The following is a 128,794-nucleotide window of genomic DNA, read 5'->3' on the forward strand; positions in this document are numbered from 1 at the left end:
GAACTTGGATGCAAGCATCACAGAGAGAAGCTGACTGCTATCCAGTGATGGTGAAAAAACAAAATAAAATAAAACAACAAAATGAAACAACCCTCAACGGGAGTGGGAATAGGTATTGACACAGATGTACCAACACCACAGTGGGTTGAAGATTGTTCTAGTGCCCTGGGGCTACCATGACAAAGTTCCCCAAACAACCAAAACTTACTGTCTTACGGTTTCTGGGACAGAGTCTAAAATCAAGGTGTTGACAAGGACATGATCCCTCTGAAGGCACTAGGGAGGGATCTGTTCCAGGCCTGTCTCCTAGCTTTTGGTAGCTTTGTTACAGCAGCCTAATGAAAATCTTCATGTAGCATTTTCCCTGTGTGTATCTGTTTCCAAATTCCTCCTCTCTCTTTTTTAAAGATTTATTTATTTATTTGAAAGGGAGAGAGCACATAAACAGGGGGAGCAGCAGAGGGAGAGGGAGAAGCAGACTTCCTGCTGAGAAAGGAGCTTGACATGAGATTCCATCCCAGGACCCCAAGATCATGACCTGAACCGAAGGCAGACACTTAATCAACTGAGCACCCAGGCACCCCAATTTCCTTCTTTTGATGAGGACACCAGTCATATGGGAAAAGGGGTCCATCCTACTTCAGCAAGACCTCAACTTGAGTCATTACATCTGCAAAGACCCCATTTCTTTTTTTTTCCAATTTATTTATTTTCAGAAAAACATTATTCATTATTTTTTCACCACACTCAGTGCTCCATGCAAGCCATGCCCTCTGTAATATCCACCACCTGGTACCCCAACCTCCCACCCCCCCGCCACTTCAAACCCCTCAGATTGTTTTTCAGAGTCCATAGTCTCTCATGGTTCACCTCCCCTTCCAATTTACCCAAATTCCCTTCTCCTCTCTAATGCCCCTTGTCCTCCATGCTATTTGTTGTGCTCCACAAATAAGTGAAACCATATGATAATTGACTCTCTCTGCTTGACTTATTTCACTCAGCATAATCTCTTCCAGTCCCGTCCATGTTGCTACAAAAGTTGGGTATTCATCCTTTCTGATGGAGGCATAATACTCCATAGTGTATATGGACCACATCTTCCTTATCCATTCATCTGTTGAAGGGCATCTTGGTTCTTTCCATAGTTTGGCGACCGTGGCCATTGCTGCTATAAACATTGGGGTACAGATAGCCCTTCTTTTCACGACATCTGTGTCTTTGGGGTAAATACCCAGGAGTGCAATTGCAGGGTCATAGGGAAGCTCTATTTTTAATTTCTTGAGGAATTTCCACACTGTTCTCCAAAGAGGCTGCACCAACTTGCATTCCCACCAACAGTGTAAGAGGGTTCCCCTTTCTCCACATCCTCTCCAACACATGTTGTTTCCTGTTCTGTTAATTTTGGCCATTCTACCTGGTGTAAGGTGATATCTCAATGTGGTTTTAATTTGAATCTCCCTGAGGGCTAATGATGATGAACATTTTTTCATGTGTCTGTTAGCCATTTGTATGTCTTGATTGGAGAAGTGTCTGTTCATATCTTCTGCCCATTTTTTGATGTGTTTGCCTGTTTCGTGTGTGTTGAGTTTGAGGAGTTCATTATAGATTAGATCCTGGATATCAACCTTTTGTCTGTACTGAAAGACCCCATTTCTAAATAAGGCCATATTTTGCAGTCCTGAGGGTTAGCATTTCAACCTATGAATTTGGGAAGGACACAATTCAAACCCAAAACAGGGATGTAGGTCCTGGGAGACTAAAAACAAGGCTTATCAAGGAGATGGTGGGATAATCAGAACCACCCTTTTTATTCTCATAGAGACTGTCCCAAGTTGGTGTTTTTCTCCCTTGCTCTGAGACGAGGAATCCAAGACTGAGGAGGACAAGGCAGTTGCTCTGGGTTCACGCAGCCAGGGGCAGAGCTGGGCGCCTGCCCAGGTTTCTCTGGCTCCAAAGCCTAAGCTTTCAATCACTTTACTGTGCCACCTCCAGGAACAGTCACAAGAGCGAAAGACCTGGTTTGTAGGCCCAGTTCTGCCACAAAATAGCATGAGACATTTAATAAATCATTGAACTGCTCTAGGGCTTAATTTTCTCTCCAGTAAAATGAGCCTAATAATAATATATGGGGAAGCACAAGTACTTCATAGATTGTAAAGCATCCTGCCATTGTGATAAGTGTTATTAAGAGCAGCATCAGCATAAGGCAAAGACAATTAACATGTTCTCAGCGGAGAATGAAAATATGTTTCTGTTCCCTTGGTTTTTAGGCTTTGTATTGTTTTTATGACCCTCCACCCTCCCTATGTGGGCCTCTCCATCAGTCCATACACCTATCATCTAATCTTTCACTTAATTTAGACCTCCTGCCTTGAATAAACAATGAATTCCAGGCTTTTTTTTTAAACCAAGTTTCCTGGGGCATGTGGGTGGTGCAGTTAAGCATCCAACTCTTGGTTTCAGCTCAGGTCCTGATCTCAGGGTGATGAGATCGAGTCTTGTGTCTGGCTCCGTGCCCAGTGGGGATTCTAGTTAAGCTTCTCTCTGCCCCTCCCCCCATGTATGTGCGTGTGCACACTCTTTCTCTCAATAAATAAATCTTGTGTGTGTGTGTTTTTTAAACAAGTTTCCAAAATTAAAACTATTGTTTTTTTTTTTAAGACGGTTCTTTGGGTAGCTAAGAAAAAAATATATAGTGTCTTGGGGCGCCTGGGTGGCTCAGTGGGTTAAAGCCTCTGCCTTTGGCTCAGGTCATGATCCCAGGGTCCCGGGATCGAGCCCCACATCGGGCTCTCTGCTCAGCAGGGAGCCTGCTTCCTCCTCTCTCTCTCTGCCTGCCTCTCTGCCTACTTATGATCTCTGTCTGTCAAATAAGTAAATAAAATCTTTAAAAAATATATATATATATATAGTGTCTCAGTTCAGGCTGTTATAACGAAGTACAATAGACCAGGTGGCTTGTAACAGACATTTATTGCTCACAGTTCTGGAAGCCGAGAAGTTCAAGATCAAGGTGCTGACAGATTAGGAGTCTGATGAGGCCTGCTACCTAATTCATAGAATGGCTACCTTCTCACTGTTTCCTCATATGATGGAAAGGATGAGGGAGCTCTCCGGCATCCCTTTTATAAAGGCAATAATCCCATTCATAAAGGCTCCATTCTCATGATCTAATTACCTCCTAAGACTATCGCTTTGGGGCTTAGGATTTCAATATATGAATGGGGGGGTAGGAAACATGCATTCCGTCCAAAGCATACAGAAAATGGGGCATTGGATCTCTCTTTTTTTGGTAAAGATTTTATTTATTTATTCATGAGAGACAGAGAGAGGAGGCAGACAGAGGCAGAGGAAGAAGCAGGCTTCCCAAGAAGCAGGGAGCCCAATGTGGGACTCGATCCCAGGACCCCAGGATCATGACCTGAGCAGAAGGCAGATGCTTAACCATCTGAGCCATCCAGGTGCCCACATTCGATCTCTTTAGAAGCTTGCTAAATTCTCCACCATCCTTTGCCTGTTGAATATCTACTACTAAAGTGCAAAAGGCAAACACAACCAAAGAGAAGACCAATTAACCCACTTAACAACTTCAGGTAAACCTATTTTTTTTCTAGTTTAGCTTTTGTTTACATTTTTGAATTGACAAAAAATACATGTTCATTAAGAAGATTAGAAGTTACCTAATAATGGGCGCCTGGGTGGCTCAGTGGGTTAAGCCGCTGCCTTCGGCTCAGGTCATGATCTCGGAGTCCTGGGATTGAGTCCCGCATCGGGCTTTCTGCACAGCAGGGAGCCTGCTTCCCTCTCTCTCTCTCTCTGCCTGCCTCTCTGTCTACTTGTGATTTCTCTCTGTCAAATAAATAAATAAATAATCTTTAAAAAAAAAAAAAAAAGGAAGTTACCTAATAAAGAGGAGCCTGGATGGCTCCATCAGTGAAGCCTCTGACTCGACTTTGTCTCAGGTCATGAACTCAGGGTTGTGAGATTGAGTCTCCTGTGAAGCCCTGCAAAGGGCTTGGAGTTTGCTTAAGATTTTTTCCCCACCTCCGTTTGCCCCTCCCCCTCTAAAAAGAAAGTTACCCAATAAATAAAAAGAAAAGAAAACTTACCAATAATCTCATATCCAAGAAAAGAAACCATTAACATTTTGGTTATTTGGGAAAAAGTGGACTTTTACTGAACACTTTACTTTTTAAATTAGTATTGAAGGGGCACCTGGGTGGCTCAGTTGGTTAAGCCTCTGCCTTCGGCTCAGGTCATGATCTCAGGGTCCTGGGATGGAGCCCCGCATCAGGCTCCCTGCTCAACAGGGAACCTGCTTTTCCTTCTTGCTCTGCCTGCTACTCCCCCTGTTTGTGCTCTCTCTCTCTGTCAAATAAATAAATAAAATCTTTGAAAAAGTAAACTTAGTATCTTTTAATGTTCTTTAAGAAAATATGATTTTTAATTACTATATAATAGTCCATGCTATGATGTATTATAATCCATTTAACCAATTCCCTATTGTAGAGAGATTGTATTCAGATTGTTTCCATGTTTTGTTATTCTAAACAAGGCATGGAGGATATCCTTTTACTTAAATGTGCACAGCTAATGATTTACTTAAGATATGTTCAGAAAGTGAAATTACTAGGTTGGAGAGCTTTCTGTATGTATTACTCTACCAGTCAAACAACAGGAATGACTGCAGGAACTTATTGCAAGGTGTTGGGCAGCCCACAGATCTGTCAGGAAAGCTAGAACCTCAGGCTTAGGTAATGGGCAGGAATGGAGGAAGGCCGGGCAGCCAGAGCCCCAGCCAATGTCTAACCGATGACCCAGTGCAGCAAAGGACTCTTCTACTCCTACCACTGAGGTGGAACGGGAGCCCACACCTGCCGTCGCTGCTGGCACAGGGCCTGGACATCAGACACCAGGCTGGCACCACTACCCGATGGCTCTTGGACACTAGACATTGCTGTGGCAGCCAGAAAGTTCTGCTCACTTTCAGCTTCTAGGCATGATAAGCAATGGACACACGATCTTGGGTCACTACATATGAGAGCCCAAACCTAGAGGCTGGGAATGAGAATGCTGGGTGTTTGCACCTCCTACAGGAAGAGATGCCAAGACTCACAAGGTGGAAGAGTCTTCTCACTGCCAGTCTGTAGGCAAGAATGAGTCTCTTAGTCTTGCTTTAATTTGCACTTACTTGTTTGCTAGAGAGGATGGATTTTTTTTTTTTAAGATTTTATTTATTTATTTGACAGAGAGAGACACAGCAAGAGAGGGAACACAAGCAGAAGGTGTGGGAGAGGGAGAAGCAGGCTTCCCACAGAGCAGGGAGCCTGATGTGGGGCTGGATCCCAGGACCCCAGGATCATGACCAGAGCAGAAGGCAGAGGCTTAACGACTGAGTCACCCAGGCACCCCAAGATGGATCTTTTGGATAGAACTATGGATAGTTTATGATTTTTCTTTTGTTAACTCCTTAATCACATCTTTTGATGCCTTTCTGTAGGAATATTTCTATCAAAGCATATATCTGTCTTTTTGTAAGTACTACTTTTAATAGACTATGAACACTTTGACAGTCAAATATGTTTTTCCCAATTTGAACTTAAACTTCCTTTAGGTATTTGTAATTTTTTAAAATTTATTTTTGGGGTTGGTATTTGTAATTTTAGACTTAAAATTAAATCTATCACCTTTTACCATTAGGGTTTGTTACTTTGCTTTTAAAATTAGGCCCTTCCCCAATCAGAAGTTAGATAAATATTCACCTATATTTTCTGGCTAATCCAAATAAATCTAATTTCCAAATCTTCAGACGAACGGGTCAAACTGTTACAAAGTTAAGTGGAGATCTACATCCTAAAACATGGGAGAATCCACCAAAATTAAGTAAATACAACATAGGAGGGGTGTTTTTCTCATTTCAGCACTCCTGAGGTTGTGTGGAAGCCTATTGCAGAAATTGTGGGTTAGAAGTAGATCGGCTAGTTAATAGTGCATTCTATTATGACCTCACTTTGATGTTGTAAGAAAGTGAAAAAATGAAGTGGCTTCTTATTCAGAGTAGTGGAGATTAAAAACAAACAATCAAACAAACAAACTCTGAGTGGTGGGATCGATGTAGGGAAATACTGAAGAAGCATGGAGAACGCTAATGTGGTTCGGAGGACCATGAAATATTCCGTTATGACTTTTTATTGACTGGAAGAAGTTGCTTCTGAATCCCTCCCACGTTGTAGTTGGTATCATAAGAGCTGGTAACTTGCTAAATGGGAAGAGCCAAAGGCAGGCGAGTCTGGGGACATGCAGCATGTGGCCCTCAAGAAGGGCGCAGAATGAGTCAAAGATCTGCGGGGAACGGGTGCATCTGGGCAGTGTTAAGAAACGGGCCCAGGAACCAATAACCATGGGATTCACGTCAGAAATGGTGTGGGAGTAGCTGTTTCCATCATCGCTGCTTCACCCCGTCAGTAAGGGGAAGATTCCCACCCTGGGATTATGGGGATGGCTGTGACACTTGACACGGAACCTGTAAAATCAAGTTTATTGGTCACACCTCCTTAGCTTGGAAGAGGACACTCCAAGCCACACCAGGTCACATAGGGGTGGCACTTAAGGTCAGAGCGAACAAGTAGGGGCTGTGAGAGGCAGGCTTTGTAGTATCAAGAGGCTGAAGTGCCACCTGACTCCCAAGGGAGAATGGGATTGGTTTGTTTGAATAACTCGGGTCAGGGGGGTGCCTGGGTGGCTCAGTCAGTTAATGTCTGCCTTAGGCTGTCACAAGCCCAGGATCCTGGAATCAAGTCCTCACATTGGGCTCCCTGTTCAGCAGGGAGCCTGCTTCTCCCTCTGGCCCTCCCCCACCTCATCCCTCCCCTGCCCCGGCCTCTCTCAAATAAATGAATAAATAAATAAATAATCAATCCTTGGATAATTCTGTGGGCTGGCAGGGAACTGCAACCTGCTACTCAGGGATAAGCAAGTGGCGTGCCCGGTCCCCGTGATAAGGAGGGTGTTTGGGTAAGAGACCTTATCCGCATGAAGAGTGGAGGGAGGGGAACTTGCAGTTAGGCCACTGGAAGATCTCTGGACTTTATAAGGTGTCAAAACAGCAAATAATATCGAGCCTTCATGTCAAGCCCTATACCAAGATAACATTGCAGGAGATTGGTTGGTGGTGGGCTCTAGCGGTTAGAAGGAGAGAAATTCAAGTCCTGGGCGGAAGTTACTTTATGGTTTCAGAAATCGGGGGATCTCAGAACCAAATGGCACAAACAAGAGAAATTATCAGGACAGGATGGGAGTCAAAGGTTTGAGGTAAGAAGAATCCCACCCATGGTAGCAGTCAGGAGACTACACGTTGCCCCAAACCAGTGCATAGTACAGTGAGTAGAGAAGACAATGTCTATCTGGAACTTAACTTGTTCTTTGCAATAAGTATGAATCCTTCAGCCAACAATGTGCATGTTGCACTGGGAGAAAAGGAGAAGGGAAAGTGAATGCCAGGGGACTGGTCTCTGGAAACCCTCATGTCACTGAAGTGATGGCAGCAATAGAAGCAGCCAGACAAACTTCTGGGGGCTTCCCAGGGATGTTTTGTCACAGTCTGACATAAGGTGCTGGGGTGGTGATTTCCAAGCAAGCCAGACCTATCTTGGACCTAGGGTTAGCATCATAAAGTCCAATGTCTCACAATATTCAGTGTTTCATGAAGTATTTGATGAGCATTTATCAAACACCCAGAATTCCACATTAGGTTGCATAGGACAGAATTCCTTCCCCGAGGAGGTTCCTAATCGGCTTGGAGGATTTACTAAAATTTTATATGAAATGGCAATGTAATATATACAATGTAATGTATATATGTTATACAATGTAATATATAAATATGCTCCAAGATGAAGATCATGGGGAAAATGATATACTAAAAGTCAGAATGTTTTCTTTATCTTTGTATTACTTGGATTTCTTGGATTCTATACTTTAAATAACTTATCACACAAAAGACATTATATGGTGAAACATTTTCTTGGCCTATGAGATGAATCTCTTACAAACTAATAATGACTAAAGTTTCTTATTGCTTTAGAATGTGCCCATTTTAGTCGAAGTACTTATAGGCACCAGTTAAGTGGGATATGGTGGAGAAGTTTCCTCCCTCACCTTACACCTTGTGCCAAGCACATTGTTTGACAGGCCTTGAGCCTGACAGTGTTTAGTCTCTCCAACCCTTCAGCCAATCTTGCTGGGACCGTTTTCCTAGCTACCCACCAAGACACCAACAGAGATACCTAGGGGAGACAATTAGAGGAATACATTGAGATTTGGCCATTTGGATCTTAAGTTGGATAAATCTAGAAGGTCTAAGTCAGTTGGAGACTTTTCTACTATATCTTTCCCAATTTCAGATGAACTCCTATCCAAGGGTAGAGTTTGAATCAGACTGGGTAGGTGTCTGTCCTTGCCATCTGTAAACCTTGATCATATCATCAGCCCCAGAGAAGTCTGCCGAGACTCTATGACATTCTTGATCCCTGAGTCAGTGGTGGGCAGGCTTGGCTGTCCCTCAGTCACCTGTGGGAGCTTTAAGGAGATAAGCCCAGGTCCTACCCTTAGAGATTCTGATTTAGTCTGAGACTTGTGCTACAAAATCCATGTGTCAGGCTTGAGATGAAGACCAAGCCTCCACTTTAATGTAAAGGGGAAACTTCAAACAGATATAACTGATCAATAATATGATCCTTTCTGTGAACTCATTGTTACTGGAAGTTTTCCAGCAGAAGCTAAATTTATTAAAAATTACTTCTCTGTCTCCATCATAAAACATAACTATACTCTAAATCACCTTCCTACATTATCTCATTAATCTGTACAAATGTCCTATGGGAGAAGTGTCATCATTATTCTCATTTTGAAAAAAAAAAAAAAAAAAAAAAAAGATCAAATAGTCAAAAGAGAAGGTGAAGGCAGAACTACTGTGAAGATAATTCCTGATCTATTAACCCCGTGTGGCCTCAATTCTGAAGACACGCCCTGTTAAGGCAGGTGGCTGAGAACCTAGGCCACCTGCCAGTCCATTCGGGAATGCTTAGATCGAATTGGAGATCAAAGTGGGCAGGGGTGGGCTCACCACAGCCAGAGATTACACTGTTGCAGGTTTTCTTTGCAAATCCCTTCTGCTTACCCATCTGAGCTCCTTGATCTCTTCTGCTCAGTAGTCACTGAGGACATAATTACCACCATTTATTAAGGACTTATCATGTATCCAGGACATTGTGATCTGATTTATATGTGCTTATTTTATCATTACAACAAGCCCAGCAGGAATGTATTAGATTCATTTCACAGATGCAGAAACTGAGGCTGAATGTCTTGCCCAGGATCCCATAGCAAGACCATGAGTCAAATTCAGATCTGTTTGTTGTGAAAGCCTGTGCCCTACAAAGAGGTCACTCTGCGGGCAGGTGGGATCTATAGGAATCAGTTGCACCTTTGGAGTCTCCCTCTATCTCCCTATGAAGGCTAGTGGGTATTTATGTGGTTAGCTCAAAGGAAAACCAAAAGATGACATTTCACTGGGGTATCTCCAACTGGAACCATTATTAGATCTAAGAGGCTCTAGGATTCTTGGAATTCAACGGGCTATTATGGTTATAGCCAATACAGAGACAATGTGCTCAGATGGAAAGCCGTAGTGTGGGCACATGCAAGCACATGTGTGTGCACATGCACACGATTGTATGATCTAGAGGGTTTCAGGAGCGTGGGGTTCTGGCCCTATCTGCCACTGTATATTTAAGAAAGTCCAGAGAGGAAGTAGAAAAGACCTAGGGCTTTTGGAGGACATGGGTTTACTCTTCAGATGAAGCCTTAGATCTTCTAAAAAGCTTTAAGAGGAACTCCTCGTCTCCTCACCCTCCAGCCTCAAACACTTTTTGGCAGATATGAATCTCCTCAGGCTATATTCACATCACCAACCCCTCTCCTCTCTCTGAGTGCCCTGGAGCTTCCCTAATGGGACCTGGGGTCCACAGACCTGGCATGGAGATTCACGGGATGCCACTAGCTTCTGTCTCTGGGGGCATTTAAGGGCCATTGCCACCTTTCAGAGCTCAGAACCATGGAAAATCAAGACTTCCAAAGGGCACTCTGGTCTTCCCTTCTGCCCACGGGAGTACAGTCTCAGCCTACCTGAAAACTTGAAGGGGAAAAGTCCACTTTTGGTGCTAATTGGACGTTGAGTCCTGAAAGGTGTCCTTTGGTGTCCCACTCCCATGGTTTCTACCACTGATTGTGACATGTGTGTGTCACATTCTCTGACCGGGCCCTCCCCAGGGCACAGAAGTCTTTAGGAACAAGGGCAAAGCACGATGACACAGGCCATTAGAGCAGGTGGCTGTCCTCAGGGAGGTGTCAGTTTAGGACATGGCTTTGGACTCAGGCAGACTTGAGTTTAAATTCTGACTATGACCCAAGCAGCTGTATATTCTTGGGAGGGTCACATGCTTCTCTGACCTTTGTTTCCTCCTCTGAAAAACAAGGCATTAATGGCTGCTGTTCAGCAGCCTGATACAGCCTCTGCCCCGGCCCTAGTGAGAGCTGAGCAGCACAGAGATGGTGTGATTCTAGTGGTGTTGAGAAGGACCCTGGGGCCGAAACAAAAGCTTTCCCAATCGGCTTCCTGACATGAGCAGCCTCTACCCACCTCAACAGGAAGAAAGTTCTTGTTCTGCTGCCTTTTTTTTTAAAGATGTTATTTATTTATTTGACAGAGAGAGAGAGAGAGAGTGCACAAGCAAGGGGAGCAGCAGGCAGAGGGAGAAGGACAGGGAGAAGCAGATTCTCCACTGAGCAGGGAGCTGAATGTGGGGCTCCATCCCAGGATCCTGGGATCATGACCTGAGCTGAGGGCAGACACTTAACCCACTGAGCCACCCAGGCATCCCCTTGCTTTGCTTCTTGAAGAGCACACACTTTCTTCTGATGCCAGACATCTCTCCCTGTCTTCCCTCTCCCTAGAACATTGTTCCCCTTGTACCTCCTTCCCATCTATCTGGTTAGTTACCTTCAGATGTTTTCAGATGTCTCGGTCATGTCCTCACTGGTGTGATTATTTTATTAATGTGGGGAAGACAAACACTGTTTAAAGAATAGAAGCTTCTTGAAGGTGCCTGTTTTACTCACTGGAGCCTGGCATACACTGTGCCTCGGTGACTATTTGTTGAAAGAATGAATGAATGAATGAGAGATGCATTCTTTCAGCTTAAGGGAACATGTTTCTCACAGTGCTAGTGCCCCCTAAAATGTTAAGTTGTTCTGCAGACACAAAGAAGTCCATGGTCAGATAAGTTGGGACACTTTGGATCAAACAAAGTTGGACAGGTTCCTTCTCGGCAGGACTTCTCAATACTTCAATATACTAACGTGAATTATGAATTTCTAGTAGGAGGGAGGTCAAAACCAAACAGGGAGCCATATATGTCATTGATACCTCATTGTGAGTGAGTTTGATCAGCCCCATGTGCGTGAGTGAATGATTGAGGGAGTGATGAAGAAGTAGAAGAAGTTATGGGTTCTGATGCGGAGGATCTCTGCCTCCCCGTAGCCCGCCCCCAAACTCAGAGCCCTTGGACTCCTGGGAGCAAAACCAAGTGAAGTCCCATATATCTGAGGCTAAGGGACTGTTCACAACTTGCCCGCTCACAACGGAATCTTGGCCCAGCAATCCCGGCTTGGACCCGAGTTCTCCTTACTGCTGTTCTTACCAAAAGACTTCTTACTTACATCAGCCATGGAAGGATTTTATCTGTTTGTCATCTTCAATAAAAAGTGACTCCGGCAATGTGGTATAAGGTTGATATGTCCCAAGAAACAGACCTGCTCTCTGTCTGGTTCTGTTTTCTTTGATTGCTTTTGAAATCTAGCATTCCTCTTTCACCACTGGCTTGGGCTACAGAGCAGTACTGGTTTCACTCAAATAGAATATCTATTTGGAGGTGATTGAAAAAAAAAGCTGGTTAAAGGAAGGGTCAGGCTAGTCCTAAAGATAATTACAATAGAAGTAAAAGGGGGACACATGAGCCAGACGGGTATCCAAAACGTGCTTGGTTTCTATATTCCATACATTGACTTGTGGGAGACCATGTTTGAGGGTGAGTGTGGGGCCGTGCCTGGTGCTTCACAGGCTTCCAACAGGTCCCCACAGCAACAAGGAGAGTATCTATGGGCACAGCTAAACTGCTGCGTAGGAAGAGTCTGTCTCCAGTCCTTCTTTCCCACATCTTGCTGGGGGACTCAGACTGTGTCCTCCCTAAGGCCCCGTTGCTATTTTCAACCTCAGCCTGCTGGAGGAGCTGACTTGACCCCCGTTCCATTCATTCAAGGTCCCGATCCTGGTTTTAAAATGAATGGTTTAAAAATGTGACTACTTCTTTTGTAAAGCCTTTGGATTTTCACAAGGGTTTTCTAGCAGATGCCAAACAATGGGAAATCAGGCCCTGGGTGGGTATATCAGGGTGGATAGTCCTTTGGTTCCCTTCAAGGCCTCAGCTGAGGCTGCTCTCTGCTCCGGCTTGGGGGCTGGCACAGGGACAGGTCTCTGCTGTGCAGGAAAGGTGGGTGAAAGGGCAGCGGTGCACCAAGTGGAACTGAGAATAGAAAACAGCACATGGACATGGTATTTTGTCCATGGATTGGGGATTACTGCCCTAAGTAGCCAGGCTTTTTCCAGTCGAGTTTTACACAATAAAATAAATGTGTTCTGCACTTTTAGTGTTTAAATAAACATGAAGGATTTATTTCTAGCCATAATGTAAATTGGTGATGTGGAAAGTTATGGAAAGAGAATACATGCTAAAACTTCAGCCCTCCTGGTTTCTGTCACTGTTCTGTGTGCTTAAACAACACTGATTTCTATATAAATAACTTACCTCTTATATACAATCTGTAAGATATTTTATTCTAAGAATAGATATACATACATGTATATATATGTATATGTATATATATATGTATGTATGTATATATAGAATAAAATATCTAGGATAATATCTAGAATTATATATATATATATATATATATATATATATATATATAAAATTTCCCCCCACTGGAGTTTCTGATTTCCTATATTTGTGTTTAAAATTATAATTGGACACAATTGCTTGAGATATACATTCCTAAAATTTACCCAGGTATAGTGGCTTTCCACCCATTTTTTTACTCTGACTTGCAGTAATGAATCTATTTTACCTTGGACTCTAACACATACACACAACTGAAATAAAAGTTTCAAAAACTAAGCTTACACTTGTTATATGCAATGCACTTTAGTATTTTTATTCTGTTCTCCTCTATTTATTTTTCTTTCTTCTCTAAAAAAAAAGGTGGGGGGTCGCCTGTGTGGCTCAGTGGATTAAGCCTCTGCCTTCAGCTCAGGTCATGATCTCAGGGTCCTGGGATTGAGCCCCATGATGGGCTCTCTGCTCAGCAGAGAGCCTGCTTCCTCCTCTCTCTCTGTCTACCTCTCTGCCTACTTGTGATCTCTGTCTGTCAAATAAATAAATAAAATCTTAAAAAAAAAAAAAAAAGGATTGGGAATCCCCAGTTTGATAAACACTGCCTTAGGAAAGCTCTTGCACACATATATAGAAAAGTTTGTAGGAGCACTGTTGCAAATAGGGAAAAAAGTAGGAAAATTGCATCCAGCCAATGTATAGAATAATGACAGAGGTAAAACTTGGATTGGGGTATTAGGAAAGGACTTTTTGAGGAAATGACATTTAAATTTAAATTAGAAGGCAAAGTCTGGAAAATAGCATTATATACTGAGCAGGCCTTAAATAAGCAAAGAACTTGGCATTCTCAAGGAACTGAAAGAGGCTAATGTGGTTGGGTCAGAGTGAGCCAATAGGAGAGACACGTGATGAGATTGGGCTGGTAAGAGGGAGATAAATTATGCAATACTTGAAAGTCAAACATCAAAGGTAGCAGACTTTTTTACAGTGAACAAATCGATGGTTGCCAGAGGAGAGGGGGGTGGGAAGTTGGGCAAAATGGGTGAAGGGGAAAGGGAAATACAGGCTTCCAGTTATGGAATGAATAAGTCACAGGAATAACAGGCACAACATAAGATATGCCGTCAATGACGCTGTAACAGCAATGTAATGGGACAGATGGGAACTACACTTGTGGTGAAAGAGTATTGTGTAAAAACTTGTCAAATCACTAAGTTGTGCACCCCAAACTAAATAACATTGTGTGCCAACTCTATTTAAAAAAAAAAAAAGAATATACTTATAATGATGAGCACTGAGTAACATAAAGGATTGTTGAATTCCTGAGATTTATTGTACACCTGAGTTTAATATAACCCTGTATGTTAATTATACTTGACTAAAAACTGAAGGAAAAAAACAAAGATAAAAGAGCTCCATCCAAGTGCCATGGGTAGCCATTGAAGGGCTATTTTAAGCTGGGAAATGACATGATCAGCTTTATCTTTTCGATCATTGCCTGGCTCTTGTGTGAAGAATGAATTAGAGAAAGTATGGAGGAAAATTAGTTAAGAAGCTATGGTGAAGTCTGTGGTGGTTTGGATTGTTGCTGGGGTGGAAACAGCTAGAAGTGGATTGATACAGGTTATATTTTAGAGGTAAAATTTATAGGACTTGGTGATGTCTTATTCGGATTTGAAGTTGGGGTTGAAAAAGGGAGATGAGATGGAAGGTAAGGGCTATGTCAAGCACAGAGAAATGGAAAAAGACAATTGCACTACTAGGTGGATGGGGGGATAGGGCAACGGCCTGATAGGCATTAAGGAGGGCATGTGATGTAATGAGCACCAGGTGTTATATGCAACTGATAATCACCAAACTCTATCCCTGAAACTAGTAATACACTGTATGTTAACAAATTTGAATTTAAATAAAATAAATAAAAAATTTTAAAAACAGGTGCTATGTCAAGAGTGATGCCCCCAGTATTCTAGCAAGACCACCTGGGAAAATGAAGATGTCATTTACTGATGTAGAAGACCAAAGCAGGAAGCACATCTGAGTGGGCAAAAATGAAGAGTTTGGCTTTATAAATCTTCAGTCTGAGGTGCCTATGAGCCATCCAAATAGAGAGTCAAGTTAGTAATCACCTATGCAAAAGTGGATTTCCCAAAAGGACTAGACTGGAGATACACATTTGAGAGTCAGCTGCCTACACAGATGTAATCATTCTGGAATGACAAAACAGCAGTTGAAGAAGATAAAGACCAGGAGAGGGCCATGAAGACAGCCAACATTTAGAAGTGGCTTGAGAAGGAGGAATCAGAACAGGAGTCTGAGATACTATGGCCACAGGGGCAGTAGTGTGCCAGGAGTGTGCAGTCTCATAGGAGACAAGTAAGAATGGTTTAAGAACTGGTAATAGTCAATATGTCAACAGCTGCTAAGCAGTTCAGTATGATAAGTTCAGTTCAGTATGATAAGACTGAGAAGTTGGATTTAGTTATATAACTGTCACAAGTACCTTAACAAGACCCCTTTTTATAGATTGTGGCAGAGAAGAAGGAAAGGACATAGAGATGGTGAGTGAGGACAAGGCTTGTGAGACTAGGCTGGAAATGAGAGAAGAATGATCAGAATCCGCACAGAGGAAAATGTATCAACATGGAGTCTTTTTTGTTTGTTGTTTGTTTGAGGATAGACTATATGAGATGCTTTGAATATTGTTTGGAAAGTTTGGGTGGAGAATAAGAGGCCAAAGATGCAAAACAGAGAGGCTGACTACTAGAGCAAGAGCCTGAGTTGGAAGGCAAACCAGATGTGGCTGAATGACTTTCAATTAGATGAAAGATGTCTCTTCTACTGTGGAAAAGGGAAAGAAAAGAGTGTGTGGGGGTCCAGGACATTCTGTGGGATTGGCGGTTGGGAGGAATGGTCTGATGAATGCAATATTCTCTGTGAGAAATGAATTAAGAAGGTGATTTAGTTTGGGACGTTTCGGCTGCAAGTAACAGAATATCCAACCAAAAGCTGCTTAAACAAATAAAGATTTAGTTTACTCCCTAGAACCCAGGGCCAAGCAGTTGGAATTTGAAGATAGCTTTACATTCTAGTTTTCATTTAGTGAACTTGTTGTCTTAAACTTGTCCATGAATAGAAATTCTACTTTTCATAATACAGCTAAATCTACTCTGTGCAAAGTTACAGATAGTAAGAGAGAAAGAGGGGTAGAAGATAATGGGCCCTTATCAATTCAGGCTCACAAAGGATCAAGGGCTGTTCCTAGTGGGACTTCCTGGAAATGATGCTCCCTGGGGTTGTACAATGTTGTAGCAGGAGTTGCTAAGTGCATGGTAGAATCCACTGCATACTTCTGTTGGGAGAGTCCAGACCATGTGCAAGGATGGTAGGTATAAATAAACTAACAAGGGAGTGTTTGATGCGGACAACCAGCTGAAGATGTTCACTTAAGGAAAAACAAATGTGGATTTACAATATTCAAGAATCTTTTGGTAAAGGGTAGTGAAAATGTTAGCCTCCTAGTCTGAACAAATAAATAAAACACTAACTTTGATTCATGGTTTTTTTTTTACTCTAAGCTGTATTGTTTACCTATGGGAAGTCAGCATCGAACTTTTCACCTCTTCCTCCTTGAAATCCATCAAAATATGTAACTGAGGCACAATCAGAGAACAGCTAAAAGAAAAGTATTCACCTGATGCTTTTTCACTCTTGTGCACGGTGAAGATTCAGGGACTAGATTTCATGCAGATTGGTTCTGGCCAGCATGCTTTTTACCATCTTGAATACATGAATTCCAAGATGAGAGAGAAGTCCTGGAATCTTGCCAAGGATAAAACAAGATACGCCACTGTCAACATTTCTTCTAAATGATTAAATGAAAGTTGCCATCCCTTCCACTGCCACACCCCATATCATAATTCAAAATATCCCGATATTGGCCCCAAGCCCCATTTCTAAAACTATACTTCACTTCTAATGGAAATACGTTATAAAGGCATGAATTCCTATCATGAGTTTATGATGCCTTAATTAAAGAAAGCTTTTCTGATAATACTTTGAAATATCCCTTGATTTACTGCATCAGAACTTACATCACTGTACAATTCCCCACAGTAAGATTTTAAAAAGGTGAAGTGCATGAATTTCTTCTATAAATCCAAAAAAGGGTAATTGCCAGAGGGAGGTGAGCACAGAGGACCAGTAGGGCATTTTCAGGTGGATCAGTGTGGAAAAACTTACTCATATTTCCTTGGAAAGTCTTTGTGTTCCTTTGAAGATTCACATAACACAGGTTAAAAACCACTGACTTAGCTCAAATGTGATTTCATGTCGCTGAAATAAAATCAGGATTTCATCAACAAGAACAAACCTACAATGTCTGCAACAGGTGGTCTTCTGAGAGTGAGGGGCAAAGGGAGCAGAGAAATAGTCGTTGGGAAAAATGGGAACTCAGACTTTCTAGAGAACAAAAGTAAGATTGCTGGGTCATGTAAACCACCCACTGAAATCTGTAATTGAGATTTTATTGTGATACTAACCAAGGTTGGTTCTGTGACTTTTATACAACAATCAGCGGCTCAGGCATCGACACAGGGGAGGTGGATGGTCAAGTTCATATGGGGCTGGGGTCCTGTAAGTGGATACTGTGGAAGAAGAGGTCAAGTAAGCCCAGCATTTTTGCAACAGGATAATTAAGTGGATGTGCCAGGAAATCTAAGCTGGTATGGGTGAAGGGAGGACAAAAGTACAAACAAAAACAAAACAAAAGAACCAAGGCAGGAGGATCCATGGATCTAAAAGTCCAGTGAGGCCAAGGAAGAAAGCTGAAAAGGGGAGGTCACAGAAGAGAATGGGATGTTTGAAGTTGTGATTTGTAGGTGATAAATTTCTGATTTTTAAAAAGTACCGGGTACAACCATGGGTAGCTGGGGGAATGGAGATCATCAGGAATCAGGAGTTTAAGGAACTGAGATATAGAGATGTTAGGCCCTTGCATAATGAGATCTTCAAAAGTAATGGTCAGAGCCTCATAGAGAGGAAGGTCCTTTAGTCAGTGGGAGCAGGAAGCAGAAGTGATCAGCAGACTCTTATTCCAAGGTGCGTAGGGCATGGTGGAGTCTGTACCGTGTGAACCAAAGAGAAGAAGAGTGTAGAGTGAAGAGGAATCGTATGAAAGTGTCTCTGGAGAGTGAGAACACTTCCACTTCCCAACTCTGAGGGGTCTGGTGCTTCTCACACTATGGGCTCTGTGTACATGGAAGAGAGTTCATTTGTCCTTCTATGGTTGAAGTAACATCGTGATTGTTTGTAGTTTCCTGAACACTCTCATGGAGTTAACCCTGAAACTTGGTGTCCCCAGCACTGAGAAATATAATCAAAGTGGAAAAGATGCAGTTGACCCTTGAAAAACATGGGACCCTTGAACTGCATTGTCCACTCATTTGCAGACATTTTTCAGTAAATATATGCACAGTACTGTAAATGTACTTTCTCTTCTTTATAATTTTCTTTATAACATTTTCTTTCCTCTAGCTGACTTTATTGTAAGAATATAGCACATAACACAAAATATGTGTTAATTGACTGTTTATGTTATTGGTAAGGCTTCCAATTATCAGTAGGCTATTAATAGTTATGTTTTGGGAAGTCCAAAGCCATATGTGCATTTTCTGCTGTACAGGGATCAGAGACTTAGCCCCTGTGTTGTTGAAGAGTTGATTATATTTAAAAATTCATATTTTCCAAATGCATGGATGTTTATTTTATAGAAAAATAATGAGAAGTTGCATTTTTCACTTTTTTCAATTTTCAGCCACTTCTTCGGTACCCTTTTTCCTGAATTTAGGTAAGATATAGGGCTTCTTCATGTATTGCATGGAACACTGGGTGTGGTGCATAAACAACGAATTTTGGAGCACTGAAAAAAAAATAAAATAAATATAGGCCTTCTTACTCTATGGGAAGATATTAGAATACAATTTATTTTTTTCAAATTCTACCAACAGAATAATTTTGGATTCTGTGGCCTGTACCTACTTTTCCCTGTACTTACAGGGTGAGTGTCAGGCACAATGCCAGGCACAGAGTTAATGGTTAGAAAAATATAGTCCTTCTCCCCTCCAAGGAAATTAATCTAAAAAGAAAGACAGTATAGATTGCCATTAGATACCTCATTAATTTATTTATCCATCCATACATTGATTTATCCATCATTTGTCTGTTCATCCGTTTGTCAACAAACATTTATTAAGCATCCAATTTGGGCATAGTGTTGTCTTCGCAGCTTTGACCATGGCCCATCTGTAGAGATCCATAAACTGTAATTATGGGTCTGGTCAGTAAAGTTATTTCTGGTATTCCTAAAGGTAAAAAGATTATTAAGGTATTCCTTAAGGTAAAAATTATTAATAATTGACATTTGGTAAGAAGCATGCGTCTGACCACCAAAATGCTCTAAGAAGCAGTATCATGTGTCTAAGAGCCTGGATTTTTAAATCAGACAGGTTTGGATTCAGTTGGATGTCTGCCAAGTTTAAACTCTGTGCTCTTCAATGTCCTCATCTGTAGATTGGGAATAACACCTATCTCATGGAGTTGTTGGAACTGAGCAAGATACTATTCATCTAGCACTTAGCAAAGAAGTGCTTAGTAACTGACATGATGTCCCTGACAAGTAATTATTAAGGTAAATAGAAACAGACAGAACTGTGTGACAGCACTCCGTCACTTCTTCCATGCCTTCCTTACTGTCAAATTCAGTAACAACCATTTCGGAAAGAAAGGATGTGAAAACACAAACAAACGAGTGCGCGCGTGCGCGCGCGCGCGCGCGCACACACACACACACACACACACACACACACACACACACATCTGTGAACCCACAGGCAGAGCAGAGAGCCCTGACAGCTCCAGGAGTGCCTGTAACCTCTGTGACAGAAGGCTTTTTCCATTTTGCTAAGGATGAGCTGTTCAGAGTGCCAGTCGGAAAATCCCGTTGTCTAATAGAATTTGAATTACATTGGTGCGATGCTTTACCTGGGGCTGGGAAAGCCGCTCACTCAGATCTGGCCATGGCAGAACTTTGCCCTGGTTCAGTTTCACGTTTTTGACCCTGTCTGCCACTGTGGCTTTGCCTGATCCGTGAGTGGTGGTTGTTCATTCCTATCCGTCAACTAATGCATTAACTTCCAGTTGACCAGAGGCTTTTTAACTGCCTGAGCATTGGCTGTGAAGATGTTAAAATGTCCTGAGGCCAGATCCCACCTCAAGAGGATCTGATTTAAAGGATCTGGAATGCAGCCCGGGAATGGGGATTTTTTTTTCTTAAGATGCCCACGAGACTCTGATGAACAGCTGGGCTCCAGAATCCAGGCCCTAGTGCCCAAGCTCCAGCTGAGGTCACAGAGGAGTTCCCATCTATATTGTGAGAAGTGGGTGGTACCCATACACACCCAAAACACTCTAGTCACCTACTGTCCTTGCAACCTCACTGAGATACCACAAAGTTTGTGTTTGGTCAACAAGATGGTGAAGTGCAAGGCCAAGTTTTTCTCTCTTGTGGTCAGCACCTGGGAGCAGAGCTCCATGTATTATCATTCTTAGGCATTTCTCCTGGGCTACGATTCCAAAAGTGCCATGGGCAGCGACAGCTGCTCTTGTCATGTGAAAAGCCATCAGAGTTTCTTCACAAAGCTGTGGTGAAGACAGGACATCACAGGCACGGCAAAGTCCGGATGAGTGGCAAGGGCTGGAGAGAGGAGAAAATGCTGGCTGAGGCCACGAATCAGAGCCATCTTGTGTTGCTCAAAGCTAGTCACAGTTCTTCCTATGGTTTACAGTGTGGACAGCTGCCAGCGCTGATGAGGGTAAACAATGGCTGGAGTGGAGAGTTCAGATAACTGTGCCTACAGAAATCTCTTGGGAGACTTGGTGGTATGCAGATTATCCTTCCCGTTCTGATTCATTAGGTCTGGGACAGGGTCAAGGAATCTGTACTGTAACAGGTGCCACACGTGGTTTTCCTGCAGGTGCTCCCCTGATACTTGAGGATCCTAAGCAAATTGATGGTCAATTATATTGAACAAATCCAAAATATGAGGTTGCATTGGAGAAGCATACAGTATAGTTGCTGTTAGAAGATGTGTGTATATTCACAGGCCTGTACCCCTGGGGCTAATAATACATTATATGTTAATAAAAAATTTTAAAAAAAAATTTTAAAAAGATGTGTGTATATGAGTATAAGAAACAAGGACCTTAAAACAGGAGATAGGATATGATGACTGCTATAGAAAAAGGCAAAGCAAGCATGTGGGAACTGAAATGTGACATATGTCACATTTGTCACATTTGGTTGAGAGGATCAGCAGAAACTTCTTGAAGGAGGTAGTACTGAATTAGATTTGGATGTGTGGATAGGCATTCTGTAGGTGGTAATGGGATAGAGCAGAGAAGAATATTATTGTACTGGAGATGTCAAGTATTTCCTGCCTACTCACAGTCCCTTCTAAGGAGACCTGACCCACCCAAGGCCTTAGCTGATTGGACAGTAGATCATATGATCCCACCTCTGGTCAGAGTTGATTCGCCCAGATATTGCCATTAGGGTAATTAGGGTAAGCCCACCTACAGGCTTGCTGGTCACCTTCCTTTGATACGGTTTCCTCAGAAAAATATGCTCTTCTCTTGAGAATAGGAAACTGGGACACTGAGAGACTGAGTGACTTAAAAGAAAGGTTATGTCAAGGAAAGTTGTTTGGAATTGTTGGGAATTGTTTTGGGGCATAAGAAAAACAAATCTGTGTTTTGGAAGACTTTTAAAATTATTATTCAGTACATTAAAGTATATGACTTTATTAAATTAGGTTTAGTGAAGTGTAATGAAGTGGAATGGAGAATGGATTAATGATGGCGGGACAATTGGGAGGCTACTTTGACAGTCTAAGGAAAAAATAATAACAACTAGCACTTATCTAGCATTTATTAGATTGCAGGCATAGTACTTGAGGTATTATTTCATTTAATGCCAACAATAACCGAATTAGGTAAACGCTACTGGTATTCCCATTTGAAATGGGAAATGAAGCTCAGACAAGTTAAGCAACTTGCCCAAGGTTATGTCTTACAAGTAGTGGAGGCAGAACCAGTGCCTGAACATGATATGCTTGATTTCAGAACTTCTGCTTTGAACCAGTACTCTATGCTCCCCAGATTGCAAAGTGAGAGCTTTTTGGCACTGGGGACAACAGGCATGGGAAGAAGGGGATGATGGCTGGAGGCTGCATCCATGTAGCACTGACATGTATACAATCATGGAATGGTAGAGTTGAAACAGATCTTAGAGACCATTTAGTACCGTAACCTTTTTATGGACAATGCTTCAGGACCCTGAAAGGAGAATACTTCTTCTGTGAGCTCACTGGGCTACAAGCAAAGACTTAACATGGAAATTAATGTCGAGGAGAAAGGGGAAGGAAGAATCAACAATACTTTTGAGGTTTCACATCCAGGTGACTGAGAGAATAGAGGTAGGGCCTGATTGTGATGCTGAGTTTGAGGTCCTGATGGAACATGAAGATGGAGATTTCCCATGAACTATAGGCTAAGTTTAAAGATTGGCTGAAGTCATAGGAGAGGGTGAGATCATTGGAGAGACCCTAAATAGAGGGATAAAAGTCAAGACAGAATGAGAGAAAAAAATAATCCATAAAAAGTATAGGGAAAGAATAGTAAGAAAGATAGGAGGGCTTTCAGAGAGTATAAGGTAACTAAAGACAACATAAGAGAAATTTCCGCAAGGAAGAGGATTCAGTTTCAAATGCTACAAAGAGGCAAGGGAGGATGCAACTGAGAACAGGCCTTTGCATGGTGAGGAGGACATCCTTGCATGGTGAGGAGGAGTCAGAGTTTGTGGTGGCAAACAATACAAACCAACTCTGGCTAGCTTCAGAAAAGGGTGAATTGGAAGAATATTGGGTAACTCAAAACAATAAGAATGGAGAATCAGACTAAGAACATTGGCAGGAGCCAGAAAAGCTGGAGTTAGGGAACATAGTTAGGGTTTTGCCCAAGAAACTGTTGGGTGAAGAATTGCTGTGGGGTCCACCCCTCTGACATATTCATTGCATTTAGAAAGTTCAACCTCACCCCTGCTTCTACAAATAATTCCTAACTGATTGTATGTCCTTGCTTCATTCCTTCTGAAAGCTTAGTTCCTTTTGCCTTTTTAGCCAATTCCATTGGCCAGACCTAGATCATGTACTCCCACTCTCACAGGGAGAGGGACAAATCTGATCCTTTTCAACTTGCATAAAGGGTAAAAAAATCTGCATCCACCAAGCCTCATAAATGGGAAGTTCTCACATACGAAGTTGTTTCTTTGCTGGATAACCCCAAATGGTCATGATATCACTTGAGACATTTGAGACCAGGGCTTTAGTGGCAAAGATCGGTTAATGGAATTAATGGATATTAAAGAAGTTTTAGCTGTGGTATAAACTACTCCCCCAAATGGGAGAACACAGTTGAAGAAAGAAACCCTTTAGAACAGGAAAGACAGGGACAATTTGTAGGTAAGAAAGAAGGCATTCATTAGAGACGAAGGAGTGATATGAATAAGTCTCACTGGCCAATGGATTTTCAGCACCTAGGATAGGAAGAATGGAGGAAGGAAAAGGAGGAAGCAAGCAGAGAGAGATGCAAGAGAACATAGATGTACAGATATACAAAGTCTGCTGGGGAGAAGAGAGGATCCAGTTGATGGTAGGCATATTTGTTGGGTTCCCATCAATTTAATCTGAATTATATGAGTATAAGAAACACATCTTTAGCAGCCACATCCCAACACCCTCAGGGATAATCATGGTCCTAATCTCTGCTCCTGACTCAGCACATTTTCTCTTTCTCTTTCTTTTTTTTTTTTCCTTCTTTCACCAGTTTTATAATAGGCACCATGCCCTGATTCTCAGCCCAGTCCAGCTCAGCTTGCAGTCCATGAATTAAACGTAATGCATTCTAATTTGTTCTGATGTTATGCTGCTGCTCTTTGAGTGGGGCAAAGAGATCTGCCCCAGTACCATTTATACCGTTTTGGTTGAGCTTCTCAAAATCTCTAGCTCTCATTTGTTAAGTCTGGCAAGGTTTAGAGGTTCGGTAGGCATTGAGGAAGAAAATGTAGCTAAGTGGCCCTGGAAGAGATTACATCCAAGACTTAGATCTCTTTATACAGTGTTCAGCACAAAAGGAAAGGGTAGTCAGTTGGGGTCAGTGGCTCCTTCCCAGAATCTCTCCTGCTATCCAAGATAATCAAGTCTAAAAAAGTGCACTTTTTCTACCTAACTCGATTTCACCAAAATGTTCATAAGGAAGATTTAATTACATGACAATGAACAGCAAAAATGAACAGCTTCACTCCTTTGTTGTGGCTGTCTTTTCATGTAGACTTTTCATTTGCCAGCTTGGTGTCTGATGCCCCTAGAAAGATTTCTTTAAGACCTAAAGCATAAAAGATGCCCTGAATATGAGAACCTGTGAGTTCATTAAACTAACACACATTCTATCAATTGTGAAATAAAATAAGAAACAATAGGGCAGGTTTTAAAATGATTTCTCAAAAAAGCTGACCATCACCAAGAGACATGGCAAAGGATATAAGCAACTGGTGGAGATATAAAAAGGTACAATAACATTTAATATGAGATATATATATCCTTCATCACTTTAAAGGAAAAAAATATATTGCTATAGAATATGCATATGAAGCTGATTTGGACAGTGTTTTTAATCATTGTGGTGTCTCAGGTTTATTACCTCGTAGTATTTCCAGTTTAAAGCAAAAAAAAAAAAAAAAAAGGTGGGGAATAATATTAACCTGGAGCCAGACTGCCTGGATATAGGGAGCATGTTACACGCAATAGCAAGCTCAGCCACACAGTAGCTATGCAACCTTGGCCAAGTTTACTTAACCTCTTCATACTTCCATTTCCTTTTCTGTAAAGCACAGCCAGTGAACATACCTACCTTAGAGGGTCACTGCTAACATTAAATGAGTTGATGCATGTAAAAACACTTGAGTGTCGGGCGCCTGGGTGGCTCAGTGGATTAAGCCACTGCCTTCGGCTCAGGTCATGATCTCAGGGTCCTGGGATCGAGTCCTGCATCGGGCTCTCTGCTCAGCAAGGGAGCCTGCTTCCTCCTCTCTCTCTCTCTGCCTGCCTCTCTGCCTACTTGTGATCTCTCGCTGTCAAATAAATAAATAAAATCTTTAAAAAAAAAAAAAAAACACTTGAGTGTCTGGCACAAAGCCCTCACTAGATGTTCTCTATCATAATTTACCAGTTGGAGAAATGGAAGTACAAGACATAATCTACATATACATTTAGTTGGATCCTCAAATCAGCCAAAAATTTGTCAAATATATTGCTGGAAATAGGAAAACTTTTAAAAGAACAATAATAAAATGAATGCTTACATTTCCAGGCATTACAATTTACAAATACAGTCAATCAATGCAATCAATAAAATAACGTGAGGCTATTCCAACAGTAAACAGAACAATGGCACACTACAGAAATCTTTGAAAACAATCCCAAACACACAAAAATTAACCATCTGACCAAAATGACACTTAAAAATTGAATCTGAAGAAAAGTTAAGCCACGCAATAAATGGTGGTGAGACAAATGGTGAACAATAAAGAAAAGCGGTCAGAGGGGCACCTGGATGGCTCAGTAAGTTAAGCGTCCCAGTGTTGTTTTGTTTTGTTTTTTTTTAAAGATTTTATTTATTTATTTGACAGACAGAGATCACAGGTAGGCAGAGAGGCAGGCAGAGAGAGAGGGGGAAGCAGGCTCCCCGCTAAGCAGAGAGCCCGATATGGGGCTTGATCCCAGAACCCTGGGGTCATGACCTGAGCCGAAGGCAGAGGCTTTAACCCACTGAGCCACCCAGGTGCCCCCCAGTCTTGGTTTTGACTTAGGTTATGATATCAGAGTTGTGGTATTGAGCCCCACAGCTGGGTTGGGAGTCAGCTTGAAGGTTCTCTCCCTCTGCCACTGCCTCCTTGTGTGTACTCGCTCTCTAAGATAAATAAATAAATCTTTAAATATTTAAGAAAATTAGAAAACAGAAAAGTTGTCATATATATTTTTTATAATTTATACCAAAATTCAGATGGATTAAACAGACATAAAAACAAAATAAAAATACAAAAAGATGAAAAACAAGTATAGTTGATAAAGATAAATATTAATCAGACTTTAAGGTGAGAAAGGACTTTATATATTGAAATTAAAAGGAATCAGTTACTAAGAAACAGCTTGATTTAAATATGCAAAAATGTGAAACTTCGGCATATTAGAAAAATCAAAGATTTTATTTATTTATTTGACAGTGAGAGAGAGAGAGAGATCACAAGTAGGCAGAGAGGCAGGCAGAGGGAGAGGAGGAAGCAGGCTCCCTGCTGAGCAGGACCCTGAGATCATGACCTGAGCCAAAGGCAGAGGCTTAACCCACTGAGCCACCCAGGTGCCCCGAAAAATCAAAGATTTTTTCATGTAGGGAAAAAAGTTGCATATGATGTTAACATCCTTAATATATAAAGTTCACTTACAAATCAATAAGAAAATACAGTGCCCACAGAAATGGAAAATGGATAAAGGACATGCGAAATCAATTCCCAAAAGAATAATCTTAATGGCTAATACATTAAAAAATTTAACTGGACTAATATTGAAAGGAAACAAAGTTTCAAAGTGAGATACTCTATTTCTCTCACAAAATTTAATTAAAAATTACCAATTTTTGATAAATTATAATTATTATCTGTCGGGGTTTGGGGAATAAATATTTTACTGTTTTAAGAGTGTATTTTGCTACAACCTTTCTGTGGTTTTTAGTGGTAAGTGTTAAAGGTCTTAAAAATGCTTATACCCTTTGAGCAGTAATCCCACTTCTTAAAATTAATCTGAGGGAAATTACCAGAAATGTGACCAAAGGTCACAGAACATCTGTATGCTGTGATATTTGCAGAATATCTTTATCTGCAAAGATATTCATTGAACATTCTCATAATGAGAAAAATAGAACAAACAAGGGACTGGGTAAATAGATTATGGTTTTTCCGTATGAAAGAATCATATGCAGTTATTAGAAGTCATATTATAGGAGACTACATAATGATATGAAAAACTGCTCGCCGTAAATTAAGGGAAAACAATAGCTTATAAAACAATATGATACCAAGATTTTTAATATGAATTTAAAAAAATCTGGAAGGATACACTTTAAAGTCTTTCTTTTTTTTTTTTAAGATTTTATTTATTTATTTGACAGACAGAGATCACAAGTAGGCAGAGAAGCAGGCACAGAGAGAGGGGGAGGCAGGCTCCCTGCTGAGCAGAGAGCCCAATGCAGGGCTCAATCCCAAGACCCTGGGATCATGACCTGAGCCGAAGGCAAAGGCTTTAACCCACTGAGTCACTCAGGCACCCCTACACTTCAAAGTCTTAACAGTTGTTCATTTCTAGCTGATAAAATTGAATGTTCTTTTATTTGTCCTCTTTATACATTTCTTTATTTTCTATATTTCCTCAGAGAGTGTGTACTATTGTCTTAGTCGAAATGTTAATTGAGATAATTTTATGCTTACATGCAATTGTAAGAAATAATACAAGGAAATTCCAAGTACCCTTTATACAGTTCCCCCAATGGTAACATCTCACAAAAAATACAGTATCACAAGCAGAATATTGACAGTGATGCAATCCACTGATCTTGTACATATTTCTTATTTCATTGTGCTTGTGTGTGTGTGTTGGGGGTTCTACGCAATTTTATCGTATCTGTAGGTTCAAGTATCCACCATTACAGGCAAGTTACAGAGCTGTTCCTTTATAGTAAAAAGCATCTCTCCTGTTGTGTTTTATACCCACAGCTACCTCCCTCTTCTCCCACCCTCCCTTTGGATCCCAACCCTGGAAAACACTGATCTGTTCCCTGTTTCTCAAATTTCTTATTAAATAAGGTAAATAAATGTTTCTATTTGTTAAAGAATTTAAACTATGGAATGTTAAATAAATGGAATTGTTAAATGTTCAAAATGTTAAAGTATATTAAATATTGGAACATTAAATGTTAACATTTAAACATTAAATAGAATAATACAATATTTAACCTTTTAGGACTGGCTTTTTTTTACTCAGCATAATTCCCGGAGATTAAACTAAACTGTTGCATGTACCCATAGTTTCCCTCACTCTCTCTCTTGCTCTCTCTCTCTCTCTTTTTTTTTTTTCAGCTGAGTAGTATTTATGGTATGGTTGTGTTGCAGTTTGTTTAACAATTCATCTGTTAAAGGACCTCTGGGCTGTTTCCACTTCAGGGCTATTATGAGGAACATTTGTGATGAACATTTGTCAACTATGAACATTTGTGTACAGGTTTTCGTTTGGACATAAGTTTTCATTTTTCTGGGATAAATGCCCAGAGTGCAATTGCTACATTGTATGGTATTTGTGTGTTTAGTTTTCTGAGAAACTACCAAACTGTTTTCCAGAATGGCTGTTCCATTTAACATTGTCACTAGCAACATATGAGTGACTTAGTTTCTCCAGATTCCTTGCCAGCATTTAATGTTCACTTTCCTTTTCACCCTTCTGATTGATGTATGGTAATATCTTATTGTAGTTTTTAATTCAAATTTTTCTGGTAGCTACTAATGGTGAACATCTTTTCAGTGAAATATCTGTTCATGACTTTGACCATCTTCTTGGATGATTTGGAGTGCTGGGTTTTTTGTTTCTTTCTTTCTTTTTCTTTTTTTAGTGTTGAGTTTTAAATTTTATATATATTCTAGATACCATTCTTTTGTTGGTTATGTGGTTTGCAAATATTTTCTCTCAGTCTGTAGCTTGTTTAGTTACCCTAACCATGTAGTCTTTAACACAGCAAATCGATCTTTCTTTCCTGCTTTCTTTCTCTTTCTTTCTGTCTTTCTTTTTCTTTTTCTTTCTTTCTCTCTCTCTTTCCCTTCCTTCCTTCCTTTCTTCCTCCTTCTGGCCCTTCCTTTCCTTCTTGCCTGCCTGCCTATGCTTGTCCAGTTGATTTTAAAACCTGTCTAAAGAGGGACATCTGGGTGCCTCAGTCAGTTAAGTGTCTGACTCCTGATTTTGGCTCAGGTCATGATCTCAGGGTTATGAAATGGAACCCCATTCTGGGATCCACACTGGGTGTGGAGCCTGCTTGGGATTCTCTCTCTCCCTTTCTCTCTCAAAAAACAAACAAACAAAATAAAGAAAACCTGTCTAAAGAGTATTTGAAACACTAGGTATTTTTGATAGTGCAAATGTAAGATTGCTGGGTTGTATAAAAACCAGTTAATGTCCAAAAGGCCACACTGTAATATTTGGGGTTACCCATTCCACCAGACAGAAATTATTTGCATCTCTACCAGACAAGAATCTGTAAGTTCACCTCCACTCCTACGGTTGTAAATTCCCCAGACAATAGAATGTCAAGCTCAGCACGACAATGCAAGAGCATTGGGTAACATTTTTTGCTTCTGCCCTAGTTTAATAGTGTGCCAGGAACACAAAATTAAACTAGAGCCAGTGAGAATCTTCAGGTTTGAGTTTTAAGTGATAGACTTCAAGATCAATGCAAACTTCAGGTTCTTGGTAGAATGTTTAGTTTGGGACAGACCACCAGTGCTGACCAATCAATGGAACAAATTGCTAGGTATGTTCTTTTCCAAATCCGTTTGAGAAAGACTCAATAGGCTTACCTTACATCTTCTTGGGCAGTGGTTCATAACCAGAGACTGAGTCAGGAGCTTAACTGACTGTGACACCCAGATGTCTCTCAATTTAAGCATTCATTAACAGTAGAATGGATTTTAAAAAAGGTAAACACATGGTGCAATCAAAGAATACCATGTAACAGTGAATGTATGCAAACTACTTTTAGACTCCACAAAAAGCTCATAAACATGACAGTGAATGAAAGAAGCAAGATACATGATATGACTCCATTCATAAAAAGTTTAAAAACAGACAAAATTAAACTATGCCAATAGGGATGCTTACAAAATTGGTATAACTATAAAGTAGAGTAAGGGGGCACTTGGGTGGCTCAGTAGGTTAAGCACTGCCTTCAGCTCAGGTCATGATCCCAGTGGGATTGAGCCCCTGCTTCTCCCTCTCACTCTGCTGTTCTCCCTGCTCATTCTCTCTTTCTCTCCTTGTTAAATAAAGAAATAAAGACTTAAAAAAAAATAAAGTAAGAAATGATGAACTCAGATGCCAAGATGGTAGCCACCTCTGGGGAGGGTAGGGAAGGAGTTTATTTAGAAAGGAGGACACTGGGGCTTCTGGCCTGGAAATGTTCCTTCTTGATTAGATGGTGTTTTGCAGATGTTCGCTTCATAATTTTGCTTTAAATAGTAGCACATTTGTATTTTACACTGCTTTCTTTGTGTGTGTTGTAGTTTATATTTTGAAAAATAAACAAGAGGAGATCCTAACATAAAGGTCTATGTGTCAGGAGTGAGGAGGTGGAGAAATCACCTTTTCTAGAAACAGGAGCCACTTTCAGGTCACTGATGTAGGACTGAAGGGTAGAGAAGTTAGTTGAGACCTTGATTAATGAAACTGAACCACCTTCAGGATTTGGTTGTCTGGGTGTTACAGTCAGCTAAGCTCCTGACTCTTGGTTTCGGCTCAGGTCATGATCTTGGGGTTGTGAGATGGAGCCCCTCGTTGGTCTCTGTGCTTAGGGTGGAGTCTGCTTAAGACTCTCTCTCTCCCCCTCTGCCCTCTCACCCTGTTCTCACTCACTCTCTAGCTCTCAAATGAAGAAATAAATGAGTAAACAAATAAATAAAAAATAATTTTAAAAATGAACACTTAAATTCTATTCAGTTTTTGGTGAATAGAATTGTGCAACTGCAAACATTCTTGTATGTATTTTACTGCCACTGTGCCAATAGATTTACCAGGGTAAATGCCTAGGAGGGGAATTTCTGGGTCATAGTATGCGAATCCCTCTGATTTTACTAGATAAAGCCAAGGATGTTTGCTAGTTTCCTCTTGCCAACAATTCCCATTGCTCCATGTGAGCAGATGTGTTTTTAGAGTTCTGGTAATTTCATACAGTGAGGCCTTTTTCCTTTGGTCCTGCGGATTCAAGCACTCTAAAGTAGGCAGGTTACCTAAAGCCCAGATTGAGTCTAATTCCAAAAGACAAGAGGTATCAAAGTCATCTTCACTAAGAAGGTGGCCGTACTGCTGTAATATCACTGAAACTTTGCCGAAGAAAGGATATTATTTTGACCACAAGATGCTTTTGTGAAGCATAACAATATTTGTGGCATTGCATGACATCAGCACAAAACAAGAATAAGATATTAATTGACAATTCTTCCACTCAATAAATCACACTGTTTTTCTGTTTCCTTCCAGATCCGGCTCAATATACTACTTCAATTTTTTATATAACAGTAGTCACTACATGGATATGTTTTGTCTCTTGCTCATCCCCTAAACAAGATAGCATGAGCATTTTTTTTTATACCTTGGTACATAAGCTTCCTAATAATTATGTTATTCACTGTGCAATTTTCTGCCAATAGTTGCAGGTGTAGGGGAGATAGCTGCGGTTTTAGTGCCCCCCCAGTCCCATTCTTCATTCCCCACAAGCAACCCCAAATAAATATTCTAAGGAAAAAAACATGTACTCTGTCTAAACGCAGATTTGAGCCCCCCGTCCTGACTCCAACAAAATTGTATCCTAAACCCTTACCATGTGGAAATGCTGGAGTTTTCTGACTGTCAAGAGCATACCATTACTGACTTCATTGTTCCCCTGGTGGAGAGCCTTCAGATTGTTTCTAATGCCTTGAAATTTTAAATCGTGCCATTCACATAGCCATTTTCCTTCCTTAAGATTATTTTCTTAGCATAAATTCTTAGAAAGGGTTAATGAGGGGCACCTGGGTGGTTTAGTTGGTTAAGCATCCAAACCCTGATTTTGGCTTAGGTCGCGATCACTGCGGTCTTGGGATTGAGCCCCACGTTGGGCTCACATTCAGCAGGGTGTATGCTTGAGAATTCTCTCTCTCTCCCTCTGCCCCTCCCCCTACTTGTGTGCACTCTCTCTCTCTCAAATAAATAAATAAATCTTAAGTAAAAGGAGAGAGTTAACGAGAGATGAATGTTTTTTCTGGATCTTGATATATAACACTAAAATACTTTACAAAAGTGATGTTTCAGTTCATATTTGCACTAAGGATGTAGGAATGTACACACTATTCTGTAATGTCTAGACTACATTAATCAGGAGTCTTAGTCTCAAATTAAGGGATTTATGGGTGCAGAGAGTAAGTCTTAGAAGCTCCACAGCTGTGAAGGATACCCAAACCACACTATACAGGGATATTCCAGAGAAGATTGTATTGTTGTCTTCAGGACATAGCACCACAGCTCATCCACGGAGTCTTGGCCATTGCTGATGCCGGAAACTCTGCTGCCCTCAAAGCTGGACCCCTCTACTATTATTACCATCAGGAAATGAATTCTGTGTATCATCTGCTTCCTCCTATTTCCCTCTTCCATATCAGATTCTTTTTTTTTTTTTAAGATTTTATTTATTTATTTGACAGAGAGAGCACACAAATAGGGGAAGCAGCAGGCAGAGGGAGAGGGAGAAGCAGGCTCCCCTCCAAGCAGGGAGATGGATGCAGGACTTGATCCCAGAACCCTGGGATCATGACCTAAACCAAAGGCAGACACTTAATGACTGAGCCACCAAGGCACCCCCCATATCAGACTTTTAATTGGCTATATTTGTAGGTTACATATCAACATCCCTGTTGCAAAAGAACTGGGAAAATGAGTTCTGTATTTTTCTTTCAAAGACATGATTCGTAATTTGACAACTTTCCCAAATATAAGAAATTTGTTCAGAAGATACTGGTGGCCACCAACATGAGCTATGCCTGCCTCACCTTCCATAGCTGTAAACCATAGCTAATTAAATTGCTTTTGTTAATTAGTTATAAAATAGGTTTTTTTAGGGGCACCTGGGTGGTTCAGTGGGTTAAGCCTCTGCCTTTGGCTCAGATCATGATCTCAGGGTCCTGGGATCGAGCCCCATATTGGGTTCTCTGCTCAGCGGGGAGCCTGCTTCCCCCTCTTTCTCTCTACCTGCCTTTCTGCCTACTTATGATCTCTCTCTGTCAAATAAATAAATAAAATCTTTTAAAAAAGAGTTCTTTTTAGGGGCACCTGGGTGGCTCAGTGGGTTAAGCCGCTGCCTTCGGCTCAGGTCATGATCTCAGGGTCCTGGGATCGAGTCCCGCATCGGGCTCTCTGCTCAGCGGGGAGCCTGCTTCCTCCTCTCTCTCTCTCTCTGCCTGCCTCTCTGCCTACTTGTGATCTCTCTGTGTCAAATAAATAAATAAAATCTTTAAAAAAAAAAAGAGTTCTTTTTACTACTTGAATTTCCTTTCAAGTTTCTGTGTACCAATTTTATATTCACTTGCAGAAACTATCAGTGCTACTTCTTCGTCTATCAGAAAATATTAGAAATATTTCTATCAGAAATATCTGTGAATATATTTATTAATGTATTTCTCATAGCTGTGAGGAACTTTGTTATACTGTAGAGATTAAACTTAGTTGTCAACATTTTCATCTTTCAACATCTCAGTGTCATAATAATTTCTATGCTGGGTGAAGGTCAGGTAGGCTCAGTTTGTCTGGTCTTTGTGGCCCTTCATTGCTATGATACCATTTATTCTAAGAGGTGACTGGTCTCTTGACCTATGCCCAGAGAATTCCAAGTAACTCATAAAAGGGAAGAAAAAGTGAATCGGAAACACCTAAATTTGTTTCGTGCCTTTGTACATGTCACGATTTCTAGCTACTTTAGGAAGCATGAGAACATTATGACTATAAGTGGCTGAGATCCTCGTGTCTCAGGCGATATTTTTTTAACCAGAAAGCTAGACGGTCTTTGACATTTTCCTCCTGTCTTCATCACGGATTGATGAAACAGTCAAGGGAAATATTTATTCTTTAAGTCCAATCTTTCATCCAAAGGGTAGTTAGTTTACAAACATTGACCTCAATCTGAACCAAAGCCCTAATTCTGCACTCCAGAAATGGCCATTTACATATGAGGGATAAACAGCTCAGGTATTTTTATTAAGGTTATAAATGCTTTACCCCTAGAGTCATAAATTGGGTATTTTTCAGTTTGGGCCCCTTACTGTTATCATCTCACATGCCCGTTGTACAGAATTACACAACGACCAAGTCACATTTTCAAAAGCCAAGGCACGAGGCAGTATTCTTTGGGGCAGAAGGCCATGCCCTCTTCTCTACCAATAAAAGTACAAAATATAAAGCTTACCTCATAGACCATTGAGCAAATGCCTAAATCCTTCTGGATCAATCTGCCCATGTTTTCTGATGCACAGGGCTTTGGCCTCTCTAATGCTGCCTGTGATTATAAATGTCTGGGAAGCTCTTTGATGGATGAATGGTACTTTCCACCACTTGGTGAATGGTGTGCTCCCATGCATAATAAAAATAAATACAACCAACATGATTGCATTTCAGAGAAGGGGTAGTAGAGCAGGGAGCAACCAATCAAAAGTATCTAAAGTACCAAATTATGCCCTTGAGGAGTCATCTTGCATATCCTTGCTTCTGTTTCCATGGTAGTAAGGATTGCTTGGGATATTCAAAGGCAATTTAAATGCATTTAGGCCACAGCTTTCAAGGGGATAATCTTAGGAAAATCAGAAGCAAGTAAACATTAACAGCTAGTAAGAGAAGCAGTATTAAAAACCATTCTCCATCTTGCTTGCTTTTTTATTTAGTGAAAAATAAAAAGTTTTGGACATCTGGAAATTATGTCTGCTTCTAACTTGGGCTTGGGATGACTCATTTCGAGAAAGTGCCACAATTTCCATATGTTAGAACACAGAAATTTGAGGCTGCTTGTTTTTTTTTAAATTTAATTTTTAGACTCAAAGGTATGAATCTGCATTATTCTCCCTGGGGCCAGCCTCAGGAGTGTGCAGACCAGGGACAGACAGATTCTCCCACCCAAGCCCCCACCCCCCAATCTGAAAATACAACTCCTCACCTACCCGTCAGCATTGCATATTCATTTCTTCAAGCTCTGGTGACTTTTCAGCCTTCCAGAGTCTCCAGAGGGAACTCAAAGGCCCCTTGGAGAAACTTGCTGAACCTTACCAGTTGTGATCTGCTAACACCCTGGTAGGAACTTGAAAAGAGGGCTCAAGATGAACATAAAAGAAAGAAGTGCAAGTAGGAAACACAAATGCCTATTTCTTAATTTTCCCCACAAATGCCTATTTCTTAATTTTCCCCTAGGGCACTGCTTGGTTTCCCAAAGGGGACAAAAGCCTCAGGAGGCTTTGTTCATTTTCTCGTTTTGTTTAACCAATACCGGTGTAGCCCTTGCTAAGATCTTAGACACCATTCTGGGTATTTTACATATCTAGCTCATTTGTTCCTCATGACTACCATAAAAAATAAGCACTTTTGATTATTTCCAGGAGAAAGAAGAGGAAACGGGCACACAACTTGAGGTAAGAGTCCCAAGGGTCCCCAAGAGACCGTAAGTGGAGAGTTGAAAATCCAGATCCAGGTCCAGACATGGCTCCAGGGTCCCCGCTCTGAACCATTCCACACCACTCCATATAAAAACCACCTTGTTTTTTTTAACTCTCTTGGAAAGCTTTGGCATTAGGGGATGTAGATAAGGAAAGAGGTCCATTTAATGGAACAGCTCACTCCCAGAATTCAGCTTTCAGGTGGAGAATGTATAATGTTGACTCATCTGCTTTGTGTAACAATTAGAGAGCTACAGCAACTCCTGCCTCTGTATTCATCTTTGAATGGAGATTTTGATGTTGATTAGGTAAGAGTTCTAATTTTCATATAAAAGAGAGGTTGAACTCCCCCAGGAGGCAATCTGGCTTCAGCTTGATAGCCTGTGAAGGAAACCATTTTTTGTTCATTTGAAAGCAGAGAATAGTGGGATGGGAGAAAAAAAATGGGGATTCGAACTATTTTGTGGAATCTGAGACTTCTCTTAGCATCAGGGGAATTGTCTTGGTCTGTGTTGTGAAGGTGGCATGACCCCTTCTCTATAAGGGATGGGAATTATTCACTATTTCCAAGCGTACAATTGCTTCATTATGTCCACACCCACATTTTTCTGTTTACAGCCAAAGAAAAGGCCCATTGTTGATGCCAAATCTCTACCTGAAACAAGCATATCATAATTCACCTAAAATATCTTGGACCGTTCTGGGGAATGGTATATTTTATTTGACTCCGGAAAGCAATTTTCAATCATCCTTTACTTAGGAAAATACTGTTAAAACTTTCTAGGTATTAAAATGACGTTGATATTTAAACGTGTTAAGTCTTTGAAGGAATTACAAATAATCCTCCACAATCCTCAAAATCTGTGATTTTTTTACTTTTTAAAATGTTACGAATATTTGCATATTAGTAGCTTATCCACAGAAACCTGGGTTTCTGGCCTTTGGAAGCTACAGAGGACTGAAGTGGTTGTAAGCCATTGTTCAGAGACCATTGCATTCCAACATCTCAAAGGAGAGTGATTTTGGTCCCCCAGGGGATGTTTCTTTGGCAATAAGGAGAGAACTGGTGGTGGGATGTTTTTACAGGCATTTAGTGAGTTGTGGGTAGAGATCCTACAGTGCACCAGACAGTTCCCTACAACAAAGAATATTGACACCACAGTGTTAATCGAGACCACGGTGTTAATCGTGCCGAGATAGAAAAACCCTGCAATGGAGTTAATCGTGCCGAGATAGAAAAACCCTGCAATGGAGAGTTTCCAAAACTTTTATGTAGGACTTTTTACAAAGACCCCTCATTTTATGTTGCTTGCCTTATAAGCCCCTTGTATAGGCAGCTAGTCAGTCTATCTTGGAATTTACCAGATTGTGATGGGTGCCCAGGACCATCAGGAACTCCATGGTCACAGAGGGTCAGAGAAGCACTATGTCAGGGCTTAAGCTTCCAAACCACACTAAAAACAATTTTGCAAGCTTGCCCAAGAGCCTAACTTTCATGTATAGCCTAGAAAAGATATTTGCAAAGTTCTAGTCTTGGAATGAACTCTTGGAATGCATCTGCTTGAAAACTGGGTACTGCCCTGATCGCATTCCTCAGTTCACATCACTGGGATAACGGTTCTGTCTGTGTTGTTCAACCTCATGCTCTCTAGCTCCTTGGAGTCTTAGAGAAGAAGTCACTGAGAGTAGCATGTTCTGTTGGCAGAGTATGAAGTATGAGGGAGTGGTGCTACAATGATGGGCTTTGGGTCCAAATGTCATCACCTTTGTGGTCTTCTTGGCTCTAATTCTCCATATATTAATCTGAAGATACCAACTTGCAGAGATTTGTCTGAATGACATGAAGTCGTTTATCCAAATGATGTGTTCCAGGGTCTGAGCACATAGTAGATGTTCAGTTAATGCTAATTCTCTTCTCCCTACCTATTTTTCCTAGGGAGAACTCCTCCCTTCCTCTCCTAGCTCGTCAAAATGAAATAACCACCCATTTCATATGGAGCCTTGTGTCCTCCCCTCTGGGTAGACACAGACCTCAGGCGGTGACCACAGGCCTTGAGGAGCTGGCAGTATCTTTATGCAACAGAGACTCACACTGGCATGCCCTGCTTGGCTAATGGAGTGTGGTCTGGTTTTCAGCATTCCCCCCTCACCCTTGCCCTTCACCTGGCACACTGTGCAGGGTACAACTTAAACTATTGTATACTTTCTCCATTTTAGAACTGCTCTGACTGTAAAGAGCACACATTTTCCTTTGCCCCTGATTCTGTGAGCAAACACAGCTGCGTCAAGGTCACAGTGTGGGCTTCCAGAGGCAGAACTGTCTTATCTCTGTGTTTGACATGTATAAGGCAGGTGGCTTCTCAGCAAGTCTTGCCTAACCACCAGGGTCTAGAAATCTAAGCTTGAAGGGAAGCAATAGGAAGCCTGATTTTGGCTCGCAGGGCCACATGGCATTCTCTGACTCCTAACTCTATTACTCTGTAGAAGAAAGAGGTAAGATTAGCATTTCAGAAATTCCACCAATAATATTATTAATCTATGAATCCATGAATCCATGTTGACATTTACTACACAGTTTTTCAGCATGTTCATATGATAGGTGCAGTGCTAGATCTTGGGGGTATAACTTTGAAGCAGACACAGTCTCTGCTCTGAAAGTACCCAGAGCCTAGTGGGGAAGAGAAACAAGTCACAACAAGAGGGTGTAACTAATTCTTCAATAGCGGTATATATGGGGTGCTTTGGAAACATGGGACCAGATCAAGAACATAACTCAGCCTGAGAGGTGCAGAAGAATCCAAGCCCTTCTCAGGAGAAGTGACATCTGAACTAAGGCTTGAAGGCAGAGAAAGAGTCTTTTAAGTACATGGGGAGGTGAGCAGGAGAAGGGCATCTAGGGTGATGTTCAAATGTCTGGCTTGGATGGCAAAGTGAATAATGGTGGCCTGTAAGAGGGAGAAGAGTTGTAGACATGTTGTCTGGAAATGATGGTCTGTGTTTCAAATGAAGGTCGTCCAGTGACTGGGTGGATATGGGAGTTTGGAAGAAAGAGAAGCAGAGAACAGCATATTTTTATTGAAAATCTAATATATGCCAGATACCGTGTTAAGTGATTTACATGCTTTATTTCACCCATTTTGGTCAGGCTCTGTGAGTTATATATTACTGTCTCCACCTTACAGACAAGGAAAGCAAGGCCTTTCCAAACCCACACAATGACAGAGCTGCAACTTGAATCCAGGCTGTCTACACCAAAGCCTGTGTTCTTTCCAGGATCTCTGGGAGAGAAGATGGGGGTGGGGGTTGGGAGTCTCTAACCTAGAAATGATGGCTCATTCTGCATCTGCATTTGTCTTATTAGGATCGCATTCAGGTGTTCTTCTCATGGTGATTTATGGCATATAGCTTAACTTCCATGAGGTATTCCTCTTTTTCCTTTTTCTTGCCTTTTTTTTTCTTTGTAAGTGCTACCCAAGTAGTAATATTTTTTTCTTTTTTTCTTTCTTTCTTTCTTTTTTTACTAAGTGGAGCCCAATGCCAGGCTTGAACTCATGACCCTGAGTTCAAGAGCTGAGCTGAGATCAAGAGTCAGATGCTGGGGCGCCTGGGTGGCTCAGTGGGTTAAGCCGCTGCCTTCGGCTTGGGTCATGATCTCAGGGTCCTGGGATCAAGTCCTGCATCGGGCTCTCTGCTCAGCAGGGAGCCTGCTTCCTCCTCTCTCTCTCTGCCTGCCTCTCTGCCTACTTGTAATCTCTCTCTGTCAAATAAATAAATGAAATCTTTAAAAAAAAAAAAAAGAGTCAGATGCTTAACCAGCTAAGCCACCCAGGGGCTCCAAGTCATAATATCTTTTAATGACTGTTTATTTTTTCTTATCTTATGAGTCAAAATTTGGGGTAGATTTCAGTCGGTCTTAATGCTACTGCTATGTCAGGTATAATAGTTTGTTGGCTGACTTCCAACCAACCACAATTTAATCTCCTTTGACAGGAACATAACATTTTCATAGCAGGAGAACCGATCATTACAGCTGACTAAACTCAGCTTACATTTTGTCTCAAGAAGATAAAAAGTTTATCCCAGGAGCTAGAATTAGCATACACATTAGAGGAACTGCAGCTGGTGATGTCACAAAGCATTTACTTGAGTTTATTTTTGAGGTTGCCAAAGTAGGAAACCAGTCCCCATTTACTCTGATGAGAATTTATTTTCTCTCTCTCCCTCTACTTTTTTGTCTCTCTGACACTTTTCTTTCTTTGTTGTTAACATACTTGAGTTCAGTTTTTAAACTTATAATCCTTAAAACTGGGATATGAAGCCTTTTTTTGAGGAACATTTTATCTGACCATATTACTAGGCATGGAGGAATATCCAGACTGTTTGGATGTCCTAGTTTCCACTCGCTTCTCATTGACATTAAGAGAAAGTATCAAAATTCCTATTTAAATCATCTTGTGCCCAAGCTATTTATTGAGTAACAAACACAGATCATCCAGTAGAGGGCAGTGCTGGCTTATTTGTGGACGCCTTCAATGGAAGATGCAAAATTTAGTACAAAATAAAAGCCTTAATTTTTTAAAAATTGAAATATAGTTAAAACACAATGTTATATTGATTCCAATTGTACAACATAGTGATCGGGTCAATCTATCCCTTTTGCTGTGCTCACCACAAGCATAGTGCCATCTGTCGCCATATGTTGTCATTACAGTATCACTGACTCTATTTCCTAACTTTTTCCTTTTATCCCGTGAATTATCTCCATAACTGGATGTCTGTCCCCCCCACTCTCCTTCACCTATTTCGTCCATCCTCTGATGCCCCACCTCACCTCCCCACCCCCACCACTGGCAACCATCAGCTCCTTCACTGTATTTATGTGTCTGTTTCTGCTTTTTGTTCTTTCTTTCTTTATTATTTATTATTCTTTGAAAGAAAGCCTCTGACAGACAATAGGTAGTTTCACCTAAAATGCTTTGAATTCAGCAGAAGTGCCTTTGTTACAAAGAAGAAGTGTGGCCATCAGCTTTGCTGTCTGAACATCCAAGTTTCTGTGCTGCCTCAGCCCAGGTACTTTCTGAGTGCTGAGCCAAAACTAAGGTGGTATAGACACTATGTCCCACCCTCCCAGGCCCAGGGCCCATCAGTGTTCCTGTACAGACTTTGGCATGAGGCTTGTCCTGGGGAAGATGATTCAGAGTGTCAGTGGTGCCTGCTGTCCCTAACTGGTCCTCAGGCTGGTCTGTGCTTCCTTTGAAGAGAAGGGTTTGAAGCTGGTACGATCTGGTGGAGTTAAACAAGCCTTTGTGAGGCCAAGCAAAGAGACCAATATATAAGGCATGGGGGAAAGATGAGATGACTCTTTCTTCCCTTCTGCAGGAAACCAGTGACTACCCTACAGAATGGAAACCTTGGAGAAAGAAGCCTTGACACCAGACTTAATGTTCTTGCAATCGTGGGTGGAAGCAATGAGGTTTCCACAACTGATTCTGTAGGAGTCAGTCATGAACAAGTGGGAGTAGAGGCAAAAGATTAGGAGAGATAGTTGAGGTTGTTGCTGACATTCTGCTTTGTAAGTTCACATAAATTTCCTCTTTAGGGATACTCGACTGTAGATGGGAGACATCAATTTTTTTATAAGTACATCATCATATTTTTTAAATTGAGATAAAATGGACATATTAGTTTCAAGTGCCAAACATAATGATTAGATATTTGTGTATAATGCAAAATGATCACTGCGGTAAGCCTAGTTAACGTCTGTCACCACATAAGGTTACAACTGCTTTTTTGTGATAAGAACTTTAAAGATCTACTCTCTTACCAACTTTCAAATACACAATACAGTATTATTAACTCTCGTCACTATGCTATACGTTACAACTCCATGATATTTACCATATAACTGGAAGTTTGTACCTTTTGACTACTCGCACTCATTTTGCCCACCTCACACTCCATGTCTCTGGCATCACCAATCTCTTCTCTTTATCCATTAAACTGCTTTTATTTTTTAAGGTTCCACATATAAGTAAGAGCACATGGTATTTGTCTTTCTCTGTCTTATTTTACTTAATATAATGCCCTCAAGTTCCATCCATGTTGTCACAAATGGCAAGATTTCATTCTTCTTAGGGCCAAATAATATTCCATTGTATGTGTATACCACATTTTTTTGATCCATTCGTCCGTCAATGGACACTTAGGTGACCTCCCAGTCTTGGCTATTATGAAAAATGCTGCAATGAACATGGGAATGCATGTATCTTTTCAAGTTAGTGTTTTTGTTTCCTTTGGATGAATACTCAGAAGTGGGATTGTTGGATCACACGGTAGTTCTATTTTTTTTTTTAGGAATCTCCGTACTGTCTTCTATATTGACTACACTGACTTATATACAACCAACATTTCCTTTTCTCTATATCATCATTAACACTTGTTATTTTTTGCCTTATTGATAATAGCCATTCTAATAGGTGTGAGGTGATAGCTCACTGTAGTTTGATTTGTATTTTCTTGATGATTAATAATGTTGTGTACTTTTTCATGTACCTGTTGACCATCTCTAAGTCTTTGTAAATGTCTATTCAGATCCTCTGCGCATTTTTAAAAATTTTTTAATTTTTTTATAAACATATAATGTATTATTAGCCCCAGGGGTACAGGTCTGTGAATCGCTAGGTCTACACACTTCACAGCACCCACCATTGCACATACCCCCCACCCAATGTCCATAACTCCACCACCCTCTCCCGACCCCCTCCCCCCAGCAACCCTCAGTTTTTTTGGTGAGATTAAGAGTCTCTTATGCTTTGTCTTCCTCCCGATCTCATCTTGTTTCATTTATTCTTTTCCTACCCACCACGAAGCATCCCCACTTCCTCATAGCAGGGAGATCATATGATAGTTGTCTTTCTCCAATTGACTTATTTCACTAAGCATAATACCCTCTAGCTCCATCCACATCGCCGCAAATTCCTCTGCCCATTTTTAATTGGATTGTTTTGTTTTGTTGCTACTGAGTTGCATGAGTTCTTTATATATTTTATTTTATTTATTTATTTTTTTAAAAGATTTTATTTATTTATTTGACAGAGAGAAATCACAAGTAGACAGAGAGGCAGGCAGAGAGAGAGAGGGAAGCAGGCTCCCCGCGGAGCAGAGAGCCCGATGCGGGACTCGATCCCAGGACCCTGAGATCATGACCTGAGCCGAAGGCAGCGGCTTAACCCACTGAGCCACCCAGGCGCCCAGTTCTTTATATATTTTAGATATTGTCCCTTTTTCAGGTAACATGATTGGCAAATGTTTTTTCCCATTCAGTATGTTGCCTTTAATTTGTTAGTGATTTTCTTTGCTATGCAAAAGAATTTTACTTTGATATAATCTCATTTGTTTATTTCTGCTTCCCCTTTTCTCTCTGGCTGCCTCTCTGCTTACTGTGATTTCTCGCTGTCAAACAAATAAATAAAATCTTAAAAAATAAAAAGAAAAAAAAAGAAACTATAGGCCAATATTTTTTATGAATACTGATGCAAAAATCCTTAACAAAATATTAGCAAACCAAATCCAATAGCATATTATGAGGATTAAACCCCATCATCAACTGAGGTTTATCACAAGAATTGCAAGGGTTGGCTGCCTGGGTGGCTCAGTGGGTTAAGCCTCTGCTTCAGCTCAGGTCATGATCTCAGGGTCCTGGGATCGAGTCCTGCATCGGGCTCTCTGCTAGGCAGGGAGTCTGCTCCCTCCTCTCTCTCTCTACTTGTGATCTCTCTGTGTCAAATAAATAAAATCTTAAAAAGAAAAAAAAGAACTGCAAGGGTGATTCTACGTAAGAAAACAAATCACTGTAACACACTACATTAATAAAATGAAAGGAAAAGAAACCATGATCATCTCAATTGATGCAGAAAAAAAATTTGAAAACACTCAGGAAACTAGGATAAAAAGAAACTTCCTCAACATGATAAAGGACATTTAGGAAAAATCTGCATCTAAGATCAAAATCAATGCTGAAATACTGAAAGCTTTCCCTCTAACATTAGGATCAAGACAGGAAAGACTGCTTTCACAGCTCCTATTTTTCAACTGGAATTGCTGCCCAGGGCAGTTGAACAAGAAAAAAACCAGCCAAACAAACAAGAGCCAATCAAATTGGAAAGGAAGAAGTAAAACTTTCTCTATTCACAGATGATATGATCCTATTTCCCAAGAATCCACATAAATACTATTAGTGTTAATAAATTCAACAAAATTTTGGGATACAAGATCAACATGCAAAAATCAGTGTGTTTCGAGGCGCCTGGGTGACTCAGTGGGTTAAGCCGCTGCCTTCGGCTCAGGTCATGATCTCAGGGTCCTGAGATCGAGTTCCGCATCGGGCTCTCTGCTCAGCAGGGAGCCTGCTTCCCTCTCTCTCTCTCTGCCTGCCTCTCAGTCTACTTGTGATTTCTCTCTGTCAAATAAATAAATAAAATCTTTAAAAAAAAAATCAGTGTGTTTCTACATACCGGCAATGAATAATACACAAAGGATATTAAGAAACAATTCAACTTGCAATAGCGTCAAAAAGAATACAATAACTAGGAATATATTTACCCAAATAGGTAAAAAACAGAAAACTACAAAACATTGCTGAAAGAAATTAAAGACAACATCAATGGAAAGACATCCCATGTTTATGGACTAAATCTTAATATTGTTGGGGCGCCTGGGTGGCTCAGTGGGTTAAAGCCTCTACCTTCAGCTCGGGTCATGATCCCAGGGTCCTGGGATCGAGTCTCGAATCGGGCTCTCTGCTCAGCGGGGAGCCTGCTTCCCACTCTCTCTGTCTCTGCCTGCCTCTCTGCCTACTTTTGATTTCTCTCTTTCTGTCAAATAAATAAATAAAATCTTTAAAAATTTTTTAAAAAGATCTTAATATTGTCAAGATGACAATACTACCCAGCACAATCTGACATTTAATGAATTCCCCATCAGTCTTCAAATGGAAAACTGTTTTACAGAAATGGAAAACTGATCCTTAAATTTACATAGAGTTGTGAGTTGCCTGGAATAACTAAAAGAGTCAAAAAGAACACAATTCATGTGTAGCTTGTAATAGATTAGGAACAGAAGGCTAAAAAAGATAATGCTGTTGGAGCTGGTCACAAAGAGTTGCACTAAACAAATATCACTTAAATGTTTGCTATATTGCAGCAGATGACAGGCATTGGAGTGGCAGCAGCTTCTGTCCCCAAGGAATCTGTGTCAGGGGTTGGCAAACAAAAACTTAAGGGACAGATCCAACTCTTTTTTTTTTTTCCAGTGAGGTGAAATTCACAATCTAAAAAAAATTAATAAACTATTTTTTCAGAACAGTTTAAGGCTCACAACAAAATTGAACAGAATGTATAGAGAGTTCCCATACACCCCTTATCCCTATACATGCACAATATCCCCCATCAACACCTTGCACTGGAGGCTATATTTGTTTTATATATATATATATATATATATGAACTAACTGATTATCTAACCACATCATTATCACCCAAAGTCCATGGTTTGGATTAGGGTTTACTTTGTCATTGTATATTGTATGGGTTTTGACAAATGTATAATAGCATATATATATGATTATGATATCATACCGAGTATCTTCACTGCCTTAAAAATTCTATGTTCTGCCTGTTCTTACCTCCTTCCACACCATCAAACCCAGACAACCAATGATCTTTTTACTTACAGTTTTGCCTTTTCCAGAATGTTATATAGTTGGAATTATACAGTGTATAACACTTTCAGATTGGCTTCTTTCACTTAATAATATGCATTTAAGTTTCCTTTATGCCTTTTCATGGTTTGATAGCTCACTTTTCTTTAGTACTGAATAATATTCCATACTCTGGATATACCATAGTTTGTGTATTCATTCTCCTACGGAAGGACCTCTGGGTTTCTTCCAAGTTTTAGGAATCATGAATAAAGTTGCTCTAAACATCCTTGTAAAAGTTTTTATATGGACATACATTTTCAGTTCATTTGAGTAAATACCAAGGAGCATAACTGCTGGACCATATGGTAAGAGTGTGTTCTATTTTGTAAGAAATTACCAATAGAATGGCTATTATCATTTTGCATTCCCCCAGTAATGAATAAGTGCTCCTTTTGCTCCACATTCTTGTCTGCATTTGGTATCACTTGTGTTTTAGATTTTGGTCATTCTAATAAGTATGTAATCGTATCTTACTGATGTTTTATTTTGCGATTCTCCAATGGCATATGATGTTGAACATCTTTTCATATGCGTGTCATCTACATACCTTCTCAATACACATCAGTTTAGGTCTTCTGCCCATTTTAGATTGGTATTGTTGAGCTCTAAGCATTCCTTGTATATTTTGGATAACAGTCCTTTATCAGATGTCTTTTATGATACTTTCTCCTTGTCTGTGGCTTGTCTTTTCATTCTCCTGACTCAGTCTTTTGCAGAGCAGATGTTTTTCAATTTTTTTCTTTTTAAAGAATTTACTTATTTATTTGACAGAGATCACAAGTAGGCAGAAAGGCAGGCAGAGAGATAGAGAGTGGAAGAAGCCGGCTTCCCACTGAGCAGAGAGCCCGATGTGGGGCTCAACCCCAGGACCCTGGGATCATGACCCGAGCCAAAGGCAGAGGCTTTAACCCATTGAGCCACCCAGGCACCCCAGATTTTTCAATTTTAGTGAACTCCAGCTTATCAAACACTTCTTTCATGGATCGTACCTTTGATGTTGTATCTAAAAAGTCATTACTATACTCAAGGTCATTTGTGTTTTGTCCTCTGTTATCTCCTAGGAGTTATATAGTTTTGCATTTATATTTAGGTCTAATATCCACTTTGAGTTAATTTTTGTGAAGGGTATAAAGTATGGGTCTAGATTCATGTTTTTGCATATGAATGTTGAGTTGTTCTATACCATCTGTTGAAAAGATTGTTTTTTGCTCCATTATATTGTCTTTGCTCCTTTGCTAAAGATAAGTGGACTATTTTTGTGTGGGTCTATTTATAAGCTCTATATTCTGTTCCATTAATCTATTTGTCTATTCTTTCAATGCCACACTATCTTGATTTCTGTGGCTTTTCAGTAAGTCTTTGTTCTTCAGTATTGTGTGTCTATTCTGGGCTTTTGTCTCTCCATATTAACTTTTGACTCAGTGTGTCAATTTCCACAAAATAACCTGCTGGAATCTTTATTGGAATTGCATTGAATCTATAGATCAATTGGGAAGCATTGACACCGTGCTGAGGGTACTTCTGGAAGAGAGTCAGATTTGAACCAGCAGACTGTGTAAAGGTCACCCTTACCACTGTGGGTGGGCATCATCCAATCCATTCAAAAAAGCAGAAGGAGGGCAAATCTGTCCTATGCTTGAGCTGGGATATCCATCTTCTCCTGCCCTCAGACAGCAGTACTCCTGGTTCTGGGCATTTGGTCTTGGGCAGTGACTTAAACCATCAGCTCCTTTAGTTCTCAAACCTTCAGACTTGGAGTGAATTGCATCACTTGTTTTTCTGGTTCTCTAGCTTACAGACAACAGATCATGGGACTTCTTGGTCTTTGTAACTGTATGAGCCAATTCCTATAATAAATCTCTTACACACACCCATAGCTTATTGGTTCTGTTTTTCTGGAGCCCTAATATACTCTTCTATCTTAGCATATCAATTGTACTTTTTTTTTTTAAGATTTTATTTATTTGAGAGAGAGAGAGAGAGAGAGCACCAGCAGTGGGGGAGGGGCAGAGGGAGAAGCAGACTCCCTGCTAAGCAGGGAGCCCTGTGCAGGCGCTCCATCCCAGGACCCTGGGATCGTGACCTAAGCCGAAGGCAGACGTGAGACCAACTGAGCCACCCAGGTGCCCTCAATTATACTTTTTAAAAAACTTTTTAAAGTGGTTGCCCTAGAGTTTACAATATGCATTTATAATTCATCTGAGTTTACTTTCAAATAACATTATTTTGCTTCACAGGTAGTACAAGCATCTTGTAACACCAAATTATTCCTACTTTAAAATAATTACAAATTTATGGGAAGTTGCAAAAATGGTACAAGAGGTCCTGTGTACTGTCCACATCGTGTTCCCCACTGGTAACATTTTACATAATTTTAGAACAATAACAGAACCAGGAAATTGTTATTAGCACAATCCATGGACCTTATTAAAATTTCACCAGTTGCACATATATATATCTGTGTGTAGGTTTGTGTGCATGTATGTGGTTCTATGCAATATTATCATGTGTAGATTTGAGTAACCACCACCACTGCCTAGAAACTTTATTGCTATATGCAAGGGGAAGTTTGAAACGAGTCATTTAATGAGAGAGTAGGGAGCAGGGACAGAGGCAGGGAAGGAGAGAGACAGAGACGGAGAGAAGAGAATCATACAGTGAATTGTTCATGTCTAAGAGACTCAAGATAATGTGGCAATCAGCTATCTAAAGAGACAATCAATTCAATGATACGCAGACCTACATGTGGCTAACAGGCAGTGAAATTTTCCTAGTACGGAACCCCATAAGATCACTAAAGATAAGGAAATAATTTATATGAGACCCAAGACTATTCAAGTAAGACCATGTCTGCCTGCAGAATATGAGAATAGTAAACAATAACCCGAATGCTTCTAGGATTATAGGCAAACAGAGGCAGAGGAATGCAGGAATGTTTCCCTTAAGCAGGGAATAGAAGAAGGAGCGTGTGTCCACCACGGCCAGACTTCAGCACTCCTGGACTGTGGCCATTTGGCACTATGAAAACAAAGCATATCTAACAAATTCCCAAAAGTATCTAGGGATTGTGATATCTCCAATCAAAAAGCACAAATGTCTTCCTCTTCTACAGGAAGAATATTCTCCCTAACTTCCTCAGTTCCTGTTTCCACTCACTGGGGCTTTCTTTGTGTTTTTTATTTTTTCCTCCAGAGACTGCCAATGAGGGGGCATCTGGATTTTTTTTTTTTTTTTGAAGATCTGGATTTTTAAAGTTCTTTTTTTTTTTTTAAGATTTTATTTATTTATTTGACAGAAGCGCGAGAGAGCACAAGTAGGCAGAGCAGCAGAGTAAGAGGGAGAAGCAGGTTCCCCACTGAGCAGGGAGCCTGATGTGGGGCTTGATCCCAGGATCCTGGGATTATGACCTGAGCCAGAGGCAGATGATTAACCAACTGAGTCACCCAGGTTCCCCTAAAGTTATTTTTATATATGCTTTTATTATGGAAAGTGAAAGTTTTCTTACACATGACTGCCTTCCATCCTGGCTGATCTATCTCGAGTAGGCCTGAGCCCATACCATCAAAAGTGACCATTACCAATAGGAGAGAAGGGGATACCATTCTATCAGAGCTGAAATGTAAAACCAAGGCTACCAATTGTACGAAAGGCCTTGGCTGAGACTTTTTTCAAAGCATTTTAATGGCACTCAGGGAAAACTGGTTTGTTACAATCTAGCAATTCTTTTTCTATCAACTTAAGAACTTCAGAGAGGGGGCACCTGGGTGGCTCAGTGGGTTAAAGCCTCTGCCTTCAGCTCAGGTCATGATCTCAGGGTCCTGGAATCGAGCCCCGCATTGGGCTCTCTGCTCGGCAGGGAGCCTGCTTACCCCTCTCTCTGCCTGCCTCTCTGCCTACTTATGATTTCTCTCGCTGTCAAATAAATAAATACAATCTTAAAAAAAAAAAAAAAAAAAGAACTTCAGAGAGGGTCACCTGGGTGGCTCAGTCAGTTATAAGCATCTGCCTCTGACTCAGGTCATAATCCCAGGGCTCTGGGATGGAGTTCTACATCGGGCTCTTTGCTAAGCAAGGAGTCTGTTTCACCCTCTACCCTTCCTCCCTGCTCATGATCTCTCTCTCTCTCCCTTTCTCAAATATCAAAAAAAATTTTAAATTAAAAAAGGAACTTCAAGGAGGTTTAACTTCCAAGAAAAGGAGAATTCAATTTAATGTGGGCTTACCGTTTGTTGTATTAACACTAAGATGGGTACTGCGGACTCTTCAAAAGAAGGATTCGTTTTGTTACTTGATCTCAAGGAGGTTAAAGTTTCACTGGGATAATAGCATATTAACCCTGAAAATAATTAGAGATATCAGATATAGTTCCCATCAGAAGTAATTAAAAAAGAGGCAAGACTAGGGAAGAGATGGTTATGGCTCTGGAGAGCCACATACATCTTTCTGGAGGAGGATGGAAATGGGGAACTGGGGGTAGTGGTATGCAACAGAATTGGAAAGGGAGAAGGAAGGGATGTTTAAGGAAATGTAATTATTGCAAGTAACAATCTTCAACACATTTCAAGGAAAAGAAACCAGAAGCTTGGCAGGCAGACTGGAAAATAAAACATTGAGGAGGGGAGCTGATGTCTGTTGCACTTTCATCGTTTTAAAGTTGTATTTGGCTTATGCCAAGGAATAGCCTTTCACATCAGAACATAAGGTAGTCCAGGAATTAAAAAGGATGTAATTTCTATAGCATCAACACCTACAACATTCTCCATGAAGACTCTCCTTTGTTCTCAACCATGACCTAATTTCTATGCACTTTAAGTGGATCCCTTGGAGGCTTGTAGATCAAAACCCCTCATCTTAAAATTCTTAATTTTAACATATGTAGGTGTTTAGAAGGAAGCAATGAAACGTCTTGAAGCTTATTTGTAGTAGAAAAGTATCAAGACTAGTATCTTGACATTCTGTGTACTTAGTAGTGTTCTGATTAAATCCTGTTTTTATTGTGCAGTTTACTTTGGGAGGCATATTTTGACTTGAGAACAAGGATGTTTAGCACCAAACTAATATTTGTTTTGCCAAAACAGTCAGCTAAGAGTAAGTTTGTGTGCTGTCAGAAGCACACTTTATGGTGTTAAATTATAGCATATGGTGTTAGTCTTTTTCCTCTGGTTGTGAAAGGAGCTTGTCCTGAGGGTCTATTGGCCTTGACTCATGGGGACTTATTTGATGGCCGCTTACCTTTAGCACCATCCTGGCTTCATGAACAGATACAGAGACGTGAGTAGAGGGAGCAGCCAGTGCTCTTTCCAAATGGAAATGAAGAAGGGGCTGAATGGAGAATGCTTTCCTCCTTGATTTGGGCAGTTGTTTCTCTGCTCATAATGGAAATAAGGTAGCTTATATTTGAACCCACTTTTTACAATTATTGGACTTTTATAAATGGTTGAAATTCTGTTTCCATTCTGAATGGACGAATCCAGGAGAGGCCAGGGTTCCATTGTTCTGCCTATTGTGCCCCATGGGCCTCTGGGGAGCCCTTTCATTTATTCATCTGTCTTTTATCTGCTTTGCACACTTTGGATTCAGTTTTGAGATAAATTCTGCTCAAAACAGGAAGAGGGAATCCTGACGGACGCTACGGTGACAAGAACTTGCTGAGTATCTTTGCCAGAGGCAGCAGATTCTGAGGCTGGATTTTTCTCACTGGTAAAGACAACAAATGAGGACAATTAGGCACTGCAAAGATATTTCCGATAACAATTGTTTTTCTGATCATAGTGGCTGATCCTTTAAACATATAATTGAATTTTAAAATGAACTATGCTTCTATTGAGGTAAAAGGAAATTCATGATGTTGAAATTTGTATATTAACTTGTTCTCATTTTCCAGTGTAAGACTCGCTAGTGAGGAGAAATGACCCTGTGGTGTTATTACAGTTTGTGTGTTATAGATACAGCTCTGTTCCCCTTTCACCTTCCCCAGAACTGGAGTTTCTGGTGGAGAATCCAGGTACGCATCCATGCTATGATTTGGCTTGGGACACTAAATCTAAATCAATCCTTACATTTTATAGAAGGGAGACAGGGTCAGAGGAAACTCTTGGAATTTTATCAGTGGAGTGAGACTCAGTGTAGTATCTTTAAGCACCATAGTTTAAAAGTCATTTATCATCATCAGAAGAAAACCCATATTGCAAAGGTAACAAACTAAAGAGGGCAACTCTTGAGCAATATTATACCAAGTTGTAATTGAGGTAAACAATCGGTTAAGATCAAAGTTTAGCTAGTGTAGGTCTTCCTTGGAGAATCAGACCCATATCACAACAGTACCTGATGCATCACAATTGAAAACATTCTTATTGCTTTCACGTGCAAGGGTAATTCTTTAGGTCTAAAATATATAAGTTTATGAACAAAGTGCGTCTTTCAGGTTGGAATCTAAGAACTAAAGAAAACAAATAACAATTAAAAACTACAATTCTCATAATTATAAAAGAATACATATAATCACTGTGTATGAGCTACTGTGTCCTTCACAGGCATTTTCTCATTTATTTATTTATTTTTTTTTAAGTTCTTCCATCTTTATTTTTGTAAAAAAAAAACAAAAAAACCAAAAACAAAAAACCCAAAGAACAAAGTCACCACCAAGCACAGGACAACTTACCAGGCAAGGTCTTGATTCCCTCCCTCCTTCATGTCCCCCGTTTAAACTTCTCTATTCTTTGTGGGTACCTAAAGACAAATAATTTACTTAGGCTGCCGAGGACGGCACCAGTTGGGCTCTGGTCTCCAATTCTGCTCCAACAGCCAGTGCTCATGCACAGTTTGACTGAAACTGCACTTTCCCGTCCAGGAGCCAGGCAGGTGTGTTTTGCAACAGCTTTTCGAATCTGAACCGACAAGGTGGCAATTCAGAGTAGGGTTCATTGGATGGGGGTGGAGGGTGAGTGCCTGGCGTGGGTGGAAAATTGATAGTCTGTTCCCTTCATTGAGTTAAGGAAAGAAAGACGAGGATGGTGGGAATCGTGATACTAGGTCGGACCAACTGTGCTCCTCCTTTTGACGCAACTCGAGCCTTGAAACAACAGGAGTTGTTCTTGATAGGACAAACCTTGTGGCTGCTGTACGAACAGCCGTCCCGCCGCGCCTTCAAGCCCTCCATGCCTTCTGTCCCCTCTGCAACCTTTCTCAGGCGCAGACGCAGACGCAGGCGGAGCGAGCGCAGCAGTTTCGGGGTTCGGGACTCCGGGCGCGGCGTGGGGCGATTCCCAACGTCCTCCGCTCAGCCCAGGGCGCGGCTCCCAGCCGGCGGGGTTGGAGGGGGTTGTGAGGGCGGTGCGGAACTGGGCGCGTCGGGACCGCCCTCCCCGCCGGCCGCCTGCCCACTAGCTGGGCGGAGCCGGGGCCCGCCGGGGCCCGCCGTGGCCCACTGCTCTCCGGCCCTGGGGCAGGCGGCCGCGCTGAGTCCTTTGCGCTCCTGCGCGGTCAGTCTTCCTCCAGCCGAACCGGGCGCGCGCGGCCGCCATGAGCTGGGAGTTGCTACTGTGGCTGCTGGCGCTGTGCGCGCTCGTCGCGCTCGTGGTGCAGCTGCTGCGCTTCCTGCGGGCCGATGGCGACCTGACCCTAATGTGGGCCGAGTGGCAGGGGCGACGCCCAGGTGAGGCCCCGCAGCCGCGCCACCCGAGGGGGAGGCCGGGCTCCGTGCGGTTATGCCGGGTGTCGCCGCATCCCTCCGGCTGGCGTGGAGCTTCCCCGCCTTTCCCTGGGGCTGCCTGTGGGGGAGGAAAAAGTCGTGGCCGCCTGTCCCTTTGTCTCTCGCGGGGGTCAGCGAGGTCTTGCCCGCTTGGCGAACGAGGAGGGCGCTGGAATGGGCGGAGCGCCCTCGGGACTCGAAATTCTTACCCGGGCTCCCAGGGGCTCTGCTGCTGCGTCCACGGAGTCCACCACTTTGACGAGCAGTGCCCGTCCCCTGAGTTTGTAAAGAAGCCTCCTTTTGATAACCGGAGCCCGGTTCATCTCCTTCCTCAAGTTGTCGCGAGTGGTGAAGTAAAGGGAGTGTCCGGATTTAGCCCCCTACGCACGTACTGGGATGAAAGTATCACCCTGGAAAGAACTGGATTTTGCCCGGGGCGAGATCATCGCTGGCATCCTGAGGGGCATTCTGCCTCTCCCACTTTCATCTGTACCCTGGTTAGAATTTGGTGGTTGTTTCCTAAACACATTCTTTGTGCGCAAGCGACGTGACACGACCTCTAGCCTTTACAGCGACTCTTGCAAAGTAGGCGTTATTAATCTGATGTACCCGGAGCTAGGCGTTGGATCTGTGAGCGCTGGGGGAAGGGGGGTTTGCCTGGACCTAGTTTCCTGTGTGCCCATACCCAAAACACATGTGAGGAAGTTTACTCTTCTTTCCAAGTGGTCCTGGGAGGGCAGGGCAGCGATATGGCTCCCAAGGGTGTCAAAACTGGTTTCTGAGGATTAAAGAAAGTCTTAGATGGTACAGTGCTTTGTGTTCCTCTAAAGCTCAGCCCTACCGCACAAAGTCTTATTCCTTAATATTTCATTTGTTTCGTTGCATTTTCTTGGGGATAACATCTGGAGTGCTGACATTATTGAGTTGGTGGAAATTACACCTATGAAGGGTCAACGCTACAAAACGGTGTCAAAGAGGTGCTTGTGATTGTCAGACCTCTGGATGAGTCCTCTTGTCTGATGGCTGCCCTCTGCTTTGTGGATATTTCCATTTGATCCTGAGTGCTTTTGTCTTAATTTGGATTTGGGATTACCTAGAAATAGTTTTTTAAATTTAATTCTGCAAAAGTTATCTGATCCATTAGTTATGTAAAGTGCTGAAGAGGAAGAATGTTGCCAAGGCCTGAATGAATAATTAACAGCTGTTTAAAAGTTATCACATATCAAGCAAAAATTAAAAGTTGACCAAAGATAGTTTTTAGGAAATTCATTTAATCTTTTCAGTGTTTTACTTTAGTTGGAAAAAATAATTTTGAAGGATTTTAAGATACATTTAGTTACATTGCTATTATTATGATAGAGAAAGATCACAAGTAGGCGGAGAGGCAGGGCCACCCAGGTGCCCCCAAATTTAGTCATTCTTAAACCTGTGTTGACTGTAGAGTAAGGTTTTGAGCACTCTTTGTTTATGTATAAAGTGCAGAGCACATAAATGGAGGTACAGTATATCTGGTTTTAAAAATTTAAGGGAGTTTTTAGGGAAAAAAAACCACACTAGAAATTATACTGTGGGTTGGGAGTGTGATAATAAAACAAAGTTAGTAAATAGTTTTATTTACTCTCTAGTTTGAGTATTGCAGAATTTTGGAATAATGAGTGGTCAATCTGAATGTACATTCTGTTCTTCCTGAAGGAGTCCTCTGTTGTGCATTTCCATAGAAGTCCATCATATGACAGGAAGGCATTGTTGCCTAGACATAGTATTTGGGATGCTTCCAGCCTTGATTCAGATATTTACATGAAACCTCTTTCCTGAAGACAAGTTTTATTTTCTTGAAGATCTAAGAAACAGTTGAGTTTTAAAGGATAGATCATATTAAAATGTGGGCATCACTGGTCAGGGTGTGGCTTTGGAGCTAGATGTACCTGAGCTGATATCCCAACTCTGCTGGGGTGGGATGCTTACTCCACAGTTACTGATGTAGTTCTTTCTATATTCCAGTGTCTGTGCTAGGCACTGAATGATGAACAAGGCAGACAGGGTCCCAGCCTTAAGGGAATTTGCAGTCTAGTGGGGTAATGTTTGTAATCCTGTTTCATTTCCTTGTTTATAAAATTAAGATAATTCTTATTTCATAAGTTTCTTGTGAGGGTTCTAAAAAGGTAATGTGTTTAAGCATGTAGGAAGTAATAAAAAGTATTAAACCTTTATATTAAGAACCCCCTTATCCCTGGCTGGAGAAATTAGAGTATGCAAATTATTGGGTGAATATTCTGTGTGTTGCTGCTGCAGAGTCTATTTGTTAAACACTTTTAGCAATAAGTAGTTAACATTTTACTAAGCACTGAGTATGTGTCAGACTCTGGATATTTATTTTAATTCATTTTTTTCTCAACAGTGCTATGAGAGAGGTTTTATTAATCCAGTTTTCCAGTTGTGGAACATTAAGGCACCAAGTTTTCACAGCAGGGCGTTTCCTTGCTGTGTGTGGAGGAGCCAGGATCTGAGCCCTGGAAGTCTCCAGAGCTCGTAATGTTACTAGACGGGTTTTAGCATGGTCTGACTAAAACAGTAAACTGATTTCTCAATTTTAATTTTTATGATCTCAAATCAGAAGTGTGTGTGGTGGGGCGCCTGGGCGGCTCAATCATTAAGTGTCTGCCTTTGGCTCAGGTGCTGATCCCAGCATCCTGGGATCCAGGCCCACATGAGGCTCCCTGCTCAGCAGGAAGCCTTCTTTTCCCTCTCCTGCTTCCCCTGCTTGTATTCCCTCTCTCACTGTCTCTCTCCCTCTCTCTGTCAAATAAATAAAAATCTTAAAAAAAAAAAAAAAGAAGTGTGATTCCTTGTTTATTGTTTTGTTTTGTTTTGTTTTTTATTTATTTGAGAGAGAGAGCAAGCAGGAGCAGGGGGAGGGCCAGAGCAACAAGCTGACTGCCCACACAGTGGGGAGGCCCAATGTGGGGCTCGATCCCAGGACCCTGGGGATCATGACCTGAGTCAAAGGCAGACACTTAATTGACTGAGCCAACAGACATCCCTGTATTCATGCCTTTTTTTTTTTTAAATTAGGTAGGAGGGGGTTCTGAGGTTATTAAATTAAAAACTTTAAAAATCACTTTATTGAGGTATGATTAGCATGTTAAAAAACAGTACATATTTAATGTATACAACTCAGTGAGTTTGAGGTAAGCGTATACCTGTGAGATTATCACCAGTATCAAGGCCGTAAATAGAGGATATTTAAACTTTTAAACCCCACATATTATTGTCTTCATATTTAGTGGTATTGTTTATGACTATCTTTTTTATGGGTGGAATCCACAGCCCATTTCCTGCTCACTGCCCACGTTTTTCTCCCTAGAATGGGAGCTGACCGACATGGTGATATGGGTGACTGGAGCGTCGAGTGGGATCGGTGAGGAGCTGGCTTACCAGCTGTCTAAACTGGGAGTGTCCCTTGTGCTGTCCGCCAGAAGAGTGCAGGAGCTAGAAAGGGTGAAGAGAAGGTGCCTTGGTGAGTAAACCTAAAATGGCAGCAGTGCTTCCTAGAAATAAACCAGAATCCGAATTCAAATACAATTCTGAGAATTTTAAGAGGAAAGAGTGGGATTTTCCCAGGCAGTCTCCTCTGGTTCCAAATGCTTCCAATGCTCAGATTCAGATCTTCTTCATTTGGGCATCTCTTCATGAGCTGCCCTTGCCTTTTTCTTCTCTTTTCCTGACACCTTTCTAGTTCACTTTTTTTTTTTTTTTTTAAGCCTTATTTCTAGCTAGTTGACATACAGTGTAATATTCGTTTCAGGTGTACAGTGGAGTGATTGAGCACTTCCATACATCTCTAGGTGCTCATCAAAGTGAGTCACTCCTTAATCCCATAACCTATTTCAACCCCTCCCCTCAGCCACCTCTCCTCTGGTAACCATCAGTTTGTTCTCTAGAGTTAGGAGTCTGTTTCCTGGGTTGTCTCTCTCCCTTTTACTGCTTTGCTTGTTTATTCTGTCTTAAATTCCACGTATAAGTGAAATCATGTGGTATTTGTCTTTCTCTGACTAACTTATCTACTGACATTCTACTTTCTACTTCTTAGCTCCATCCATGTCGCTGCAAATGGCAAGATTTCATTCTTTTTTATGGCTGAGTAGTATTTCATTGTATATACACACCACGACTTCTTGGTGCATTCATCAATCGGTGGGCACTTGGGCCACATCCATATCTTGGCTATTGTACATAATGCTGCCGTAATATAGGGGTGCATGTATCCCTTTGAATTAGTGTTTTTGTATTCTTTGGGTAGGTACCCAGTAGTGCAATTACTGGATTGAAGATAGTTCTATTTTTTAGTTTTTGAGGAACCTTCACGCTGTTTTCCACAGTGGTGGACCACTTTGCATTTTGACCAACAGTACATCAGTGTCCTCTCTCTCTACAGCCTCACCAACATGTGTTGTTTGTTGTGCTTTTGGTTTTAGCCATTCTGACAGGTGAGAGGTAACATCTCATTATAGTTTTGATTTGCATTTCCCTCATGATAAGTGATGATGAGCATCTTTTCATGTGTCTGTGGGCTATCTGAATATTTTCTGTGGAGAAATGTCTGTTCATTTTTTTCTGCTCATTTTTTTTAAGGTTCTTATTTAAATTCCAGTTAGTTAACATGCAATGTATTATTAGTCTCAGGTGTACAGTTCACTGATTCAGCACCTGGAGCTCATCGTGAGTTTGCCCTCCTTATTCCCCATCACCTATTCAACTCACCTCCACCCTTTTTGCCCCCCTCCCACCTCACCTCTAGGAGCCATCAGTTTGTTCTCTATAGTTAAGAGTCTGCTTCTTGGTTTGCCTCTTTTTCTTTTTTCTTTATAGTTGTTTCTTTTGTTTCTTAGTGCTCGCTTTCGCAGTATACATACTAAAGTAGTTTTCTTAAATTCCACATATGAGTGAAATCATGTGCTATTGTCTCTCTCTGACTGACTGACTAACTTCGCTCAGCATAATATTCTAGTTCCATCCTTGTCATTGCAAATTCTGTCCACTTACAAATTGGGTTGTTCATTTTGGGGGAGTTGAGTTTTTGTAAGTCGTTTATATGTTTTGGATACTAGGCTTTCACTGGATATGTCATTTGCAAATATCTTCTCCCATTCAGTAGGTTGCCTTTTAGTTTTGTTGATGGCTTCCTTGGTTGTACAGAAGCTTTTTATTTTGATGTAGGCCTAATAGCTTTTGTTTCCCTTGCCGCAAGAGACACAGCTAGGAGAAAGTTGGTGTAGTTAATGTCAAAGAAGTTACTGCCAGTGTTCCCTTCTAGGATTTTCGTTTGTTTTTTAAGTAGGCTGCAATCCCAGCCTGGAGGCCAGCATGGGGCTTAAACATAAGTGACCCTGAGATCAAGACCTGAGTGGATATCAAAAGTTGGATACTTAGCCGACTGAGCCACCCATGCACCTCTCCCTTCTTTTGATCGTTTCCTGTCTCACATTTAGGTCTTTAATCCATTTTGAATTTATTTTTGTGTATGCTGTAAGAAGGTGGTCCAGGTTTCTTTCACATGTTGCTGTCCAGTTCTCCCCACACCATTTGTTGAAGAGTCTTTTTCCCATTGGGTAGTCTTTCCTGCTTTGTAAAAGATTTAATTGCCCATATCACTGTGGGCTTATTTCTGGATTTTCTATTCTGTTCCACTGATCTATGTGTGCCTTTCTACATTTCTTTTGCACTGACCCTTGCTATTAGGGAGTGACCACCAATTCCTTCAAATGCTGGTGGGTTTTCAGTGACCACATACCGTTTTATTTTTGTCTTAGAGAAAGAACAGTTTGATTGTTATGTACGGCATACATGTATGTAACCACAGAAATTTAATTAGAAAGGATCCTTCATTTTGCTAAAATGTCAGCTATTAAAGTCATATGGGATGCTATAAGATTTTTGTTATAAAAATGAAAGAGCAAAAAAAAAGGAAAGAATGGGAATTGAATTAGGTTTTAAAATGCAGCTTGAAAAAAAAATGCAGCTTGAGATCATATTCATATTCATAAATAGAGCAGCTATGTTAATTTTTTATTTTTGGGGGTCTGGGTTTGGTATAGTTATGGTCACATGAAAGCAGTCTCAAGTTATAAAGTGATTATTTCTCATGGGGCATTTAGTACCTAAAATGAAATAATTTTGAATTTTTAGGCAGACCATTTTTTTGGTCATCTGACTACCTGTTGTTCTTTAAACATTAACCACCCAAAAAAGGGGAGTCCGCAGCCAGGTCCGCAAGGCCTCTTTCCCAGTGTTGCTATCAGAGGCCTCTTGGGTTTTGCGCACGACACTCCCGTGGTAGCTGTTCCTCCAGCTGTTGAGACTGGCAAGTCCTGTACTGGCAGAAGCAAACCATGTCCGCATTTCTTGGCTGGAGGGAGGCTGGTTGTTTTCCTTTCTTCTGTCCTATCACTGGTGCAAGCATTTCCATTTCTCTTAAACAGTTCATGTTTCACAGTTTAGACTTTCCCATAAATCCTTTCTACCCCTTTTATTTCCTCTCCTTGCTTGTTTTTCTAATTGGCATTACTTATTGCATTTCTTTTTCTTTTTTCTTTTTTAAGATCTTATTTATTTATTTGAGAGAGAGATCACAAGTAGGCAGAGAGGCAGGCAGAGAGAGAAGGGGAAGATGCGGGGCCTGATCCCAGGACCTTGAGACCATGACCTGAGCCAAAGGCAGAGGCTTAACCCACTGAGCCACCCAGGCGCCCCACTTGTTGTATATCAATATTTGGGCCTTATTCTTTTGATGAACAGCCACGGAAAGGGCCAGTCTAGCTCCCTCTGTTTCTTGATTGGGTATTTCAGGATTGTGCCCTGTTCCTTGTTTGCTTCCTGGAATCCTTTTCTCTGGAAGGAAGTGCCTATGTGTCATGTGAGTGGGGAACTCTGAAGGCCTAAATTGTTTTTCTTTTTAATGTGTGTAAAGGGGTAGCTAAACTTTGTGCACCTATCATAAGACAAATGTACCTCTGTAGTTCTAAATAGCTCTAAAATTTCTGCCTTCTTTTTTTTTTTTTTTTTTTTTTTTTGCTTGTAGCATAATCTTGATTTCTTTTAGAGCATGTTCCAATGTTAGACTGTATATATTCATGTTGAGGAGAGCCACTCTACTTCCTGGGGACCCAGCTAGGTTTTTGTTTAATAAGATGTTGTGTCAGGGGGCACCTGGGTGGCTCAGTGGGTTAAGCCGCTGCCTTCGGTTCAGGTCATGATCTCAGGGTCCTGAGATCGAGTCCTGCATCGGGCTCTCTGCTCAGCAGGGAGCCTGCTTCCCCCCGACTCCGCCTGCCTCTCTGCCTACTTGTGATCTCTCTCTCTGTCAAATAAATAAATAAAATTAAAAAAAAAAAAAGATGTTGCCTTGGGGCAGCTGGGTGGCTCAGCCGTTAAAAACTCTGCCCTCAGCTCAGGTTATGATCCCAGGGTCCTGGGATGGAGCCCCACATCAGGCTCTCTGTTTGGCAGGGAGGCTGCTTCCCTCTTTCTCTCTCTCCCTGCCTCTCTGCCTACTTGTGATCTCTGTCTGTCAAACAAATAAATAAAATCTTAAAAAAAAATGTTTTTTTTTATAAAAAGATGTTGCCTCATTACCACCAGTCCTCTCGGTCACTGAGAGAAATTCTCCCACAAAGCCACCAGAAATGAGTTTGTTGCCAAGTCGAGTTGTAGGGTGGGTGTTAAACTCAAGTAGTGAGAAGCCTGATTGAACTCTCATGACTTTGGTACTAATTTTTAAATGTGTTTATCTAGAGAATGGCAATTTAAAAGAAAAAGATATACTCATTTTGCCACTTGACCTGACTGACAGAAGTTCCCATGAAGCGGCCACCAAAGTGGTTCTCCAGGAGTTTGGTAAAGTAAGGAGCCATTTTGAATCAACAAGTCTTGCTTTGACACAGATATGAAAGAGATTCCCTCTTTGTGCTATCACTGAAAGGGCTTTAGGTAAATGGGTCCCAGTGCCCATGAGTCTCTTATACTCACAGTCCTGGCTTTATGTAATTTGTACTTTCCATACCTTAATAAGCACTAATTCCTTGATGTAGAACAAAAGAAAGTAAAAATTCACTGTGCCTTTTATTTTTGTGATATTTATAAAAAGTCACTTACGATGGGAAATTATTTCCATAGGTGAATTCTGGTTTTATTTTCTCTCTTTCTTGCTGACTTTTGGAAATTCACCATTCCACTGATTTTTTTCAAGTTAATGATACAACAACCTATCCCTAAGAACTGCATCAATCCATTTACAGGTCATCCCCAAAGTGCCTTTTTCTGATTTTATTTACCTAGATCGACATTCTGGTCAACAATGCTGGAAGATCCCAGCGTTCTTTGGGTGTGGACACCAGCCTGGATGTCTTCAAAGAGCTAATAGAACTTAACTACTTAGGAACAGTATCCTTGACATTGTGTGTTCTGCCTCACATGATCGAGAGGAAGCAAGGAAAGATTGTTACCGTGAATAGCCTCCTGGGTATCATATCTGCACCCCTTTCTACTGGATACTGTGCCAGCAAACATGCTTTGCGGGTAAGGCTGCTCTGATGGTACTGATCTAAATATGTATATGGGAGATATGGCCATTTCTGCAAGAGGTTATGGGAACTGGGCAGTGATGTAAGGAAAGAGCAAGAATGACCCATGGAGACTTCTGTTAGAGGACATATCCAGAAGATGCTGAAAAGGACTTGAATCTCATAGGCATCTTCCTAATTCAGCAAACACGTATCAAGTATCTATACTGTGCTATGCCATGCACTGCAACATGGAGATATAAAGATAAGAAATGGTCCCTACCCTCAAGAAGTGTTTAGTCTTGTTAGCCTGTCACCCTTATCTTCATCTTTACCAGATCTTTGTGGCAAATTTGGGATCTACACCTCATTTCTTCCACACACACTTGAGTTTGTATTTGTCATTCTCATTTTTGTGGCTTCTTTTTCCTTCCCCATTGTAGTGGGCATTTATTTTCTCTGATCTAACTATATGTGCATGTCAGAAATGGGAGCTCCCCACTGGATGAGTATGCTGGGCTTCATATCCTTACTAGGACTAGGCTTGACTCTCTGGACCATGGCTTCACTGAAAGAAAAGCTAGTCATGGCAGAGGCTAGGAGAAAAGCTTGACTTGGGTTGCTTCAGTTCCTGGTTGTAAATATTGGAAAGACATGAAGTTTTCATGTTGGCTTCAGGATAGATACGAAAAAATATTATTAAACTGTAACAGGGAACAAATTAGATCCTGAGGCCAATAGGAGACACATAATTTATAATTAATTTTGTTGAGGGTCATTGTAAGTAGCATGTTACACTGTTGGAATAATGAGATGCAACGGCTGAATGGTCCTCGCAGTTTTATGAAGATCTGAAGCTTGTTCTTTTTTTTTTTTTTTTTTCCCAATTTATTTATTTTCAGAAAAACAGTATTCATTATTTTTTCACCACACCCAGTGCTCCATGCAAGCTGTGCCCTCTATAATACCCACCACCTGGTACCCCAACCTCCCACCCCCCCGCCACTTCAAACCCCTCAGACTGTTTGAAGCTTGTTTTTGAGGGAACCCTCTTTCCACTGGAGAGTGCGGACGGTTGCAGAGTGGTGAACCGGCGACCACACTGCCCGCATCCCCATATTTGGTGCTGGGTCAGTAGTCACTTCTTGCAGAGCCATTGGGCAAGTCTCAGGCAGGCAGATAAGGGAAGGCAGCCAAGTTTCTCATGACATGCAGAATGCTTTCAGTGAAACACAGCCTGGCCTGCCCTCCAGGACTCACTGTGGTGCTGCTGGATTTGATCCTCGGCTACAACATGGCAGGTTGAGACTCTAGTTAGTTAAACCAGTAGCTAAACCCTGGGACCGGGAAGCACTTTTCTAAGAATGTTTTTCCTTTCTTGATTCCCAGCAAGCTCTAGAGTGAATTTGTTTATCATTGCAAAGTTCGTACTCTGTACCAGATGTGATTGCAGACAAGGGGGTGCATTAGCATCTGACATGTTGGCTTTCGTGGTGTCCTCATCCTGTTTTGCTACAGAGAGGCAAAAGGTTAAGGGTATGAGAGTTCTTGAATTTACAAAAAGCCTTTTTTCCTGTCCATTTGAGTCAGGCACTTTATTAATCTCTGACTCAGGAGCCCTACCCGCCCCTGTTGATTGGTGGTCAGCATTGGAAGCTGGTAACTGGTTAATGGTGGACAGTGAAAGAACACATTCTGAGTTAGCTGTTTAGTCTCTTCAGTTGTTAACTCAGCTTATACCTATGCAGTCTTGGAACATTTCCTAATTTAGAAAAGAGATAAGGGGAAGTACATGTTTACTCCCTATTCGGTGTAGAAATGGCCAGTATCTTTAAATCTAGAGGGTCTAGCTTGTGTCTACAAAAGCCATCAAGTAAGCACACATACTACTTTTTAACCAGCCACGTACTCTCTTGCTAACCCTAAAAGTAAATGTTTGCTGAAATGAATTGTCTGTTAAAATAGTAATATACATAGAAAATTTTGAAAAAATTTCCAAAATAGAAAATTAGAATTCATAGAAAATTTGAATTCTTCTTCCTCTTTGATAATTTCTCTTAGGTATTACTAACCCCTCTCTCTCCTTCTTGTGCCAGCACTGGCACTTTAGACCACTTTGAGGGATAAAAATGGCCCAACCTCAGTGATTCTCAGTGGAGAACACACACGTCTTTGCGAGTGGGGAGCTGGGGATGGTCTGAGCAGGGTATGTTGGAATAATCTCCAGGGATGGTTTTCCACTTGTCCAGCATGTACCATAAAAAATCACTGATGCCATGAGCCACCACTGCCAAGAGGGGCGAACCGTTACTACCGGAAGGTGACAATGCCTGAACATGCCTTCCTATATTGCTCCCAGTCTTACACTTAAAGATATTTAGTAAGGTTGCCCAATTATATTTCACATCTTTTAGTAGGCATTTCAAAGCATATTTTGATAATTGTCCCCCATAAAAAGTTAAAGAAAAGTAATTTCATGCTAATAGCAAATATGGGATATGTGTATTTAATTTTATTTGCCTTTTTTTTTTTTTTTTCCTATTAGGGTTTTTTTAACTGCCTCCGAGCTGAACTTGCTACATACCCAGGTATAGTTGTATCTAACATTTGTCCAGGACCTGTGCAATCAAATATTGTGAAGAATTCCCTAGTTGGAGATGTCCAAAAGGTAAAAATGCCTCAGAGAATAATTTATATGCTTTAGTGGTTATATACGGATATTGTATCACTATGTCTCAGGGCTTAGAATTTTTTCTGACATGTTAAACTAACATGTTACCATATTATGAATGATTTACAATACTTAACCTTATGGCACCTGGAACACTGTTAAGGTTAGCTGATGGTGCTTTGGCATTAAGTTTTAATAAAGCCTAAAGAAACTGAGAAGATACTGCTTATAAATAATCCACTGTTTTGTGGGCTGTCAATATTCTTAAAGCCTAGCTTCTGTCAATTCATAAATCATAGTGACATTGAAAGGTTCTGTCTGGCTGAATTGTAGTACATGAAATCTGGGATTTTCAAGAGGGGCAATGGCGAAGGAGCTTAGGAAAAGCTTTGCCAAACTGAGGTAATTTTAGGTTAGCTTCACCTGTGCTAAGCACAGGCCTGTGCTTCCCTCAGCTCATGAATTACACATAGTGTTACCCAGTGGAAGACAAATGTCCTGTGAAGAATCCAGTCTCACTCAATCATACAAAATCCAACAAAAGACCATGAAATTTTTCTTCTTTTCAATGAAGATCGATTTCTGCTGAGACATAAATCTATTTCTGCTTGTATATAAAAGTTTACAGATACCATTTATATCTTCACATTTTCTGTGGAGGCTCTAGGGTAGAATAGAATGAGTGTGCTCTTCTAGGAATGAGGTGATTTGGACTGTAGAAATGGTTACTGCTAATGGTCTGTGGGAGCACAGCTGAGTCACTACCTCTCTGGGCCTCAGTTTATTTGTAGAATGGTGGGGGGTTAACTAGATGAGCAGTACCAGATTTGTTCACTACCAGAAACTGCTTTTATCCTCTTCCTCTATTTTATCCCCATGGTGTCCATGTCTCTTGCTAAGTGGATTAGTAATTTGTTTAAAAACTTTTATTGCTAAAATGACATATAGTTATCAGTAAATACATTAAAGGTGATCTAAGGAAGAGCAAAGAACCTTCATCTTTTGTTGAGCCTGCACCATCTTATCTGGTAAGTGTATGATTTCTCTTAGGCTTTTGGATATATTACAAATAGCTTATAGACACCCATTAGTAGCTATGGGTACTGCAAATGGGCATGAGTCCCACTGAAAGAGTCACTCCACTAGATGACCTCTATGTCCTTTCTAGCTTAAAAGTTCTGTGAAGTATCTTGGATAAATACTCAGCATTCACTTAATTTTCTTTTGTTAACATTTTCTTAGACCGTAGGCGTTGATACTGACCAGTCCCACAAGATGGCGACCAGTCGTTGTGTGCGGCTGATGTTAATCAGCATGGCCAATGACTTGAAAGAAGTTTGGATCACGCATCAGCCTTTTTTATTAATAACATATTTGTGGCAATATATGCCTACCTGGGCCTGGTGGCTAACCAACAAATTAGGGAAGAAAAGGATTGAGAACTTTAAGAATGGTTTGGTAAGACCCATTTATACACTTTTTTCTTCTTTTTTAAGATTTTATTTATTTATTTGACACAGTGAGAGAGAGGGAACACAAGCAGGGGGAGTGGGAGAGGGAGAGCAGGGAGCCTGACACAGGGCTCCATCCTAGGACCCTGGGATCACGGCCCAAGCCGAAGGCAGACACTTAACGACTGAGCCACCCAAGCACTCCTACTGCTTAATATAGATCAGTCTTGTAGGAAAGTATGAATTCTCCAGTGCTTGAAAACTTTTCTTACTGGCCCTCCATCCACCTCATGATATATATAAAAGAGATAAAAAGAATTGTGTCCCCCGTGCATTTCTGTTGGTTTACTATAAATTACTACTGGTCTTAGAGAAAGAGGTTTCTTCAAGGTAAAATCAAATCAAAGATTGACATTTTGTCTTCTAGACTTCCTGACCAGTGCATGGGTCAAAATACTTTCTTTCTTTTTTTTTTTTTTTTTAAAGATTTTATTTATTTATTTGACAGAAAAAGATTACAAGTAGGCAGAGAGGCAGGCAGAGAGAGAGAGGAGGAAGCAGGCTCCCTGCCGAGCAGAGAGCCCAATGCGGGACTCGATCCTAGGACCCTGAGATCATGACCCGAGCCTCAGGCAGCGGCTTAACCCACTGAGCCACCCAGGCACCCCCAAAATACTCTTTCTCTACTGCTTTCCACAAGTTCCTATCTGGTATGGGTTTCTTGGGTTGATACTTGGCCTTCCCTCCCACTTCTCCCCAGGATGAAGTGTGGGTCAGCCCCGTGCTTAACTCTGTCAAAGCTCTTACCTCACTATTAAAACACATGCACACTCTCTGTGTAGTGCTGGTTCCTTTGGCCTCATTCTGGAAGCACTGTGAATATGTGATGTGTGCCAAAATGTCTATGTCTGAGAAAAATACGGTGATTATTCATTCTTTTGGCACTCATTCTTAAAGAAAAGTGAGGAATATTATGGGCTATTTCTGAGAAAATTGTGACCATCACAAGAGTTTAATGTATAAAGATCACAGAAAATGTAATGAGTTAAGCCAAAAATTATAGATATGATAATGGAAAGAAAAGCCATTTCTGTGGATGGTTTCTATCGTAAAATATGTTTTCAAAGACTGCTTCTTCTAGAAGTAAGTTAGCAGGGTTTGATATATAAAGAGAATTATTCAGTGGAAGCATACCATATGTATCATTATGTAATCTACTACTATTTAAACAATCCACGATTTGTTAGGCACTTAATTTGTTCCCAGTTTTTGCAGGACAGTGAACATGAATTAGTGAAAAAAGTAAACAACCAAAATGCTTAAAGAGACTTAAGGGTTATAAAACTTCCTTGATGCATTAAACAAGTTCCAAGCTGGAAAAATCCTGAAGGCCATTCATTGGCTACCAAGTTGTAATGTGGACAATTTATAGTGTTTTGGTAATGTTGGGATGTACGGTGGGATCGTTCCAAAGGTAGAGGTTCATCAAAGATTTACATCTGACTTTTGAACTTGGAGGACAACTGGTAGAATGGTATTGTGCCAAGTGATGAATGAGAACTGAGAAAGAAAGGGCTTCACCCTGGGAGGTGACATATAACGTCCTGTTTGAACATGGAGCCTCATACCAGGCTCCCTGGGTAGAAATCCCAGCTCTATCCTGTGACCTCATCCCTCAATCTCAGGCAAGTTCTTCTCTGTCCGTCAGTCTTCCCATCAGCAAAATGGAGATTAATGATGCACTTAGTCATAGGATTGTCATGGGGAGTGAGTGAGTAAGTACATGGAAAGCTCTTAAAACATGTCTTGGAGTGTTATGCTTGTTAAGTATTAGCTCTTAATGCTTTTGTTTTGATGGTAGCAGGATATTTAGCTAAAAGATAAAGAGGAAAGAGTTCAGCGAGAGGGTAGGGAGAGAATACATTGTAGAAGTGATTGCGTTCAAGGGAAGAGGGGACCAGGGGTGAGAACTCTGTTCCGTGCCACTATAACAGTTGTGCTTTTTGGAATGTCCACAATAACATTATTTTGTCTTGTTTATAGATTATCTAACTGTAAAATACAGACAGTACTCAGTAAATCAAGCATTTGATTACATCAAGTCCTTGCTAAAATGATGGCTTTTCTCTTCCTACCACTAACTTTAATATATTATTACATTGTCTTTTTTTAAAAAAATACGTTTTATTTATTTATTTGAGAGAAAGTGTGAGTAGAGGGGAGGGGCAGAGGGAGAGGGAGAAACAGAGTCCTCACTGACATGGGCTCAATTCCACAACCCGAGATTATGATTTGAGCCAAAGGCAGATGTTTAAGCAACCAAGCTACCTGGGAGCCCCTGCTTAGTACATGGTCTTATTGTTAACCACTTTTTTAATGATAAACTGCACATCCTTTCATTTCCCAAGGATATTTCTGATATAAAATCCCTCCTTCTTTACACGAAATCATATCAACTAAAGAAAAAAATTGTTCCTCACTTTTTTTTTTAAGATTTTATTTATTTATTTGAGAGAGAGACAGTGAGAGAGAGCACAAGCAAGGAGAAGGTCAGAGGGAGAAGCAGACTCCCCATGGAGCTGGGAGCCTGATGCGGGACTTGATCCTGGGACTCCGGGATCATGACCTGAGCCAAAGGCAGTCGTCCAATCAACTGAGCCATGCAGGCATCCCTGTTCCTCACTTCTTTAACTCAAGTTTTCTCCCTGTTTTTCCCCCATTATTTTCTATATTATATATATAAATAAATATATATCCATCTACTTATTGAAATTTGCTTATAAAGCATCTATGTTAAGATAATGCCAATATAGCTTATCCCAAACTAAATGTACTTATTGATAATACTTGAATTTATTTCTGTTGCTAGGAACATTATGTCTGGAACTTTGTTTTTATGAATATACGTTATTTTTCAGGATTAAGAACAATAGCTGCACTGAATTGTGTTATTTATTATTTTGTCTTAGTGGAAATTCTTAGAAGTGTTAAATGCACATCTTGCCCAATGAAATGTCACATCTTAAGAATTATTGAGTTGCCTTGGTTTACTTTTTTAAGCAATATTCTAGAAGTTCACAAATCATTTTCGAGTTATCTATCAGATACTTCAATTCTAAATACCCTGACCTATTCTTTGTATTTATTTATTTAATTTTTTAAGGGTTCATTTATTTAGAGAATGAGCAAACATGAGCAAGGGGAGGGGCAGAGGGAGAGAGAATCTCAAGCAGACCTCTGCTGAGTGTGGAGCCCCAGAGTGGAGCTTGATCTCACAACCCTGAGATCATAATCCGAGCTGAAATCAGGAGTTGGAGGCTTAACCAACTGAGCTACCCAGTGTTCCAATTCTTTATATTTATTATAGGTATGATATGCTGGTCCAGAAGAGTAATGGTAGCTATTTCAGCATTTAAGAAATGCCATGGGCAGATGCTAAGATGATATTTATACTTGATGGAGGATATAATGATGCTAAATCCTACAGAGATATTTTTGTGTAGGTCTAGAATTCTGGCTATGAGTTTTATTCTAATTTAAGCATTTGCTCAGGTTTTGTAAGGATTCTTAACAGTGAATCCTAATGCTATAGCTCCTGAAAACAGAAGGACTCTGTAAAAAACAAAATAGGGTACATATAAGGAGGGTCTGATTCATGTTACTGTCACTTTGTTGCAGGATGCAGATATCTCTTACTTTAAAGCCTGGAAGACAAAACATGACTGAAGGAGGAGTACTTGTATTTTTTAAGCCACCGGAGGTAGAATTGAAAAACGGCAATCTAATTATATACTGAAGACTAACTTACGATTTTACTTTCAGTAGATACAACTTTTCTTTCAACATGTAATAATTAATAAATTATTACCATGAATCTTGCAATAAAGATATTAACACATACTGCATTCTTGGATAAAAAAAGCATTTTTTGAATTTTTTTTATTAATTTCAGAGGTAGAGTTTAGTGATTCACCAGTTGCATACAATACCCAGTGCTCACCACATCACATGCTCTCCTTAATGCCCATCACCCTGACCCCATTCCCCCCACCCACCTCCCCTCCAGCAAAAAAGCATTTTGAAATAACTCTAGCATATATACGTAAGATCTAGTTTAGTAGAATGCTAACCCAAGAATTATAGTAAACATAAATGTATGGAATAGTACACAAAGCGGAGTGTGGAGAAATGAGATAATAAAGAAGTATTTGAAATGGACCTGTCTCTAAGGTACTCACACTCTTAGAAGAGCTAACAGGTACAGATGACTACAATTTGAAGCAACAAACAGGGCTCATAGGAGCCATCATCAGGCCCCTGCCATATGCACTTTGCTGTACTGAGGTGCTTTGTATGAGTTAGTTCATTTATTCCTCATAACAACCCACTAAGGTATGTGGTATTATCCTTCTTTATAGAGGAAGAAATAGATGCTCAAAGCAAGTAGGCATTACTTTCCCCTCAGGTGGCTATCCTTACAAAAAGGGGAAGAGGACAGAGGTAGACCACGGGGTGCAGCAGCAATGGAATAAAGAGGGTGTAGTATGGGGATAAAATAAAATACACAAGAGTGCTCTTGTACAACCGGTACAACCAGTGATGAAAATGGGCATTATGACTAATTGATTACACCCGGGGTAGAAATAAGACAAATTAATGGAACAATTCTAGAATGCTACAAAATAACATTGTCATATAGCATGATATAGACTGTAAGCATAAATAACTCAGAAGAGGGAGAGATTTGAATATAGAATAGTGCGACTTGAATATGATAATCACTACACTATAGAAACCCCTCTGTAGCATAGAGAATAGTGTGGAAGTCATTTGTGGAGAAGAAGATTTGCAAGATCTTTGCAAGATTTCAAGATGAGCCTTGAAAAGGTGGAATTCAGACAAAGGTTTCAAGAGATTGGAGTACAGGTCAGTTTTTATTTGTCATGAAGTCTACAGACCTTGTCATTGTGCTTGCCAATGTTTAGGGTTTGTTGAGAATATGCCAGCCTTCCAGAATGTCATGAATGAAAACTCATAGAGACTGAAATTAGCATGGTATGAGGATGAAGGAAAAAAGAGTTGAGTTTGCTCAATTACTCCAGCCAATCAAGGGTAGAAGAGGCATAAATAAATTAAAATGACTTTAAAAATTTATCTGTGTGGTATTCTTCTATGGCATGTACAATTATATACTTTATTATGTATAAACCCTTTCTTTTTTGATCTTTTTTGTGAGCAACCTAAGATGGAAAAGCAGCTTTTTGTCAAAGTTCATTTTGTCAAAAATAGTCAAGGACTGTGAAACTAAGTGTTCACATACTGACTTTTTAAAAAAGTTTATTATTATTTTTTTAAATTTTTTTTTTTTAAAGATTTTATTTTATTTATTTGACAGAGAGAGATCACAAGCAGGCAAAGAGAGAGAGAGGAGGAAGCAGGCTCCCCGCGGAGCAGAGAGCCCGATGCGGGACTCGATCCCAGGACCCTGAGATCATGACCTGAGCCGAAGGCAGCGGCTTAACCCACTGAGCCACCCAGGCGCCCAAAAAGTTTATTATTTTGCCCTGACCTCTCATTTCCTAACCATTATCTTAAATGGCCCTTGAAGATGGGAAGGAAATGGTGTACTTAGTCCATCAATGCTGAAAGGCAGATATGGGGTTGTGCAAGGTGACAGCTGGTGAGCTGGTTAGCAGAGTTACCAGTAGAAGCTATGGCTTTAGATTTAGTCTGCTCAACTACTGGGTGCACCAGTAAGTCTCATGAGACCTCACTCACAGTCAGTTATTCAGAGGCTAAATAACATATCCTACCAAACAAATACCCCGTTATTTTAACACCTATTATTAACACTGAAGTGTAGTTGATGTACTATGGGCTGCACATATGTAAAGTATTCAATTTTATATGTTTTGACATACATGGCCACACTTGTGAAATCACTGCACAACCAAGGCAGTAAATATATTCATCAGCCCCAAAAGTTCTTTTGTGCCCTTTGTAATTATTTCCCTTGCCTATCCCACCCCAGGTAACCAGTGATGTGCTTTCTGTTACTATAGATTTGTTTGCATTTTCTACAGTTTATATAAATGAAATCACAGTTTATACACAGCTACTGCTGGTGGGAATGTAAAATGGTACATACAACTGATTTGAAAAAGTTTCGCAGTTTCTTAAAATTTAAACCCACACCTACCCTATGCTCTAGCCATTCTAGTCCTAGGTATGTTCCCAAGAAAAATGAAAACATATGTTCATACAAGGACTTGTAAATGAATGTTCATAAAAGCTTTTACATAATAGTACCACACTGTAAAAAACCCAAATTCCACAACATGAATGAAATAAACTGTAGAATATTCCATATAATGGAATACTACTCAGCAACAAAAAGGAATGATCCACTGATACATGCAACAACATGGATGAATCTAAAAATAAACCAGAGCATCTGAGTCTAGATTTTTTTCTTTTTCATGCCATTTTAAATTAAAAATTCAATTTCTTTAGTGATTATAATATATTGAGTTTGTCTATTTCATCATTTTTTAGTTTTGGCTGAGTTTTAGGAGTATATGGCTTTTAAGAATTAATTGTCTAAGTTATCAAATTTATGAATATAAATTGCATTCAGAGTTACTATTGTAATATGTGAATTTAGTGCCACTGTATTATCTGTAAAATCCCTGTTTCTGTATATTGTCTTTGTTCCTTTCTGGTCTATGTTACTTTTGGGCTTTCCCTTCATGTGTAGGATCCCCTTTAGTATTTCTTGCAGGGCTGTTAAGTGATCACAAATTCTTTTAGTTTCTGTTTGTCCTGGAAGATCTCTATCTCCTTCCATTCTGAATGACATCCTAGCTGAATAAATACTCTTGGCTGCATGTCTTTCTCATTTAGTACACTGAATATATGCCAGCCCTTTCTGGCCTGCCAGATCTCTGGATAGGTCTGCTGCCAGCCTAGTGTTTCCACCATTGTAGGTTATGAGATTTGCCTTGAGTTGCTTTCAGGGTTTTCCTTTTATCTCTGAAATTTGCAAGCTTCACTATTATATTTCGGCATGTTGGTCTATTTTTATAATTTTTGAGGGCTTTTTTGGACTCTACCTTTTGGACTTGAATACCTGCTCCCTTCCCCCACATTAGGGAAGGTCTCAGTTATGATTTGCTCAAATATACCATCTGTCCCTCTCTCTATCTTTTCTTCCCCTAGAACTCCAATAATTCTATTATTTTTTCACTTTATGGTAGTGCTGATTTCTGGTCTTCCCTCATGGTCCATTAGTTTTTCTTTTCTTTCCTCAGCTTCCTTACTTTCCATCATCTTGTCTTCTATGTCACTGATTCTTCTGCTTCACTTACCCCAGCTGTTAGAGTATCCAATTTAGACTGCATCTCAGCTAAAACATTTTTAATTTGGACCTGATTAGATATATTTCTGCACTAAGAGTTTTTATAGTGTCTTTTATGCTTTTTTCAAGCCCAGCTAGTAACTTTATCATCATCATCCTGAGTTCCAGCTCTGATATTTTACTTACAGCCATATCAATTAGATCTGTGCAAGACACTATTACTTCTGGTTCTTTGTTGTGAATTCCTCTTCTAGTCATTTTGGCCAGGGAAGAATGGACAAATGAGAGAACAACAACAAATATCAACCAAAACCCAAGTGAAATACATACTAGACAAATCTGAAGAGGTCAGAAACCAAAAAATTAAAGAGAAAAAATGGAAAAAAGAGAGAATATAATCTTCCAAGTGGACAAATTAGGATGATCTACTTGGTCCTGGGTGTATTTGTTGGAAGACAATAAATCCCAAAATTGTAAAGAAAGCGCTATCTCTCTCTCTATATAGACACACACACACAAATAAATTGAATACAGGGAAAGGAAGCCAAAAATGAAGAATATATCTATAAAATGTAAAAATGAAAGTTAATAAAAAGATTTAAAAACAAAGAATTGAAGTAAGAACTGAGTTGAAAAGGAAAAAAAGAAAAAAAAAGGAAAATTTTAAACTGAAAGATAAGAGAATCATGAGAGGAAACCTCAAATTCTATGTATTATTTTTGCCTAGCACTGGGGTTTTGCAGTTCTTTGTACATGGTAAGGTTGGTGTTCCCCTGACGTACCAGCAGGTCCTCTGGGGGAGAGGTCTGCTGCACTGATTTTCAGGTGTCTTTGCCTAGAAGGAGTTGCACCACCCCTTCCCAGGGGGCAGGGCTCAGTACAAGCTGCTTTGGGTTGTTCTATGTGGCTTTTTTTCCCTGAAGGCTTTCTACACTGCTTTAGAGGATGAATATAAAAATGGAAGCACCCAATCTCCAGTGCTGGAGCTGAAAGATCAACTCCTCCCCCACCCCCACCCCCAGTAAACCCTCAGGGAAAAATCAATCTGTACTTTTGTGTATACCAAACTCTGCAGACTTCTGCAGCATGTGCTTGTGCCATTCCTCCAGTAGGAGGGAGGAAGATGGAGGGTCACCGCATTTCTGTCCTCTGCCAGGGCTCCTGCATGGACTGTGGTGGCCAGATTGTTCCCTGGTTCGTGGTTTATGGCAAACTGAGCTGAGAACCCCCTCCCAGGCTCACTGACTGTAGCCAGTTTCTCCACTCTGATGCTTGGGGACTCTGCTGGTACAGGTATCTCCATTCTTTCTGTGACCGTGGGGTTCTGTGACTGTGAGACCACACAGCCTCACCCAAGATTCTGTCCTGCTTCGCCACTTGAGTGCCTTTCAGGCAGGAATGTCTCTTGGAGGAGATTTCTAAAAGTTCCATTTTGGTTCTGGGGCTATATCACTTTCTAGTAGCTGGTCTATGGGAGCTCCCTTGCCCACTCCCCCATCCCACCATTCACCTTATGATATATCCCCTTTGATTCACTGCTCTGTACCTCCTACCTTGTGAAAAGTGGCTGCCTTTCTATGTGTAGAATTCCACAAATTCTTTTCTTACATTTTAGGTTGGGTTTGACCTGAATTTCAACCATATTAAATGTCAAAACAAAACAGCACACAAATAATCCAATCAAGAAATGGGCAGAGGACATGAACAGACATTTCTGCAAAGAAGACATCCAGATGGCCAAAAGACACATGAAAAAGTGCTCCATGTCACTCGACATCAGGGAAATACAAATCAAAACCACAATGAGATATCACCTCACACCAGTCAGAATGGCTAAAATCAACAAGTCAGGAAATGACAGATGCTGGCGAGGATGCGGAGAAAGGGGAACCCTTCTATACTGTTGGTGGGAATGCAAGCTGGTGCAACCACTCTGGAAAACAGCATGGAGGTTCCTCAAAATGTTGAAAATAGAACTGCCCTATGACCCAGTAATTGCACTACTGGGTATTTACCCTAAAGACACAAAGTAGTGATCCGAAGGGGCACGAACCCGAATGTTTATAGCAGCAATGTCCACAATAGCCAAACTATGGAAAGAACCTAGATGTCCATCAACAGATGAATGGATCAAGAAGATGTGGTATATATACACAATGGAATACTATGCAGCCATCAAAAGAAATGAAATCTTGCCATTTGCGACAATGTGGATGGAACTAGAGTGTATTATGCTTAGCGAAATAAGTCAAGTGGAGAAAGACAACTATCATATGATCTCCCTGATATGAGGAAGTGGTGATGCAACATGGGGGCTTAAGTGGGTAGGAGAAGAATAAATGAAACAAGATGGGATTGGGAGGGAGACAAACCATAAGTGACTCTTAATCTCACAAAACAAACTGAGGGTTGCTGGGGGGAGGGGGTTTGGGAGAAGGGGGTGGAGTTATGGACATTGGGGAGGGTATGTGCTTTGGTGAGTGCTGTGAAGTGTGTAAACCTGGCGATTCACAGACCTGTACCCCTGGGGATAAAAATATATTATATGTTTATAAAAAATTAAAAATTAAAAAAAAAAGCACAAAGTTTGAAAATACTATAAAATTTAATATTTCAAATAAATAAATATACATTATGCAACCTTCAACAGGATCCATTATCATCACATAAAAACACTGATATGTGTGTATATCTTCTAGGAATGTTAAAATTACATAGTTGTTGACTTCTATAAAGCAAGCCACCTATCACATATTTAAGAAAGCATTAATAAATTCATTACTTAATCTCATACAAATGTTTTATATTTGCTAAAGCCTACCGCAATCCATAGGGCGCAAATATTGGCCAACTATTTCTAACTTTTGTGTTAGACAAAGTTTTTTAAACATTAAGATAGCTGAGAGAATCAACTTTATAGAGCTTAGCTTTTCTCAGGTATCTGACTTGGAGGAGGAGAGAGAGAAGTCCAGTGAAGTTATGAGAGATCACATTGTTACTTTTCTAGAATGAAAAAATAAAGACATCTCATTTTTGACGATACACTTACAAGTCAAAATGGGCTCTAATACAAATGTATGTGAAGAGGTTTTGAAGAATAAATTGGATATCCCAGGGGAGGATCAGCTGCTTGTACTGTAAGGTTTCTTAAAAGTAGTGGATGAGCTTGTATACTATATCGTTCCTCATCATCGTTTGTGGCATAAAGCAATTCCCATGACAGATTGGCCCACTGACCTTTAACAGCTTCAGCATTTAACTTCCCAACTTGGATCAACAATTCTTGAAGGGTAAGTACTCTCCCAGTGTAAACACCCTTCAGAGTATAAAAGGTGGGTGGGAAAGGAGAAGACAAAGTTACCTTCAGGCCTTTTACATTTTATTTGTAAATTTAGAGAAAAATTCCATTGTAGTTAGGCAAACTTAAACAGAAAGTGGTATATTAAAATATACACAAGAGTTCCTTGTCTTCAGAATCAAGATTCACTTTTATTTGGTAGCTCTCTGAATAAGCTTGATGTGACAGCCATTCATTCAATAACCCAAACAGCAAAATCTCATCTACTTCTGTTTCCTTTCCTTCTCTATTCCTTCACCCCATCTGGCCTCAACAATGCGTAAGTCATAGATAGTAGTCAGTGGACAATCACACAATAAGTTCTTTTAAAAACATTTTGAGATATAATTCACATTCCATACAATTTACTCATGTAAAGTGTTTAATTCAATAGTTTTTTTTAGTATATTCAAATGTATACAAGCATCTCCAAACTAGGACATCTTCATGATCTCAAAAGGAAACTTGTGCTCTTTAGCTATTACTCGCTTATCCCATCATTCTCCCAGTTATAAGCAACCACTTACGTACTTTCTTTAATTTTGCCTTTTATGAAATTATCATATGAATGGAATCATAATGATGGTGGCTGGCTTCTTTAACTTAGCATATTTTCAAGGCTCATTCATTCATATATCAGTACTTTATTCCTTTTTATGGTAGACTAACATTCCATTGCATGGAAAAACCACATCTGCTTACTGATTCGTCAGTTGATGGATAGTTTCGTTCTTTCCACCTTTTGTCAGTTATGATTCATACTGTAATAAACATCCATATACGAGTTTCTATGTGGATCTATGCTTTCATTTCTCTTGGGTCTATACCTAGAAGTGGAATTACTGAGTCATATGGTAACTCTAAGTTTAATCATTTAAGAAACCGCCAAAATGTTTTCTAAATGGTTGTACCATTGTACATTTCTGCCAGCACTGTGTTAGAGTTCTAATTCTTCATATCCACCAATACTTATTATTTGCCTTTTTGATTTCAGCCATTGTAGTATGAACTTGTATGAAGTGATATCTCACTGTGGATTTGGTTTGCATCTCTCTCATGACAAATGATATTGAACATCTTTTCATGGGCTCTTTTATTGCCCCATTTGTATGTCTCCTTTGAAGAAATATCTATAGAGATACTTTGTTCATTTTAAAATTAGCTCATATTTTGGGGCACCTGGGTGGCTCAGTGGGTTAAGCCGCTGCCTTCGGCTCAGGTCATGACCTCAGGGTCCTGGGATCGAGTCCCACATCGGACTCTCTGCTCAGCAGGGAGCCTGCTTCCCTTCCTCTCTCTCTGCCTACTTGTGATCTCTCTCTCTCTCTCTGTGTCAAATAAATAAATCTTAAAAAAAAATAAAATAAAATTAGCTCATATTTTAAATAAAAACACCTTTTTATTATTGCATTGTAAGGATTTTTAAAATATTCTAGTAACAAGTCCCTTATCGTTTATATGCAAATATTTTTCCCATTCTGTGAGTTGTCTTTCCACTTTGATTGTATCTTTTGAAGCACAGAAGTTTTTACTTTTGATGAAATCCTATTTATCTATTTTTTTGTTTTGTTTTGTTTTCATGCTTTTGGTATTATATCTCAGAATCTACCACCATATTTAAGATCATAAAGATTTACTGCTATGTTCTCTTCTATGATTTTTATGGTGTTATCTCTTATATTTAGAACTTTGATTTGAGTTCATTTTTATATATAGTATGAAGTAATGGCCTGCAGTTGGTTGAATGGTATCCCTCAAAGAAGATGTATCTCCAGTCCTAATCCGTGGTACCTGTAAATCTTGTTTAGAATATGTTTTTGCAGGTGTAATTAAGAATCTTAAGATGAGATCATCCTGAATTTAGGTGGTCCTAAATACAGTGGTTGTGTCCTTAGAAAGGGATACAAAAACTGACATGGGGGTGGATATAGGCAAGGTATCCATGTGAAGACAGAAACAGAGATTGGCGTTATGCTGTCACAAGCCAAGGAATACCAGGAGTTACCAGAAGCTGGAAGAGGCAAGATTCTTCCCTAAAGCCTCTGGACGGAGTATGACCCTGCTGGCATCATGATTTCAGGCTATTGACCTCCAGAACTCTGAAAGAATAAACTTCTGTTGTTTCAAGCCACCCAGTTCACAGTAATTTGTTGTAGTAGCTCTGAAAACTAATACGGGGTCCGATGACATTCTTTTGAATGTGGCTATCTGTCTCAATACCATTTGCTGAAGAATGGTCTTGGCAACCTTATTAAAATCAGTTTATCAAAGCCACATGCATTTATTTCTAGTTTTGAATCAATTTCATTGATTTTTATGTCTATCTTTATGCCATTGCCATACTGTCTTAATTGCTGGTCTGTACTAAGTTCTGAAATTTGTGTTAGTCTGACAATTTTCAGATTGTTCTGTATTTTCAAGGTCCCTTGAAATTCCATATGAATTTAAGAAACAGTTTGCCAAGGTCACAAAAAAGCCAGCTGAGATTCTGATGGGTATTGTACCAACTCTGTGAATCAGCTGGGGAGTAATGTCATCCTATCATTTTGAGCCAGGAACATAGGATGTTTTTTCATGTTATTAACTCTTAAATCATTTCTTTCAACAACATTTCATAGTTTTTGGAGAATATGTTTCATGCTTTTCTTGCTAAATTTCTTCTGAAGTATTAAGTAGAATTGTTTTCTTAACTTCATTTTTAGATTATGTTTTAGATTACTAGTGTATGGAAACATAATAGATTTTTGTATGTTTATCTTGTATCCTATAACTTAATAGTTTTAAACTATTTATAGTTTTAAACTATTTTTAGTTTTAAACTATTTATAGTTTATTTATAGTTATATTATAACTTAATAGTTTTAAGTTTTTTAGAGAATTCCTTAGAATTTCTATATGCAAAATCACATTATTTGTGAATAGAGATGATTTCACTTCTCCCTTTCTGGTCTGAGTATCTTTTTTTTCTTGCTTAATTACCTTGGCTAGAATCTCTAATATATAATGTTTAATAAAAGTGTTGAATAAAATCCTTATCTTACTACTGATCATAAGTGAACTATCAGCTTTTCACCAATAAGTATGATGTTAACTATGGATTTTTCCATCTGTGGATTTTTCACAGATGCCTTTATCAAACTGAGGAAAACTCCTTACTGTTCCTAGTCTTTGGATTTTTTTGTCAAATCCTTTTTCTGTGTCTACTGAGATGATTATACAGTTTTATTTTTTTATTCAATTGATATGGTATATTACGTTAACTGATTTTTCAGTGTTAAGGCAACATTAGATTTCTGGGATAAATACCACTTGGTCATGGTTTTATAATTCTTTTATATGTTGCTGGATTCAGTTTGCTATTATTTTGTTACAGATTTCGGCAACTACATTGATAAAAGATATTAGCCTGTAATTTTCTATCCTTGTAATGTTTCCTTATGCTTTTGATATCAGGGTTAATACAGGCTTTAGAGAATGCACTGGTAAGTGCTCTTTTTTTTTTTTTTTTGAAGAGTTTGTGAAGAACTGGTATTATTCTTTAAAATACTGGGGGGGGCACATGGGTGGCTCAGTCGTTAAGCATCTGCCTTCAGCTCTTGTCATGATCCTAGGGTCCTGGGATCAAGCCTCTCATTGTGCTTCCTAATCAGTGGGAAGCCAGCTTCTCCCTCTACCACACCTCCTGCTTGTGTTCCCTCTCTCACTGTCTATCTCAAGTAAATAAAATCTTAAAAAAAATACTTGGTAGAATTATGTAACAAAGCCATATAGTTTTCAGATTTTCTTTACAGTTAGTATTTTGATTACTAACTCAATCTCCTTAGTTATTATAGGTCTGTTCAGATTGCCTATTTCTTCTTGAGTCAGTTTTGGTAGTTTGTATTTGCAGGAATTTGTCCATTTCATCTAAGTTATATAATTCACTGGCATAAAAGTGTTCACTGTATTCCTTTATAATCATTTGTATTTCTATAAGGTCAGTAGTAACATACTTCTTTTTTTCATTTTCTATTTCATAATCACTTATCTTTATTAATTTCTTTCTTCTATTTGCTTTAAATTTAGTTTACTCTTCTTTTTCTAGTGTTATAAGATGGAAGGTTAAGCTATCGATTTGAAATCTTTCTTCTTTTTAAATAGACACTTTAAAGCTATGAATTTTCCTCTAAAAACTGCTTTAATTGCACCTTTCAAGTTTTGCTATACTGTCTCTTCTTGCCATTCATCTCAATGTATATTCCAATTTCTTCTTTGACCACTGGCGATTTAGGCACGTGTTGTTTAATTTCCACATATCTTGTTATTTTTCTCTGCTAGTTTACTCAATAAACTGTTATCTGTTTAGTTTACATATCTGTTAGTTTACTCAATTTCTTTCTCTCACTGATTTTTAATTTCATTTCCTTCTGGTCAGAGGATACATTTCAATCATTTGAAATGTATTAAGTTTGTTTTATGTATTAGCATATGATTTACCCTGGAGAATTTTTTTTTTTTAAAAGATTATTTATTTATTTATTTGACAGAGAGAGATCACAAGTAGGCAGAGAGGCAGGCAGAGAGAGAGAGAGAGAGAGAGAGAGAGAGGAGGAAGCAGGCTCCCTGCTGAGCAGAGAGCCCGATGCGGGACACGATCCCAGGACCCTGAGATCATGACCTGAGCCGAAGGCAGTGGCTTAACTCACTGAGCCACCCAGGCACCCAACGCTGGAGAATGTTTTATGCACACTTCAGAAGAAGATGAATATTCAGATGAATAGAATATTCAGATGAATATTCTATTGCTTTTAGATGGAATATTCAACAGTTGTCTGTTTGGTGTTATGGGTTTATAGTGTTGTTCAAGCATTCTGTTTTTCTGTTGATCTGCCTGTTTGCTCTATCCATTACTGAAAGTAGGGTTTTGAAGTCTTAAATTATTATTATTGAATTGTCTACTCCTTTCTTCATTTCTGTCAATTTTCCTTCATATATTCCGGTGGTTCATTGTTAGCTGCATACATAATTGTTCTAGCTCCCTGATGGACTAACCCTTTTATCACTATAAAATGTCCCTCTTAATCTCTAGTAACATTTTTTGTTTAAAAGTCTATTATTTTCTGATAATAGTATAGGTACTCCAGCTTTCCTGTTGTTGCTGCTTGCCTGATATGCCTTTTTCACCCTTTTACTTTGTTTGTTTTTTTTATCTAGCCTGACAATCTGCCTTTCAACTGTTTAATCTTTTAATGTTACTAGTGATACAGCAAGATTTAAGTCTGTCATTTTTCTTTTGTCTTCTATATCTCTCCTTTTTTGTCCCTCTAGTCCTCTTTTACTACCTTCTTTTGCATTAAGTGAATATCTTCTAATACTGAATTTTAATTTCTTTAGTGATTTTTTTCATTTAAAATTAAGTTATTTTGGGTGCCTGGGTGGCTCAGTGGGTTAAGCCGCTGCCTTCTGCTCAGGTCATGATCTCAGGGTCCTGGGATCGAGTCCCGCATCGGGCTCTCTGCTCAGCAGGGAGCCTGCTTCCTCCTCTCTCTCTCTCTGCCTGCCTCTCTGCCTACTTGTGATCTCTCTCTGTCAAATAAATAAAAAAATCTTTAAAAAAATTAAGTTATTTTTCTCAGTGATTGTTCTAGGGCTTGCCATAAACAACTTACCAGAATCAGCATTAGTTTACACTAATTCTGGTGAGATAGGAAACAATAATCCTGTATAATTTACTCTGCTTTTGCCCCTTTTTGTGGGATTGTTATACATATTACACCTATAATGTTTCAAGCCCAATAATTTATTATTATAATTAGCATTTTATATACTTTTATGTCTTTTAAAGAAATTTAAAGGGAACAAGTATATATTTATCACTTTTGTTACGTTAGCTTTTTATTTATCATTTCTGGTTCTCCTTTATTCCTACGGATTCAAGTTACCATCTGGAATCATTTCTTTTGCTAAGTACAGCTTTATTTCCATGGACTTCCATTCTGCAATCATTGGCAAGTATATTACATTTCTGTATGATAGAGGCCCAACAGTACATTGATATCAGGAAGCATGATATTGGTCTTTCTCAAGATTGCTTTGGATATTAGGGGTCTTTTGTGGTTCCATACAAATTTTAGGATTGTTCTATTTCTGTGAAAATGCCACTGGAATTTTTATAGGAATTGTGGTGAATATGTAGACTGCTTTGGGTAGTACGCACATTTAATAGTACTAATTCTTCAGCGGGGAGCCTGCTTCCTCCTCTGGCTCTCTGCCTGCCTCTTTGCCTACTTATGATCTCTGTCTGTCAAATAAATAAATAAAAACTTTAAAAAGAAAAAAGGAGTACTAATTCTTCCAGTTCACCTTTCCATTTATTTGTGTCTTCTTCAATTTCTTTAATCAATGTCTTACAGTTTTCAAGTCTTTCATTTCCTTGGTTAAACTTACTCCAAGTTATTTTATTTTTTAGATGTAATTGTAAATTGTTTTCCTAACTTCTCTTTCTGAAAGCTTGTTATTGGTGTATAGAAACAACAGATTTTTGTGTATTTATTTTGTATCCTGCATCTTTACTAAAGTTGCTTACTATTTCTAAGTTTTTTGGTTGAGTACTTAGGATTTTTTATATATAATATCATGTCATCTGCAAATAGTGACAGTTTTAATACTTCCTTTCCAAATTGGATGACTTTATTTCTTTTTCTTGCCTAATTACTGGGGCAGGACTTACAATACTATGTTGAATAAAAGTGGCAAGAGTGGGCATCTTTGTCTTGTTCCTAATCTTAGAGCAAAAGCTTTTAGCTCTTCACCACTGAATATGATGTTGGCTGTGGGCTGTCATATGTGACCTTATTACTGAGGTACTTTCCTCCTCTATCACTTTGTTTTTTCTTTAAACATGGTTTCTTTCAGTCCTTTGAACATTTTTATAATGGCTACTTTGAAATCTTTGTTAAATCTGCTGTCTAGTCACTCATAGGCAATTTACCCCCCCGGTATATGGGTCTGACTTTCCTGTTTCTTTTTATGTCTTATAATTTGTGTTCAATACTGGACATTTTATATAACACCACTGCAATTCTAAGGATTGACCCTTGCCCCCCTACAAGGGCTTGTTATTTATTTATTTGTTTAGTAAGTGGCTGAATGGCTTTAGTGAAGTTAATGCCCACTCTCCCTACAAGTGTGAAGCCTTTGATTTTGGTTCCCTGGGGAGTGCAGCCTTGTGAATGTCCACAGTTACTCTGAGATAGCAGTAGTTTTAGCAGGGCTCACTTCATCTGTTAATTGCTCACACCCAGATGCTAAGCTCCAATGATCGCCAGGTGGTTGCTTTATGTTTTCAACGATGTCCTGGGAAGTAAATTGTTTCATAGACTAATCCAATTAAACGTGGGCACATTTTTTTTGACCCCAGGAGGGCTCTTCTCTACTGTTTCTTCCCCTGGTTCTGTTTACCTACTCAGCCTACAGTTTAGTTTATGTCTCTAACAAATTTACCAGTAGCCCCTTAATTACTTTTTACCACAGCTCCATTGTTTTTGAGAGCATCTTAGGTGTCAACGTATCTACACCGTTGCAAGTGAAATAATTTCCTTTGGGAGAAATTTAGAAGTTGGTTTTTTTTGTTTTGTTTTGTTTTGTTTTGTTTTATGATTGACTTCTCCCACTGGGCAAAACCTCTTAGCCAGAGCTCTGTATCTGGGGGTGAGACAACAGCATGCTTCTCCCTGAGAGACACCTCTGCTTTAGGAGGCAGAAGGCAGCAGTAATCTCAGGTCTTCTTGACTTGCCTCTCCCTGTGTGGAACCTCCACCTTCTACGAGGTAAGGCTGGTCAGGGCCCCATTATTCTCAGGGGCACCAAGTCCACAGTAAAGCCTCTATCCAAAGAGATGGGTTGGCCAAAAAGGAGTTCTCACCTCTGAACTACACATGCTCAGAACCTAGCCTCACAACAGGTAGCTGGAGGTAAGATAAGAAATGCTAAAGCCCTGACTCTCCCAGGAAACCAGTCTTCCAACTAGGAGCAGAAGTGAGAAGGAATCCTTCTTGTTTAGATCAGTCTGAGGAGTTTCTGTCTTGCTGAATTGGGAAGGAATGGGATCTTGGTCCAAATACTGCAGTCTCTCACTACTCTTATTGGGTTTTAGTTGAAACTTTTGAATAAATATTTCTTCCTTTGCAAATGCCCTTAGGATCATTTCCAAGTCTTTAAATGGTTGTTTTTTAAAAACAACTTTCATTATTTTTGATGGGGAGGAAATCTACAGAGCTCTTCAAGCTGCAATGCCAGATACAGAACCTCCAATGAGTGTGTAACATTGAATCACACTGTGCACATCTGATGACATTTTAAATGTAATGAGAACCACCACGTTTTTCTTTTTTAAAAAAAAGTTACTTCCTATTTGGAGTCTCTGAATTTTTACAGGTCAGTTTGCTTTAGATAAAACACTGATGTCAGCAAAAGGAATACTTTGCCACTTACAAATTAGTTTTTCTTCTAGGAGTCAAATCCACAGTGATAATTCATGACTCAGATTTGGCATAGGAATATAATCCATTTAGCCAAATATGTTATAGCATATTAAGTTTACTTGGCTATCTTAGTGCAGTTATTGCACATTGGCTATACATTTTAAATTAGCTCATATTGGGTTTGCAAAATTAAATAATTAGTCACTCTAGGATTGTACGATGTTGGCCATTAAGTCATGATTACAAAGGCCTTAATGATATGATTAATATATCCATACCCATAATGTTGCATCTCTATCACTTAAATACTTTAGTTTTTTTAAGGTCAATACATGAAAATGTTTAAAAACACATTTTTAAACTTACCATATTAGGGTCATATCCCAGAGAAAACAAGTATGGTTTTTCTTGTAAAATTGCTTCCTTCCACTTTTCATCAGATACCAAACCAATGTACCAGTCAGTTTCATATTCTTCAAGGCAGTTAGTCAGCTCTTTAAAGTCTTCTATGGGACCTAAACTTGCTTTATCAATCATTAGCTTCAGAGTATACCTTAACAATGGAGAAATAAAGAATTTTAAAAGTTTTAATAAAATTTATAAAATCAACTTCATAGATGAAATAGACTCTGTTCAATCTATATTTTTAAGACATTGCACTAAAATCATACATATTTCAGATAAAAAGATCAGGAAGAAATGATGGAGTGAAGTAAAAAAAATCCAGTAAGTCAAATGAAAAACAGGTTCTCTATATAAAATAAAAGGAAATGGAAATTAAAATGTAATCCTGATATAATCACTGTACATACTAAGCATTTCTTTTATTTTTAGGAAAGTGATTATTACTATTATTTTAAAATATTTTATTTATTTATTTAACAGAGAGACACAGCGATAGAGGGAACACAAGCAGGGGGAGTGAGAGAGGGAGAAGCAGGCTTCCCACAGAGCAAGGGAGCCTGATGTGGGGCTCAATCCCAGGGCCCTGGGATCATGACCTGAGCCTAAGGCAGACGCTTAATGACTGAGCCACCCAGGCACCCCAGAAAGTAATTATTTTTTATAGTTAGAAATGAAGAAGTATCTCCTTTTAGGTTTTTTTTTTTTTTTTTTAAAGTCAGTATTTTTCTGCCAGTTACAGTTTATGTATAATCAAAATGAAATTACCTGAAAGCTTTCAGTGCTAGTTGGAACAGTTCTGGCTTTTCTGTGAGCCAATCCAAGGCAAGAGACCAAGGCAAAACGCCACTGTAAACTCTCAATATATGACCAGGACTGGGAACCATATTGTCTACTCCAAATAAACTAAAATAACAAGTCATTACTGCATGAACATAAAAGTCTTTTAAAACTCTGTCCTTTGCAATTTCTTCCAGGACACTTGAGGTATCTTCTTCTGAATGAAAACATTCCAGCTGCTTTAACACAAATTGGTACCACTCTTCTGGAAAGAGTGAGCTCATCTCCCTCATCTTGGAATTAGGCAAACAGCTAGATGTCCACTCTTCAGGTAAGCGTAACAAGTGAGAATGAGAACAACTGAACTCCACAAGGGGGATATATGCCACATCTTTTTGTTTTCCTTTGTCAACAACAGGGTATCCCAATATAACTGACTTGTAAAGACTGTTTTCAGGAACTGTGCCTCCAGAATGCTCACCAACACCCTGAGACTCTACTGATCCTGGAATAGGAAAATTTACACCTGGTACAACTTTTAATTGATCTTTTTCTTCTTTTCCTTTTCTGATAGTTGGCTCATCACCAAAAACATTATCATCAGACCAATCATCCAAAATTTCTGAATTTAAACTATCTGAGTCTTCTGGGGATTGGGTTTGTGGTGAAGTATTCAAAGCAGGCAGGATTATTAGAGATGCTTGCCCTTTATTTTCAGTTTTGTGAACAACCTCCTGCACATGAGGCCTTCTGGAACAGTACTGAAGAAGTATCCACACAAGTACTTTAATAAGGTCACCTTTAAATTCTTTTAAATTATCATGAGAATCGATTATGCCAGATAGAACATTCCTGGCATCAGAATAGAGTTTTACTGGCAAAACAGAATAGGGTGTCAAGACATTTCCAAAGTGTTCATTAATAGAACATACTCTTGAATATTCTTGTTCAAAGGCACTTTGAAAAACTTCATCAACTCTTTGAGCTTCAGCAGTATGACAGGATGTCTCTTGCAATTCTAACCCCTAAAGAAGAAAAAGAAAGTACTTGAATTTATGATCACTTATTACATAGAGAAAAGCAACTACTTTTGTATATTCCCATGGATTGGATTCTCATAATGAAAATATGGAAAACACACACACAAAAAATTCCTTAACTCAAGAGCTACACATTTACTCAAACTTATTGGCACTTCAACACATTTGATGCTGCATATAGAGGTTAAAAGTTATGGTACTACTTTAAAGGAAATGACAGAAATGCCACTAGAAATTGGCAAAACAATTTAATTGACTATGACCATAATTTTGAAAGACTATACCTATAGTGAAGGTTGAATCATACTTACAAAATACTTTTTTTCTTTTTTTTAAGATTTATTTATTTGATAGAGAGAGAGAGAGAGATTGAGAGAGCACAACCAGGGGAAGTGCCAGAGGAAGAGGGAGAAGCAGGCTCCTTGTTGAGCAGGGAATCATGACCAGCCCAAGGCAGATGTTTATCCGGCTGATCTACCCAGGTGCCCCAAAAAACTTTTTTAAATATAAAATTTTTTGGAGGGCAAAAGGCAAAACTGGAATTATTTAGCATATGCAGTAGTTTTCTATCCTACTTTAAATAGCAGCATTATTCTACTGTGGATATTCTGGAATTTATTCAATCATTTTTCTGTTCCAGTTATTTATTTATTTGTTTATTTAATTATATATATATTTTAAGATTTTATTTATTTATTTGACAGAGAGAGAGGTCACAAGTAGGCAGAGTGGCAGGCAGAGAGAGAGGGGGAAGCAGGATCCCTGCTGAGCAGAGAGCCCAATGGGGAGTCTGATCCCAGGACCCTGAGACCATGACCTGAGCCGAAGGCAGAGGCTTAACCCACTGAGCCACCCAGGCGCACCTGTTCCAGTTTTTTAATTATCATAACATTATCATCCTCATACAGATTTATGTATTTGGCTACTGTCTGTCTCCTCCAACTATAATGTAAACTCCATAAAGCAGTTCTCTTTTGGTTACTAGTACGTCTGCAGTACCTAAATCAGTACTTGACACAGTACTGGTATGCAGCAAATATATATTGATGAAATGAATACTATGAATGTGTTTTTAATTTATTTTTTACTTATTTATTTTTTAAAGATTTCTCCATTTATTTGAGGAAGGGAGGAGTAAGAGGAAGAGAGTCCCAAGCAGACCCTGCGCCCAGTGTGGAGCCTGATGTGGGGCTCAGTCCCACGACCCTGAGATCATGACCTGACCTGAAACCAAGAGTCTGATGCTCAACTGACTGCATCACCCAGGCACCCCTAAATGTGTTTTTATGTGAATTTTAAACACATTTTTATTACTTCTCTATAAGGAATCATTTGAAGAGGATGCAGCAGGTCACTGTTTACTATTACTATTGCTATCATTGTTTACTTATTTATACATTTTTACAAAGTTACCAGTGCATTTAATAAAAGACAATGCTGTCAGGTTGTATTAGGGTCCAGAGAAAGAACATAGGATATGAACATCAGAAGCCATTTTTAAATCATGGCTTTACCAGGTATTTGCACAGAATCTTGAGTAGATCACTTACCAAGATTCCTTTTCTCTTTCAAAGAAAACTAATCCTAGCACATAGGATTGTAAAGATTTAAGTAATAAAAGTGCTTTGTTGGGGTGCCTGGGTGGCTCAGTCAGTTAAATGTTGGACTCTTGATTTTGGCTCAGGTCATAATCTCAGGGTTGTGAGACCAAGCCCCAAATCCAGCTCCACACTGAGCCTGGATCTACTTAACATTCATTCTCTACCTCTTCCTCTGCCCTCACCCCTCACAATCTCTAAAAATAAATATTTTTTTTAAAAGTGCTTTGTAAACTTTAAAGCATATAGCATATAAATGTTGGTAAGGTGGTATTGCTAAGCCACCTGTGTCCAAAAAACTGAAAAGAAAAAAAGACTGCCATCAAAAAAATGTATCTTTACATATATAATAGAGCACAGAAGAGCAATGAAGGAGCCACATTATTAGGCATTATAAAACACACCATTTTAAAAAACAGAGCCTAAATGAAGCAATGAAAATGCCCTCAATATTTTTTAAACATTTTTTTTTTTATAATGCCCTCAATACTGCATGAGATTTGCCTTCTCTTACTTACACAGGTTAGACTAGGTTCTCAAACTTCAGGTGAGTCAGAATCATGGGATGGCAGTTAAAACATGGGTTGCTGGGCCCTCCTCTAGTTTCTGATTCAGTAGTTCTGAGGTGGTGCCCAAGATTGCCCCTTTCTAAGAAGTTCTAGGATATGTCAATATTACTAATCTGGGGAACTGAATTTTGAGAACCACTGGGCTAAAGAAAAAGGTTTTTAATTACCAGAAATTTTATCCCATCTGTGCTAAGACAAAAAATTCACTCATTCACCGCTATTCCTTCAACAAATATTTATCAAGGGGCTATGAAGTGCCAGACAATGTTCCAGGGGCTTAGGCTATATTCCTTCAAACAGAGATCCTTGCCCTTGTGACAATAACATTAGAGAGTAAAGGGATACAGACAATCAACAATGAAAATAATTATATAGTTTGTTAGAAGGTATAAGTGCTAGAAAAATAGAGAAAAAGTAAAGTAAGCCAAGGAGAACTGGGAATGTCAGGATGGGAGTGGGAATACAATTTTAAACAGGATAGCCATAGATCTCCCTGAGGTGATATTTGAGCAAAGACTTGAAGGTGGTAAGGCAGTTAGCTGTGTGTTTATGTGAAAAAGAGCATTCCAGGTAGAGAGAATAGCCAGTAGGCTGGAGTAGAGTGAGAGGATTCAAGTAGTAGATGAGGCTAAGAGGAAATAGAGAGCCTGAATATTTAGGGCCTTGGCTTTTACTCTGAATGAAAAAAAAAAAAAAAGAAAAAGAGATCCACTGTAGGGTTTTGAGTAGAGAAGTACCATGAAATGAGTTAGATATTAAAAATTACTCTAGCTGAGAACAGACTTTTGGGAGGCAGGTAGAAAGAAGCAGGGGGACCAATTGGGAGACTATTGCAATGACCTAAGAAAGAGATAAAGATAGCTAATTGCAGGGTAGAGAAAGGTGGTGGCATATAGGATATGGCTTAAAGACAGCCAACAGGATTTCTTGTTGGATTGCATGTGGGGTATGGAGGTAAACAGGAGTGAAATACCACTGGACTAAAGCCCAAATGTTTTGGGGCAGAGCTACCAGAAGGATGAAGCTGTTACCAAGGACTGCTAGGCTCTGGACAGTCCGCTGTTTTTGTGTTTGTTTGTTTTTTCATTTTGTGTACTTTATTTTTTAAGCTTTAATTCCAGTAAGGTTAACATACAATATTCTGTTAGTTTCAAGTGTACAATAAAGTGATTCAACAGTTCCAGTCTGATGTTAATTAAGAGGTCTAGGAAAGAGGGGCACCTGGGTGGCTCAGTCGGTTAAGCATCTGCCTTGGGCTCAGGTCATGATCCCAGGGTCCTGGGACTGAGCTCGGATTCCAATTCTGACTCCCTGCTCAGTGGCCGTCTGCTTCTCCCTCTCCTCTGCCCCAATCCCCCTGCTGCTGCGTGCTCTTTCTCTCTCTCTCAAATAATTAAAATCTTAAAGAAACTAAAAAGAGAAGGAACCATCAAAGGAGACTGACAAGGACTGACCCATGAAACAAGCTAAAAGAAGATACTGTGTCAAACGCTGCAGACAGGTCCAATAAGACCAGGTCAGAGAACTGACATTAGATTTAGCAATCTGTTAGCCAGTAGAAACCTTGACAAGAGCAGTTTTGGTACAGTAATAGATAACAGGGTCAAAAACCTAGAGTAAGTTGAAGAGAGAATGGGAGAAATGAAATTTGAGATTTGATTTAGGTAATTCTTTTAAGGCATTTTGCTTTAAAACGGGGAGAAAGGCAGGGTGCAGCATGGTAGTAAGGATCAGAAGAGGTTTTTTATTAAGTTGAGAATGCTTATGTGATATAGGAATAAAAAAATATTACTGAGTCACACTTTTGAGATGCTCAACTAGATAAGGAAATAAAGAACAGGCCTGGACCAAAAGAGGGCAAATATATTTTGTTACTACGTTCTTTTATACAATCAACACTAGTCTACCTAGAATGTGTTCATATTGAAATGTACTTTAAAAACCCCTTAGGCGTTTTCACAGGTAATTAACTGATACTCTTAAGTTGAGCTATTAAGCGTATACTACGTCTATAACAGGTAAAATTTTACACATGTGCTATAAAAATACTAGAGAGGTTTCAAATGTACATTGACCTTAATGTTAATACAGCAGTAAGTATAACCACATTCTAGAATCATTATCCATATTAAACGATCCTGAAAACGGCCCAAGTAATGAGATCCAGGTAAGAGGAGACCTAAAACAAATTAGAAAAAAAAAAAAAGTAAGTAGTATTAAAGCTTGTTTTATTTTGCCATGTGAATCTTCAAAACTGATAAGACACTTGGAACTGATTCATAGCTCCTATTATTCTCTCTTTATGTTAATAGAAACAATTATTCATTGCCTATCAGGGGGCATTAAATTAAGCTTTTGATAGGAACAGGAACAGGTAAAAGAGAAAATCTATAGGTAATACATAAAAATTCAAGGATATATTTTCCAGAGAAACAAATTAGAACCTGCTATATAAAATCCTAACTACAGTAGGAAAAGTAGAAAAGTATTAAATGTAAAAGTATATAAAAGACAACTTCACATTATTTTAAAGCATTTTGGACATTTTTTTATAAACACATATAAAAATGTTTTGTGGTGTTAAAAATTTACATAAAATGCTACTACCACACCGTATAAAAACTTTAAAAAATTAGTTTTCTCTTAACATTATGTCTCTGAGATCTGCCCATGTTGACTGCAAATAGTTCAAGTCATTTGCACTTACAGTTGAGAATTCACTGTATGAATACAGCTAAATTTGAACATTCATTTCCCATTTATAAACACATTCCACATATTTCCAATTTTTCTCTATCATAAATTATACTGCAGGGATTGCCTTTGTGCTAGTCTGCTTATGCTATGTGCTAGACGTAAAAAGAGTTAACATAGCAGAACTAACTGTTACCCTTTGAAAGTCCTGCTTGCAAAGCTGTTTGATGGCTGGCAATGGGGACTTGCATTTCTGGGGAATTCTCACCATCCTCCTTGATAAGAGTGTCATTGTGTCTAAACAGTTTGTACAAACAATACAGTTTATCTGGAACACCCATTTTCTTTCTAGGAGTCTGGAATCTTGGTACATGCTAAGCAGAGGGTGGCCTACATGACCACACCCCAAATAAAAGCCCCAGGCACTGAGTCTCAAATAAGCTTCCCTGGTAGTCACCGTTATCACACAGGTTGTGACAATGTGTGACCGGGGAATTAAGCATGTTCTGAATGATTCCATCGGGAGAGGACATCTGGAAGCTTGCACCATGATTTACCCCATGTAACTATTCTCTTCATTGATTTTGTTCTGCATTCTTTTGCTATAATAAATCTTAGCCATGAGTACAAATATATATTTAGCTCTGCAAGTCTTCTCAGTGAATCATCAAACCTGGATATGGGCTTGGGCTTGGGGAACCCCCAAAACACATGTACAAAAGTTTCTCTAGAATCAGAATCTAATTAGAATTATGGAATCTAAAAGTGAATCCCTAGGTCATGGGATACGTACATCTTTACTATAGACTATTAGTTTACTCTTCAAGGTGGTTATACGAATTTATATTCCCTTCTAGCAGGGTGTGAAAGTTCCTATTCTTCATACCCTAGCCAATACTTGGTAATGTCAGACTTTTACATTTCTGTCAACCAGATGTGTGTGAAATGTTATCTCACTATTTTTTCCCCCCATCCAGAGAAACTTTATGACACACTTCTTGGCTGAGTGTAACTGATTCCATAATAAAGTATAATTTTGCTCTTTGGGGCCTGCCGCAGAAACAATATGATGAAGGGGACGTCATCGTTTGGAAAGGGTCGCAATAAGATGCACACGTTGTGCCGCCGCTGTGGCTCGAAGGCCTACCACCTTCAGAAGTCCACGTGTGGCAAATGCGGCAATCCTGCCAAGCGCAAGGGAAAGTATAACTGGAGTGCCAAGGCTAAAAGACAAAATACCACTGGGACCGGTCGAATGAGGCACCTAAAAATTGTATACCGCAGATTCAGGCATGGATTCCATGAAGGAACAACACCTAAGCCCAAGAGGGCAGCTGTTGCAGCATCCAGTTCATCTTAAGGATTTCAACGATTAGTCACAATAAAAAAAAAATTTAAAAATTTAAAAAATATAAAGTATAACTTCTCCCTTAGGTATTTCTTACTTTAGATGTGAGTCAAACCTCACAGTTATTTTTATAAGTGGCATAATAATATATGATAAACCTTAATTAAAACTGGATGAAAAGATTAAAAGAGTAGAATATTTTCTTTGAGAGAGAAAAATGATTATTCATTAAAAAATTTGTACTATAGGGGCGCCTGGGTGGCTCAGTGGGTTAAGCCGCTGCCTTCGGCTCAGGTCATGATCTCAGGGTCCTGGGATCGAGTCCCGCATCGGGCTCTCTGCTCAGCAGGGAGCCTGCTTCCCTCTCTCTCTCTCTCTGCCTGCCTCTCCATCTACTTGTGATTTCTCTCTGTCAAATAAATAAATAAAATCTTTAAAAAAAAAAAATTTGTACTATAAAGTTTTTCCTAAATTATCTTCCTAAATTATCTCCCAAATTTAGGTAATAAAAAATTAGAAAATTTCAATCCAAGTAAGTATTTCATTAAAATTCTAATTTGAAATTATTATTCTGCCTGCAATCAGTTTGCCAAGATGTCACTGGATATTTCTAAAACAAGGTTCAAAGGCTAAGGCATATGATAGGAGACAGCACACTATGGTAGTCAGCTTGGGCCTTATCTAAAACCAACCTTGAGAACCTTGAGAAGCACAATATAGTTGAATTTGTAGTTAAGTGTACAATGAAAGCATTAACTCATAAAATTAGTTCATCCTCATAAAAATTTTTTTTCTTGCTGATACTTCCATAGTACTTCACTTTGGGAGGCTACTGATCATTGACCACTGCTTTTGTTATCTTGCCTTTGTTATCTTGTCAGACTGTTTACATTGCCATACAGTAACTAACAAGATCCTAACAAACTCCCTTAAGCCCTTCAATCTTGTATTATGTAAAGCTAGTTTTTACTATTTATGGATCTAAGCCATTGCATCTACTTGATGGGAACTCACTATAAATTCATGGAAATTTTGAGAGAGAAAGTGTTTTCAAGGTTAAGTAGTGGGACTATAGCCTGATTTTATCCAAGAAAATATATTTTTAAAAAATGTCAAGTCACCTTAATGAAATTTCCCCTTACTATTTTTATGCCTTTAGCTCAAAATAAGGAGCAAGAGATATACTTCTATTTCATAGTTAGTCCTTCTGCCAGTTTTAGAATCTATATAATGGTTAAATCAAAGACTTCTTTTGTATGTTCTTTTTTTTTTTTTTTTTGTATTTTAAATATATCAGTGAGGATTTTTTAGCCATTTACTTACCTAAACTTCCAGCTGCCATTGCAGCCTGCAGTGCAGTGGTCAGACCTGGGACCATCTGGTCGTAGTACACTGTGTCTGCGCACACGCAGGCCGTGGTGCCCACTGCTCCTGGCCAAATCTGAACAGGTCGGGGAAAGCCCACCAAGAACAAAGGAAGGGTGAAGAGGGGGAGTAAGGGAGAGGAGAGTAGTGTAGAGAAAATGATGAAGACCAATACAAATGGAGAGAAGACAATGTTGAGAATACATAAAGTGGTGGTTGACTTTCGACGTTTTTTCTCAGTCCACGATGCCAAAAGTACAGTCACAGCAAATTGCAGCTTGGAGATGAACTGAATCAGACGATCACGCATGATGCCAACCTGTAGAGATGTAAAAATCTTTTATTCTCAAAGACTTCGTGAATTTTCAAGATCACATAAGGAAAACTGTATAATTTTATTATTGCTACAACATTTTTGTGGAAATAGCCCTTATATGAGATTCTTTTTGTTGTAATTTTCTCCAACCCTACAAGTAACAAATGAGTCTACATTTTTAAAAAAGTTTGGGCTCCCTTAGGAAAAAAGTAATAACAAAGAGGACAAACAGAGTGCTAGGATAGCTTAAAGTTGACTAACTTTTTGCATTACATGCTTGTTAGGTCATGAGAACCAGGAGTGGTAAATAGTTAAGTAACTATCTTTAATTCATCCTTATTTTAGAGAGTATTATACAGATACACAAAAGTCATAGGACAAATCTTAGTAGATTGAAATCATGCAAAGTATGTTCTTTAACCAAAACAGAATTTAATCAACAATAGAAATTAAAAAAATAATAAAGGAATCTTGAAATTAAAAGACACAATGCTGGAGTGCCTGGCTGGCTCAGTTGGTTGAATATGTAACTCTTGTTCTTGGAGTTGCAAGTTAGGTGTAGAGATTACTTAAAAATAAAATCCTACCAAAAAAAAATATTAAAAGATATATTGCTAAGTAACCAAGGGGTCAAAGAAGACATCACACACAAAAAATGAAAAAACATTTTGAGATGAATGAAACAAAAACACAACATACCAAAACTTGTGATTCACTTAAAACAGTGCTCAGAGGGCAATTTATAGCTAGCTTTAAATGCCTATATAGAAGATCTTAAACCAATAAGATAATCTTTCACCTTAGGAAACTAGAAAACAAAGCACAAACTGAACCTCAAGTAAGCAGAAGAAAAGAAATAATAAATATTAGGGCAGAAATGAAAAAAATAGAAAATACAAAAACAATCGAGAAAATCAATGAAACCAAAAGCTGGTTTTTTTGAGATCAATAAAATGGACAAACCTTTAGCTACACTGACCAAGAATAAAACAGAGAAGACTCAAATTACTAAAATCAGGAATGAAAGAGAAAACTTTACCTTATAGAAATCTTACAGAAAAAAATTAGAAGGACAGCAAGAGAATACTATGAACTGTATGCTGATAAATTTGATCACTTAAATGAAACAAACAAGTTCCTAGAAAAACATAAAGCAACTAAGAAGAAATATAAAAACTGAATAGACATATAAAAATTAAGGAAATTGAGTTTGTAATTTAAAAGCTACTCACAGAGAAAAGCTGAGGCTCAGATGCCTTCCATATTACAAAATACTACATACTGCAAAATATTTAAATATGATCAAACATTTTAGAATAATTAGTATGGAATTCCCAAATCATTCTATGAGTCAGTGCTATTTTGATATCTAAACCAAAGACACGACAATAAAAGAAAGCAACAGATACATATAAATATCAACCACACAAAAATACTAGTCAGGCAAATCCTGTGTAAGCAAGATTATGCACCATAACCAAATGGGATTTATTCCTAGAATGCAAGGTTGGTTTAACAACCAGAAATCAATGTATTATCCCACGTTAACAAATTAAAGGACAAAACCACATGACCATTTCAATAGACACAGAAAATACATCAGGCAAAATCCAACACCCTTAATGATATAAAGACTAACCAGAAATAGAAAGGAACTTCCTCAACCTGACAAAGAACATCTATACTAGGGTCGCTTGGGTAGCTCAGTCAGCTTAGCTTCTGCCTTTGGCTCAAGTCATGATCTCAGGGTCATGGGACCAAGTCCCGCTGAGCGAGGAGCCCAATGTGGGACTTGGTCTGAGGACCCTGGGATCATGACTGCTTCTCCCTCTGCCTTCTGGTCCCCTTGCTTATGTGCTTGATCACTCTCTCTCTCTGACAATAAAAAACCTTAAAAAAAAAGTTTCTTTTTAAAAAAAAGGAACATCTACAATAACTGATGTCATATCTAACAGTAAAAAACTGACATCAACTTAATGGAGACTGACTGCTTTCCTCATAGGATGTCCACTCTTCTCTTCAACATTATACAGGAGGTTCTGGCCAGGGCCAGTAGGTAAGAAAAACAGAGGAAAGACATCTAGATTGAAAAGAAAGAAGTAAAAGTATCTCTACTATTTCTAATTTGCAGATGATGTGATGTTATATACAGAATATCTTTAAAAATCCACTAAAAATCTACCAAAACTCATGGAAATGAGGTTTTAGTACATAAGATTAATAATTTTTAAAAATTTTTTTCAATTTATTTATTTTCAGAAAAACAGTATTCATTATTTTTTCACCACACCCAGTGCTCCATGCAATCCGTGTCCTCTATAATACCCACGACCTGGTACCCCAACCTCCCACCCCCCCACCACTTCTAAACCCCTCAGATTGTTTTTCAGAATATTTTAAAAAAATTAATTGTATTCTCTACTGTAGCAGTAAACAAGCCAAAAAAATGAATTAAAAATACAACTCTATTTATATCATCTAAAAGAATAATATACTCGGGAAAAATTTAGTAAAAGTGTTAAGACTTATGACACTGAAAACTACAAAGCACTGTTGAAATAAAGATCTTAAAAAAATATAGGGCGCCTGGGTGGCTCAGTGGGTTAAGCCGCTGCCTTCGGCTCAGGTCATGATCTCAGGGTCCTGGGATCGAGTCCCACATCGGGCTCTCTGCTCAGCGGGGAGCCTGCTTCCTCCTCTCTCTCTGCCTGCCTCTCTGCCTACTTGTGATCTCTCTCTGTCAAATAAATAAATAAAATCTTTAAAAAAAAATCTTAAAAAAATATAAATACACATCATATTGATGGATGGAAAGAATTAATATTTTTTAAGATGTCAATACTCCCCAAATTGATCTCCACATTGAAGGTGATCTCTACCAAAGTTTCAGATGCTTCTTTCTAAAAGTTAAAAGCTGAAACTAATATTTACATCATAATGTAGGGGCACTGGAAGAGTCAAAACAATCTTGAAAAAGAAGAACAAAATGGGAAGACTCACACTTCCTGATTTCAAAACCTACTACAAAGTATAGTAATAAAGATGGGATAGTACTGGCATAAAGACAGACATACAGATAAATGGAAAAGATCTGTGGGTCCAGAAATAAACTCTTACATTTGTAATTTGATTTTTGACCAGGGTGCCAAGAAAAGTCTTGAGGGAAGGATAATTCTTTCAATAGAGGGTGCTGGAACAATTGTATATCTGTACATAAAAGAATGGATTTGGAATCCTACCTCATATCTTGTACAAAAATAAGCTCAAAGTAGATCATAGACCCAACTGTAGGAGTTATAGTTTTAACTGTAAAACTCTTAGAAGGAAACACAGTAAATCTCTATGATTTGGGAATAGGCAGTGTTTATTAGAATGATCCCAACAATTCAAGTGACAAAAGAACAAAGAAATAAATTGAACTTCAGCAAAATTAAAAACTTTTTTTGCTTCAAAGGATATTACCAAGAAGGAGAAAGACAGCCTACAGAATGGGAGAAAATTTTTGTTTATCATGTATGTCAAGGAACTTGTATCCAGAATATATAAAGAACTCTTAAACTCAACAACAAAAGGGCAAGCCACATAAAGTGGACAAAGGATCAGAATAGACATTTCTCCAAAAAACATACACAAATGGCCAATAAATTTATGAAAAAATGCATAGTTAGCATTTAAGGAATACAAATCAAAATTACAATGAGATAGCAGTTTGCACCCACCAGAATGAAAAAGTCAGATAATAAGTATTGGTATGGATGTAGAGAAATCCTCATGATATTGTTGGTGGGAACATAAAATGGTACTATCACATTGGGAAAATGTTTGTCAGTATCTTGAAGTGTTAAACATAGACCTACTATGAATTGAAATTCCAGTCCTAGATACTTAAGAGAAATGAAAACATATGTCCAAAAACATGTACACAAATGTTCATAGCAGCATTATTCATAACAGTCAAAAAGTAAAAACAACCTAAAAATCCATCATCTGATAAATAAATCAACCAGAGAAACCAAATGTGTATAAATGATTTCTGGGGCTGGAGTGGGGGGTAGTAAGAATGGAGGGTAGAAATAGGGAAGGACATTAATGTACATAAGGTTTCTTCTTAGGATGTTGAAAATGTTTTAAAATTAGACTGTAGTGATGCCTACTGCTGAAATGCTAAGTAGATGATTTTATGGTATGTGAACTATATCTCAATAAAGCTAATAAAACATATGCTTACTAGTAAGAGTCTGATTCCTGTATCCACACTTCTGTTCCACCACACATCCGTACTGGAGATGAACAAGTGTACTACTGATACAATGACTGTCTCCAATAAAGCATTTTCTGTATGCTGCCATGCCTGCGGTACACAAATTATCCACTTTATCAAGTAGAATTTGATAAATTTAAGTAAACTGTCAGAATAAACAAAACTGCAATTAAACTTAGCAGTACAAAAATACTATTAAGTGCTTATAAGGATTACCATTCTAAAAGCTCTCGTGAATCCAATGGAGACAGACACAGAGTGGAGCCCTTGTAAGGAACTGTCCAATGAAAGAAATGCTATCATAGCAAAGGGTGATACTAGGGCAAACAAAAAGAAAAGAGACAAATTTAATTACTTTGGTTAATGATTTTTATGAGCACATTTTAGCAGTTAACTGAAAAAACTAATAAACAAACGAAAATATAAATGAATAAATGCCTGTATGTTGTATATTGCAAAAACATGGGCATTCCATATTTTTGTATACCTCCTAGATATAACACAAAGTTAGTAGCTTTTATCTTCCTACCTAGATTTAGCAAAATCCGTCTGACAACACCAATCTTCACAAGCCTTGTTCGCTTTTCTAAGAATAAAGTCACCGTTTGCACATCCTTTGGATAGAAAGGGTTTCGGAAAATTCCAAAGATACAGACACTTTGAATTTCTCTAAGTATCCACAGTATTATAAGCAACATCATCAAAACATAGCCAACAACAGCCTGGGGACTGTTTTTGGAAATCTGTGAGAAACCAGCAAAATGATGCAGCAGACTAGTTTCTATGAGAGCCAAGACTAATATGATGATGTAGAAAAGGCACTCCTTCCAAGTAAACTGTTTTTCTGAACCACTGGGTAAAGCCTTAGATTTGGTTCCAACTCTGTATCTAGTCACACTGTGTTTGAAGACAAGACACATTTCACTTAGGTTAAGACTCAGTAAGAACCCGAGTCCAGTCATGAAAAGAACCACACCAACAGTGCTGGGAATGAAATACGATGTTACAGCTGTTCCAGCAGAAATGATGAACATTATTAACAACCTGCAGAGAAAAAAAAAAAAAATTGCTCGAAAAGAAAGATTGCACTTTAAGAATAAATTATATAGAACTTTAAAATTTAAAATAATTACCGGAGGTGTGTTGACATAGATGAGCCTCCAAGGCCAAACTCTAAAACCTGCTCCATCGCCCATAAGAAAAGTGAGTCAGGTGGGGGCAGAGTCCCTAGTGCCCACAGAAAGGGTAAAAATATAAATAAGATGTGTAAAATCTGATTCACTTGTTCTAGAGCTGGTATATTTACCAAAAACCTGTAAGAAAAAGGAAACATTTAAATCATACCAAATAACATACAGAAGAGGATCATCCCAGGAAAAACAAAACAACACATGCAACCCACTCCCTGAAACAAAGGAACATTTACAAAAAGATCCTAGTCCCAAACTGCAAAAGAGCAGCATTTATAAATTGTGACCATAGTCCTTCCCTCTTATCAGCAACTATCCCTACTCAATTGTGTATGAGATTAGCACTTAGAAAATATGTGGATTCAAATGTGGAAAGAAGGAAGAAGTAATTAAAACCAATTTACTGAATAAAATTGAATTTAGGGATTTGTAAAACTGAACTGAGACCAGAGTAAAAATATTTCATCCTTAATTATCTAAACTACATTGCCTGAAATTCTACCAATGATTCTTCAGAGTTTAAAATTTTCTAATTTAAAATTATAACTCTGGGAAGGCCAAACCTTATTGATGTTCTTAACCATTAGTAGCTATCAAAGAGTATGCCTCTTTTTCTCCTACTCCATCCTCACCCCCGTAACTGTCTTGACCTTAGGTCCCAGAATTTAAGGTCAGTATAATTAATATCAGAAGTCAGCAACATTAGGTCATGAATGGGTTAGTCTGGGAATTTAACTAGCATTTATAATATTGTTTTCATTTTATACTAATAGTGGTATGGATTTGAGAATACAAACTTGTAAAATACAATCTTATAAGTTAGAGATGGCTCTATAAAGTGGAAAAATGGTTCCTGGCATAGCATTTACCAGTTACCCAAATATAATATGATTTAAATAATTTAATAAAAACTTAAAGCATAGAAGAATAAGCACTACCAATATATTACTAGTGTTTTTGGAATAAAGCTGACCAAACACTTTGCCTGGAAACCAATAATGTCCTAATACTTACAATGTTCTAAAGATAACTTGCAAAAAAGAAAACTAAATCTCAAAACTTATAGCATAATTATACTTGAATACCTGAGCTGCTAGGAATCAAAGTCAAGGAGAAAGCACCTTCTGTAATAATTATCCACTTAATGTTAATATGTTAACATATTAATAGCCCAGAAGTATGTTAATAGTATGTTAATAGCCCAGAAGCAAATATATAGCAACTATGGCTATAATAATGACATAATGTGTTTGCTCACACAGATATCAGGACTATGTCAGCTAATGCACTCTGTCTCATATTGTATGTCCTTCAAATTTTTATAAGCAGAGAATTAATGAATATAAGGTTAACAATGTGATGCTAAATTAGAGGACAATACTTTCTGTAATGTAATTTTAAAATACATTTCATTCTGGGGAGAAAATACTCAAGTACCAAAAAGGAAAATCAAACCACACACAATAAACTGCAGGAAGGTCAAGGAAAACAAGCAGATCTGTAGTTATTTTTCTTCTTAAAGACTGTTAACATTTCTCTTTCTAATACATCAAGGATAGTATGTTTTGTGTAAAAATAATATATATTCAGGATTTAACCTCCCCAAATCTTTTGATTTAATCTCCCCAAATCTTTTTGTTCTTAAGCAATGACATAGAAAATCTATTTATATATAAGAGTATCATACACAAATACAAGCGTATGTAATTTAGGCAACCAAACATTCTGATCACTTTTCTGTATGACTCTTACTAAATAATATGATTACTGTGGTTAAGTCTTTTATATGGAAAATATGTTTAAATTATATTTCTGATATGTAACATGAATTTTCTGGAGCAAAATATCTAAGCCCTCAAAAAAAAAACTTTGTTTGGATCTGACAACCATAAAAATATTTCAAATTCTATATACTCACTAAGATCCACATGCCCAGAAAAAAGATGATTATAGTGGCTAAGATAACATAAATAATGCATCATTCACTGAAACAATTCCTGAGAGTCTATGAACTAAGAACTATGGGTTTAACAATTGTCCTTAATAAAAACGCACAGAAAAAGTTATTTAAAATTGTTAAAATACAAGTGTACTGGGTAAAATAAAGAATGGGGAAAGAGAAAATATTATACTGTGAGGCTTGTCTCTTCAACTTTTACATTCTCTGAAATAAAATTAAGACACAATTTGATATATTTGACAACTGTCCAAACTTGTACAGTGTACACATTTCATACATTATTAACTTGCAGTACCATAGCTACTATATAAAGATCATCTTGATTATTTTGTTGACCAAATTTCTTTTTTTTAATTTAAATTCAATTAGCCTACATGTGGTACATCGTAAGTCAAGTGGGAGGTAATTGTTCTGCATAAACATGTCATCTTTTTCCATAAAAATAGATTTGGGCAGGCTTTTGTCTTCTTTAATTTGAAAAAAAAAACCTCTTTGTAATGATCGAACTGCAAACATTAAAACTGTATATTAAATCCTACTAGAATCAGTAAAAAAAATTTATGCTCTTTCATTTAGAAATAAGTAATGCAGAAGGTCAAGGTAACCAAATTACAAATTAACAGATTTTTTAAAAAATTAAAGAACTCAGGACATCATTTTAAATGCAAAGATGTACTATAGTCAGGTATATAATTTCTGATCTCAAAAATAGCACAGTGAGACAGTAACTCAAGAACCTAAAATTCTTAAAATAATCTTATAAACTTAAATATTTTAGAAGGGGACGAATGTATATATATATACACTGAAACTCAAATTTACTGCCAACTTTTCAAAACCAAGTATTTAACTGTAGTATATTTTATGGCTAATAACTAACAAACCCATTATAAATGGATTTCCCATAAACTAATTCTCCCCTTACATACATGATTAGATGAAGAACAACAAGGATATTATAGTGTCCTCTGGTCCATAAATGTAGCACAATTAGAAGAGATTAAGATTTAGGGAATAGCAAATGGTCCCCTAAGAATAGTTCAGTTTCAGTACAAAAACTGGTTAAATATTTTTTAAATGTCTTATCTTATTTTAGGCTGCCATAACAAAATACCACAGACCAGGTGGCTTAAATAATAGAAGTTTATTTCTCGTAGTTCTAGAGGCAGGAAGATCAGACTGCCACCATGGTTGGGTTCTGCTGAGAACACTCCTCAAGGCTTCCAGATAGCCAACTTGTTACAGCATCCTTTACATGGTGGAGAGAAAGGTATCAAGCTCTCTGGTCTCTCTTCTTAAAATGGTACCAATCCCATTAGAATAGGACCACCCTGATGACCTAACTACCTATCAAAGACCCCCATCTCCAAATCTATCACATTGGGGGTTAGGGCTTCAACATATGAATTTTGAGGGGGCACATACATTTATTCCTTAATATTCCACCCCAGTCTCCCAAATTCATGTTCTTCTTATGTGCAAAATATATGCATCCCATCCTAACAGTCTTAAAAAATTCCAGCATCAACTGTAAAGTCCAAAGTTTGTCTACCATCTAAATCAGACACAGGTTGAGACTCAAGGTACACCCCAACCTGAGCCAAAATCCCTCTCTAGCTGTGAACCTGTGAAATCAGATAATTTTTTTTTAAAAGATTTTATTTATTTATTTGACAGACAGAGATCACAAATAGGCAGAGAGGCAGGCAGAGAGAGAGAGGAGGAAGCAGGCTCCCTGCTGAGCAGAGAGCCCAATGCGGGACTCGATCCCAGGACCCTGAGATCATGACCTGAGCCGAAGGCAGCGGCTTAACCCACTGAGCCACCCAGGCGCCCAGATAATTTATGTGCTTCTAAAATAAAATGGCATGACAGCCCCAGAATGGACATTCTTATTCACAAAGGGAGAAGCAGGAAAGAAGGAAGGGATGACATCCTCTAAAGAAGTCCAAAACCTAGCAAGGCAAATTCCATTAGATCCCAAGGCTGGGAAAGAATCTTCTTCCATTTCATATTCTGCCTTCCAGGCCTCAAACTTCCTACCCCCCAAGTCTCTGCAGAGCAGTACCAGCCCCAAAGCCTCCAGCTTTTAGTTTGTTGAAACCAAGAAAGTAGCCCTGACAATCTCTGAATCACTTTTGGGATCATTTTTTCCTCTTCTTAAACACCCGTCAAATCTAAGAAGTCTAACAGTCTTAGTTTATTTCATCTTGTCTCTGACCCTTTTCAGAGGAAAGGTCCTTTTTCAGTTTCTGTTGAAACTGACAGTATTTTGTTCGTACAACCCCATAAACCTTAATTTAGTGGTAGTCCAGTCACACCCTTGGTGCTCACTTCAGAACATGCTTTCTCATTTTTTTTGCTATATGTACAGGCCAAAAATTTTCCAAATGTTCAAGTTCTGGTTCATTTTTGCTTATCAATTCCTTCTTCAATTCATCTCTCCTTTCATATAAGCAGTCAGGAGGAACCAAACTCTTCTTTCAACCAGTTGTTTAGCAATCTGCTCACCTCTACATCCAATTACATCACTCTCAAGTTCTACTTTCCACAAAACATTAGAAAGTGGCTCGGCCAAGTTTTGTGCCACTTAATAATAAGAATCACCTCTCCTCCAGTTTCCAGTAACAGGTTCTCATTTCTAAGACCTCACCAGAAATGCCTGTAAGTACATATTTCAAGCACGTACCTCAAAAGTCTTACAGTCTCTATCAATTACCCAATTTCAAAGCCACTTCCACATTTTTAGGTATCTGTTATAGAAGCAACCTACCTCTTTCTATCAAAATCTGTCTTAATCAGCTTGGGCTGTCATAATAAAATACCAGTGGAGACTGAAGTCCAAGATTAGCATTGTCAGCATGGTCAGATTCTGCTGAGAACTCTCTTCCTGGTTTTCAGACAGCAGCCTTCTCACTGTATCCTCATACAGTGGAGAGGGAGAGAGATTAAGCTCTCTTGCGTTTGTTTCATCTTCAAAGAGTACTAATCCCATCAGATCAGGGCCCCACCCTTATTTTCCTAATTATCTCCCAAAGATCCTATCTCCAAACACCACTGAGGTAAGGGCTTTAACATATGAATTTGAGGGGGACATAAAATTCAGTTCTTTACATGTCTATACATTTCTGCCCAGACAGGAACCTGTGAAAGAGAAAGCTGCAATCTACAGAAACAGAAATAAAAGTCAGATTTAGAAAAGGTAAGCAAAGGGGGTTATTCAACAATTTGTAAACATTTGTAAACAATTTTGTTTAACAACTCTGTGTTCTATTTCTCTACTATAGCAAATAAAAAAAAAAATCAACATCCCTTCTACATAGTTACTACAACAAATTAGAAATGTTGGGGCACCTGGGTGGCTGAGTGCCTTCGGTTCAGGTCATGATCCCAGGATTATGGGATCGAGCCCCTCGTTGGGCTCTCTGCTCAGTGGGAAGCCTGCTTCCTCCTCTCTCTCTCCCTGCCTCTCCGCCTACTTGTAATCTCTGTCTGTCAAATAAATAAATAAAATCTTTTAAAAAAAAGTAATTCATCTTAAATTCACTCAATCTGTACATAATGTTTATGTATATAAATTTTAAATTCTTCACTAGACCCTCATAGGAAAGTTCCATCTCTTTTCATAGGTCTCAGCCAGACTATGTTATAGATTCATAGCTTGTCATTGAAAGTGAAACACGAACTAAAATTTTATTTATCTTACCTTATAAAGGGTTTTCTTTTTACTTTTCAGGAAGGTTTAATTACTGCTTTGATATGAATGTTTAACAGAGATTATTCCTAAGAGATTAATCATCAGAAAAACCTATCATCCAGTGGTTTGGTCTTGATGACTTTCAATTCATAGGTTCATTTTTTTTTAATACTAATGATGGGCTCATACTGTGTATGCTTAAAAACAAAGCGAGTAGGGGCTCCTGGGTGGCTCATTTGTTAAGTGTCTGCCTTCAGCTCATTTCATGATCCCAGGGTCCTGGGATCAAGCCCTGCATTGGGCTCCCTGCTCTGCAGGAAGCCTGCTTCTCCCTCTCCTACTTCCCCTGCTTTTGTTCCCTTTCTCACTGTGTCTCTGTCAAATAAATAAAATCTTTAAAAACAACAACAACAAAAAAGCAAGTTATAAAGTATCTGACAGCTTATTACCTGTGTGCAAGATCTACAGAAACAAACAAAAAAATATAAAGAGGTCTCATAAGAGGAGTGATTTCGTAAGTATCCTGGGTTTGGAAAGTCGCAGTCTCTGCAGCTGTGTTTACAATTAATGAATATTCTCCTATACATAATGTCATCCATCCAAAGACAAACAGCAGAACAGTACCTCCTGTACTGCCATACAGCAGGGATATTCTGTTTGGGAGCAGATACCATGTTCCAAGACCACACATTAACCCAGCAAGAAAAGAATGAAGAACTGTATTGGCTATATATTTCTTGCCAGGAATTAGAAATTTGATAGTTTCAGTGCCAGCACAACTTGTAAAGTCATGTTCATCTTCCTCTGCTAAGATATCTGTGGTTAGCATTCTTTCTACTGTCACCGATTTGTTCCTGGCATATAAACTTGTGAACTGGATGATAATTGCAGCAAAAAGCATTAGTCCACCTGAAAGAGCAGCTGTGTAATAGTCTTCCAAAATGCCCAACTGATACAAGAGTGTTCCTAATCCACCCCAAACCCATGGCATCAGAAAAAGGACAGTTTGATTAACATATATGTAAGGAGGGGCGCAATAGCCTAATTTGAACCGAGGGCCTCCAAGAACAGTCTGCGGAAAGCGCTTCAGAAAGAAGTCCTGTTTGTAATCATTCAGTAGAGGCACATCTGGACTCATCCTTCTCATTCAGGATTATTCTGAAAGTCACATCCTCTTCTGTAATACAGCAGTCTCTAAGAAAAAGAAAAAAAGGCACTACTTGACAATGTCATACTTTAAAGATGAGGGGGATCCCCACATTTCCATTTTTATCTCCTTAATTCCTTCAAGGGCAGGATTTAGAACTTCACATCTCTAGCTCCTTCCCATTGCCTGACACACACATGGCACCAAACAAATAGTTGTGAAGTTGTTTTTTACTTGAAAAAGAATCATATTAATTATTAATTTATCTAGAACTTAACATTTGGGATTAGATCTTAAAGGAACATTTTTAGATTTCAAAGTCAAAGATAAGTTCAAAAAGCCAGTGCTCTCAAATAAAATCTGCCAGTGGTTTAACTAATTGTTTCCCTAAGAGTTTTTGATGTTTGTTTTTAAACTTTCCCTCTATTTTAAGGGTCAGCAAAATTTTTCTCTAAGGGCTGAAGAGTAAATATTTTAGGCTTTGTGGACCATATCTCAGCTACAATGACTCAATTTTACTGTTGTAGCAGAAAAGAAGCCATAAATAATAAATAAATAAATGAACAGGAGTGGTTGTGTTCCAGTAAAGCTTTATGTTACTTTTAACTATACCTGTGGACCAGACTCAACTTGTGAGCCATAGTTGGCCAAACCCTGCTCTATAAAATGAGGATATTTTCTGTAATTCCCTTGAATTGGACTGAAAATAGAAGTGGAAAAAAAAAATAGAAATACTGTTAGTCACATCATTTAGCAATTTCAGTAAACTTGGGATTTTCTGAGAATTTAAAAAGTCAAATCCTGTTAAAATACTAACATTTCTATAAAAAGCCACTGGCAGTTCAATATGCAGTAGAAAGAACAACAAACTGGAAATCGAAGGACTCCATGTGTCTGACTAAATGCTTATTATTAGCTATGTTACCATAAGCAAACTACCTTCTGACTCAATTTTTACTTTCTCTGTTATCAGTTTCCAAAACCCACCCAAACTAGGAAAACATGAAACAATAATAGGATCTGTATGTGCTATAGTCTAGATTATTTCCATTTCAGGGCCACAAAATTCTAAGTTTCGGGGTGCCGGGTTGGCTCAGTTGGTAAGCATGTATTCTTGATCTCAGGGTCATGAGTTTGAGCCCCACTTTGGGTATACAAATTACTTTAAAAAAATATTTTTTAAAAAATCTAAGTATCAAATAACAGATTCTCTTCTCTTTGACTTTTCCTTTTCCTGGGATACACTTACTAGCATATTCTGAAAAACAGTTGCCTGACACAAGATAGCTAGCAATGTATTACTCAGGGATCACATTCTGGGCTGGAAAAGAAAAATTAAGTTTAAAGCTAACTTCATAAAGTAAGACCCAGAGCTAAATGAAATAGAATAGAGAACCCAGAAATAAATACTCACATAGGTGGTAAAATATTTGATAAGAGTACCAAGACCATTCAATGGTGTCAGGAAAACTGAGTATCCATAAGCAAAAGAATGAAATTAGACCCTTAACATCACGCACAAAAATTAACTCAAAATGAACCTAACTGTAAGACCTAAAGCAATAAAGCTTTTAAAGGAAAACATAGGACAAAAGCTTCCAATACTGGATTTGGCAATGACTTCTTGGATATGACACCAAAGGTACAGGTTAACAAAAGGAAAATAGACAAATTAAACTTCATGAAAATTTAAAAATTATGAGCATCAAAGACACTATCAACAGAGTGAACAGGCAACTCACAGAATGGGAGAAAGTATCTGCATATCATACATCCATCTGAGAAGAGATAGCTATCCATAATATATAGAGAACTCCTAAGACTCAACAACAAAACAAACAAACAAATTCAAAAATTGGCAAAGGACTTGAATAGACATTTCTCCAAAGAAGATACACAAGTGGCAATAAATGCATGAAAAGATGCTCAACACTACTAATCATTAGAGAAATGTAAATCAAAACTATAACAAAATACCACTTCATAGCTATTTAGATGGCTACTATCAGAAAAACAGAAAACAACATGTATTGGTAAGGATGTGGAAAACTAGAACCCTTGTGCACTACTGGTGGAAATATCCAATGGTTTAAGTGTTGTGGAAAACAGTACAGTGGCTCCTAAAAACTTAAAAATTGGATTACCATATGATCCAGGGTTGTTGATTTCTGGATATATACCCCCAAAGAACTGAAAGCAGGGTATCAAAGAAATATTTGTTACTCGTGTTCATAGCAACATTATTCACAATAACTAAAACATGGAAGCAACCCAAGTGTCCACCAAAGGATGTATGGATAAATAAAATGTAGTGTATACATACAAGGGATATTTTTTCAACCTTAAAAAGGAAGGAAATCCTGCCATATGCTATAGCATGGATGAACCTTAAGGGCCTTATGCTAAACAAAATAAGTCAGTCACAATAAGATAAATAGTCCATAATCTCACTAAGACAAGGTACTTAGAGTTGTCAAAATCATAGAAAGTTGAATGGCGGTTGCCACGGGATAAGGAAAGAGAATGGGAGTTACTGTTTAATGGGCATAAAGTTTCACAAGATGAGAAGAGTCACAGGGATGAATGGTGGTGATGACTTTACTACAGGGTAATGTAGTTAATACCACTGAACTATATTCTTAAAAATGGTTAAGACAGTAAACATTATATGTATTTTACCACACATGCACAGATTTAAAGCCATCTTAAGATAGCCCACCTGCCTGCCTGCCTTCCCTGTTCTTTCTTCGGTTTAAAACAGTATTCCTACGAGTCAGTTCTACCCAATCAGTATCAGTCCAAGAGAGAGCTTTCAGGCATAATAAAGAATTACTACTTTAGGGGCACCTCGGTAGATCAGTGGATTAAAGCCTCTGCCTTCTGCTTAGGTCATGATCCCAGGGTTCTGGGATTGAGCCCAGCATCAGGCTCTCTGCTCAGCAGGGAGCCTGCTCCCCTGAGCCCGCTGCCCCTCCATCCCGCCTGCCTCTCTGCCTGTGATCTCTGTCAAATAAATAAATAAAATATTTTTAAAAATTATTACTACTTTAGAGAACCTTTTGTTATATGGTTAGGAAGTTCTTTAGTTGAAAACACTCACCATTTTTTTATATTCTGGCCATTGGTCTTAATTCTACACAGAGTAAGTCACAGCTTTTATTTACATGACAGCCCTACAAGTACTCACAAAATAACAGAACTGCAGGGCCAAATGGAACATTAGTCATTGATGGTTCAATCTCAAGGAATGAAAAGACTGCTTCCCCCCTCTGAACGAGTTTAACTCCTGTCCTGATGTCAGGCTCAATGTACTCCCCTATTCTGATAGGGTTGTTCTATAGAAGCCAAAGGGTAAGTAAGGGCATAGTCCTGTGAGCAGGCACAAATATTTTGATTTCAATTATCTACAGAAGTTGGTATCAGAAAGGAAAAGGAACTTGGATTTCTGTCCTAGGCTTTTAAAAGAGACCGGATATGCCTGGAATTTTCCCGGAGAGTTAGGTAAAAGCTGGTCCCTCTTGTTCCACTGAAGCAATCAGGAACAAGGTGAGATGGCTCACTGGGAAAGGAAGACAGAAACTGAAGACACCTTATAAACCAGATTATCTAGCTGCATGTACTTCGGAATCTTTGGTAGAGCTTAATTTAAGCTCTTACTCATTTGACAGAATACTCTGTGATTATATTCCAAACAGTGAGATACTCTGAAGATCCATTATTGATGTGGAAACAGAACGATGCCATGAAATGCTGAAAAGTAAAATAAACACATTGATGATCTCATTTGCATTTTTAAAAAAAACAGTATACACACTTAGGTGTATACATAATCCATGGTTATGTATAGTTTGTGTAGGTGTGAAAAGTTCTAGAGAGCATACATGGTAGGTAGGGTGTGCTTGTGTATTTTACATAGAACATTTTGATACCTCTTCAAGTGACCACATAACCTCTAAAATTCTCAGTCCTATACCCTATAAACACATCCTGCCCTTTTCCTTCTGGGCACTTCTGCTCATGCCCTTTCCTTGGTCTAGGATGTCCATTCTTCCTTTCCCTAATTGGTATTCTTGGTCAACTTTAAAGATTGAATCTAATCATTTCTGAAAATTTCCCAGAACACTCTCTTCTCTCTGCATATCAAACATTGCTTGTTCATACTACTCATCTTGTAACATGTATCAACATAGGGCATTTCTTGTATTGTTTACCTCTTTACGTGTTATTTTCTAATTATGTATGTCTCTACCAAGAAGTTATTTGTGGGCAGAGACCAAATGTTGAGACACTTCCAATTCTCCATAACATATAGGAAAATACCTTGGTATGGATAGGAATATAATACATTAATGGTAGAGCTTAAGTAAGATGATTAAAAGAAAACATTAAACACTGTTGTTTAAAGGGGAAATTGGAAATTTGACAAGTTGCAAGTATGCTTATTTCTAGTATGGGTATTTTCTTTCTAGTATTTTAAGGATAAAAGGGAATTGTAGTACAACAAATACTAGAAATTCATTAAAGCAAAAATTATGATGAGTGAAGTAAGTCAAGCAGAGAAGAGTCAATTATATGGTTTCACTTACTTTTGGAGCATAAGGGATAATACAGAGGACACTAGGAGAAGGAAAGGAGAAGCGAGCTACGGGAAATCAGAGGGGGAGATAAACCATGAGAGACTGTGAACTCTGAGAAACAAACTGAACATTTTGGAGGAGAGAGGGGTAGGGAGTTGGGTGAGTCTGGTGGTGGGTATTAAGGAGGGCACGTATTGCATGGAGCACTGTGTGTGGTGCATAAACAGTGAATCTTGGAACACTGAAAAAAATTAAATTAAAATTTAAAAATTATGATAAACTGGTACTGTGTGATTTTTAATTTAATTACAGATCCTGGAATATTTAAAAAATATTTTCTTCATAGGAAGCAGCACTTAACATTTATACAGAAAAGCCTTCTAAATCCTAATCTGGATTAGTAGAATGGAAAGGAAAATCAGAACAATTAAAACTTAGTTCCTGAATGAGGTTTTGGCATATATTCTCAGAGACAATTCCCAGACTGATAGATTTTTATGGTTGCTGCCTCCAACATGTTAAAATAAAAAATGTCTCAAGACTTAGGGGAAAAAAAGTGTCGTGAAAAGACGGGATAAAGATGGCATCAAAACATTGATTTTGGCCATGTGCTTTCTTCATATGCTACTCTGAAAGTGGGCCAACAAAGTAGCCATAGAAACGCTGCTTTGTTTGGAATTTGAGCCATGTTTCTTATGCATTATCCAGAAAGGCGAGAAACAGAACAATTTGGCAATGTGCTGGGGGGGAATTTTTATTTTTCAACTCTAATGCAGGAATCAGACAAGATATCAATGTGAAAAATCCCTTAAAACAAACAAATAAACAAGCAAAAAGATAACAAAGTAGCAGTTTGGGGAGATTACAATAAATTTATAGTTTTCTTAGTTTAGCAAACAGAATTTCTAAAAACATAAGTTTTAGCCAATCGTCTGATTTTTATTTAGTGAAATTTACTTGTTTTTAACCTATCACATTATTTTTATGGATTGGTCAATTTCATTCATTGAACCTACACTTCCTTTTTCTGTTATATTGGATTCAGATTTTTTTTTATGATAAGAACACTTAACATGAGATTTGCCCTCTTAACATTTTAAGTGTATAATACAGTATTGTTAAGTAGCAACACAACATTGTACAGATCTCTAGAACTTATTCATACTGTAAAACTAAAACTTTATATATCAAGTCTTCTTCCTGTTTCTTCCACCCCCAAGCTCCTGGCAACCTTCAGTCTACTCTGTTTCTGTAAGTCTGACAATTTTAGATACCCCATATAAGAAGAACCACGCAGTATTTGTCTTTTTCTGACTGGTTTATTTCATTTACCATAATGTCTTCAAGGCTTATCTATGTGATCACAAATGGCAGGATTTCCTTCCCTTCCAGGGCTAAATAATTTTCCATTGTATGTATATAACACATTTTCTTTATCCATTCATCTGTTGATAGACAGTGGGTTATTTCTGATTTTCGGCTATGGCTGAATAATGCTGCAGTGAACACAGGAGGGCAAATATTTCTTCAAGATTCTGATTTCAATTCTTTCAGATAAATTCTCTTAAGTGGGATTGCTGGATCATATGGTAGCTCTATTTTTAATTTTTCGAGGACCTTCCACACTGTTCTCCATAGCAAACACACCACTTTTCATCCTACTAACACTTTACACAGGTTCTAATTTTTCCACATCCTTGCCAACATCTGTTATTTTTCTTTCCCTTTTCTTTTTTCTAGTAGCCATCTTAACAGGTGTGAGGTGACACTGAATCCACACTTACTTATTGGGTACTTCTGCAACCGTACCTCACCTGTATTTTTATTATACCTTCAAAAAACTTGCTCTATCCTATTTGTCAAATTTTATTTAATCTTTGCTCTCAAATTTTCAATTCCCAAGAGTACATCTTTAACCCCTAGATGTTTCTTTTTATAGAATCCTATTATTATTTCAGTAACATGGTTTATCTTTCTGAGAATATTCACTACATGTATATGTGTGTACTGCAGACAAATGTCATTTAATTTCTTTGTAAACTGCCTTTTCACGCCCTTTGCCTCTTTTTTTTCTTTAAGATTTTATTTATTCATTGACAGAGACAGATCACAAGTAGGGACAGAGGCAGGCAGAGAGACGGCAGGGGGCGGTGGGGGGGAAGCAGGCTCCCCGCTGAGCAGAGAGCCCCATGCGGGGCTCCATCCCAGGACCCTGAGACCATGACCTGAGCCCAAGGCAGAGGCTTAACCCACTGAGCCACCCAAGTGCCCCACCTCTTTTTCTGTTAAAGTGTTCACTTCTCTTATTAATTTGAAAGAACTTTTTAAACTTGAAGGATATTAACTCTGACTTATGTTATAATCTTTTTTTCTCCCCCTATGTTAACTTGCTCTTGAAACACTGAGGAGTAAAGAGTTCATTCGGACATTTGTTAATATAGACAAACGTGTTAACTTTCCTTTCATAGAGAAATAGCTAAATGAAAATTTAGTACTTTCCACACATTTAAACTTTTGAATACCTACGACGTACTAGGTTATGGTAACAGGCCGCCCTCTGATCTAAAGAAGTTTATATAATCCAGTGGGATAGAGATCATTTCCCTCTCAAATAATTATTATTGGTAAAAATAACTCTGGAATTATTTTAATTTTCATTATCAAGAGAATAAACAATACACAAAGTTTATAAATACCATAAAATTATTAAACAAAATTAACTTCTCAAGAAAAAGTAATTCCTGCTTATTTAAAAAATGCCTACACAAACTTGTCAGTAATATATAGAATATCCTCATCCACATTCCTAAAAAGTATTTTTAAAAATCTGAAAAGAAATATACTGAAGTTCTACTTTTCTAAGTATCACACCTTTACTAATGTGGAAAACAAAAAACTTCAGGTCTGGAAAAGAAGCAAAATGGCTTACACCTTAGTACTCAAAAAGTATGCTATGACACAACTTAATTCTCATTTGTCCTGGATAAAATGACCTATTACTGTTAGATCAGTTCTAACAAGAAAGCACCTGTGGACTTTTTTGAACGCCAAGTGCTAACTGTTGAGGGTATCAGTAGGAATCTAGAGATGCAAAGATATCTATCCCTATAAATCAGAAAACACTCTATGAATCTTGCCTAAATGCCATACCAGGGACAAACAACTAAATTCTTGAAGAGCCTTTGAAAGACAGTTAGTACTAAAACATGAAAAACATATTTCATGTTATAGTTTATCAATTATGTAGTAAGCAATCTCTTCTACACACCAAAACAAGGAAAATCTACTCAAGCAGTTAAAGGGCCTTAAAGTAAAAAAAACAAGCACAATAACATCCCTTTGATCTACAAAATGGTATTTATTCGAATTCAAGATTTTAGGAGGGTCTTTGAATTTAAGAGTATTCTGTATATTTACAGGAACTGGTTTGTAGAGAAAGCTATGACTGGATGGAAAGGGTAAGTAGATAGCTCAAAGGATCTATTTATTGTAGATATTGGGAAAGCTTTACAGATAGAATAATGAGTTATCAGTTCTATAATTCACCCTTCTCAAATGTACAACACTAGAATATGAATTATTAACATTCCATTCCTTTTGGAAAAATAAGATGGTAGAAAATAGCCAAGGGGCACCTGGGTGGCTCAGTGGGTTGAGGCCCCTGCCTTTGGCTCAGGTCATGATCCCAGGATCCTGGGATAGAGTCCTGCATCGGCCTCTCTGCTCAACGGAGAGCCTGCTTCCCCCTCTCTCTTTGCCTGCCTCTCTGCCTACTTGTGATCTCTGTCAAATAAATAAATAAAATCTTTAAAAAAAAATAGCCAAAAGTCACATCAGTGTATCACAAATGTGCAGCAGGCCCTGCTGACACTTCTCTTCCAATCTACCCTTCCCACTCTGCATACATTTTACCAATTCAAAGCAATTAACAAGTTTTTCTTTCAAAGTCAAGTGTCAGGTGAATGAGGGGTACCATTCACACAGATTACCAAAAAAACCCAACTTGCTTTACAGAAAACTAAGAACCAGTGAAATTAATTGACTTAACACACCACGTCAGTTGGTAGCTGAGTTTTTAAATCATAACATTGACATTCCCATTGACAAATGAAAGGGAATTTCATTTTTGAGACCAGAGAAATAGAAGGATAATTTGGGAAAAAGAGTTTTCAGGGAAAAGTGGGCCTGAGAGGAATCTCCAAAATGTCAAATGGGAAACTTTTGTTAGCTAAGCCAGCATGAGGACACTGGTACATAACGACTTCTGAGTAAGAGATAAAGAAACACAAATGGGAAACTGTCTAGAAGGAAAGGTTCTCACCATCAAGAAAATGAAAACACACGAATAGGAAAAAGTTTTTGCAAATCATATATATGATAAGGGACTTACATCTAGAATATATAAAGAACACTTACAATTTGATAGTGAAAAAAATAAGCCAATTTAAAGGATTAAAGTAGGCATTCTCCAAGGATACCATACAAATCGCCAATAATCACACAAGACAATGATCCACATCATTACTCTTTCATTTGAGAAATGCAAATCAAAAGTGAAACAAGCTATCACTTCAAATCCACTTAACTGGCTATCAAAAATAGTACTGGTGAGGAACCTCCACACCAGTACTATTTTTGAAAACCAGTCACATGGATTTCAATGTCCACAATCGCCAAACTGTGGAAAGAGCCAAGATGCCCTTCGAAAGACGAATAGATAAAGATGTGGTCCATATACACAATGGAGTATTATTCAGCCATCAGAAAGGACGAATACCCAACTTTTGTAGCAACATGGAGGGGACTGGAGGAGATTATGCTGAGTGAAATAAGTCAAGCAGAGAAAGTCAATTACCATATGGTTTCACTTACTTGTGGAACATAAGAAATAGCATGGAGGACATTAGGAGAAGGAAAGGAGAAGGGAAGTGGGGGAAATCGGTCAGGGAGATGAACCATGAGAGACTGTGGATGCTGAGAAACAGACAGGGTTTTAGAGGGGAAGGAGTCGGGTGGGGGGAATGGGTGAGCCTGGTGATGGGTATTAAGGAGGGCATGTATTGCAGTGGAACACTGCGTATGGTGCATGAACAATCAATCTTGGAACACTGAAAAAATAAAATTAAATTAAAAAAATACTATTGGTGAGATTGTGGAGAAAACCAAACCCCCAAGTTATAAGGTAAAATGGTGCAGCTGCTTTCAAAAAGAGTCTGGCAGTTCCTAAAAATGCTAGCCATAGAGTTACCATATGACCTATTAATTCTATTGCTGGGTATTTACCCAAGATAAATGAGAACATAAGTCTACACAAAAATTTGTACACAAACATTCATAGCAGAAATAATAGCCAAGAAGTGAAAACACCCAAAATGTCCATCAACAGATTACATAAAATGTGGTATATCCATATGATGTAATATTATTAGGCTATAAACAAGAATGAAGTACTGACTTATGCTACAACATGGACGAACCTTGAAAACAGAATGCTAAGAGGAAGAGACAATCACAAAAGGCGACATACTGTATGCTTCCCTATATATGAAATGTCCAGAACATGCAAATCTATAAAGACAGAAACAAGTTAATGTTTGCCTAAGGCTGGGATGGGAGGGAGTAATTCCTAAAGGAAACAGGGCTTTTTGAAGGGGCGATGAGATGTTCTAAAATTGACTGTAATAATACTTGCACAATTCTGTGAATATACTAAAAGCCAGTGTACACTTTTTAAAAATCTTTAATACATTTAAAAAAATTTTAATGTAAATTCCAATTATTTAACATACAGTGTAATATTCATTTCGGGTGTTGAATTGTCCACTTTTAATGACTGAAGTCTATGGAATGTGAATTATATTTCAACAAAGTTCTTACAAAGGAAAAAGAAACAGAAGAGTCCCCCAACCATGTACTGTCTGTTAATAACTAGTAGGAAATTTAAAAGTGGCTGCCAGGTGTCCCAGTTAAATCACTAAAATGGCAATATCTGGTCATGAGTCTGGCTCTGGATGCTGTGACAGGGTCTGGAGACTTGGCATGGGTGGCAGTGGACACTCAATAATATAAAGGATGGTCTTTGCTCTAGTCGTAAGAATGATTCACTAAATACATGTATATATATACACACACATATGTATGGCTGAATAAAAGAGAATGACTGGTAAAGAGTAGATAATCAATTCACAGTTCTGATAAATAACCTCCGATGTTGTAGATTTCACTGATGTAAACACTGGTCCTTGACAGAGTCGTGAACAGAGGCAGCAGATGGGGGGAAGAGTTACTCCTGTTCAGGGGGTCAGAAATTGATCAAGCTGGGGCAAACACGGTTTAGTTGGAGGTAAGGAAAGAGTACAGCACTATCTAAGGGACGCAATTTGTACACTATATTGGGGTAACAAGGACATCTCTAAATCAAGACTCAATGGACCGTTTTCCATTCCGCAAGTGTCTCTTAGAAACAGAATGCAGTAACTCAACAAGCTAAAGCAGTCTTTTGAAAGAAAATTAAAGTCCTACTGGACCGATTCCTCTAGCCACTGGGTTCACCTTCCGTGTACAAAATGCAACAATCGCACTTGAAGAAATCTGTGGCAATTAAAACTGCAAGAACAATGTGCCTCTGCACAGGCTTGGAAATTAAGGTGCCTAAGAAGTCCCCAGGTGGGTGTCGGGGATGGAACGTACCTCGAGTCACCCGAGGGAAGAGGCGACGCGAAGGAATCCCGGGAACTGCATTTTTGCAGGTAAACCCGGGTTGGGCGATCCCGCCTGCAGGCTGCCTGCGACCCGAACGCAGAGGCGGAGAAGCTCCAGCGGCCAGGCAACCAGCTCACGGCGATCGCACCTGAGGCATCTCCGCGTTTCCATAGCTAACGTCAACTCTAGCGGGTGCCACCGCCGTGGAGCCGAGATCTCGCTCGGGGGCGGTTCGGGCGCTCGGCTCGCTCCGCCCCTCAGCTAGCGCTCGCCCTAGGGCAGTTCCCCAGCCACCGGGAAGCCAAGGCCGAGGTAGGGAAGAGGCGGGCTTCGTTCACTCCAGGTGTGGGCCCACACTCCTTTGCTGAGGTATCGTGGGAGTCTCTCCCGCTCCCGCTTCGCCTCGGGCCTCCGTCGGGGCGAGGGGGAAGGGTCTCAGGCAAGCCCTACCCTTTCACCCGGGACCGCGCCCCTACGCAAGAGCGCCGTTTCCCTGGTGACGTGACGTGTCCGACGGAGAGGGTAGCGCTTTCTGGCAGATTGACGTGCGGCCGCCATTTCGAGAGCTCTGGCTTGCGGGTGGTCTGACTGCTGCACTGGAGTGTAGTGTGACTCCAACCGCTCGCGGTCTCGTAAGTCCATTAACCACATCCTCACTTTGGCCATCACCACCCAGCACACCGACGGTAATAAATGCTTTTAAGTAATACTTCATACATCCGCTTCGGCTTGGAAGATTTGGAACTGAATATACGTGCTAGCTATTGCCGTTTGTTGCATACTTTTTCTCCGTGAGGAGATTTTTAAAATGCAAGGAAACAAAATGTCCCATCATTGAATCATGCTACTAAGAAGGTATCTGTTAATTAATAAAATAAGGCAAAGTCTACATATCCTAATTGGGGAAAAAAAAAAAAAGCTGCGGCGCACTGTTAATACTCAGAGGCAATCCTTACAGGGTGAACCCGGAGTACCAGTTTTGCTAGTTTAAAGTTACACGCCCATCGCCTCCATTTTCCATCTTCCTCATGTTGTGGACATCTTCCAGATTGCTAGCTGGAAGTCACAAGGCGGTCCCGTAGAGCATTAAATTGGTAATTGGTCTCAAATGAGTTAGAGACTCTCTAAGGGAACTCCGAAGCCAATTTGTGACTATTAAGGTACTTGTGTTTCCCTAAGTGATTGACATTCTAGCAACTCGGCATGCTTGGGACTCCTGCGTGCTCAAGGACTGTCTTCTTTGGATCTCCTTACCTCAAGACTAGGAATGCGGCCTTTTGTTTGTTTGTTTGTTTGTTTTCTGGCTTTACTGGAAATGATGCCTTTTCTCTTAAGCATCTAGGTTTCAGGCCATAATAGGAAAACTTTGTGTGTTAATATTAGAAGAAAGCCAAAGCTTATATACATATATAGAGAGATAATAGTTTATTTAGGGGGAAAGTGTAGTTTATTGTTAAGTATGTGGGAAAAAACCCTGTGCAGTTTCATTGCGGTACATATACTTGTCTTCAAAGACACCATTAGTGGTCTGAGGGGGAAATGGACTCTTAATGTTTCCCATACTTTGGGGGAAGGCAACCTTAGTTGTCATCGGTCTGGGTACCACATTAAGCATCTTTGAGGCATTTGCAATTGCTAGGAAGTCAGTGTAGTGTGGTTAAGAGTAGAGGCTGTGGAAGAAGAGAGGCTCAGAAGTCCTAAGTTGTGGAAACCCTGACATCACAGTTCATTATTTGTGTGATATAAGGGATACCTAATCTTCCTGGTGCTCAGTTTTCAAATCTTGTAGAATAGGGTTAATAATAGAGAAAATTTATCACAAAGGGGGGTTGGGTAGATTGGATTAAATAATTAGATCACTTAGTTAGGCACAGCTTAAGTGCTTAGTGAGAATGAGCTATTTTTTTCATGTAGAGAGGCTGTATTTTTGTCACCCTAAATTACGTATAGTTCAACCAGAATTAACATTTTTTTTTGGTTGTAATAGCTACTGTAGATATTTGGTTGTTAAATTTTTCTTTTTTTCCAGTACGTTACTTTGCATTTGGAATAAAATTAGTAAAGCCTCTGATACAAGGCCTTTGGTTACTTGTACACAGAAAGTATTCATTCAACATTTACTGAAATAGTGGACGATGTTTGCCAGGAACCATGCCTATTCTTGCATATTCAAAGTCAAATAACACATGACCCTTATCCTCAAGGAATTTACCAAAATATAATGAGAGACTAACAAGGACATCAGTAATTACAGAGTGTGTGATAAACAGGCGCTGGAGCCATAGAAACACAGAACTGGGACATAGGAATCATTCTAGGGAAGGAAATTCAGGATGGCTGCAACAGAGATATAAAAATACAAGTTAGCTGGATGAAGATGTGGGAGAAGAGGTTTTCTAGAATGGGAACCATCATTCATTCATTTAGCAAATATTTAGAGCATAAATCAGGTATATATGAGCCCTATTGAATCTTAACCTTATGGAGGTAGCTTATTATTCTCATTTCAGTACTCTCATTTCTCATTTTACTTCAGAAGAGTAAAATAAATGAGATTTGGAATTTAACCTAAATGTGTATGTCTTCAAGATCCATTTTTTTGGTTAATCCTGCTGATTGACATAAAATGAAACATTACCAATAATCTGGAGCTGCTTCTTTAGCCAGAGAAAATGTTTACCCAACCATTATCATGGCATACATGTTTTTATGTAATGGTAATGCCCATTTTCAAGTTACTCTTCTTGCCAAAAAGTAAAAAACAAACAAAAGAATCCAAAATTATAAAACCCTCACTCTGCCCCATTGCCCACAGACTACTGACCAGAGGGCTCTGAAAATAATAACAGAGCTGCAGCACAGGGTAAGGTGATTTAAAGTCGAGAAGTGGCTTCAGGGAATTTGAAAGCTGAGCTTCCAGGGCAAGGCAATAGAAAAGCTAAAATTTGGTAAAGGTTTGGATCAGGGTGGGGAAATGTAGGGGGGTAAGGAGATCAAAGAAAAAGATGAGCCTAAGCTTTAAGCTGTGTGACCACAAAGTTTGAGGTTCCCTTAAAGTAAGTATAGGAGGAAAAATAGGTTTGCAAAGAAAGATAATCCACTTTGAGACATTATGTCTTTTTAGGGCTTTTGGGATATGTCCAGTTCCAGATATAGGATTGGGCCCTTGGAGACAGGTCAAGACCTAGAGATCTGGAAGTATTCTACATTTTATTGTTGTTGTTTTTAATTTTTTATTTATTTGGCACAGAGGGAGACAGCGAGAGAGGGAACAGGAGCGGGGAAGTGGGAGAGGGAGAAGCAGGGTTACCGCTGAACAGGGAGCTTGTTGTGGGGCTTGATCCCAGGACCCTGCGATTATGACCTGAGCCGAAGGTAGAGCCTTAACAACTAAGCCACCCAGCCACCCCTGGAAGTATTCTATATTTTTAAAAATTTTATTTGAAATCATGAGATTAAAAGAGAATGCCAAGGTTTGGATATTAGTGAACGTGAAGAAAACTATTGGGAGAGAAAAAAGGGACTTTCAAATGAGAGGATCAGTTTTTTACATGGCTTGTTGAAATTCATCTAATTTCTTTATACCACAAAATATATGCATATAAATGTACATAAAGCATGTGAATGAGGATGTGGTGGGTAGCGATTTTAGTATGTTCACAGGCATATGGGTTGGGTGACATTGAGTTATACTGCTATTAAAGATGGAGTAGGAGATTATGGTCTAAGTGAAATAAGTTAGAGAAAGACAAATACTACATGACCTCACTTATATGTGAAAATCTAAAAACAAAAAAACAAACAAAAAGCAGAAACAGACTGATAAATACAGAAAACAAATTCACGGTTACTAGTGTGGAGGAGAATGGGGGGATGGGCAAAATAGGTGAAAGGTAGCGAGAGATTCAGGCTTCCGGTTAGGAAATGAGTAAGTCACAGATAAAAGGTACAGCATAGGGAATATAGTCAGTGGTATTATAATAAGGTAGTATGGTGACAGGTGGTGGCTGCACTTATAGTGAGCATAGTATAATTTATAAACTTGTTCATTCTGTGTTGTGCAGCTAAAACTAATGTAACATTGTGTATCAACTATACTTCAATAACATAAAGACAAGGAGTGACCAATTGTTAGTTATAAAGTTTTACATTGAAACTTCCTTTAATAAAGAAAAAATTTCATACTAGGTAAACATTCATAAATAGGACTATAAAATAAACAATGTATAATGTAATCATAGCTTGCCATTAACTAGTTTTAAACTTTGTTGTAAAATACAATGTGTTTTAAATTACAATTCTGAAAAGTTTGTATTAATATCTGGTAAGTAGGGGCGCCTGGGTGGCTCAGTGGGTTAAGCCGCTGCCTTCGGCTCAGGTCATGATCTCAGGGTCCTGGGATCGAGTCCCGCATCGGGCGCTCTGCTCAGCAGGGAGCCTGCTTCCCTCTCTCTCTCTCTGCCTGCCTCTCCGTCTACTTGTGATTTCTCTCTGTCAAATAAATAAATAAAATCTTTAAAAATAAAAATCTGGTAAGTATAGGGTGAAAAGGATAGAATTTTTCAGAATTTGGATTTAAGAACTTTTAATTTTCTTGTGTGGTTCTTAAATTTCATTATTATTTCCTATCAATAATTTCACAGATTAGGTTTTTAATTTTAGGAGTGTTTTAATTAATATTATTTTAGAAAGTTGTCACCGCTGGAAACTTATTTTAGGCATTTGTTTAAAAAGAGCATGGTAGAATTGTTGATAGACTGAAAATCACTAAATTGGAATATTTAAAATGCTAGAGTTTCATTTTAAAAATTATGTTAAAATTTTTAAGACTTTGTGAATGTAACTTTCATTGAAAGATCAAACTCTAAATATCTACATGTATATTCATTATTTTACTCTTTACAAAAATTAAGGTATATGTAGATCTGAATTACAACAATTTCCTCTTATTTTGGCACACATAAGTAAGAGCGGACTGTGCAGATGAGATTTCATAGTCTTTATTCCCAGCATCCTACACTAAGATTGGAACATAAATTAACCTCTTCTATTATACTGTTACCAAGGATATGTCTCAGTAATACTAATTTCTAAAGCTAGAGCTGAAGTTTTTAGATGTCCTTTTCTTGGCATTTACCTGCTAACTTATTTATTTAAAAATGTACCAACTGTTTAGGATCATGTGAACATTATCTTCACTTTCCTTTAGAATGAATATATAAGGAAATGCAATGAACAAGTTGTCTGATAAAATTTTTGTTTGAAATTGTAATTGAATGTGTGTTTAGGGGGAGGGTGGAGAGGGAGTATAGTGTAATTTGTCTAAAGGTAGAAGAAAGTTTAAATACCTTCTCACAATCTCTCCAGGTTCAAGCTACTATTGCCGTTGAATGAAAAAGTCCACACTGGTTAGAATGACTTCCTACAGCTTACAATGGGATGCTCCTTTGGGTTAATATATTTAAAAATATGAAAACTGGCAATTATTCACAGATAAATATTTAAGGGAAATTAAGCCACATGTAGCAAAAACACAAAAACCTTGTACATAAACTATATATCAACAACAAAATTTATACATAAAATATAAATAACAACAGTATCAACAGTAACCAGTGTTGGTGGGATAGTAGATTGGAGGTACACTTTGAAACTAGCTTGGCTCTGCAGTTCCCTTTGACAGAGAAATTTCATGTCTAGAAATATACTTTACAGATGTACCACCTTTACAGATTTCTCACCTAAGTATGCAATGATATTTGTACAAAGATGTATTTACAATGTAGCAAAACAGAAAACATTCTTCAACAGAGAACAAGTTAAATAAGATAAATAAAGTATATCTGCGTGTACTGCTATGCAAACATGTCTAACTTAAGTAAAAAATTTAAAATTTACTATTTGTATAACTTAAAAGTTATAGTATGATTGTAAGGGCCTATTTAGCCAGAGTGATTTCATCTTGGTTAAACAGTGATTTTGTTGTTTATGCAGTAAAACTTAAACTGCATAAACCCCCAGGGGAACTTACTTAAAAGCAAGTCTGGGAAACCAGTAAAATATGGTCGACCAGTCCCTGATAACAGAGCCCAAATACAAGGGTGGGTCAGGTCAGGTGGAGATATCAGAGCCCGAATTCAGGGATGCGTTGGGCCAGGTGGAGACATCCAATCAGTGGAGTGTGTATACTGTCTCCCCAGCTATCAAGGAGTGTGGGCCCCACCTTTTGGGCGCCAGTCCTGACCAAGGTGATAGGCTAGTTCAAATAGCTAATTTGGGGTGAATTGTAATTCAATTGGCCACACGTGTGTGACCTAGCATGACTGTGCAGCTTTCTCTGTGTGTTGCAATCTCATTGGCCACCTGTGCGTGGCCAGGCCCAACCACATGGCCTTTGCTCTATAAAAGTTAGTCTGTGAGGCTAGGAGTCACTTGCTCTCTCTGTAAGAGGCAGCCCCGAATGGTCAGTTTGATTCTCGATGCTTGGCGAGAAATAAAGCTTTGCTTGACCTTCGCTTTGTATCAGTCTCGCTCCTTTGATCATGGACCCTAACATGATCTTATGTTAAAATCTAGATGTATGCATGAGCATGCTTTGTATATGCTTATTTTTGAAGGATACATAAGGAACTATGAGAGAAGTTAACCTCTAGAAGTTAATCGGGGTTTGATGGGAAGGGAAACTTTTACTTTTTATGTTACTCTTTTGTGCTGTTAAAGTAATCTTCAAATATAAAATTACACTCAAAATTAAACTGACAATCAAAAATATCTCTATACCCTGCCCCCCCAAATCCCACCAAGCCACTATATAACTTGAAAGTTAGCATAGTGGATTTTTGTTTTTATAGTAGTACCTTTATCCAGAAAATGATTGGAAGATATAGTTGCTAGTTTCTATGAGTAAAAGATTACAGTATTGATACTTTTATAGGGAGAGAAATGCTGTTATTTTTAAATGTTATATTATAGTTGGAAATTATAATGTTATAATTTATAATTATAATGTTCTAACATTATAATTATAATGTTCTAATCAGAGACTGCTTAGAATCTGGACCACTCCAGTGATATACCTGTAGGAATCCTTGAAGTGAGTTCATTTTATACTAAGTGAGAGCCTTTGCTGAACTTACATATACATTCTCAAGATTAGAATTTCTTTGCAATGTTGCATATAAAATTTTAATTTTTGGTATATATGTAAATTTTATGCATTTAGTGTTATTTATACAGACATGTATATATGCTATATATAACATAAAATATATGGGAATCCTATTTTATTGAATGAGCAATATCTAAATGTTAATGGAGGAAATTTACTTTTTTTTAATGGAAGAAATTTTCATACATGGCTTGTCTTTAGCAATATAATTTTATTTTTTTTGTAAGATTTTATATGTAAGTAATCTCTACACCCAGTGTAGGGCTTGATCTCACAACTCCAAGATCAAGAGTCCCACACTCCACTGACTGAGTCAGCCAAGCACCCCCAGCCATATAATTTTAAAGTACAACAATTTTGGGGGGCTCCTGCATGGCTCAGTCAGTTGAGCATCCAACTCTTGATTTAAGCTCAGGTCATGATCTCGGGGCCATGAGATGGAGCCCCATGTTGGTCTCCATGCTGGGCATGGGGCCTGCTTAAGATTCTCTCTCTCTCCCTCCTGTTGCCCCTCCCCACACCACTGTCTCTCTCTCTATAAAAATAAAGTACAACCATTTTTAATAAAACTTATTCTAGTAATTACACAATTTTTTTTTTACCAGAGTTGCTTTTTAGGCTTAAAGCTTAAATGAAAACCAATGTATAGAAATGAATATTAGAGTAATTATTAATCCTACTGAATAAAAATTCTGTTGTGTATGAATTTCAAGCCAAATACTGGATTCATGTTTTTACATAGAAAATTTCCTCCTAAAAGACTTCAGAATTAGAAAATGTATTTAACAACAAAGAGCAGCAGGCAAAAAAGAGATGTATTAACTTGTGGAAGCAACCATGTGTTAAGAAACAAACAGAGGAGGTGAGTGGGGGAATGGGTTAAAGGAGGTGAGTGGGGGAATGGGTTCAATAGGTGATGGGGATTAAAGAGGGCACTTGTGATGAGCACTGGGTATGTAAGTGTTGAATCACTAAATTCTACTCCTGAAACAAATATTACACTGTATGTTAAATGGAATTTAAATAAAAACTTAAAAGAAACAATGGATCATTTTTGTGGTTTTATATAAAATTATGGATTTTTTCCCCTGTGAATCTTCTCCCTCATAACTTTTTCTTTGTAATAATAATAAAATTTTAGAGACAAGCTTTTTTTTAAGGGCACATAGGGCCTAACATATGTAATAAAAACCAACATATAGTTATGTTCTCTGCTGAAAAATTCTAATGAAAATATTTTTATTTAGAATGGCCCAGTTAGTATAGAGGCATACACTTTGAATTCCACAATTCAGTGTCCCTGTGCAGCTTGATCCTCTATCATTGATATATTCAGATAGCTAGAACACTGGACTATGAAAACCTGAAAGTTATACTCTATAAATAAAGATATCCTTTTTGAATCTGTGTTCCTTTCCCCCCAACATTTTTTAAAAAAAACTATAGTGCATCTTAAAAATACTAACCTGAATGTGAAGTGAATTCCTCTGGGAAGAATTTTTATTCCTTTTTTTTCCTGGTGCACATGGGGAATAATATTTGCCTTATGAGAACGTGAACAAGGAGGGCCCTACGCTAATTTCCCCTCCCTTTAATTATAGCATTAATAACCCATCCATTACTACCTCCTCCCAAAGAAAAGGACTCATTCTGTTCAGAAACAAAAGCAGTCCTACCTGAGAACCCTCAACAATGCTTTGTACCGCTTTCATAATTTCTATTTACTGGACCAATATTTTTCTCACTCCTTGTCAAAGCATTAATTCAAACAGTGATTTCTTCCTTCTTGGATAAATGGACATGGGAACTTCAGATTATTTAAGAAATATTTAAGAAAAACTTAAGATTATTCAGAAATTTAGAAAATAGTGCTCTGAGTGTGAAGGAAATTTATGCAAATTTATAAGGTGTATAAGTTTTCTAAATAATCACACTTTAAACATAGGAATGAGCTTTATTTATTGTTAAGCAGGCCTTCACGAAACATGATTATCGTTGGAAAACAATTCCGCTGACTTTAGTACTGACCACTTTTCCTGGGACAGTGATTTCTGTCAGTATTAACATTAGGTAATTTGTCACCTTAATCAGAATTCATTAACAATGTAGTTTCTGAGGGGTCTCTCTTTAAGGTCAATTAAATAAAAATGTGAAAGCCAGTATTGTTAAGATTTCTGCTACATAATAGTCAAATTATTTTATGTTTCGCCCCTTTGATTAAAAGTAATGGTCAAAGATGTTGAAGCCCTGGAAGGTGATTTTGAAGATGGAGAAGTGCTGCAGCTACCCAGGCAGCAATCAGAAACAATTAGGAAAAATGTACTAAATGCTTCATTCTTTCTCTAGGCTACATGACAAATTACATTTAATATTTCAGGCTTATTGCATTTTAAAATAAAGGCCTCCAATGAAGCAATTTTCAAGACAACTCCAATCAAAAGATATTGCTTAAAATTTTCTTATTGCCACAGAAATGAAAAGAGTGATTGTCCATGCTGATTAACTTGAAAATTGCTTTGGGAAGAATTTGACAGTTTTGTAACAGCCCCATTACAATTTACAACCCATGAAGAACAATTGAATACTATGCTGAATATCAGGATAGTTTAAATCTTCCTTTTTATTTGATAATTTTATTCTAGTACTATAACATAAAGAGAGTACCTTATAATATGTATAAAATTTATTTTTATCATGATTCTTGAAAATTATTCTCAATTAGATCAAACAGAAAATATATAGCATAATATGTATACCAAAAATATTTGGTGATTCCTAGCATGGAAAGTTTTGTCAGTTTGGCAGGTACAAAGATGAAAAAGAAACATTACTTAATGTCAAGTAACTCACAGTTTAATGGCTAGAAAATTCACAGACAAAAAGCCAAAATAAGACAAAGAAAACCTAAAGCCAATGACATTTTGGTTACGATGAGTTGAGAGTGGCTGATACTGTTTTGTTTGCTTATACATAAATGCTAAATAGAGGTTGTATCTACCTAATAACACAAAAGACGGCAAGTTAGGAAAAGTGACC

General features: G+C 38.8%; 3 protein-coding genes across 9 annotated transcripts; 2 read left to right on the forward strand and 1 right to left on the reverse strand.

Annotated features, from left to right (window-relative positions):
• Window positions 1-52,837: 52,837 nt before the first annotated feature.
• On the forward strand, window positions 52,838-74,858 carry DHRS7 (dehydrogenase/reductase 7). Of its 2 annotated transcripts, none has more exons than XM_044231427.1 (7): window positions 52,838-53,072; window positions 56,473-56,625; window positions 60,900-61,006; window positions 61,443-61,682; window positions 64,212-64,334; window positions 65,580-65,795; window positions 74,761-74,858. In XM_044231427.1, exons 1-7 carry the CDS (start codon window positions 52,940-52,942, stop codon window positions 74,818-74,820), a joined length of 1,032 nt encoding a protein of 343 aa, XP_044087362.1. In that variant the 5' UTR covers window positions 52,838-52,939; the 3' UTR covers window positions 74,821-74,858. The 2 variants fall into 2 exon arrangements, with proteins under 2 accessions (XP_044087362.1, XP_044087363.1); XM_044231428.1 differs by lacking the exon at window positions 74,761-74,858 and adding an exon at window positions 69,467-69,693 and having other exon boundaries at window positions 52,841-53,072.
• PCNX4 (pecanex 4) lies at window positions 62,759-119,079 on the reverse strand. Of its 6 annotated transcripts, none has more exons than XM_044231421.1 (11): window positions 118,579-119,079; window positions 106,614-107,358; window positions 100,451-100,630; window positions 99,847-100,361; window positions 99,534-99,634; window positions 99,285-99,407; window positions 94,699-95,059; window positions 91,409-91,512; window positions 86,115-87,151; window positions 85,311-85,497; window positions 62,759-63,178 (listed from the first exon to the last, which is right to left on the reverse strand). In XM_044231421.1, the coding sequence occupies exons 2-11, from the start codon at window positions 107,309-107,311 to the stop codon at window positions 63,080-63,082; spliced, it is 3,405 nt and encodes a 1,134-aa protein (XP_044087356.1). In that variant the 5' UTR covers window positions 107,312-107,358; window positions 118,579-119,079; the 3' UTR covers window positions 62,759-63,079. The 6 variants fall into 6 exon arrangements, with proteins under 6 accessions (XP_044087356.1, XP_044087355.1, XP_044087358.1 ...); XM_044231420.1 differs by lacking the exon at window positions 62,759-63,178 and adding an exon at window positions 75,732-76,461 and having other exon boundaries at window positions 118,579-119,078; XM_044231422.1 differs by lacking the exon at window positions 62,759-63,178 and adding an exon at window positions 76,468-77,309.
• LOC122894080 (60S ribosomal protein L37-like) lies at window positions 93,076-93,400 on the forward strand. The gene has a single exon (XM_044231429.1). The coding sequence runs from the start codon at window positions 93,094-93,096 to the stop codon at window positions 93,385-93,387; it is 294 nt and encodes a 97-aa protein (XP_044087364.1). The 5' UTR covers window positions 93,076-93,093; the 3' UTR covers window positions 93,388-93,400.
• Window positions 119,080-128,794: the final 9,715 nt, after the last annotated feature.

The sequence above is a fragment of the Neovison vison genome, chromosome 13 (genome assembly GCF_020171115.1).
Source record: "Neovison vison isolate M4711 chromosome 13, ASM_NN_V1, whole genome shotgun sequence".
Taxonomy (NCBI): Eukaryota; Metazoa; Chordata; class Mammalia; order Carnivora; family Mustelidae; genus Neogale; species Neogale vison.

Bases quoted from the DNA above. Each gene is read 5' to 3' on its own strand.
- LOC122894080 (XM_044231429.1), top strand. From the start codon at position 93,094: ATGATGAAGGGGACGTCATCGTTTGGAAAGGGTCGCAATAAGATGCAC.
- PCNX4 (XM_044231420.1), bottom strand. From the start codon at position 107,311: ATGAGAAGGATGAGTCCAGATGTGCCTCTACTGAATGATTACAAACAG. The intron at 100,631-106,613 runs GTAATAAGCTGT...TTTTTCTTACAG, and splicing joins TCTGTAGATCTTGCACACAG to GTTTTTGGTAAATATACCAG. The intron at 100,362-100,450 runs GTAATTATTTTA...TTTTCTCTGCAG, and splicing joins TCTATGTCAACACACCTCCG to GTTGTTAATAATGTTCATCA.
- DHRS7 (XM_044231427.1), top strand. From the start codon at position 52,940: ATGAGCTGGGAGTTGCTACTGTGGCTGCTGGCGCTGTGCGCGCTCGTC. The intron at 61,007-61,442 runs GTAAGGAGCCAT...TTATTTACCTAG, and splicing joins TTCTCCAGGAGTTTGGTAAA to ATCGACATTCTGGTCAACAA. The intron at 65,796-74,760 runs GTAAGACCCATT...CTTACATTTTAG, and splicing joins AGAACTTTAAGAATGGTTTG to GTTGGGTTTGACCTGAATTT.